This window comes from Glycine soja, chromosome 15, assembly GCF_004193775.1.
Source record: "Glycine soja cultivar W05 chromosome 15, ASM419377v2, whole genome shotgun sequence".
Taxonomy (NCBI): domain Eukaryota; kingdom Viridiplantae; phylum Streptophyta; class Magnoliopsida; order Fabales; family Fabaceae; genus Glycine; species Glycine soja.
This window is the reverse complement of record NC_041016.1, coordinates 11,260,501-11,404,679: the sequence shown is the minus strand read 5'-3', so window position 1 is coordinate 11,404,679 and position 144,179 is coordinate 11,260,501. Positions and strand designations below refer to the sequence as shown.

Below are 144,179 nucleotides of genomic sequence, written 5' to 3'. Positions count from 1 at the left end.
TAGATATTTGAGTATCTCTCTTTATAGTTTTCATTAATTAAATGAAAAGTGATAAATATGTTGTTAAAACTTGCAAATTGTCATTCGTGACAGCCATGAACTATTAATTACTCCGCAATTAGAACTTGATTTTGAAATTTTGAAGAAGACTAAAGAGCCGAGCCAAACTCGCAGCACTAACTCTTTGGAACATAATGATAACTAATTAGGAATATACCACCTCCACAAAGCATTAGATTATGTGTGCTTAGCTTGTGGCATACAACGGTGTGCCACAAAGCAATTGTCGTTACATAAAATAAGTAGCTATCAGTCTGTGCTTTATGACTACACTAATAACTATATATTAAAGGTAATTAAGTTAATTAGAGTAACTTTAAGACAGATTAAAGAATAGATTGCGTAACCATTTTGGTTTATTTTTATCATGCTTGTAAAATTTTAGGTGGGTAACGTGTTACGTGGTGGTGATGAGGATAAGAAATCTTTGTCCCCGGTAACTGAAACATTAAGCTTCTTGATTGCTTTGATATTTTCTACTCTTGATCATTTCTTATGTGAGTTGAATATCATCGGAAGTTCTACCAAAAAACATATATAATCCAGTAAGATATGAAAGAGCACGTGAAAAGAGGAGAAATAGTAAATTAACAGGAGATGAAAATGATTTGTTTTGTTTTGAAAAATAAAATAATATCGATGAAAAAGAAAGATTAGTGGAAAAGGAGAAAAGTTTTATGATTTTAAGTCTCTCTTATTTATGAAATTAGGAATTCAAATTAAATTACTAAAACAAATAACATGAACAAGTAAATAAAAAGAAAAATAAAAATATTCAAAACTGTAGTCTATAATTTACACGAACGATTATTTTTAATTAGTAATACATTATATAAAGTATTTTAATGATAATCTATTCAATACATGATATTATTTTTATATATAATTTACAAACAATAAGCATAACATTAACGAATCATATAAATTTTTATTTCAGAAACACGTGCATCTTTTTTTAAATTTTTTATCTTGTTAAAACACAATCATAAAATTCAGAACGTTAAATATAAAAACAAATAATTGAACTGTTAGTATATATATATATATATATATATATATATATATATATATCAATCAATCAATCAAAGAATAAACCATCCAAATTATTCTTTTCTAGAGCTTTATATTATTTTCACTTTACTATTCTTTAGTTTTTTTGGTATACCAAAAAACACGATGATGATGCCACACACTTTGAAGGTAAAACAAGGTCATCATCATCATCTGTTCCCTCCCCCTCCTGGTCTTTCTTTTGTCCCCCCCTTAGTTTCCCTGAAGCCTCTTTCAGCAGGTAATCTATTATATATATATATATATATATATATATATATATATATATATATATATATATATATATATGTGTGTGTGTGTGTGTGTGTGTGTGTGTGTGTGTGTGTGTGTGTGTGTGTGTGTGTGTGTGTGTGTGTGTGTGTGTGCTGAAAATGAAGAAGATAATATATTATATATTTAGCTATGAAATTATGAGGGATACACAACAGGCGTTGAAAAATCATAGTCACATGTGCTGTGTTAAGACAAACTCCAACACCATAAGCCATGTTGCCACCCACTTCCCTTTGCCATGTGAGCAAAACCAACCCTCTACTTACTTATTCTTTCTCTCTTTACTTTGACAATATAAATTGCTTTTTCATATGGCCTGCTCCATGTGAGTACAACAAAAGCTAAGGTAAAGAAAAGGACAAGCATTTGAAAAATCTGCATAATTTATTTAAAAAGCTTTCCCTAAACCACATGGAGGGGTCATGCCTTGTCCATCATAACTCAAGAAAAAAAAATAATAAAGTGACAAAAGAGAAAAAGAAAAAGCTAGTGTACATGTAGAGATGGCAACCCCATATGGTCGCCACTATACGCAGATGTGAGGAGTTGGCTTTCAATTAGCCCCTTAATATTGCACATTAATTTCGAATTCGTCTTCTTCCGTACGTGCCGACAAAAATTGCAGATTTTGCATGGAAGAAATAATTCTGGTTTTTTTGCTATAAGTAACCAATGGCTAATTATTTTTACTCTTTTTTCAGAGTTAGAATATGTTAACAATGTATATTAATTTTTTTTGACAAAAAGTCCAACTATCGGAATCCAACAAATCACATATCTCCATTAATTTTCTCTCTCTCTCTGAGTAATGAATGTCGGAATCCAGAGCAGCTTGACCTGCACCACCGCCAATACTGTCATCAGCGACCAGGGCCACCGTAACATCTCCGGCTTCAGCATGATCGACTTTTGTTTGCTATTTGGAAGCAAGTTTCTCTTATTTTAAGGTCTACAATATTTTTTTAAGCTAACTCTGTAGTTATAGCTTTGTTAATAATAACAATTTTTCTTTTGTGGTTGCACATGCATATAGGAGAATGATTTCTTCTACTGTGAGAAGAATTTTTTTAATGAAACACTTCAACTACAATGGCGTCAGGCCTTCTTGGCCTGGGAGAGGAAAGATGAGTGAAATATGAAAGAGATAATGTAGAATGGAGAGAGCAAAATACATTTTTTATTTTTTGAAAACATTTAAATGCAAATAACTATAATATCCTTAAAATAAATTTGGTTGGACTTTTTCCTAATATACTCTAACTAAAAAAAAGAGTAAGAATATGTTAGCAATTCTCATATATACATAAAGAAGAGAATAATTTATTTTCAGAATAATTTTAAAAGAATTAATTTTTATTTTAATTATTTTTTTTCAAATTTAATAATTAAAATTAATTTATCATTACAATAATTAGATTTAAGAGGATAAATGGTGAGGATAAAGAGTAATCTTAAAAGAGTTATTGTTAGAGTAAGTTGATCCCTACTCATGTATAATAATAATAATTTTTTATACAGCAGTATGTATTTCATTAATCTAGTAAAATTCAAATTATTTACATTTAAATTGGGTATGTTACCAGTTTAATATAAATTGAACGGTACTGCAGATAATATAGCACTGGTAGATTTTGGCGTAGCAAACGGATCGATGATTAGTGTACGGGAAGAATAGCTTTAATGTGATTAGGGTAGGGTTTTGATGTGTGTCACTTCACCTAATACATATATTATTGTTCATTTGTTTTACAGTTTCACTATTTAAATATCTAAAAATTGATATCATATGTAGTACTCCAATTTGCAACTGGCGTTTTACTATAAAAATAAAAGAACCTACTCCTGGGGCCATATGCAGACTTATATAATTTATTCATATATTATAAATTAATATATAACTTGAAAAATAAGATATTTCTAGTATTATTTCTCTTCTCTCTTTTATGTGTATTTCACACACTAATTAATATTGTAACTAAGTTAAATAAAAAAGAATTCTCTCTCCATCACTACAAATTAATTATCCTTCTTCTTGTTGTTATTTATATACTTAATTTTCTTAACTAGCTACTCCGTTCAATATTCCATCTTTTCTCTCTATTTTAAGATGACTCTAATAGTTTCTTAAAAATATTAATAATAAAAAAAACCTTATATCACATTTTAAATAAATTATTATAAACCTAAAATATAATATAAATGTAAACCACCAAAACTTGTAACTTGACTGTGTCAACTCCAATTGAGCGAAAATGATATGATTATAATGTTTTTAATAATTAAAGAATTTGATTGAACTTTTTAAAAATTGAAGAACCCAGATAAATTTATGTAAATAATGAAACAAATATAATGGACACTCAAATTCCTATGCAACACCGAGAAAGAGAGTAAAAAAAACATGCCTAATTTTTTATGTAATAATAAGAAAAATGAAGAGAAATGAAAAGTGGTATTAAAGTATTTAAAATAATGAGATATTTTTGTATCATCACTCATAAATAAATAAAATATCAATTATATAATTAAGTCTACTTTGATTCATTTTTTCTCTTTCTTTCTTTTAATCACATCACCTATCACATCCATTACTCTCTCTCATTTTTGGAGGGTGGTAGATGGGTTTAGAATTGAATGAAGTGGTGGCAAATATGCATAATCATATGGGTGGAGTGACGACTGGTGGTGGGAAGAAGACCCGAGTGGGAAGTATAGTTTAAGCACGGCTTTTACGACTTTACATGGTTTATCTCTTGGGGTTTACAACACGAGCACCTGTTCTCTTTTTTGTGGGATTTAAAAGTTCCCTCAAAGGTCAATCACTTTGTTTGGAGGGTTTTCAAAAATAGACTACCTACAAAGGATAACCTTAAGAAGATGATTGTTCATTTAGTTGATCAAGATCTTATGTATGTGTCCCCTTTGGCATGTACAAAAAGAAACTTGTTCACATGTTCTCTTTACATGTAATAAGGTGGATGGTATTTGGAAATTTTTCTGAGTGACTGAATCTGAAAATAGTGCTACCAGCTACATCAGAGTCTCATCTTTTGCAACATATGCTTTGTATGGAAACAAAGATAAGAAAAGAAAGATGGTATGTGGTTTGGTGTGCAATTATTTGGTGTATATGGATAAAAAAGGAATGGTTGCATTTTTAGAAATGAGGTGCTTGAAGTAAAACTCTTGTGCAAGAAGTAGAGTTTGTAGCGTCATCCTGGTTAAAGTTAAAGGTAAAATCTTTTGATTACTATTTTATTATGTGGTAATTGAATCTTGAATTGGTGTTTGTTTGCCGGACGGGTTAGGGGGCTGATGGTGGTAATTGGGAATTTTATTGTTTTATATTCGCAAAAATGACTTATATGTACAGTAAAAAATATCACTTAAAAAAGGCATAGGTAAATATATATACTAGACTTTGTCACAAGGACTTCTCTTTTGTCAACTTTAAGGGATCATATAGTGGTAGTGAAGCATGTCTCTGGGAGTGCTACGATATGGTGGTATAATATAGGGTTTAGGGTCTATCTGGAGTATGTCTCTAGCTAGGAGGGTTGCGATATGGTAGTTTGTGGGAGGCACATGGAAATGAAAAGAGCCATGATAAATACAAAATTAAATGGTAGAGATATATAAATCATAGCTCAACAACCTAACCAGTACACGAGGCTCCCATTAATTAACTGAGGTCTAAAAAAAAAAAATGTAAGCTAAGTAATCTAATTTTGCCAAACATAAAATTTGTCTACAAGATATAAATTCTTGACTTAATTTCATTTTCAAGTCATTAGATAGTACCTAAGACTTTTCAAAGGAAGAAATAAGTCTAATTTACCCTAAAAAATAATAATATTGATGGGTAAGTACATAATAAGACAAACATAAGACTTGACCTCTAGAATGTTTTCAAGAAGAAGAAGATTTTTAAATATATTTTTAGTTTCTTAAATTTAGTAAATGTTTTTTTAGTTTATTTTGCGATTAAAAATTGTTATAAATTATGTATTTAAACTGTTAAAATTTAGTCATGAGGAACTAAAAAATAATTTTTAAAATTGAGAGACTTAAAAAAAGTAAATTAAAATTTAGACGATAAAAAATAAAAGTGACTCATATTTAAGAGATAAAAATATATTTAAACTAAAAAAAATGAAAGGTAGCTACATCGCATTCTATAACTTATATTCCCTACTCGAAACAACCCCCATTTCGGATTTTTTTTTTTTCATCTCTATATGTCTTCACTGGAGAAGATCCTTGTGTCAAATTTTTTTCGTTTTTGCTATTGCAAGTGTTGCTCCTATATTAATTTGATGAGGTTTGGCCATATATAGGTGGCACCAGCTGCATTTCAGCATTTAAAAAATTAAGCATTGTCATTCATAGGAGATCCCACATTGTATAATATCAATACTAAATCTTCCAATCCAATAATCAAGAACTTGTGAATAGAGCTTCTGGCTAGCAGACAACTAATCTCTAAGCAAGTAATCATTTAGGTGATAATTAGTAAAGTGGCATGGATTCTCTTCTTTTCCTGCATTTGTTTTATCAATACTATTGTAGACAAGGAAATGCCAAAGGATGGGTACTTTAAATTAAAGTTTATATATTTGGAACGTACACTATCAAGAGATGGAGGCCAATCTCCTGAACTCAGGCCAATCAGTATAACCTTTTCACCGAACTCGTTGTCCCACTCGCACACATGAGAAGACTAGAAATATAATAATGACGGGCTATATTTTAAAAAGAATGACCACATTTCAAAACAAACATTAAATTAGACCTAGTTTTCCCTTTAATTGAACAAAAGCAAAGAGAATATTTCTAATTTTAATAAGAGAGACTCTTTTCTTCATGTAGTGCCCTTGCCTTGCGTTTAGAGGGTAACAATAAACACTTACCTAAACAAGATACGTTGTATTTTCTTCTTACACAGGTTGGATCAGACCGGTTTAGAAGATCTAAAATTGCATTCATCATATAATAAAGGCGAAACACGGTATGGAATTTTATGGAGACATGGGTTGGGTTGAGTTTAGTACTGTAGCCTCTAACTCTATCTTATTTAAAAAATTTAATTGGATATTTAAATTTAAACTCGTTCTCGTGAGTCATGATATGAGATAAAAACAAGTCAACGTAATGTATAAATTTTAACCTTATATATGGTTAAGTTATACTATTAAAGAAGTATAAAAAATTAAAATATATATTTCCAACCAAATAATATCAATATAAACATAATACTATTATGTTATACAAAATTAACGTTATTAATTAAAAAAATCGTTAATAATAATAATAATATATAATTGTTTAAAAGTATAAATTAAAAAAGTATGGGTCATCGAACTGGATTAAGAATGACTCTCGAGGAATTATATAGTACCTAACCTATAACTAAAACACGTACGTAAAGTCTAATTTGTAAAATTTAAATTTGTCAAAATTAATTTAAACTAAACCGAGTTAACTAGTCATATTCATTTATAAATACTCCAGCATCTCACATATTTTATTTGCACAAATATGTTCATATAAAATTGGAAGTGGATCTTATATTAGAAGTTTTGTAAAATGAAATGATAGGCAGTGATTTTGTTTAATGAATGGAAGTAATGCTCAAGGCCCGGAAGCCAAATTTGTTCTGCGTTATTATTTAAACGGAAACTTGACGGGTTACAGTTGAGAGGGATCTTGTTAGAGCTCAAAAAGGTTGAATTGAAGTGTTGTTTCATTGTATTCACAAAAAGAAAGGGGGCGTTGTTTCATTGTTAAACTGAATTAAATATCATGATATTCCACTTTGCATCACCGCATCAACCCAAAAAAAAAAAAAAAGGAGGAAACTAAAATAAGTTATACAGGAAAATAAAATGTAAGCTTTTTTTTTTTTTGAAAAAGAAATAATATAAGGCGGTATTTTACTTTTTGATATACAAAGATAATAATGAAAATTAAACCTAAATCTTTATGTATCTATTATAACCCTTACCAAATTGAGGATTATCCGTGAAAGTGAGAGTAATACTTACGGGTACATGTGTTATTTATCATGTCTACTAATGGTTTAAGACAAGACAGTCTTTTATCTATTTTTTCAATAAAAATTTGAAATTAAAAATACAATAAATAATTTGTATACCTCCTTAAATTTTCATAATCTCACATGTGTATCATATTACTAATTTCTGATAGAAATCGACTGACAACACTAAAGTCGGGAGTCATACATCCTTTTCTGTGGGTAGGATAAGAGTTGTATCTTACTTAAAGATGATAGTTGCATGATTAGCATGTTTTGTGATTTTGTGAACAATTTGATTGGCCTCTGTTTTCTATCTTATCCTTCTAAGTGCCCAAGCTGCTTTTTAGATCCAATAGCCGTTTGTATTGGCTACAATTAATTGACGTGCCTAATGCATTGACAATGTAAGTTGTTGGCTTGCACCTCTTCAATAATGATTATTATTATTTCATGGGGTTTTTGCAATTTTGCTTGTCCCCAAAGTTCTTTCAATTTATCTCTCAAGATTCCCAATATCAATATTTTGACTAAACAATGTTTTAATTTCAAAAAGTGTAAAACGTTACAACATAAGTCTCTAATATTAACCAAATTTTTAACAAATCTCTAAAAATATAATTTGTCAATGGCATTAGTCTAATTTTTAAAAAAAATATATATATATGTAACTTAAATGATGATATTAACACAGTGTTTAAATTTAAAAAATTAGATGAAACAACTAATTTCATAGATTTTTTTTAGTTTTAGGAACTAACGTGTGAACGTCATACACTTCAAGAGATAAAATACTAATTTACTCTGATATTTTCTTATCCTTATTTTGTACATGCCTGTGCTTGATTTTCAGTTTTGGACTTCTTAAATCTATGGCTATAATTGGTACAAAATAATGCTGAAATTTGACATAATGAATCCGTTTTTTTTCGATTAAATCTTTTTAAAGTATTTTTGTTTCTCCTTTCAAGCATTTCTCTTGTAAAGAAATAAACATCTTAGAAAGAATTATGTACAGTTTGTCAGTTTCCAACGAGGACAAGTGAATGTGCAGGTAACGCTGAAGAGAATATGCCACAATGAGGACAAGTGAATGTTCATGTGATGAAGAGCATTTACGGTTGGATACAGGACAAAACTTAAATTTCATACATTATGTGTATTTGGTGTTATTTTTTTAGGGTAAATAAAAAAGCAATATTAAAATTTAAAAACACCTCAATTATCGAACTTATGTTGTGGCCCTATATATGTCATCTGTTCAAAAGATCAAACATCATGGAAATAACGGAAAAGGGCGAGGATCATGTTGTCAAAGGAATACAGCACCCACAAACTGCAACCCAGGAGCAGATCAATCATTCTTCAATGTTGATGAAGCATAGCAATTACTATTAGGAATGAAAAAAATGAAAAGAAAGAAATGAAAGTTAGATATCATATTAGGAATGAAAGAAATGAAAGATAAATGAAAAGCAGTTTTAGGATTTATTCAATTTATTCACTCACAAAGTTAATGTATTTATACAAAGATAGAAAATAACTAACTTAAGTAATCAATACTAACTTACTGAAATAACTTCTAATAATTATAACTTGAGTAATCAACTAACTTACTCAAATAACTTCTAGGAACTAACTAAATTAATTTTATCTCTAATACCCCGCAAGTTGGAATGCGTTGAAAACACTTATGGCTTGGAGAATACAATACATCAACATTAAAGAAGAAAGAAAAGAAAAAAAAAATGAAAACATGAAATATAACGAAACATGTCAGAAATACATTGATCAAAACAAAAACTTCGAGAAATCTTCGACTGCTTCCAAGAGTCCAAACCAAGCATCAAAGCTTGTTGGCAAAAACTTTGGTGACGAAGGACAAGAAATTGTAACCGACACGCTCGAAGAGGTACCATAATGCAGTGACATAAACGAGCACCGCAACCGCTCCACGCCAATTCATCCACAACACCACATCAGCAACTAAGTCTTTGCTGAGAACATGATGAAAGGATGAAAAACTAAGGTAATGCCAAGATTGTTAGAAGAATAAAGAATGAAGGGGTTAGAATTATCAATGACGGCCATGGCCATGAGAGAAAAAAAGAAAAAGAAAAAAGAACCAACCGGACATTCGAAAGATCCCCTTAAAAAACGATTCATAAGGGGGTAGCCTACCCAGTTATATAAGAACTTAATCATCAATGACATCCATAGCCATGAGAGAAAAAAAAAAGAACCAACCAGACATCCGAGAGATCCCCTTAAAAAATGATTCATAAGGGGGTGGCCTACCTAGTTACATAAGAATTGAATCATCTTCGTGAACCACCCGATGTGGGACTCACAACACGTTCCTTCGAGTCAGGGCTTGGCGCCACAAAGCGAGGGCTAACAACACTATCCACACCACCAGACAGAACCATAAATAGCTTCAATAGGAAACAAGAGACACGAAAGCAAAAACTTCTGATACCATATTAGGAATGAAAGAAATGAAAGTTAGATACCATATTAGGAATGAAATAAATGAAAGATAGATGAAAAACAATTTTAGGATTCATTCAATCCATTCATTTATCAAAGTATTACAAAGTTGATGTATTTATACAAAGATAGAAAATAACTAACTTAAGTAACCAACACTAACTTACTCAAATAACTTTTAATAATTATAACTTGAGTAACCAATTAATTTACTCAAATAACTTCTAGTAACTAACTAAATTAATTTTATCTCTAATAATTACCTTAGTAATAATATGAGTGTCACCGAGAGATGAGATGAGATAAAAGGCAATAAAATAAATTACCATACTATTAGGATTGAATATCATTAGGAGTGAGGCATTTTGCAAAAGTTGGAGCAAGTTTGGAAGGTTGTGTGAGAATATCTATCGCAGACTGAAGACTGAGGAAGATCGAGGATCAGATCCTCTGCGTTCACTTTTCAATGCATTTAGTAACTTAGAATTATCAAATGAAGATTGAATAATTAACTCATATTTTATTTCGATCAATTAATTTAAAAAATGAATTCCAAATTTCAGTGTTTGTTCAATTTTTATCCAACAAATATAAAATACATTGAATGCATGAAAATGTGACTGCACTGAATCTATTTCACAAGACAAAGAGAAGTGGTTCTAAAGTCTTGAAAATTAACACAAGCTTTATGTAACATACAAATCCCCAAGCATGGTATCTATGCCTTTCCTCGAGGACAAATGCTACTAGTTAGAGGTTTCACTACAGTTTCGGATCCCACCCAAAACCGTCCAATAAATGAATGAGGCAATTGAAATTTGCCATTAAATTGCATGAGGCCATATAACATCAGAAGAAAAATTGGACAACGACAAGTTGTAGAGCTAAGGCTTATATCCTTTATAATTAAGCCTAAGACAGCTCGAGAGAGAACACTATCATTGTTTGTGCTATCCACAACCCAACAAAAGCGAAATTGGATTTGACTCATGAACAGAAATACTACAAAATCTTCGTCTAACGGCTCAGATTGGTGTGAATGTGTGAGTTGGTGATTGCACCAATTCCATTTCCTTGAAAAACCCAAGTGTAATGGATTTGGTATAAACTCTAGGATGGTTTGACATACCAAGCACTTTAATTAAGACTTAACCCAAGTGTGTGAAGGCCATAGTCTTGTACGTGAAGCATTATGGCTTCTTGATCATGACGTTTTTAAAAGCTTTTACAACATATTCAAAAGTTTATTTTAAATGGTATACAAAACGTTTTTCTTATTACAAAACACATAAAAATTTCAGTATTCACCTACTTCTTTAACCACGTGATTTATTCTTTAACCACTTATTCTTTCTCGCTTCACATCACATCCACAATAAATTAGTATAATAGAGAATATGGTGGCCAATATAGGCAATTACATTAATTTTTTGGATGGAAGAATTCATGTATATATATGGCAGTGTCACTAGCCGCCATTGTCAACTCATAAAGTGTCAAATTATTAGGTCATGATCCTGCTCACTTACCCATAACTTGGTTAAGCAACCTTGCTTTGAGTGGACCTTAATTTCCTATCTATTCTTGGAGGCTACGTTTGTGCAATGAATTAAGCACATGGTCCAAGAGAAAAGGATGCCCATTAAACAAGTGTGAACCAAATCCAACACCGGAAATGGAGTATAAGATTATTCCCTTATGCTAGCAAAGGCATGGACAAATTTATGCTTTAATTTTAAGTCTTGTCATTTTTCAACAATATCATGACGCCACCTTACTGCAAATGATGGAACAATCAAACTTATATAATGAGGGTTAATTTTGGGTGCTGAATTGTGGCTATTAACACATATTCCTTTCTTGAAAATATTCTTTAAGATTAGACAGAAGACGGAGAAAAGTTGTATAGAATTGAGAGTGGCTTTCTAATCAAAATGAAATGAGAAAGGGAATGTTAGACAGACTTTTCAGCAGTTAAGGACTTTTTTTTTTTTAATTTAGGAATCAAATGGAACTGAATTGGTGACACAACTAAAATAGTTGAGTCACCCCAAATGTTCTTCACATTTGTCCATTTTCTTGAGTAGAAGTTTCTGTTCTTTGGATCCATGCCTCTGCCTTTCTCATTTTATCAGCCACCAATCTGATGTTAATTTGTTCAACACATGTTTATTTTCCGATACTCTTTTATTGGATAAACTTCATGTAAATCGTACCATTGGCCGTTGGGTCCATACCTCTGCCTTTCTCATTTTATCTTTATATCTTTTCATCAACCACCTAACATGATGTGAATATGTTAAGGAGAAATGCTAGTAGTAGTATACTTCAACACTTTTTTTCACCAATACTCTTTGTCATATAAATCTATTAAATGAGTGAACTCGTTAAGTAGAGAATAAGATTCATATTACTAATGAAATCCACATAATTTTTATTTAATAAGAGAGACTCTTTTCTTCATGCTTTTTTTGGCCATTTAATTACAATGCTGGTTTCTCTTTGACAAGCGACTCATATTGCATTCTTGAGAACAATCAAGAACTCTTGGAGACCAATTTGAGTTGACCACGTCAGAACTCTGGTTGTTCGTATCATCCACTCTCCCCTTTTCATTTTAAATGATTCCCACTGATTTTTTAAATAGTTTTTGGAACAAATTTAAAGCATTAAATTATTGAAGTGGCAAGTATATAAAAATGTTGGGTAAATTGTGGAGTCTGTTTAAAATCAATGTTTAATTGTTGGGTTAAAAAAAATTGGTTGAACTACTTAGGATGCGTTTATATACCTGTTAACTTCAATGACCCATGAGACATGGATTTACGTTAGAAGTGCATTGGAAAGTGAAAATTTCAAATGGATAAATAAACACGCACTTAAATAATGAAAATAATGTGATACTATGGATACGTAAGAAAAATTATATAAAATTATTTTCAGTAACTTTTGAGAGTTACTCAGATAGAGAAGTCCTTAGTATTTGGGTTGTTTTGCCTTACTTTTATTGGATTTTTTGTATAGGTTTTGAAGGGTATACAAGTGGGAGTTGCTACGTGCACCCAGCATTATTGTTGGGGCACCCAGCAAACAGTGAAGTGACGAAATTGTCCTTCAGCAATTCTTCTTCCGAAAGAAGATTTTTCTGGAAACTTTCCAGAAAACCTCTTTCCGGAACTTTTCCGGAAGAACCTTCTTCCGGAAGAAGAATTTGTGTCTTCCGGAAGTACTCAGAAACTACTTCCGGAAGTACTCAGAAACTACTTCCGGAAGAACGTCATCTGAAATGTTTTCGGAAGTTAGTTTTTTTAAAAAAAATATTTTATTTTGTAATAATTTACTTTTAATTGGATAAACTAAATTATAAAATAATTAATATTATTATACATAAATAATTAAATAATTAGTGAACGTAATTATGACTAATATTTATAATTTGTTTTTTACGCGCATGTTAAATATTAATTTGTGTGACAATTTAGTATAATTTAAACCATAAAATTAATTAATTCGTAAATTTTATTAAAAATATAAATTATTTATTATGATAACATTTAATTTCTATTACAAAAGTTAATATATAATAAAAAAATGATTATTATTTTATAACAAAATGAAGAAAAAAGAATTTTCATTTTATAATAATAAGTAAAAATAAAATAATATTTAATGTGTATGTAATGATGATTTTGCCCTTGTGTAATTTTCTTTAAATTAACGTGTTCACGCTTTTTTTTTAGTGCGCTTTCTTCTTTGTTTCTTCCGTTTGCTTTCTTTGTTTCTTCCGTTTGCTTGATGTTGTTTCGGTGGTGGTCCCTTTTGCAGTCTCCATTGGTGGTCCCGTGAAGTATTTGAAGATTTGGTGGTCCCGTGTTCCGTATTTGAAGTTTTGTTAGTGGCTGTTCTTCCTATTTCGTCGGAGGTACGCATTTATTTCGTTTTCCGGTTAGTTTTTAGAGAAAAAAAACAGTAAAAAGTGTATCCGGAAGAAATTTTAGGCACAGCAGGAGGAAGGTCCGGAATGACCACTTTCGGAAGACCTTCTTCCGAAAGTTACTAAGGCCATTTCCGGAAGAAGTGCTTCCGGAAAACACTTCCGGAAGACCTTCTTCTGGAATTGGGCTTAGTAACTTCTGGAAGACCTTCTTCCGGAATTGGCCTTAGTAACTTCCAGAAGAAGGTCTTCCGGAAGTGGTCATTCCGGACCTTCCTCCTGCTGTGTCTAAAATTTCTTCCAAAAGTGGTCATACCGGACCTTCCTCCTGCTGCGCCCCATTACTGATATTGCTCATTAACAGTAATCAGTTGGCCCATTCTTTTTTATTAAGAAAAATGTTAGTAATATATTATTTTCCAACACTATTTCTTTTATTGTTTTATATGCATTTAATAAATATGTAGGCCATATTTCTTATTAGTAGTTTTCATTTCTATGTTAGTGAAACCTACAATAATTTTAACTAATATAAAAAAGTATGTCAGAAAAAAGAGTCTCCAAAAGAAAAGGGGTGTTTCACTTTTCTCATTACTAAAAAGAATAAGTTTATTGATTATTTTTTTTTACTTTATTTCTCAAATCTTCATTCTCACAATTAAAATTAATTTATTGAAAATTATAAAATAAAAAAGAGAAATTCATTAAATTTAACGTAAGACCCACAAAATTTACTGATTTTTAATTATTTTCAACTAATAAGTGAGTGTTCAAGAAAGTGTTTCCCAGTGTTTCTGGTCATTCTCTTAATTTTTTATGGATATACCTTTAATAAAGTTACTAAAACAAAAAAATTAACGACAACTGAGAACCAAACCCGGACCTGGGCTTAGTCGTGGCCCAATAGAAGTTCTGTTGGACCCAATATTAAACGACAACTAATAAAGCGTCGTCGTGTGTCATCGATTGCAGTGAGTGAGCGTCAACAATGGCTTCTTCGTCTTCAGCGTCGGGTTCGGGTTCAGCTTCGGCGGTGACGGAGCGAAGAGGAATACCAGGGGCTCAGTTCGTGGAGGATGTCCAAACTTACCTTACTCAATCGGGTCTCGATGTTGGTTCAGCCCTCGCTTTTCTCCAAGAAAGGTTTTCATCTTCACTTTCTCTGTCACTTTCTGATTTTCCACATTCTCGAAACCTGAAATTTTAAGGATCTGTTTTCTATTTTCCTCTGGCTGTGTTAATAGTAGAAATCAGCTTCTTTTGTTTGTTCATAGAGTTTTCGGATTGCATCAGTGTGGTAATTATCTTCGAATTGTGGTTTGAGTTAGTAGTTCTTAGCTAGTTTTTTAGTCTGCATTTAGTTGTGGTGCCTTGTAGAGTTGCCTTCGTGAATGAGTATGGGAGTCGAGAGAATATGCTGAGATTTAAGTAGGGTAGTATATGGTGTGATGTTGTAAGATTTTCTCTAAAGACCGTATAGAGTTCCAGAAATTAATGTGAATTTATAAGTGGTGGCAGTCGGTATTATTAGAAGTGATGGAATGAGAAATGAAGGTTTTTTTATTCAGAGGTAGGGACTAGGTATGGATAATAGTTTCAGCTGAATGTTAGCTGTAGAAGATCAATATGGATGGCTTTTAGATTTTACAGCACGGGACTGTGAATCTTTTGGATTGGATTTTGACTCCAAACTACTCATTTGAGTTTTGTTTCTGTAATATGTATAGTGGAATTGATGAATGAGGCAGCCAGCTTTTAGTGTGAATTTTGGGTTGCAATGATCTGATTCCTTTTTAAAACTTTGGAACACATCAATACATGATGCTTACATTGCCATTTATTAGATTCACTTACTGTTTGTATGACTTATGACCCATCGTATTTTTGGTGCAGACTTCAGCAATACAAGGTAGTAGAAATGAAGCTTCTTGCTCAGCAAAGAGATCTTCAGGTTTCATTTCCTTATATATCTTAATAGATTACACTTTACAATCTATCCTAGATAAGAAGCTGCAATGAGGAATGCATTTACTTTTATGTTATTATTGTTTTGTTGGTATTTTGATTGTGGGCTGAAAAGATGAGATGCAAAAAACAGTCTTATTATATTTCAATTTAGAATCAATTGCAGAGTAAAATTTAACTTGTGAAAGAGCAAGTTAAATTTGATATTTTTATGCCTGTTGAGGTGCCTGCTCGACAGGATCAAGCAAACTATTTTCTCTGTAACTTGTGAATATTATCTATCTTGGGACTTGTGTCATGAGGTTTCACATTATAGTTTTCAAAAGCATATATGGGCTGCAACCAGAACAAACAGTTGGGTTCTCGGCTGATTTGAGTTGCATTGATGTTATATAGGCTAATAGATTTAGACTCCAATCCAAAGTTGTCTTGTCATATATTTTGAACTCTGGCTGTTCCTAACTGTCTAGGCTTCATACTTTGAAGCAGAATGCTGGTTTAGAATGTAAAATCAGCATTCTTATTGATTCATTACCAATTGCTAATTTTAAAATAAGTAAAACAAGAAAAATGAATTGTATTTTATTCTATTTTTGTCAAAAATGTTGAACATAAAATTATTCATCTAAAGTTACTCTCTGTCTTTGAGGTTCTTATACCTTTTACTTTACATATCTAATCAACCTATTGGAGTGACACTTTCTGTTTGTGGTGTTTGTCAGGCAAAGATACCAGATATTGAAAAGTGCCTAGATGTTGTTGCTACATTGAAAGCTAAGAAGGGTACTGGTGAGGTTTGTCTGGAGCCTGATTTTCTATAACAAAATTATAGTAGTAAATATTATTTAGGTAAAAGATACTTAAAAGTTATTATTTTACGAAAATGTCTAGATATTAATGGTCAGGTTAACTTTTTATCAGACAGCTGAAATCTGAAATTCCATGCATCTTATTCTGTTAATACATATAAAGTTGTCCTGACTATTTATGCCATATTTTTTGTGATGTTGATAAATCCTCAAGACTTTCTTGATTCCTTAATAATATGCGAGTGAAACACTAATTTTATGGCTCATGACCTTTTTTAGATGTGTCCTTTTTTACTTGTTGGCAACTAGCATGTAGTTTTCTTGCGTATATTTTATCTTGCATGAAAAGTTTATGGCTCAGTCCCCTTGTTTAATTCTTAGGCTTCATTGCTGCTGCTTATTTCAATTTTCTAGATATATGGCATCTCATTATATATGTGCCTTTGATTTGTTTTCTTGGTATAGTTTTTATGTCAAGTTTATACTATATGAAAAAGTTCTTTCTATCTGTTGGGATTTGTGTTCATCCCTCATATCTTATAACACTGATACACTGATCAATCTCTTTCCTGATATATGGAACCAGTCCTGGTCCTAGATCCACTAGCAAGAGCGTTCATTTTTGTGCTTGCACTTCATCACCATCATATTGTATACTCATACAACAGCAAGCTTTAGTTCATTTTTGCAAGGTTTTCACTTATATTTGTGAGATTGTGTTCTGAACGGCTATATCTACCCCTCCATATATCTGCATATAGGTGCACCAGAGTAAAGAGCCAGAATAATAAAGAATGAAGGTTAATAAATGCACGTTTGGTACTGCATTGTACAGCCACCTACATATGTTCATTTTAACTCTTCTGTGTCCAATCCTGTTTGACATGGTTTGGGAACACAGTTCCAAACAAGCTATAAGTGGATTATTTCATAATCTTCCTTGTACCTAAAATATGTCTCCATATACTTTTTTTTTAAATCTTGAATGAAGAGTTAAGTCAATATCAAATGTTTGAATGTTATGGTCTATCTCAAATTTGCATTGTGTTTAGGTGAATTGCAAATGGTGTTACATTTGTACTACATCTTAGATGGTTGCGCTTATGTCATGGATGAGGTTTTCCTTTCTAAAACCCTACCCGGTCCCCTGCAAGATAGAAAAATAAAGAAATAAAATAACACCATTGTGAAATATATTATTTTTTTGGCATGAACAATATTTCAATGCATTTCATGTAGTGTTGTACATCAAATAAAGTCAAAACTGCTTTTTATATAATAATTATTGTGAACCTTTTAATTTTTGGGGGGATATCACTCTCCCTCCACTACCACCACCCCCTAAAAAATTTAGGCTCAGCTGTTGCTTTAGAGCCTCCCCAAAAGATTTAATTTTGATCATTTGTTAAGCTATTATCCCACCACCTTTCTAGTAATCTGTTAAAATCTTTTACTGCAAGTGAAAAGCAATAGTTATGTTAGAGACTGAGGATGTATATTTTGAAAAAAGATGATGGAACTCACAAACCAAGAGGGGGTGAATTGGTTTCTATATCAAATCAGACTTAAAAAAACCAGAGTAAAAAAAAAAAACTTCTTTTCCAAGGATTGTATCACAAATTTTTGATAAACTAATATTTAATCCATCACCCTTGACACAAAATCTTTGTTAAAGTTGTTTCTTAAAAAGATATTTTCTTTAACCTTCCGTAAATTGATCAAGACTAGATTGAGAAAGAAAGATAAGAGTACTAGTTCACTCTCTATCTCTAGAGAAACTAATCCAGTTATCTAATTCAACCTGAATTAGATTTTTACTATGCATATATAGTTCTTACAAACAATCACAATCAATCTCAGTTCCTACACAAAAAAGGAGTCTAAGGCATCCATCCCTAGGGTCCTTTGTGAATAAAAGCCTAAGAAAAACATACCCTTAGCCCAAACTAGAAAATTCTATTCTAGTGTGTCATCAGAAATTCATGCATATACTAATAATGTGTAAAAACACACGAAAAACTGAGTCAAGAAGAGACACAATCTGATCAATCATATGCAAGAACTTTGCTTGAGTGAATGAGTGTCTTCTTAAACTCAAGAGAAATTCACAACTCACTTTTCATCATGAGATCTTCAAAAAACCGAAGTTTAGAAGTTGTGAGTCGCACTTATTCTAAGCCCTTTATCTACTCTCTTTCTTTCACTTATTTCAGCTCACACAGAAGTGAGACAAGTTGGTTGTTTATAGAGAAAATAGTTATAATTGCCCGTAACCGATTAAATAGTCAATGTAATCAATTATTTCGAAGAAGTAATCGATTGTATTATCATTTCAATTGATTGAAGTGTTTTTTCCAATATCTGAAAAACTTCAAGAACAATGTATTCAATTAGATTTTTGATGTAATCAATTAAAGTGTTCTTGATCACTTCTGGGAATATTTTTAAGAATAAAGTAATTGACTACGATTACCTGGTAATCGATTAAAGTAGAGAACTCCTGAAAAATCAATCATTATCTCAATTGAACTGTGTAATCGTATATGGTTAGCTGGTAATCGATTAAATCGATACAAAAATTTCTCTGCAAGCTACAGACACTTGTGTAATCGATTATGATTAGCCTTGTAATCGATTAAAACAAAGAGTTTTATGTACTGAAGAATGTTTCTACCTTTAGAAACAATCTCCTTACTCTTACATGATGATGCATGATGTACATATGAAAAGATAGAGACTAAGATGCAACAAATAATACAACAATCAATACAAATGTCACTCAAAAGAGTTGGACATAGAAAAGACAAAAATTCTTCTAGTTTCTTCAAGCTCCAAGACTTAATCTTCATGTTATTCCCCCTATCTCTAACATATTTGATCCTAAAAACACAGGAACTTATTGCTGATTTTGAAGTATCAGAAGGCATCTATTCACAAGCACGTATAGAAGAAACTGATTCCGTGTGTTTATGGCTGGGAGCAAATGTTATGCTGGAATATTCTTTAGAAGAGGTACTTGTATGTTAGTATTTAGGTGTTATTTCTGTTTTTTATTTCTTTTAATTTTTTCCCTATATATCTTGAGTATAAATTTCTGTTGCAGGCTACTGGTCTTCTACAGAAGAACCTGGACAATGCTAGAGCCAGTTTGGAAGTTCTTATTGCTGATCTACAATTCTTGAGGGACCAAGTGACAATTACTCAGGTCAGCTTGCTAACTGTCAAGGGCTCCATACCGCGCTGCATTTTCCACACCTTCCTATTGAAAGTAAATAAATGTTAAGGACAGTGAACTTGTATAGCATGGCAAAAGGCATCAAGCCCTTGAGCCCTTTAATACCTTCAAGGGAAGTTCTTAGCAGGGGGGATAGAATGTAAGAAGGTAGACCATAAAAAGGAAAGTGAAAATTGAGAGAGAGAGAAAATTATTTCACAAGTTAATTTTTGGCAAAGAAAATGAAAACTTATAATTTGCAAAAATAAATGAATGAAAATTATTTAGTAGAATATGAGAAGGTAGAACATAAAAAAGGGAAGTGGAAATTGAGAGAGAGAATTATTTCACAAATTAATTTTTGGCAGAGAAAATGAAAACTTTTAATTTGGAAAATTGAATGAATGAAAATTATTTAATCTGGACTTTCATATTGCATTTTGATATTACTTAGATCTCAATTGAGTATGGAAGAATACACTCACAAACAATGAAAATGCAAATGGGCACATTTTCGTTCATTCCTTTGTTTTCTTAATAAGCACGCATAAATAATGTCCACTCCCGCATTTTCAACCCTCATTTTCATATCTACCATGCACATCTTAATCTTTATACGATGCATTTGAGAACACTTCAACACTCCTTTTGGTATTTTGCATAAATATTGTTGAGTACATGTATCAGTAATCACCCAATCTTTTCATAGGTTGTTCTGGAAAATAATTAGTTCTAGTTATTGATAGTTTACCTATATTTTATCAGGTTACAATTGCTCGTGTGTATAATTGGGATGTTCATCAACGGAGAATTCAACAAGCTGTTGCTACAACTGCTCAAGACTAGTTAAAAAGGAGAATTTATTCACACCTAGATCTAAAATTGAGAACTCATACCTTTTGTTTAGAATATGATTTTTATCTCTTGCTGATTTCTGATTTAGATAAAATTGTGGGTTGTCCCTTTTTCGAGTTCCGGTTTTACCACAGTAGACACTAGTAGGAACTCTTTAATATATTTATGGTGGTTACTGTCACGGTCTCTTGTAAAATGCCCATATATTAGGTTGATGGGAAGTTTTGGTTTGGTGAGTGATCATATGGATATATTCTACTCTGCAATTCGGTTTTACTTGTTCTAGTTTTCTGTTGCTGATGCTAATTTTAGTTGTCTGAGTAAGCTGAGTTTTAAGTCCAAATTCTAGATCACAGAGATGATCATAATGGCCCCACAAGCTTCAATTTGTGAATGAAATCCGTGGGCTAAACTACGCGGAATAAAAAGAGACAAGACATAACAATCAAAAGAGTCGCAGATCTGGACGGTTTCTAATGAATATTAAATTAACACTATTAGTCAAAGATGAAATGCTGCCTGGTTTGGTATGATATGGTCTAGTCAACTGGTCTACTAATACAGATTGTGCAAGTAATGGAATGATAGAAAACTGGGTAATTCAGGATCTAACCTTGAAGAAGAATGTTAGGATTTGAGTTCAGTTCCAATTCGACCAACGACGTGTTGGTCATGCAAACAACATTTGCGGATAAGGAAAAAAGTTAGAGGTTGTTTGATTTATTTTAGTCATAAATTGTGATTTTAAGAGATAAACTTTGACATATTTAACAAGTAGAATTGCCACACTCATTTTTTTGAAATATATTTATATTAATATATTACAAAATGGTTTATATTATTGTTTATAAAATGAAATCTTTTAAACTCTTAATATTATTTATAAACATAAAAAGAAATATTAACATTATCTGAAATTAGTTCTATCAAAATTTAAACTAAGTAGACCCTAGAACATAGACTTTACAACGTTCGTGCTATTGGAAATTATACTAGTTGAGCGTATTTGGCAGGGAAGAATAAAATATATGAAAGGGTAAGTATTTTAAATTATTTCGAAAGTTTAAACTATTGTTGTCGAGTTGCGTTGTAAGATGGAAATTTACACCACTGATGCCGGTCCAAATTCATATTAAGTGTCTAAACCATATAATCGATCGTACCTCCTTTTTATAGTTTAAAAGCCAACTTTTATGGCTTTCAGTTTTTACTGTAACAAAGTTGAAAAGGTCTTGATTTTCATCTTGATCTTGTCAATAGCTTCTTTTTAGTTGGTAGGTTTATTGTGCCCTTCAAATATCTCTGCAAGGTCAATACTTATATCTTTATCAGAGAACACTTCAAGGTATAGCTATGGTTGAACTTGTTAGACGGGACCCTTGCCTATTTATTGCCCTCTCCTAAACCTTAATTACAAGCTGTTGACACCCTTAACTAAAGTCATCATCGTCAATAACACTCTTCCCCTTGACCTCGTTAAGATGAATTTCTAACTTTCAGGGTAAGAGTGTAAATGAATCGAGTCTAGAAGTTTAGATTTAGTTTGTGAAAGAAAAAAAAATTAGGTTGTTGAAGATTGTTTTGTTTACAATCGATGAAAAGTTTGGGCTTGTCTTGTTAAAAAATAAAGTTTAAACTTTTGACAAATTTTAGCAACAAAGATTGAAAAAGTGACAATTTTGTAGGGATTAAATTTGAATTGTGACTATTTTTAGCTTTTTTTTTCAAATAAATATTCTATCAATTGGAGTTAGGTTTAGTAGAAGGAAGTAATTCCCCAAAATCTAGCCAAGGTTCGAATCTTAACTAAAAAAATTATTTACATTGAGGTTATGTTTAGAAAAACTAACTACTAATTAAAAACTTTTAATTTGACTTATTAAATCATAAATATTTGATAAAAATATTTATTGAAGTAGTTGAAAAATATTAAATGACAGAAATATACATATTATTCTTTCATATAAATTTCAATTTTATTTTAAGAATATAAGTATATTTTGAGGTGTATAATTTTATTTTTTGAGATAATTTTAAATTTTTGTAGTTTTTTATTTATAGATAAATTATTTTCATTACATTTTTAGTTTCAATTATTATATTTTTTATATTATGTATTTTACTATTAATCTTATACTATATTTTTTTAAAATATTTTTAATCAATTTTAAAATAAAGTAAAACAAGCATACACTTGAATAGATATTATATTTTTATTATATTACTTAGTGCAATAGTTAAAATAAATCATCTAATATAAGATTATTCAAAAAATAATAAATAAAATAAGTCTAACATTTGTCATTGTTAATTTTGTGAAGTATAACATTGAAATAATAAATTAAATATTATAAATAATACAGTTAAAATAAATAGTGTAATAAAAAAATATTTGTAGCTAGGAGGAATGAGTTAAAAATAATAATAATAAAATAGTATTTTTATTTAAAAAGAGTAATAAGAAAATTTAATAAATACTTTTAGATAAAAAAAGAACAAAATGTAAAAAGTTAGAATTTAAAAGCTAGCATTTTAAAAAATACTACTTCAAATAACATTTCACAAAACACTAAAAGTAACTAAAAAAAGTTTACATATTAAATAATCAAACAAGTTTTCTAGGTATTAAAAAAATTAAAAACCATCTAAAATATATTGTCAAACATAATCTTAATATTCCATTGTACTTTGAACAAAACTGTTATCAAAACAAATAATTATGAAAAGGTAAATACTCATTTAACATAAAAAAAAATTAATATTGTACTTATCATACAAAGAAAATATATACGAGAATTAGTAGAAGAATAATATTAGAAGATTTAGAATTATTTAACTTATAAATTTATGATCATTTCTACTAACAAACTGTTTAGAATCTTCTTTTAAACATGTTATTTATTGTTATTAAAATTTATTAAACATACAAAAAAATTGTGAATGCCATTTTTTATTTAATGAGTCTCATTAAATTTTTAATAAATTTTAACTAGTAGTAAATAATATATTAGAATTAGTATATTAAAAAATATTTGCTAACACTTTTTTAAAATGATATATTTTAATTTTTAATAATAATCAAGGTGTTTATCTTTTTTATTTTGTTTTGAAAGAGTCAAATAGTTGTCAACAAAGTATATTTTGGGATTCAAAAGCAAATGTGCAACGAGTTGACTGAAGCTGTATCAAATTACTAGGAAACAAGACCATGCAACCCTTGATTGCGGCATTTTGGAATATTCTCTATTCGGCTATGTAGATCTTAATTTCTCGTGTTCTATTTTTTTTTTCTTTTGCATGTGTGTGCTAATACATTTTTATTTTTAGATATATTTTCAAATAAATTTAAAACTATAATTTAGAGAAAATAGGTTCATGAACAAACTTGGTGTATACAGAACTTGGAATTCTGTAGCTGACAATTTAGCTAAGCAAGCTTTTGCCTCGGTTCAATAGGAGCTAGTTTTCGTTGATTTTTTCTTAAAAAAAAAACTGTAAAAATAAACAAACAGTGTAAGAAAATTTATGATAACTCGTGTTTTGTTCAATCAAATTTATGAGTTATGATAACTCATGTGTTTTGTTCAATCAACTGCGATATTGTGTTCTCTGGGCCTCAATTTTCGATTAATAACTTAAGCAGAATCGCAAAATCAAAATGAGAAGTGTATCTTATCTTTTTTTTATTTTTAATTGTAGATGATGGAAGAGAACAAACAAAATAAGAAAACAAGAACTAAAGCCTCAAATAAGATACTTGCATGGCGTCAGGCCGGAGCAAGACAGCTAAGTTCTGCTAGGGCATTTGCACACTTGCAGAGAATGCTTCAACTCCACCCTCCAAGAAGTCTCTAATATGCTCTACAATTGCAGCATATGCATGACAGCCTTGAACTTGTTGTTTGATCAACTGAACCGCATGCAGTGAGTCAGAAACACAGAAAATATTGCTGCAATTCTCCTTCCAAAGAGCAAACCCAACAACTCGGCCTTTAAGATATCTGCAAAAAGGAATCCAAGATCTCCAATCCAAATGAACTCTATCTGGGATCTGCACCAAGACATTCAACAAATTCCAAACCTACACGATACTCCCACATTCCCAGAAGATATGATGAAGATCCTCCTCTCCCAACCTGCACCTAAGGCTAGAAGCTAGAATAGGAATATGATGATGCACCATAAAGCTTTTAGTAGGAAGGGCCTTATGACAAAGCTGCCAAATAAAGAACTTAACATTCTCCGGGAGATGCATTTTCTAAATCTAGTTCCAATGATCCCCTAGGCTATTCCCATGCTTATCAATCAGCCAAGTATATCCAAACTTGGATGAATAGACGCCTGACAAATCTCTAGTCCACACCTGAGAATCTTGAATCGAGGGATGAAGCAAAACTCTACTCTTCTACAACTTATCATGGAGATCATCAAGGAGGCATGTATACACAAACGAGAGATCACAAGCACCCTCGTCGTTGATGACACCCCGAACCCTAAGATCAACAGCATGGACGTCCACAAAAGGAATCTCCAATGCAATGCATGAATTTTCGAACCAAGGCTCAATCCAAAAGTTGCTCTCACCATCACCCAATGCAGCTTCAACTTAAAGCCATCACACAACTTATCATACGCATTCTAGATAGACGATAACACATAAGAACCCTTATGATGAAGGATGTCATTTAAATCATCACCAAGATACTTGTTAGGATTTTATTTCACGTCAAATCCAACTTATACGTCAAATATAACACAATCATGATATAATAAGTGAACTATCGTCCTTGTCATCTTCTAAATGAATAAAGGAGGAATTTCATATAATTATTTAACTAAGAACTAGATTTTTATATTTTTATTTTATGATTGTCACAAAATAAATAACATAAAATAAATTCCAATAAAAATTAAATGACAATAAAATAATTAAGTAAATATAGAAATAATAGACTTTGATGATGACATCGATTTTGATAGATGAATATTTAGGTTTAAACTTAAAATTTGTCCACTCATCTATTTTATAAGTTCATTGGTGTTAATCATCACAAAAATTTCTAATACTAGAATGAGAGCTCAGATAACACCCTCAATTTACATGTTTATCCATATGTTTGTGCACATGTCGTATTCCAACAACAATAGTATATTTTTGTGCACCCAGAGTGGACTAGCAATAACAACCGTACATGTTTGTGCATCCATAGTATACTAATGACAACAAAAGTATATTTTTGTGCACACACATGTACCAACGACAATAACAACAACTCATTTAATATATCTAGAGTCGATTCCAATATTAAGTCCACACTCAAATCATACATATCATCATCTCATCAATAATATACTACATTTAAATAATTCATTCAAGTTCTTCTTCTGAAGATATAACATTTCAATAATCAGTCAATCATCTCAACGATAAAGTACTTATCTTATAGATAATCCTACAACATTTATTTCAATATTTACGAAATTCATAATTATCAACATTCATCTTTGAAAGGTAATATCTAAAACAAAAGAATAATCTTAGTAAAAGTAACTTTACTCTTTCTATAGAATTCATAAAACAAGTATATAATATTTGAAATTGATTAGGAAACTCTCAAAACAGTATTCAGGTTAAATAACATTGTGTCTAAAATTTGATTTAGTCACAAATTTTCGTTTTACCAAATTTCTCCAAATTTTCATTCTGCCACAAATTTGGATAAATCACAAATTATTGCTTAGACAAATTCCTCCATACACTTTTTACCACAAATATGACTTAACCACAAATTGTCACTTTAGCCAAATTCCTCCAGACTTCCTTTTAGCAACAAATTATTTCTTAACCAAATTCCTCCAAACTTTCTTTCTGTTACAAATTTGGCTTAACCGCAAATTGTTACTTAGTCAAAACTAGATTTACAAGAATACAAGTTTCTTGCAAATTCAAACTTCCAATTTGAGTCTTATTATCCTATTCTCATCAATTCTTAATAAGAAGGAATTATCATTAACAATGCTAAAGAATCCCCTTTTAATTACCATTACATATAAAGACTATCCCATAAAAAATGTTTTATTTTATATATCATATACTAATGTTCATAAATTAAGAATGTTACACTTAACATCTGCACCACAGTGTCATTTCCCAATAAGATTGACTGTCTCCATCCTAGGGATAGGCTATCTATGTTGCACCAGTTTATCCCTAAAGGTTTTAAATTTCCTATCTCCACCCCCATCCTCCGGAGGATCCGAGATTGGGGGCGACCACCGTAGCTCCAGATGAATCCACTCCGCTCTCCATACATAGATAGTTCCTAGAATAACGTAACTTGATCGAACATCATTCTACGAGATGTAGCTTAATTTTGATATGAATAAATTTTTATTTGCACCGTATCAGTTAAAATATCTACTAAAAGTATACTGTAACCAAAACGAATGTAATGAATATGCAAATCCAGAAAACATGAAACTATATACAGAAAGAAAGAGTGAAGTATCCTTGGATCTAAACCATCCAATAATCGCTGTGCATATTGAAACGAATTAAAAATGTTAATAAATTCATACACGTGCAGTTAAAATATATATTAGTGGGTTTTATAAAATTCAATAGGAAGATAACAGAAGTTATTTGTCATATTGTCTAAGCCAATATGTTGATCAGCATGTTGTTTTAGAATTTGAGTGTGTTTGGATTTTCGGTACAACATGGGATCAGGTCGATTTCCATTTCTAGAAAGCACCAATTATCTTGTTTTTGCGGTGAATACATATTGAATTTCGTGTTACTGCATGTTTATGGACAAAGCAATTGGTATATAAACTAAAAAGTTGGTAGAGCCTAATTTATTCTTACAAGAAATTCTAAAAGCAATTAATGGAGAAAAGAGAGTCTCTATACCTTTTTGTCTTATCTTCTCTTTGTTCTAACCCAGCTAAATATACTTTATTGGCAGGTCAACTGGTTAAATAGGATCGACGAAATCAATCTTAAATGCCAACTTTCATCCAGCCGACAACAATAGAATAATAAAACTGAGACAAAACCTTTTTGATGATATACCGTTAAAAGTTTGTATCATTATATAAGCCACAAATAACATTAATCAAAATGGTAAAAATATTAAAGAAAAATGAGCTAAAATGTTTAACTCCAATCACGCGAATACACACACACAAAAACTATTTATTTACGATTTAACGATGAATTTGCCTTTTTAATGTACTTTTCTTTTATCCAACGAAAATCAAAATTTTAATATAAAATTTGTACTAAAGATAAAATGGCAGGCATCTAATTAATATCTTAGTTAAAATTACATACTTTCATTGAAAACTCCATAAAATGTTTAATTTGTTACAAAATACAATTGATAAAAAAGCCCGTTGTGAAACATATGAGAATTATTAGAAGATTGCTTACAAAAGAATGTCGATCATATTGAAGTAGACGTGGCTGAATATAAAGATTATAATAATTTTAAATTTGACTTAATGATCAAAATATACCATGCGCCATAAGATAGGGATAAACCGTATGATATATGGTGGACCAACAACATAACATGGTACTGATTAAGCTCGGGAACAAAATAAAATAACATAGCAACAAAGTTGAAACTGTTTCTTTCTTTTCTTTTTTTATCTGTGTGATTCCATTTTAATATAAATTACATATATTTAAATGAAAATAATTTTATCTTAGTAAAGAATAAAATTTTCTCTCCAAATATTTAATATAACTTAAGACTTAGTGTATTAATAATTAAACTAGAAAAATCAAAGTAATTAATAAAACTAGAATATACATTCTTGGAGATCAATGAAATATCTTTAATTGAAACTAAATTTTGAATCTAGAATTAATTTGACAGTCCTTCAAAATCATGGTTAAAAAAATGTGTTTTGCGTGATTGACTGAAGAAGAACAAATATATATATTCACAAGGTTTGACTGTTGATTAAGGTGTATGTGAATTATACTTATCAATCTGCATGCAGTTTTGCAGAGTGTGGAATCATCACGTTCCTCGAGACGGCGACATCTCGGTTGTTTAAGTTCAAACCACCAAACACGACCTTAGGATTTTATGTCGGTTGTTCGTTCCCATGTGGTTAACCCACTGCAGCACCACATAGACACAACACAACAAGTCAGAGAGAGAGAATGAGGTGACAACCACCGACAGCGCCGCCGAGACCCGTTGCCGCTTTCCTTCTCCTCCAGCTAAGAGCCCGCGACACTGGCCTACGCCTCGCACGTGAACAGCATGTGCAAAAAACTTTAATGTACTCTTTTGCAAAAAACTTTCGCTCATATAATTTATGCTTTCATAATTTTATTACTATTTTTATAAAAAAAAATTGGATCTCACCTTTGAAAAGAGAAACCTTGCATAATCTATTCTATTCTAAAAAATTCGCACCCGCATGTTTTCCCTCTATATATAGTTAAAAAAAAAACTAGATCCTAAATGGAAGTTCTTTAAATTATATTTTTCAAGAAAAAACTTAATTAAAAAGTAATGATAGTATAAAAGTTTTTATATTATTATTGAATCATAAATTGTTGCTTCTAAAAAAAACTCAATCATAATTTCTTATCTAATTGAAATTACTGATATTCATAATAGTATTATTTTAAAAGTCATATTTATTGTTATTTCTAATTGATATAGTGTAAAAGTTTTTAAGCTAATCATATATTAAAATTAAACTCCCCCAACAAATTACTGGTATGAGTGATATTGAACTCGATTTTCTTAAATATGATCTCAAATTTGAGTTTTATGAGTAAAAAAAATGTGATTGAAAAGAAAAAATATCATTAAAAATTATTAATTAAGTTCTTCGATAAAAATTAATCATTAATAAAATTGATAAATATTTTATACCAATAACATTGTAAAAAAAAAGTTAAACTCTAAGAAATTAAGTCTCAATATACATTAAAATCTTCAATTCACTCAAGTTATAGCTGTTAAGAAATCAATCCATCAATCTAGAAGGACTTTAAATACAAATGGTGAATGCTTATAAAATAAGTTATGCTTATATTTACTTATTTTTTTAAAAAATAGATATTTTTCACAAGAAACAAATCATACTCTGAGAGCCTAATAGAATTATTATGGGTTAAAAGACCTTCCTTTGAGTACTTAATATAATTTAATATCTAAGACTCAAACTCAAAACATATAATAATTTTATATAAGTTGATCTTTGCTTTCAGTTATATGTATATTTAAATTTGTTAATTATTATAAACTGATCTAATTAAACACAGGAAAAAAAAATAAGAATTGCTACATTAATAAAGATTTTTTTCTATATATATAAAGGGAAAAACATAGGAATAGATGAAAGACATGCTAAATAATCGCTTCATTGTCTCATATTATCCCAACAAGTCACAACATATAATATATATATATATATATATATATATATATATATATATATTCACACGATTCACAATTTAAAAGAAACAAAGAGAATCACCGTCGTGCAATTAAAATAGTGGTGATGTTGAAAGAGCATTGATGGAACGGAATGAATAAAAATGCAAGGAATGGTAGCTGGAAGGAAAATAAGATAAAAACAATTAAACAAACCACAAAATAAGTAAAGAGAGAGAACAGGAAGGCACTGGCGAAGGAAAGTAAAGGAAGAACACATAGCAACGCTGTGGTTGGAGTGTGCATGGGAGATCATATATATACAGTTCTAGATTTAAGCTTTTCCTTTTTTGGGGTACAAAATTGCAAGAGCGTGGCTTAGAAGCAATAATCAGAGAATATACCAAAACCGCGTAAAGTACATGTGCTTTCAATTCCTCTCGTTTAAGACAAAACAGCCGTTGATTTGACACGTAGGAGCCAAATACATAACTTCATTGCATAATTTTGTATGCTAAATCGACCCAGTGGTGAACTTTTATTGCTTCAAATTAAATACATCAATTTTAATAAAATATATTTGTAATAACAAATTTTTCAGAAAACAATCAACTCAACGCGTCAAAATAATGTATTATTGACACACACACACATTTATATACATCTTAAAACTTTGTTCTGATATTAGTATTAATAAAACATATATTTGCATTAAAGTCGAAAGATTTGGTTTGGTTTAAAAGGAAGGTAGTATATGATAGGATTTTTATTTTTTTAGTTTGTAAAGGGAGGCAAAAATTGGGTAATATACTATTATATTTTTATAAACATGAGAGAAGATTATATGTAATATAAGATTTGTGGATAATTTAGTGGATACAATTTAAAAGTAAAAATTATATTTTCTCCTCTTCAAATTCTTCTAATATTTTGGGGACAAACAAAAATAGGAAGAGAGAATTGTGAATATATTATAAGTGTGAGTATTCAATGTAGTGGTTTGAAAACTAGATTAGTTGTCAATTAGATCAAGTTACTAGGTTGATGAGTCATTGGTTAAATCATTGAGTTAGTAGTTTAATAGCACAAACTAGTATAAATAACAAAATATAAAATATATATTATTTATGTGATAAATTTACTAATTAATCATGGTGATTTGGTAGTTAATTGATCCATTCAACAATTTCCAGGTCATGAATTTGATTTTTGGGTGTGTCATTTTTTTGTATTTTCATTAAAAATTGCATTAAAAAAATGGAATAAATAGTGGTTCAACTGCAAAACTATTTAGGTCATATTAGTTCAAACCAATATTTCTCTCTCCAACATAGCCATAGAAGATCATATATGGTGGGGTCTATTCTCTCAATGATGTTTTTTATATCCACAAAATTTCAACACTAATGCTCCAAAAGATTGATAATTAACTTCTTTTTTAGTAGCAAAATTATTTTAAAGAGAGATGATCGAATGTTAATTTAAAAATAAGACTCACTAAAATTTATGTTTTTGGATAAAATTCACTCAATAGTCAATAATGGAATGAGTGTTTTACAAAGAGTGTTGTTAGGATTCTTCTCTTGTGTATATACTTCATTTGGTCTCAAATAATAATAAAAAAAAATTAATTATGCTAATTTCAATATTTAGTTAATATCATTCAATTGTATTGATTTCATTTAAAAATAATTTTTTTGTTCTTTTTCATTTCTTAAAATTTTATATCAAGAATAGAAGAGAATCATTGAAAATAAAACTTCAATTAAATAAAGAGCAGTTTAATAATGATGTCATTAAATAACATAAAATTAGTTTAAATTTATTTATATTTGAGATCAACAAAATATTTTTTTGTTGCTTATATCCGAAATTGAAGGAAGTGTTGAACTTTGATAATTCAAGTATTATAAATTAAAAATTCTTATTGAACAGCCAAATCTAAATTTTTTTACAAGATTTTAAAAGTAGTTGATATGCTTAATTAAATTAATTTAATATATTTTATAGCATACCTTTTTAAAATGTAAGTAATTATTAACTATAATATTTCCTAACTATGATTTTTCAATTTATCAAAATTTAATATGTATTTCAGATAATAACAAAATATTTAATAATTGAATCATTGAAACTTAATAATATCTTCAATCTTTTATATAAGAAGCAAACAACAGTATTTTTTCAAGTATAATAAATTATATGACTACTTTCAAATGTATTAGTTGCTAGTTTTCTTTTATACTCTTGATTTAGTAAAAGTCTATTGATTGATGATATATCACTAATTTTTCATGAAAGATGATGTATTTATTGATCTATTAACAATATAATTTATTTTCAATGGTTAAAAAATTACTTCTTGGATTATGAATAGTCTCATTATATATAACCACCTACTAAACTGATTAATTTTGTGAGTATTTTTAAAATAAAATTTAAATTCATGATAATATATAAATTAAAATTAACTAATTTGACTGTTTTTATTGATCTTAATAAATTAGATATTTATTTTTTATACATAGGACGGGAGGAAATATATTTAAAGAATTATTGCTAAAATAACTTAATCCCCACTCTATATCTATGTGTGTGTAGAGAAAGAAAAGAGAGGGAGGGTCAATTGATTCTAGAAGTATCTTCTAAAGACTTAAACTAATTTCTAAATAAATGAAAAAAGACGCGCGGGCACAAAAATTTGAATTGTTAATACAAATTAGTCTTATGATTTATAACACTCCAACTAAACAAATAAAAACAAAAATTAGAAAATGGTTCAGGTCATGAGTGTGATTTTCTTAATCCCCTTTCATATCACCCTGCATGAGCCCTTACCTTGTTAGTTTGTTTATTTCCTTTCTCTTCTGGCCTAATTTCTTTTTTCAAGCCAACACTCTTCTTTCTTTTCACTATGGAGGGAAATGTATCTTCTCCATTTTCTTTTCTCATCATTTATTCCATTTCTCAACCTTTTCAGATAATAAATAAAATGGAAATATTAATACACACTTTATCAAAGATAACATTTATTATCTCAAAAGCTTAATAAAAAAATGAAAAGAAACGAAAATGGAGAGATCCAAACCCCAGAATTCAACTCCCATCAGGAGATAGAGCAATTTTAACTTATTGTCACTAAGCAAGGGTGTTATGTCACCATAATCTGCACTGAAGTGAAGAAAGTTCATTTCCAAATTATTTTTAATTATCAATTCAAAAAGGCAAACTGAGCAAAGCTAACAATCTATCAAGTACTTCTACTAGATTTATGATTGATCTGGCGTCAATGGATATTATCTCTCTTTCTTACACACACATATGGGCTACTTTTTGGCCACACAATGCATGGTTTTTAGCTTTTAATAAAGATTTGTTCCAAAAACTTCATAATCAGGGATTGTTTCATTTACTCCAACATAAAAAAATTTAGAATATTTCCACATACACATAAATGAGGATGGATTGAATCACCTATAAGTTATGTCAATTATGACCTTATTTGAAAAAAAATTCTCAATAAATAGTTATAGTTATAGGTTAAGAAGAAAAAAATGATTAGGTTTATTCAGTTAAAATTAATTTATACAAATTAATTTTTAAAATTTTTCCCATTTAACTTGTTAAAAAGTTTGTTTTATTTTAGTTTAATTCATTTTATCTTCTTGTTTCTTTTTTATAAGTATTTATTGAAAAATTTATCAAAAAATAACTTATTATATTATCAATATATTTGTATAAAATATGTTTTTTTATCGATCTAATAATTGAAGAAAAACAACTATATATTTACATTGATTGTTTGTATCAAAATTTAATAATTATAAGCATATAATTAAATAATAGTTAGTTACGCTTTTGACGGAGACAATTTCATACTAATACTAATACTATGGTCATGAAAAAAAATTAAATAATAGTTTTTATATAATTTAAAATTATAAATTACATTAATTTATATATATATATATATATATATATATATATATATATATATATATATATATAAAGCTTCAAACAATTTTAGATTAATATAAAATGTTGTAGGATTAATCTATATGATAAGAACATTGAACCGATAGACTTTGAGATACAGTTATTCAATAAAAATTATTAAAGTATGATTTTTTTTAGTTTAACTGTCACAGTAAAAATTGATATACAAAATTTTTAAGTTTGAAGTTCAGATTTTTTATTTATTTTATTAGTTGTAAAATTTTTATTGGTTATGTCTAAAAATGATGTGCTAGATTTGTGTCTACCTAATCGTTTGAATTATTTAAATGAGTATATTTACAAGAAAAATATTTAAATACTCAAAAATCCTTATTTAAACATAAAACATGAAAAAATACTATTAAATTATATATTTATGAAATTTTCAATTATTTAAAATTTAGTATATATATATATATATATATATATATATATATATATATATATATATATATATATATATATATATATATATATATATATATATATATATATATATATATATAAAGATAGTGCCAAATAATATTATATCGATTTCAAACTTATTAGTAAAATGGCATACGTATAAAAAGTAGATTTTTTTAAAAAAGACACATATCACTTAAAAAATCTGTGACTTTTTTTTAAAGAAAAATTACGGGACTTATATGATTTAATCTTGACCATTGATAATGAAACCTATTAGTTAATATATTTTTTCCTCTAACTTTCACGTAATACTCACATTTTTTTTGTCGAGATTTATAGATATCTTTACCTATTAGTTAATATATTTTTTTCCTCTAACTTTCACGTAATACTCACATTTTTTTTGTCGAGATTTATAAATATCTTTCTTATGAGAGGTAAGAAAATTTAAGTCGGATAGGATGATTATAAATAATAAAATAAATATTAAAGTATTTAATATAATCATACATTTAAATTCAAACTATAAATTAAATATTAAGTTAAAATAATTTTACATCAATTAATCACACACTCAATTTATATACATGAGAGTACTGTATCAAATAAACCTATAGTATGAACGGAGAAAACCTCAATATTTGAATTTTGAGTCCCTACAGTCTCACCCTAAATCATGACAATTCAGAATATTTCCTTGCATACAATCAGCTGTCTTCATTTATCATGTTTCAAATAGGGTAAGATTTGAGATTAACCTCGAAAATATTGTCAATCTAAAATGATTGTCTCTGTTATAAATTAGAGTAATTGGATTTTGTTACGGTGAATTTAGAATTAATTCTATGCCTCGTTTAGTATATGCAGAGCTGAATCACTTTTCGTATGACGTTGTACCACATTTGAAATGAATGCTTGAAGAACAATAGCCCTTTTAATTAGACCTTAAAAGGTTTTATTAGCAAATAGAGGGTTTAATTGTAAACTTCTCCCCCCTATTTCATCAAATTGGTCTCCATATTTTCTAATTTTCTATGTTTGAGTTTCTCTATATTTCAAAATATAATATCTTAATTCCCAAAGTTGATTTTAATCGTCAAATGTTAAATTTTAAATGTTAATTAAACTAAAAAAGTAACTAATATTTTAAAAAAAATAAGAACTTAAAAAAGGATTAGCTTGAAGTAAGAACCACATTCTTTTATTAATATACCAAAATGTTCATTTAAATATTTAATACAAAATATAGGTGAGATGAGAGTGAAAGTAGAGTGGTGAGAGACCAAAGATTCGAATGAAGTGAGGAGAGCATGAAGGCAAACTGAATGAGCACTAGGACTCATTCAATTTGTAGTGAGTTAATTTAAATTTCTAACGGAATCAAATCTATGAGTTCCGTAGGTAACAAATACTTTTTTGATTGAAATTTTGCCGTGGGCAAAATTCGATAAAAAATAACCATTTTTCTTGTAGTAAATTTTTATATAAGCATTTTTTTAAGAAGCATATATGATTTACTTTTTAAAATAAGTAGAAAATTATTTTTTTAAGAAGAAACAGTTTAGACAAACAAATTTTAAAAAATAGACAGCTATTTATTATATTAAAATAAGTGTTTATTTTAACGAATAAATTTAAATAAACTAACCCATAGCCACTATCCGTACCTCATTAGTGGGTAATCGCTTATTAACATTCACTAATCATTCTCTCGTTAATTGCTCTTGTTTCCTGCATTGCGAAGATCACTAATTTGAGTCCCTTTGCAGTATCCATCCCACAACGCCGGAGGAGCTTATTGGAGCAGAAGAAGGAAACACCACCTCATTGGAGAAGAGAAAATTATTCTAGTACTCTTATGCAAATATAAAAAAAAGAGAAAATTATTCTAGTACTCTTATGCAAATATAAAAAAAATTATAAGATTGATATGGTGATTGAAAAAAAAATATTATGATTCAAATTTCTCCCCTAATAAAAATTAATAAACTAATAATTTTTTTTTGATAAAAAAAATACACAATTTATTTATCCAGAAATAAATACCTTATGAAACACACCCAAAAGTATCCCACGAGTAGCCCACGTGTACACTCCCGAGAATGCTACCTTCACACGCTAAGCCGGTTACCAGTCAAATATCCGCGTCAACCAGCACTGGGCCCTCTTTTGTGGTAAATGCCATCAACATCATGCTGCCATTCTTCGTACGCTTCGTAACTGACAGGTGCCCGTCAACCCAAGGCGGAAATTGGAAACCCCCCACTCCCCTCCCTCATACTCTATTGTCCAAATTCCCAACCCAATCAAACCTCATTTCTTTTCACACAACAACCACCCTAGTTTTATTAAGTCAGATAATATTTATTTCCTGAGGCTTCAAATAAAAGGAACAAAATTTAGTCGCCAAATACATTTTTATTATCCCTTTTTTTGTGTCTTTCATCTTAGACTTGTAGCAGAAGTTTCCATGACATTTTTTAAAACGAAATTTACCTTTAAGAACAAAGGGACTAATCTTGTTAAAAATGGGATAAAACTTAGTATCACAACTATAAAAAATTAATATTTCAATCTGGTACTTCCTATTTTCCAAAATAATTATCATTATTGTTTTTAAAAAATAATAATAAATAGATGACATTTTTTTTATAAAATTAATCTTACATCATCATAATTTATTTTTAGATTTTTTAATTCATCATTAATATATAAGAGAGATAAGTGAAAAAACATAATTTATGTTACATTCAAAAATTAAAATGATAATTATTCTTAGACAACTTTTTTCCTTAATAAGCTTATCATCATTAATTATTTTTTGTTATAGTTCATATCATAAGAGATATAATTAGAAAAAAAAAATTAAAATGGTATTTTTTTTATTTTTATGTAACAATTATAATGGGTCATAGATAATAATAATTACTCAGAGCAAATATTAATAGTTATATAAGAAATAATTTATTGTAAGTAATTAATACACCATAAAATTAAAGTATTTATTAAAAACATTAATTATATAAAAACATTTAATATTTAATTTTAAAAATAGTTTAAAATATTTAATAAATGTATTTAATGCTTTTACATAATATATCCATATACATGTAATAAAAAATTGCTACCAATAATACTATATTAATTTTTTATGCTCTAAATTTAATCTTTATTAAATATGTATTTTTATTTTTTATAACATTTTATATGAAATTTTAAAATTAAAAAATATTTTTAGGAATATTGATTCATAATTAGTTTTGACCAATTTTAAAATGAAATAAGTTTTTAGAGTCAATAGACAAATTAATAGACCGGTTTTCGATTAGATTGACCAATCGAACTAGTTCCATTTATAAATAAAAATCATTTAACTATTTTTTGAATTTTAGTGCTTTTTAAAGAAACATTTAATGTCTTTAATTAATATTATTAATTATTCAATCAAGAAAACATCAATAAATTTAAATTTTCAATAAAAAAATTAATACTACTAGTTATGATAACACTCAGTTAAGAAAACTAACATTTGAATCTATAGAGAGGGTAAGCTCCTAATCCCCAAACTATCCTTCTCTCTCTCTTCCTTTCTGTCTATTTTTATATCTTTTGTAATAACAAGTGGTAGAATTTAGAGGCACACTACCTTCTGAGTTCGGAGCACAAAAGCAAGATCTCAAAACATAAATATAAAGGGAAAAAAAAATAGCGAAGAATATGTGCCACGCTTTGCGTTGTTGATATATAGCCCAACCAATGGCGGAGGAGAAAAGAGAAGAGGAAGTAGCGCACCCCAACAACTCATCATCCACCACCATGCCATTTTCCGATGAGATTCCCAACAACAACAACTTGATGATGACTTTCCCTTTCCAAGTACCACCCACCATCTTCGACGTCATGATGATGCCTTCGTCTTCTTCTTCCTTCATTGACCTGCTCGGCGTGCAGGACTACAACGCGCCGTTATTCGATTGCCTTCCCGGCGGCGGATACCGCCCTGCGCCGTCTCCGGCGAGCTCCAACGTCCCAGACTCCTCCGAGGTGTTGAACACGCCGGCTGCGTCGCCTAATTTGTCGTCGATTTCGTCGTCGTCGAATGAGGCTACGGTCAATAACAACGCCGAACAGAGTTTGAAACCTGGGAATGACCAAGAAGAAGCAGAAGCAGAGGAAGAAGGTGGTAATGGAGGCAGAGGAGATGACCAAGATCAAGACAAGACTAAGAAACAGTAAGTGTTGAGTAAGGAAAATGACAAGTATACAGTTTTGTTGTTTTTTTTTTCTTTCAAAAAACTTAGATGCAATTCATTACCTGCTTCTTCATTCAAGATTAAAGTTTTACGAAAATTATTAGAATGAAACTTCAATTTTGATAAATAATAAAAAAAGAAGCAGTTTTAGGTGTAGGAGATAATAACAAGAGCATAAAAAAGAGAGTTCATTGAAATTGTGAAAATATAATAAATTATTTTTATATAATAATTTTTTTAATATAAAAATTATGTGAAAGTAGATGAAAATACGAAAAAGATGTGTGAATATACAGTTTAGTAGATTATAATTATCGGTATTTCTTTTCTCCAATTGAAAATTTTCTTTTATTTAATTTTCTCTATGCTATTCATTGCCTTAATATATGACAAAGTAAAAAGGAAAGTGAGAGATATACGTCAGCTTCGGGAAATTCATGAGGCAGTTTCTGTTCTCTGATCAGTGAAGTTAAAATGTGGCTCCCGCTGCTTTTATCGTTGTTAGTGTCGACTCTGTTTTTGTTTTTTTTTTTTTTCCCATTTCTTATTATTGACAATAATACCGTTATTTGAGAGGGAGGTGTTGACTACTGTTTAATTATGAACAAATTTTGTAATCTAACAGGCTGAAACCGAAGAAGAAGAACCAAAAGAAGCAAAGAGAACCGAGATTTGCGTTCATGACAAAGAGCGAGGTTGATCACCTAGACGATGGTTATAAGTGGCGCAAGTACGGCCAAAAAGCTGTGAAGAACAGCCCTTATCCCAGGTTGCATATCACTGTCATTTCATTTTTTTCATTTTACAATAAGCCAAATAACTAAATGTTGAGGAAAGTATGAAAGATTCACAATTTGATTATTGATAAAAGAAAATTTTAAATTTAATTCTTTATAAAAATATAATAATTTTGTCTAATAGATAATTTAATATCAAATTATCTATAAATTTTATAATTTTGTATCAAATTATTTTTTTAAAATATATTTATTATTAAATTGTTCTTTAAATATTATAACTTAATAATAAAATGATTTCACCTAAATTTAAGAATAAAGCTAACTTATTATACATAATTTGTTATCAAAGAAGAATTTGAATATTTATCTTTTTCAATATTATTCATTCTTAATTCTTTGTCTTTTTCTTTCTATCTCTATCCATGGCTCCCTCTTCCCTTGTAGCTAGTGAACGGTCTAGTTGACAAAATAGCAATAGAGTTTTCCCACTAATTCTTCATTTTCTAAATTATTATTTTTTTCTTGCGGGACACGCAAACGGTCGTGCCACGCCACCGTGTAGGAGCTACTACCGTTGCACCAGCGCGGGTTGCGGCGTTAAGAAGCGCGTGGAGCGTTCCTCCGACGACCCTTCCATCGTTGTTACAACCTACGAAGGGCAGCACAGGCACCCGTGCCCTGCTTCGGCACGGGCTAGCTTCGGCTTTGTGTCCGAACCCAGCAGCTTCGGATACGCCGGTTCGTTTGGTCCCTCACACTTTATGCTGCCACATCAGCACCACCAGCAAGCACAATCTTCGGCTTTGATGTATAATAACTCCACCACCCCTCCTTTGAATGTTGTTAGCTCCAGTAGTACTAGTAACTACATGAACACGACGTCGTTTGGTGGATTTGTTCAGGATCACGCGAACCGTCATGGTTTTGGGCATGAGGCTTTGTTGAGGGACAATGGGCTTCTTCAGGACATTATTGTGCCAACTCAGGTGAGGAAGGAGGAGAAGGATTGAATTGAACCATGGGAGATTAATTAATATTTGACGAATTTTGGTCATGTTTATATTTATTGGGTTGGGGAAATTGATAAATGATAATATTACTAATTACTATTAATTGGTTTTATTATTGTCTCTGTATTCACTGCAGCTTGGTATGGTTTGTAATGCTCTCTAACTCGATTGGTGTTGCGTCTGAGGGGTTTTGATTTCTGTTTTAGAGGGTTAATGTGGAGAAAACTACCTCGGCTAGATTTGAGTTCATATGAAACCTTTTTGGAGGTTAACTTTTAAAATGACTATTGCCCTTGTAGCTTATTATGGAGGTTTCTGATTTTGTTAATTTAATTATTATTTTTTATGGGATATTCTTTGTAATTAACTAGAGATTTGTTGGATGTTCAGACATTTGCTGTTTCAATCTTTTCTCATGTCATCTCGTCTCTGTATTCTTTAGTTTGTTTGACAGGATTAAATATTCACGTAGAAAAAGCAATGCTTTAATTTGGTCATGCAACATTAGGGTTTTCACTTAATTTGTGAATCTACTTATGGTGCATGACACATTTTAGAGGCAGCTGAATCTAATTCCCTTTCAAACTCATAAAGAAGATCAGGTTAGGTATGTGAAGGAATATGTATGTTTGGAATTTGATCCTTTAGTTATTTGATTAGGGATGGCTGGGGACTGACTAAAGATATGAGAGAAGGTTAAGAATTTAAAGAAAGTTGATAAAAACTTTGTATATACCATGAAAGAATCTTATAATTGGCCCATAACTTAAAAACAATGAATGCACGAGTTGTGGAAAAAGTTGTGACATTATTTTTTGAGCAGTACCATTTAGCTTTATGTACGATGGCTTTTACTATCATCAGTCTTCTCCCTAGCTACAAGCTTACATAAAAAGATGGAGCCATTCAATGATGATATGTGTTTCCTGGGACGAAAATAGCTTAGTGCATAAATCATTTCTTATTGATAGCTAAAGATGGATAGTGCGAGATGTTGCTGTCTATGCCAAGATACATATATATGCTCTACCAATAAAGTTGTAATTCTAGTTGAAGCCATTCTCCTAAGTCCTAATCATTAATTCACTATACTTCCCAAGCTTCAATAACTTTAGTACACTTTAATGCTCACGCTTCTCACAATACACAACCAAGCAAAGAGAAAGAGCCTAGGCACGGGCAAAATAGTTTTACCGCTAGTTTTCTACATGACACAAAGGTAGATAGACTACTATAAAGAATATGGTTAACTAACTGGTATAAAGGAGAAAAGGGAACTTAATTTAAGATGAAGATATATAGTTTTTACATTAATTCGTTTATCTTTATTATTGTATAGTTTATGTTAGAAAATGTAAAAAAGCTGCGCAAATTAAATAGCCGATAAAATGTGAGTTGAGCCAATAAAACTAGAATAATATGTTTTTGCTCGATTTGGTTCCACCTCATGGGGGCATGCATGCTTGCAATGGGTTCCTGACTCAGAAGTTCGAAAATTAATATCATAAATAACTATTATAATTTTTTTTCTTAAATACTTATTTATTTCAAGTATTAATTAATATTTAATTTTCAAGTAAATTTATGTACAAATTAGTTGAATAATTTTTTTAAATAATTTTTTTATATATACGCTAATACTTTAAAAAATAAAGGCAAACTAAATAATATTTTTTTTGTAATGACCATAATTAAGAAATTTGATTTCTTTGATGAAACTTTAAGATATTTTGATAAGTTTTGATTCTTTGGGGTATCATGAGATTAATTATCAGTTTAAAATTACGTCACACTTAAAAATTATTTGTTCCTTCTTAAGCATGAATTATGTAAAAATCAAATCCAAATTCTCACTAACAAAATACAACTGAATTTTACACCCGATAAATATTCAACAAGCCATTTGAAAGAACCAATCAAAATCAATAATTCGACTACTTAGCTTGATTTGGGTTGACTGCCATTTTACTCATCCCATAGTCTATTAGCTTAAATGTGTCGGACCAACCTAATTGATACCCTCTAGTTTAGGATAGTTAGTTGATGTTCCACCCATCCTTGTAAAATAAAAATAAAAAATAAGAAATTTCCATGAAAAGTGATAGATTTTATCAAAAAAATAATAATTATTTGTAATTTTCTTATAAAGTTTAGTACATAGTTGTAAGAGTAATGGTTAGGGCGCCGTGAATAATTGATGCTGGTTCAAATAACAGACTTATATATCAATTTTCTGTCAGAGAGATTCTGTTGCTCGGCATCAGTTGGCCATAAATGCTTATCTTTGGCGGACTCTTTGGCTTGAATTGAAAACCCACAAGTGTTCGATGATTTATTCATTATTGTTGAGCAATAATAAAATATATTTATCTCCTTTCAAAAAAAATATATTTATCTCATGATAAATTAACATAACGATTAATTTGATGTGCACAACCATGACCTAACGTGCCGCCGCAACTAAGACGTTGAGGCTACATCACATGCGGTTCACATTTTAAAACATTAAACATGATAGTAATAGGCTTTACTTTCTTTATTATTTTGATTTTAATTTAGAGCATAATTTTTCAAAATTCAAAATAAAAAAGTATTCAAACATTAATTGGAGTGGAGTTGTTTTCAATTTTTTAAATGAAAACAAATTAAGAAAATGACTATGATGCGCTGAATGGGTGGATAATAATTTAGCCGCAGTACTGCACCATCCAGGCACGTACACAGGGAATCAATCAATAATTCAAGACATGTATGCACATTAAAAAAACGAGAGAGAATCAAGAGAGGTATTATTTGAATTTAGGTTATATACGAAAGCTGTAAACTTGTTAGTACTTAGGAGTATGGAGAAAAAGCAATGGCAAAAAGTTAAGTTCTCGTGACAAGCTGGAACTTAGAAGGACGAAGATATGGGTTTGAAATTTTTGCGAGTTAATGACAAGGTTTTGTGGAAAGTTATATATACCAAAACTTTTTCTCTCTTTCTCTTTCTATTTATGATCCATTCTTATTAGAAAGTTGGATTGACAAGATAGTTGATATATACTAACAAAAACTTAAGTAAAGCATTACACGTACAGTACCCACCTCAAATTAATGGAGGGAAGTTTGGTGGAATGCAAAATTTTGAATTACTATATAGTTCTATGATTCCTTCCTAATTGGCATGCAAGTTCAAGAAGTCCTGGTAGAACGAACAAAAGCATATCAACTAGAAGAAATACAATAGAGAAATTAGAGAGAGAGAGAGAGAGGGTTAAAATTAGGTGAATAACTCGATGAAGCGCTTTCAGGCCAATTTTCCACCATGCTGCACCCTGCAAGTGAATATTCTCAGCTTAAAATCACAGATTTTTTTTCATAAAAATGATACCCAAAAAAGGTCATTTGGATTTTGGGGTGTGACTTTTCTAGTATTCTCAAACTTTCCAGCCATTATAATTTATAAGCTTTGTGTTCTCTATGCTCGAAAGTCAGCTACCAGAAAAGTCGTATCTTCATGTAATCCAAGTTGAATTGATGGCAATTAGTTTGATGCTTAAAGAAAAAACGAATCGAGAAAGGATAGGACGCGTCTTGTCATTTGTAGACAACCCAAATGATTCTGAATTGGAAGCATTGGATCCAAATTTTAAAAATATACAATACATACATATGTGTGGGAGAGGGGCTTAATGTGCATCAGCCATAAACAGCAAAATGTTTAAGACAAAAATTAATATTTGTTATTTAAAATAATTTTTAAAGGACATTATAATAATTTAATATGTAATTTTTTTTTAAAAAAAATCTCTTTTTTCTCTCTTCTCTTTAATGACAACTTTTGTTGGGAGATGAAAAATCAATATGGAGTGAAAAAGATAAAAGTAATATTAAATTGTGATAGGAGAAAGAAATGATTTTTTAATTAAATATTAAAATCCTCTTATAAAAAATTATTTTTACAAATGATCGAAATTATTCAGATATTATCCAAAAAATCAATTTTAACTTATTAATCATTTATGTTGAATTGCTTGATTTACAAATTTAATATATTTGATTGAAACCTGAGAAGCCGAATGTTGATCATAAAAAACGTGAAAACATGATTATGTTTTTTTCAAAAATAGTAAACCTGAGCAACTGCAGTTATATGGTACATGCAGAGAAAATAGGTAAAAACTCCACCTATATGTGCTCAAGCATATCAATATGTATTGGAAGTTTGGAGTTTAGTTACCTGATTTTGGACACGTGATACAATTAAAGGGGTTTGAGATATTGCGTTGAGTCTTGGAATGGAGAAAGTTTATGTATCTCTTGTGCATGCAATTAGTTATTCCCAACACACTATGAGATTTAAGGGGATAGTCAGTTTCATTTATGTTATGCGCATGAAAATATTTGGGCAGTGGGTGTTTCAATGTTAATGTGTTAATCACCATGAAGCACGGACACCAACATGAAAATATAAAACGTAGTATGAGTGTTGTGTCGGTGTCGGACACTGACACGGACACGTGTCGGACACCCAACACGAAAAAAGATTGAGATATCGGTGCTTCATAGGTTAATCCCATCTCCAAGTCACAGATCAATCACGTATTGGCAGCACCCAATAGTATCTTGAGGAGATAAAAGACAGCTAGCATGCATACTATTGGATGCATCCAGTGTTTCCAAAATGGCGTGGAGCCACTCCTTGCGTGCACTAAGATCAAAAGGACCATTAATTGGTTGTTCTTGTTGCTCGCTCAAGTGCTGGGTTGTTGCTTGCTTAAACAACTCAGATATTTCTGCAAGCACACCAACAACCATCGAACCGCTGCCCAAGATCGCGTTCTTTATTCTGCAAACATCTTCATCCTCAGTTCTCCTTGATCACACCATCATACACCAGAGATTATTTTATGCTTCAGGATTATAACTAATTTGTACCGGACAAATTAATACCCTACTTTCAAGTTACAAAAAGAGTTAATAAAGTGTCATGTTAAAAATTATCGGAATCAATGTGATGCCGGAGCATACTATAACTTTTATCTAGTGTTATCTTATTTACTTTTGCTTTTAAGTAACAACTCCTATGTGGCCCGTACATTGCAAAATATTTTGGGTAGTTAGAATTAAAATAATATCAATGTGATTTTATCTAAAATGTTTAATTCTTAAGTGATATATTTTTATTCAGTAATATAAATACCAATAATTTTACATGTAGATATTAATGTTCTTTTATTAAAAATATTAATTCATTCTATTCTACTATACTTTTACTCTTACATTATATTAATACATTTATTTGAAATATTATCTCTATGTGATGTACCTAGAAAAAAAAAATATAAGGGTAGTTTGTTTTAAGGTATCATAAAGGATTTTCCAGAATATAAACTTGAAAATATCATATTCTCAATTTTATTTTATTTTTGGAATTTAAAGGGCCTGAGTCCAAAACTAACCAGCAACAATTCTGGGGGTAGAAACCCTCATACAATCAGAAATTAACAGCTGAAATAAAAAAAACAAAACAGGAGGATGATCATAAATCATGAACTGTTGGCCCCTTTCACAGAGCCATCCGTATTCAAACAGAAATCGGAGAGAATTCACAAACACCTAATATATCCTGGCAATAGAAATCGGAGAGAATTGTCTATCAGCAGAGAAATACATGGAACACAATCTCTTGACCTCTTCCCAGGGCTTACGGAAACTCACAGAATTTGGGTCATGCTCGAGCTTGTTCCTCCCGGTCCATAACATGACCCAAAATCATTTGAGATAAAATAAAACAAAAAATAGAACTTGCACTGACTTCATTGAGTTTTTTAAGCATATCAAAATAGCTTAAATAAAAATATTCAAGCACATGAAATATGTGGTTGCTGAGAAAATTATGCAGTTTACAAATTAGTTAATTTATTTTAAATAAGTCATTCTAGAAGTGTTTGAGTTAGAGAGCCTTTTCTTTTTTCTTTTTTTAAAAAAAAATATTTAGCTTAAAAATTCCATTTTAAGAATTATTGGCCATTCTTGTCTTAAACAAATCCATTAACTTAAAAAATCTGTTTTAAAAGATAAAAAATAAAGATATAAAAATTATGCAACTACTCTTCTCTTAAAATATTTTACTTTTAAGTCATACACTTCTTTTAAAATATTAAGTATGTTTTATACTTAAAATAATAAATATACTTTTATTAATTTATTTTTATAAAATATTAAGAGAATGTTGTAAAAAGATTTAAAAATATATACCTGTAAGACCTTGAATGGATAAAATAAATATATTATTAAAAAATACAACAAAGGATGTGTGATAAAAGAATATATAAATTTGTGTTCCCTGTATCATGAATGACATGAATGGAGTTTTAGCTTTACACAGATGGCATGAGACAAAAGGATAGATGCATCAAATTAAATAAAATAGTAACTACATTATTAATGATAAAATTAAGAATAAAAGAATTGTCTAAATCAATGAGTGGAATTGAGTTTCATCATCTTAATCAAAGTCTAAATTTTATGAATAGAAAAACATTGTTGAGAGTGAATAAGAAGGTGGCTGGCCTAGTTCTCTTGTAAAGATTAGTGATTCGTCTATAATTCGTCGTCTTGTGTAGAAATGTCAGAGGCCGTTAGACTATGCTCAAAGGTCTCATCTTTCTCTCATTCCCACGCCAATGATGCCCCTTCCTTCTCCAATAATAATAAATAGGCTACCTAAGGAACATATTGGTGATGCGGACACATGCACTGCTTTTGAGTGTTTTCTTTGGCTCTACTGCATTTTGAGGTTTCTGAACTTAGTCATGAACATTTTTTTTTTATTCCTTGTTTCTGCATGCTTATGCACAATATTTATAGTTGCTGTATAAGAGTTGCTAACTATATGTATGTTGGTATTTTATTTTGTCAATGAAATAGTCCTTGTTATGCACCATAGATGTTTCTGCTTCTGCTTGTTCTGTTAACAATCAGAGTTGATTAACATGCTTTTTGTTCAATTTTGTTTTAAAATCTAAAAGCACCGCACCCTCTGTTCTCTCTTCCTTTGTTTTCTTTTTTCCTCTAGGATCTTTCCCACTCAAAAATGATGGTGGTTCCTTTAAAATAAACCACCATGAGTAATGATACATGAATGACTCTTCATTTTAAATATTCTGATAGCGGTATTATTTACTATTTTTTCTTCAACAGCAGCATCGGGAGAGAATCTCTCAAAGGACCACGAGCCTGAAATGGATAACGATTATGAAACTATTTCATTCCTGATAGAGGTATTATTTACTATTTGTTATAGCATTAGTATTGTATTGTATTGTATTGTAATTGTATTCATTTAACTTGATCTTTCCTTAATTACGTGTGTTTCTGTCCCTGGAAAAAATAGGACAGCGAAAACACCACTGCTAAAGAAGCTAGGAGTGGAAAGGACATCCAAGGTATAACTTGGGAAACAGAAACATCGAATTATAGAAGTCGTGAGACATTTAGACAACATAGGTCAGAAAGTCTCCTGAATGGGCCTGAAGAACACTTATCAATTAAACAGGCCAAGCAGGTAATATGTTTTTCTTTTTCTTAGAGGATTCCAACCCTTGTTAATCTTTAATTTGAAGTTTTACTTTTAATTTAATCATCCTCTTATTTATATGCAGGAATGTCAATCAACAGTAAAAGGAGGGGAGTTTTATAATTTTTATCAATACAATAATTGTTTAATACCAACAATACAAGATTGGGCACTCGCGGTAATTCTTTACTTTTAATTATGTGCGAATGTAAAAGTTATTTGTAACACTATTTTTGTCATTGGCAGGATTATGCTGGTAGGCTTTGGTCCACGTCAAAGCATGATTTATATCTCTCTGCAGGTACCCAAATTTGTCACTGGAATGCATTAACATCCACGAACACTGAAATCTTGGATTTGGAAGGGCACGTTGCTCCGTCTGAGGTAATATATATAACAATTTTTGCAGTGTTTCGTTGTTGAAAGCATTACCTCAAAAAAATTAACAAAAAAGATAATAATGTGTATTGCTAATAGGAACATCCTGGAGCCTTCATGGAAGGATTGACTGAGACACGGCGGATTGATGCAATGGCTGTAGGCCATAAGTTGTTGATTGTTGGAGGCAATGAAGGACAACTGATTTGCAAGGTAAATTTCATCTCTGCTTTTAAACACTAAATTTATGTTTTAGTATACACTTTCAACTTGATTAAATAAATGGAAACAAGTGAAGACAGCCTTAGTTTTATTAATTTATTTTTTATTTTCCAAATCATCATATGGTGCAAAATTTTCTTGTTACTGAACAAAAACACGTATATATGTGTGTGTGTGTCTTGCAGCACTTGGATCGTCCCGGGATCAGTTTTTGTTTCAGATCAGATGATCCAAGAATGATAAATGCTATTGAGATTTATAAGTGTCCCACTCTCACCAGGTCTCTGTTTATTCTTTCCTTTATTTTTTTTAAGTTGTTGCAAAAGTGAGTCACGAACCTTGTGTGACTGCTTACTAACAATTAATAAATTTGGCAGTGAAGTTATTCATTTCATGGTTTCATATGAAGAGGGTAGTGTCAGAATCTTTGATGTAGAGACATTTCAGTTTTCACATTTTGAATTTCCATGGCCCGTGAGGGTAAGTATAATGTTTACTTTTAGTATTTTAACAAGCACTATGATAATTTGAATTCATGGCTGCAGCATGCTTCATCAAGCCCAGATGGACGACAACTCGTAGTTGTTGGAGACAAGCCGGAAGGGACACTAGTGGATTCTCAAACAGGATTGGTATTTTATGTTTATCTGTCTTATAAATTCCTGTTTGTATTGCATCTTGTAATGTGAGATAATACATGTTCTGTTAAATGATATTTTGCCATAGTCTTAATCATAGCATTCACTGGCGGCTATGTGCATAGCCGGTCCAACAGAAGGTAGCACCTAAAACAAAAATTGAGAGAGACTTTTTGTTTTTACTTTAAACAAAAGACTGATATTGGTAGGATGAAAATTGAGACTTTAGTTGTTTTATCCTTGAGTCGAAGGCTATTTCTTTATCTTCAATTTTCCATTTAAAAATGAGTTTGAGATAATAAATATTTGAAGAATAAGTAGTAAACTCTAATTTAAATCTTGTTTGTCTGTACGTGTAGATCATCCAATATTTTGGTGGACATTTTGGTTACTCATGTTCGTCTGCATGGCATCCTGATGGACACAGATTTGCTACTGGAAACAGAGATAGAACATGTCGCATTTGGGATGCTCGAAATTTGTCAAAATCTGTTTTTGCTCTTGGGGGCAACGTCAGCACTATTTCTTCAATAAGTTTCACATCTGATGGACGCTTTATGGCAATGAGTGAAAAGCAAGATTTTGTGCATGTGTATGATGTAGGGGCTGACTTCAAGAGAGAGCAGGAGATAAATTTTTTTGGATATGTCTCTGGATTATGTTTTAGTCCTGACACAGAATATCTTTTTATCAGTGTCTCCATGTTTACTTTTCCAACCCTTTTATTGTACAACCGACGCAGACACGAGTACTACTACCTAGATTCTATGCCTTGACACGAATTCTGAATTCCAAACCCACACTATCTCTATTGCCATTCATAGGTTGTTTGAGTAATTAAGATGATATTGTGTTCAAATGCTGGAAAAACTAGTCTTGAGTTTAAAAGAGTACACTGGCTAGGAATTTAGCATGAAAGTAAATAATAGATTAATTTAAGCTAAAGATTTGAATTTCAAATTATTTTTAAAATATCACTATGTTATTAAATGCAAAAATTCACCAATGGTGAATCAAATTTATACTTCAAGAGTAATAGCTACCATCAAATCAGACTTAACATGGTTGTGAGAAGCATTACGATTATTATATCTCTTTTGACTGATATAACCGCCTCCAATAAATTATTATAGAACTTGCATAGCCACTACATGTATTATATATATAAAATATCTTGTATGACTGTTAAAGTGAAATTAAAGTTAATGCATATATAAAATAAAATGAAAACAGAGTGAATTGAGAGATATTTTATGATAAAATGAAAATAAAAATGATCCCATTTTATGCTAAACCTGCACAATAAGTTGTATTATCTTACTCCATAACTTGATGTCTTTCTCCTTTGCACTCTAAGGAGAAGCAGTTTGTATTTTAGTTTTTCAGTGTACATATTACATTCAATGCCTACAAATATGTTAAACTTGCACAATAAGTTATATCAGTTCCCTACTTCAACACAAATTATTATTCTATGTTTCCATAGTTTTAAAAATAGGACTGATTATCGACTCGGTGGAGATAATGTGTCACTACGTCATTGGTTGAATTGTATGAACCCGCGCAAGTTACATGTGTATCACATGCCTCATTTTAAGTGGCTTGTGTGCATTAGGGTCTACGAGGACTAAGGCTATAAGACAAGCTCATTTTAGTGCCTTTTAAGTTGGTTTCACGGGGACTTCGGATCCCAATCAGGATTTCTGTTACTGACCATCTTGAGCCAATCAACTAAATTCGCCTGAAAATCTTGAGTTCAGTTACAAGTGAAATACTGAAATATATCAAACAGTTTTGGAGGCATACTATAATCAACTGGATTCCTTCCTGTTTTCATAATGAGTGTTGTCTGTGAGTCAAAATCTACTTGATCTGATGTGAATCGTCTATTGATCAGACTAAGGATCATCTTATGTTCAGATTGATGAAACAGTCTTTTATGCATGGTCTCTGTTCAGTGTTTCTGCTCCGTCTTATGTTGTGTAGTCTTTGTTAAGGATGGATTCAAGGTTTGATATTATGGACAGTAAAACATAAATTTCCTTCTTGTTATCTCCGAAAATAAAAAGACATCTTCCATCAAGATTGAGCATTAAACTTTGACAATATCAATACCAAGATAAGTAAGATACAACATTAATATGAATATGTGGTATGATTTTGATACGTATGCATGGAAGTAAACTAAAAAGATGACTCTAAATAATTAGATAAATGAAATATCTCATCTTAATAATAACAAAAAACAATGAGGGAAGAGTCAGCATGACTATGAATTGAACCATATTTTTGGGGCAGGGAAATAGAAAAGATTGGAGTGGTTTTCCTTTTAACAGTATTGCCAATTTTGATCTTAAACAATAATCAAGGAAGAAATAACTAATATTGAAGAAATTGGTAGTAACAACAAAATGATATACATCCAAAGTGAAGATGTGCAAAAATTAGAGCACATGCTTCAGTATAGCTTCAGCACTTTCAATAATAACTCTATAATTAGCAGCATCCTGAGGAGGAAGGAAAGGCAAAAATACTTAAAGGTAAAATGACCTATTTGATCTTTTATTTTATTTTTTTGGTTAATTTTGATATTTATCTTTTAAAAAGTTCATTTTGATTCTTTATCTTTTTAAAAAGATTCAAGATGATTATTTGGTTAGTTTAAAGTTAATGTCATCCGCATTTGTCTACAACAACCTGCATAGCATCCTCTTTGTTTCTCATCTCAACTTAGAAAATTGTCGACCCACAACCTTTTTTGTACCCAAATCCGAGGAGGTCCTTGGATTCAACAAGAACCCTGATTCTCTAACGAGATCATCCACAAGACATCGTAATATAATTCTCCCTGGTCCTTTCAACAAGAATTAAGACACCTACCCAAATGAGTCTTTTTATTCCTCTCTTCGCTTTGATTCTTGAAGGTTTGATGGCTTTTTGAGTTGAATTGGTTGTGCAATTTTGGGGATTTCAATTTGGGTGTGAGGTTTGCAATTTTCAATTTGAGAAGAAGCAGATTAGGGTTTGTGAAGGATGAAGCTTTTGGTACATTGTTGCTTCTTTCTTATTTTTCATTTTGTGGCGGTTTTTAGTAGCCGGTATTTGATTATCATGAATGACTTAACTTCACACAAATGGAAGGATCATTTTGAACTTTTTAAGAAAATATAAGAATCAAAATAAATTTTTTAAATGATAAAGAAGCAATAAAAATAAGATAAATGACCAAGTAGATCATTTTACCTACTTAATATCCAACTCCAAATAAGGAATAACCTGCAAAATGTAAAAAAAAAAGAAAAGAGAAAAAATAAAATAAATAAAACAAAGTTACAGCCTAACCTTAGGTCCTTACCTGATTCATAAGTTTCAAAATCACTAGCTTCATTTCATCTCCTATACATGTGCAGCTAATAAAAGCATATTGAATAATTATACCAACATCCTTAAATTTCTTTTGATACAATAAAAACTCTCTAAAAAGAACCATACCAACAAATATGTAAAAGACATTAATTATTGAACTAATAAATAAAAATCACAATACAATTACTTTAAAAACTATGATAAAAGTATATTAATAATATCTTTCACAAAAAAAAAAAGAAGTCAATTTATTGTTTTTATAAATATACATTTTCTTTTGCTTCCGTCTCTTTTCCTATCTATTTTTTTTCTCTCTTAAATTTCCATGTCATTATTAAATCACTTTTTCTCCATTCCTTTCTCTTTTCCTTTTTTTTTTTGTCTGTATATTTCTCAATGGGATGTATATGTTTATCATGTTTTGTCATTTTCCTTGTTAAATACTAAAAGCTTTGTCACTCAGATGATTTTACCTTACAAATCCAAATTCCACTCATACATAGCTTTTGGCTGGTCAGCTTTCTTCTAGAACATGGTCGTCTATAATCCGTCGTCTTGTGTGGAAAAATGTCAGAAATCTTTAGAATTGAGTCAGGTCTTATCTTTCTCTATCTCACACACTTATCATGCATGTAAATAGACTCTGCAAAGGAATGTTAAAAAAGTAGAAAAAAAAAATTGGTGCTGCGGACACACTGCTTTACAATGTTTTCTTTGGTTCTACTGCATTGAGGTTTCCTTAACAGCATCTGCATTTAGTCATTGACATTTTTTTTTATTCATGCTTGGTGCTTGTATATGCTTATTCATAAAAAAGAAAAAGGAAAAGAATCATTGTTGCTGGATCAATGTTGCTAGTTATTGTTAAATAAAAATTAAGAATCCAAAACAACAAATATAGCAGTGCAATTATTTCTCGTATAATCAATACACAAATAATTCTTATAACAATATTTAATAAAAAAATAAATATAATAATAAAAAGAGTTCAGAAAAAGTGAGTTTTGCATTATTTTTATAGAAAAAATACTCTCACTAAAATAAGACAACCCATTGATCTAATCAAGTGCAACTAAAGAGTTCCGATCCAAAGAACATCAATAATCCAATACATATTTTAAACAGTAATACAATTTTATATAAAAAGGAGATAGGAATATCAAAGTATTTTTCTGTAGGGGTCTCTCTATTTTTCTCAATGGGAAGCATCTATACATATAGTGCTGAAAGTCACAATGTGCAGCGCACAGAAAAAACTAACTTGCATCAACCAGCAGCCACATTGTGCTCAAACGGTTACATAAAAACCGAATAAAGTATAGAGAATAAAAACTCAGTCAAATAGCATTCCTAGAAAATAGGAAAAAACAAAATTTCAATAATATCTCCAACGTAAAATAAACCTGAAACTTCCCAAGATGCAAAAGCTTATAACACTTAGGAAAATAAATTGACCAAGTAAAAAAAACAAAGTTCCTAAAAGATAGGAATGGAAGAAGATACAAGGGTGCTTTTAGTTTTAAGGAAAAACCGAAAAACAAATCTGAAAACATATTAGATGTTTAAAAAACAATGCTGAAAAATATGAAATATGAAAATATTTTTTACTTCAAATTTTAAATTATAATGAAAATATTTTCCAACAGCTATATGTTGGTATTTATTTTGTCACATCAAAATAGTCCCCGTCATGCATGCTTGTGCCGCTAACAATCACAGTTGATTAATATTCTTTTTTTAAAAATAAATCTAAAAGCACTGAACCCCCTGTTCTCTCTTCCTTTTGTCTGTGGTTCTCTCCCACTCAAAATGATGGTAGTTCCTATTAAACTACCATGAGCAATTGAGCACTAGCTAATTGCCGTTAGAATATCAGTTATTCTGTTAATATTCGGTCATCAAGAATATTGATATAAAACTAGATTCATCTCATTACACACACATGGTTGATCTCAATTAAGCCATATCAAATGTACGTGAATGTGGATATCAGAATTTATTTATTGTCTTCTCTTCTCTTGCTCCTTCTCTTTCTGTCATTCTGATACATACCTTTGTCTCTAAAAGAAACAACATACTTTCTCTTTTTCCATTCATTCATTCATTCTTTCTTTCTTTTCTTTTTTTTCTTTAACAGCAGTATCAGGAGAAAATCTCAATTATCAAGATCACGAGAGTGAACTGGAGTTGGAAGATAATGAAACTATTCGTTCCATAATAGAGTCTTTAAATGTGTGTTGCTAATAGGAACATCCTCGAGCCCACATGGAAGGGTTTACTAAGACAAGTGTCCAGGCAAGGCTGTAGGGCATAAGTTGTTGATTGTTGGAGGCAGTGAAGGACGAATAATTTGCAAAGTAAATACTTCTTTTTTCCTGCTTTTAGACACTTAATCTATGACATAGTATACAATTTCAACTTGCTTTGAGACAGGGTAGAGTTTCTCAATTCTACTATTATTTGAAAATTACTGATTAAGCAAGTAGAAATAAGTGAATGCATTCTTAATTTTGTTTTTCCAAATGAATTATGTAGCAAAAAAATATTGTTACTAAAGAAAACATATATGTTTCTTGCAGCACTTAGATCGTCCAGGAGTTAGTTTTTGTTTCAGATCAGCTGCTCGAGAAAAGATAAATGGTATTGAGATTTATAGGCGTCCCACTTCCACCAGGTATTTGTTTATTCTTTCCTTGACGTATAACCTTGTGTGCCTGCTTGCTAATAAACAATAATGTGACAGTTACATAGAAGTGCTCTTACATGCAACATGCAACAGAAAAATTAGGATATATAACACTAATAAGTAGGAAAAAATAGAGTTGTATACGAGATCAATCTTGCTATCAACTCCTTGATAAGTGAAACTTTAAAGAATAAATATTCTTTCTATTTTTCATGTCTAAATCTAGACTTGCACTTCTAGGAAAGCATCTAAAGGTTTAATCAGGTTTAGGAATTTAGCTAAGCATCTAAAGGTTTATACTTCAAAGAGATTGGACAATTTAATCTCATTAGCAATGAAGGAATGATCAGGGTGTTTGAGGGGAATGAAAATGTTGCTAAAGATGATCTGTCCATAATTATAACTTTTTTTTACGTGTGTCTATATAGAGAGATGCACAAATAAATTTATGGGGTATCCACAAGATAAATATTTATATTAATATATATTTAATATCTTTTATTTTTTCCCATCTGTTATTCCCATTAGATAATTTGTTTAAATGAATTAATGTAAAAAAATTTTTAAAAAAAAATTGATATTAATTTTACCATTTTATTCTTAATTTTTTTATAGTATTAACAAGAAAAAAATCATACTAACATTTTTAAAATATAAAAATACATAAAAGTCCATTGTAATAGGTATTTAATATTTTTTTGTCATATTTTATAAAAAATTGAAATATTTTTTTCTCTCTCTATATTTTTTGCCCCCACTATTTTTTTCCCGATCCGTCACTGTATACGTATAAGCATACCTTACTAGTATTAAAAAAATAAAACATGAATTAATGTGAAATATTTAATGTTGGAAAAGTCACACAATTATTAAGTGATATATATGTGGAGAGAAGTTTTATTCTTAAGAGTAAAAAGTTAAGAGACTTTTTTTTTGTTATAAGATCTCTAGCTAGGCCTTATGGAGTAAGTCTAATCTTCATAATTATTGAATTAAAACCTTATCCATTACAAATGTTTTTCATAACCCTAAATTCGTAACACTTGAGAGAACTTCCAATTATTAAATTTATTATGACCTATCACTTGAATTAACCTTGAAAGGTAAAAGAACATGACATAATTAATATTTAAGTATGTTTAGAGAAACAAATGGTGTTGTTAATCATTTGGCGAATTAGCTCATACACATACACAGGAGTTTGGATTGCATATTTTAGATAGATCCCTATTGACCGTGTAATTATTTTCTATTTAAAGATGTCAGGGGACTAACAATATCTCATAAGATTCATTTGTAGTTTTGTTTGGACTCTTGCCCTCAAATAAAATAAAATAAAAACTTTTATATAAATATTAATGGCTATACTATATAAATAAATAAAAGACATGCTTCTTTCATGACACTCATGAATATTATGACGTCTTTCTGTTGCAGCATTGTAAAAAAAATTAAAAATCAGATCATAAATGACTTTAATTAAAGTCTGCTGGTTCACTACATCTACATCATTCCTTGAAACAAATATAAGGATGAGGCATGTGCACCCTTCCTCACTTTAAGATAGTCCATTTTATATAAACCATCTACATCTTTGTTGAAAGAATTGATTTTCACTTCCAAGATGAATCTTTCTTCAAATTCTAGTCAAGAAAATGGAAAGAGGAAAGATAAAGACTATCGTTGTTCATATTGTGAAAAAGTATTTGATTCTCAAGATCTTCGAGGTCATCAAAGGGAACATGAAGTTGAGATTAAGCGGCGCATCAATTAAATGATTCATTTTCAAAATTCAAAGGAGGTCACCAAGTCTAACCCTCCACGTGGGAATGCCGTAATGAAAGCTTTGCCTGGAGGTACACCAAACAATCCTTATGTAATAAAAGGTAAAACAATAACCATTTTTTAGTTTAATTATTCTTCTATTTTAAATCACTAAAATATATATGCTAATTGTAGGAAATTATTATGGTGACAATAGCCAAGAAAGCCACAATTCATTGTTGTTGCCTCCAAATTATTATTCTACGGAACCAAGAATGCATCTTTGGTAGCGTCAATTCAATATAAAGGGACCATTCCTTTTTCTTAATCTATGGACTATCCAATTTATATGAGTTCTTTTAATAATCATATAGGTAGTGCAAGTTCTTCTATAACCATCAATTTGATGCTAGCAATCCACAATTTTTTATTGATAGTTTTTCCAAACCTTTTAAAAGCAAATTTTGGAAAAACCAACATAATGATAACAATCTCCCATATCCGGTCTATGTTAGAAATCCATCTTTACGAGGTTATCACATGGCTAATTTTGGTTTATCTAATTTTAACACCAACAAATTTCCTATCCCAATTGAGACTAGCGTTATTGATACCCAAATGCATTTTGCTGGCTCAAACAATAGTTATAGTTATAATATGGATCAATTTTCTGAGAAGGTAAAAAACTATAATAGATATGAAGTTCAAGAAAAAATTTCAATGATGAATCCACCAAAAAGGTCCAATATCAACTTTTCTCCACTTGTCAATCATGGAATAGAGATGTTGCAAAAGAAGGAAGCATTATTTTCTACCAAAAATGCAAAGCTTGAAGCTATAGATGCTATTGCCGTCAAGGATGAAGGAAAAAAAATGCTTCTACCTTAGAGAGTACAAATTATATAGAAGAACAAGAAGTTGATTTGGATCTTTCCTTTCATATATAGATTTGTATTTCTTTCAAATAAATCTCATGTATTTTGTGTTAAAGTTTGTCGAGTAATAGTTTTTCATGTTATTATCTATTTAATAGTAAAACATCCAATTAATGAGTGAATAGGCATTTTGGTCCCTGACTTTTGACCTATTTTGCAAATTAGTTCATATCTTTTTGAAATGTAAAAAATAGTATCTATCTTTACATCCATTATGCAACTAAATCCCTACCGTTAAAATTCAATTTCCACTGTTAGTCATATGTCTATGTGACAAGTCTTTGTCCATGTAAGCAAACCCATGTGACAAGTCTTTAGACTGAATTGAAAAAGGCCTTCACACACCGATCCAACAACATAATGCTCATACTCCATCTCGGTGAAAACCGATCCAACAATACCCCTAAAACATCACACACCTCTACATAAAGCTTAAAACTATCCCTCACATCCACAACCTGGTAAAGTGCAATCAGCACCAAGCTATTGTTCTTGGCAGCACCATTGGGCCTACAACCCAAGACACGATCAAGCATCCACAGCAACTGGTTCAACCTCTTCAAAACTCTCTCAGCTCCCATTTCCCTCATAGGAGTAACCTCATTCCCCTCTCTCTCAGCAGAACCAAACTCATCCCTAAACTCCACAGATTCAACAACTCTGCTGCTTAATTTTCTCCTATAAGCCACAAAATCAACCTTCGCATCGAGATACAACGAGTAAACCCTAACGAAACCCACTTGATCCGATGAGTTGGAATGCGCGTCATCTCTGAAGTCAGACATGTTGAGAATCCTCAAGGTGTCGAGGCACGTGGAGTGCATGATCTCGTCCTGGAAGGTGGGGTGGGTGTCGAGCAAGAAGCACACAAGAAATGAATATTCAGTGGATTTAGAAATGAATATTCAAATCAATATCAAGAAGCACACAAGAAATGATTAGCATAAAATTGATAAATATTATATTTGTATGAGTCATAAAATGTAACTCCATATAAGACAAAGTGACAAAGAAATCCCATATGTAGCATTTTCTATTACTAAAATTTAGGATTCAAGTTACCAACCCACATTCTTCAGATTCCATAGTCATTTTGGTATATCAGGTGTGTGTATAGGAAATCATTATTGAACATAGTACATCAAAAAGTATCAACATTACTTCATTGGTATGAGTATAAACCACTTAGTTTTTGCATATCCTCTAGAGGTGCCAAAACATACCTATACTAGTACTATATATCTTGGTTTAAAATCTAAATTTCAATTTCCTGACATGAGCAGTCCAAAATCTCAACCATATTGAGAAACACTAATGATGGGAAGTACTGATTTGACATTGAGCAGTTCATAGTAAAGTTGTTCATATGAATATATTCATACCTTAGACATTGCAGCAAACTCTCAGCAGCAGCAGTAGCCTCTTGTATAGCCTCAGTTGCAGCCATCTGTGCGACATCTCTTTGCTTCATCACTTCCTGTGACAGAAGTGAAAATATAAAATAATAATGAAACATTACAGTCACAAAAATTCTTGTCCAAACAGCTGGTTTTATGAGTAGGATAATTTAATATAGGCAGAAAACATTTTATTATGGCAGACTCAGAAAACCAAAGAATAAACCAATCGTATGATCTGGCAATATACTTGTTGGCTGTTGCATACTTATTATATATGCATTTATGTTGTCATAAAAATAGCTTTAATAAAACTTGTTTATTTAACGTCATGAAGAAGCATCTGGGTGAATTTATCCCATTAGCATTACCCTCTCCATCATGACCTTAATTGAAAGTTTGGGACATGCCAATTGGCCAAATGAGAACAAGTACAAAAAAACATAAATTAGTCTCGATCTCGGGAGAGGGTAGATGTACATAGCCTTATCCCGGCATACAAAGAGGTTGTTTTCAAGAGTTAAACCCGTTACTTTCAGGTCATAAGGCAGCAACCTCACAGTAATGCCAAGGCTCACCCTCAACTAAATTTGAAAACATGTCAATGAAAATTACAAGATTACATATAACTATCTTCAACATTCAGCATATATACTTGACAACAAAGAGTCAAAAAAGCTAAAATTGGAAGGAAAAAAAGTGTTTTCATGAGATTTACCCTCCCAAGCTTTGCAAGAGATGACAAGAGTGAAGCCCATTGAACACTTGCATATGTCATTTTTCTACTACTTGGAGAAACTTTGACCAAGTTTCCAGGAAATCCATTGTTAGAAGCTTCTGACGATTTCTTTCCAACAGGAACTCTTTGCTTACTTGGTTTTTCTTATTCCTCCATTGTTCCATTAACAATAACTCTCTTTATAAATGTTTGTGTTGTGTTGTGTCCTGTGATGAATGCGTATGCTTTATCTATGTCTGTAACTCACAGTAATGGAACCAAGAGTGAAGAGGAAGACAAAGCGAAGATTGCGAAACCGCGTAATGGACGGCCTAAAGGATTTTCATGCCCTATATTCTTTTATTACTTTCACTTTAAGAAAATATTTGACAACTTTTTAAATTTTACATCAAACTCCAGTCTACGTGTCATCATCTGGGACAATTTGCCACATTGGATAGACTATGTGGCACTAAAATTGTCAACAATGCACCTCACTAACGATGTTACTTTTATATTTAACAGTAAGGACTATTTTGTAAAACTTATTCAAAGATAGGAATTATTTTTTACATTTCAAAAATATAGAGACTAATTTACAAAATGGGTCAAAAGTCAATAACCAAAATACCTATTTACTCTCCAATTAATGCATTAGTGTGTTATGCATCTTTATGATGTATGCATTCTCTAAAAATTTATTAAAGTCTTCTAAAAAATAAATAGTGTGAAAAAGTTATGTACATGCGTCTGTGTGTGCGTGTAATTAAAAAAAAATTGATAAAGAATATATGGTGAATATAAACTAAAGAAATGTGAAAAAAAAAATACTATTGTTGATGATAGTAAAAGATTCAACATGATGAAGGAATCACACCTTAACATGTCATTATTTATACATGTAACTTTCACAACTACAAAAAATCATTCACTCATTTCGTGAATAACATATTATTTCAATAAAAATATTTTAATATTTTTTCATATTAGTGGAATAATTATGAATGAGTCTCGTCAAATAAAATATAAGTTTAAGTTATTAAAGATACATGTAACTTAGTAACAAAAAAAGTTGTTAAAAATATTCATAGAATGTCTTGTTCACCTTCCGTGTTCAGACAATCTAATATATTTTTTAACCAATGCATAAGGATGCAAGTTTTGACCTACGTGTGAATGATGCGGAAGACATCTAGAGCAATGAAGTATACAGGAAAAAGTTTGAGAGGAAAAAACAAATAGAAGAAGGCTTAGTTATTAATTTCGTCCTCTATTTATTTATTTTGTTTAATTTGATTATCTATTATATGATAAATATGTCCTGACCAGTAAAGATGTTTACATTCAGGAAAAAAAAAAAGTGATTATTTATCCTAAAATAAACTATTGAACCCTTTAAGTTTGATGTGTCCAAAATCAGATAACTTACTCATTCCGTTTCTTCACCTATTTGTATGCGATCGTGAGCACGTAAGTGAGTTTTTACCTATTTTCTCTCGGTTAGGTGCATTTAACTGCTCTTGCTCTCCAAGTCTCTTCGGGATTCCTATTTGATTTTTGGTTCTTTTAAATAATTTTAATTTATTACGTGTTATGGACAGCAGGCAACACTATGTTAGTATTCTAACTTTAGGAAGTAAAGTGAATTTATATAACCTCAATTGTTTAAGTGTTCTAGGGACTTAGGAGTCCCTTTTTTAAAATAAAAAAAAAAAAGTATTCTAGGAGTCTGAATTACTCTATATTTAAAATTTGAAGTTATCTAAAAAGAAGAAAAAAAATCCATTGAATCTTGAAGCAGCTACCATTCTCCCTTTCCTTGTTCCTCAATGACTGTCTCTTACAACAAATATCGTAAAGGATATATGGTGAATATAAATTCAGGAAATGTGAATAAAACAATACATGAAATGAAGCTTAATTTTGTGCTGCCTTTGAAACCTTGGCAAACTATTAGAGACCATTGGAAGAGTTAGAGAGCATCATCAACTGTTGCAACGAATGCAGTTGGCAGTGTTACTAAAGGGGAAGTAAATTCTAGTGAGATGGATTCCTATGAGGCATAACTGAGACACAGTCAATACGGATGGATCAGCACAAAGAAAGGGAGATGGATATGCGGGTTCTCCAATCTTATGTAGCAGAGTTGTTGGGTGTTAAACTAACAAGATTGAAGGAATTGAATACTGATGAGATTCAGATAGACTCTGAAGCTATTGTCAATGGAGCCATATGCAAGCTATTTGAAAGCTGGCAGGTCAAGTTTATCAGATCTATGGGAGGGTAGGAGAAGGATTGTTGGGGTTTGCTCATTGCAATGACCATGTTAATTGTTTTTGTTGTGCAAGACAAGGAAGCGATTTGCCTTATGACTTCTGCATTTGATTTTTGGACTAGCCTTGCTCGGAAACATAAGAAAAGGGTCAACGTTTAATTTCTTTCCAAATTTTTTTTTTATTACGAATTCAATTTTTTCATTACATTGACAAGAATATAGTCACATAATTCCCTCCATACAGTGGCAAATTGGTTCACTGTATAGTTTGTTGAAATCCGTCAATGAATATAAGAAAAGAACCAAGAATACGAAAGTTTGAACCCAGGAAATATTGATGTGGATGCCACATCGCCAAAAGAATCAATTTGATCTAATAAAAACATTTTAGGAGATCAAATGAATCATATAAATTAACATGGGAGATCAAATTAAGACTAAAAAAAATATGAAGGATCAAAATGCTATTTTAGAAAATAGAAAAAAAAAGGCCAAATAACCTAATATTTGACCTACACTGTTATATCGTTTCAGCATACAACTTAAATCAGGGCAAGTAGACTCTCAATAGCTCTACTATAGTTGATGCAAGGTAAGTTCAACAACCAATTTACAAATATCGTCTTGTATTTGTTGTGAGATATTGATTCTAAATAAGATTAAGATATATTGGAACACATGATCATAATTGATTTGGAGGATGGAGAAGATTTTTTATCCTCTTCATGACTTGCGAAAATAATAAAGATTATGGGGGGGCAAATCGTAATAAATGCATTCTGATTTTCTGCAGTGTTGTGAAAGCCATTACTTAGATTCTACACAGGTTCATAGCCTTATAGATGAAGTTATTGATCGACATTGAAACTAAATTTGTCAGCAAGGCTTTATTTAGTGAGCCCGTTCCTTGATTGGTGTGAACACAACGCTCATGAGCCAGTACCCAAAATTGATAGCTGACGGCTACTGGTATGAGCTAGCAAACTTAACATGAATATACAGATACAAAGGTTAAAAAACAACTTAGTCATTAACAATAAGAGTTTTCATACAATATATAGATGCATGAAAAGAGTTTGAATTGACCAAGTTGTGAAATGACAATAATATCATACTTAGTGCAAATTAAAATAAATACAATAGTTCTTGAATCTAACATAAAATAGAAAACTAACAACTAAATTTCCAAATCACCTAGATAACAAAAGCAAGCACTAGGCACCCGAGGAGAAGTTATTTTAGGGTCACAAAGATCACACGATCTCGACCAATCTCCACTGACTCGTTATTAATTCTTTTAATTTCCTACTCGTGAGTTAGAAACCAAACATGTCCTAGAACATAGAATAATTTCTTGTACCCCAACTATGAGCAAGAACCAAACAATTCAGGAAGAAGCTGTTTGCAGAGGCCCATATATGTGGAATAAACAAGGCGATCTTTGGCACCTGTTCGATGGCTATTGGTGTGCTTGCAGAAATATTTGAGCTGTTTGACGGTGCAGCAACCCAGCATTTGAGCCAGCAACAAGAATAACCAATTAATGTCCTTTCTCTTGGTGTCCGCAATGAGTGGCTCCACACTATTTTCTCGTCCACAATGCTGACATCTTGGCAACACTGGCTCCACCCAAACCTTGGGTGCCCTATCATGCATCCTACCCTTCTTCTTCTGAATGAATTTCAGCAATTCACCCAATTTGCTCTCCACATCAATCTCCATCTCGAACCTTTCATTGCACCTGTTGCACTGAACCCTCCCCTTGATCGTAACAATCTTGCTTTGCTAGAGGTATTTGTGGCTGTGCACTGTGGCTCTCCGATTCGTGGTCCATGGAAAAGGTGGAGTGATGGTTTTACTCTTTCTCCGAGGAGAACGTGCAGGAAGAGAGCTTGAGATAGCACATACAGGAACATTTGGATGCACATTATCTATGTTGGAGTTGGAAGCTGGATATGGTGACAACATGGGAGTAGTACTGAGTGGTAAAGTGGTTAAAGGAGCATTTAGATGCATGTCACCAACAACATTATTTGAGTTGTGGTACAACGGTATAAATGGTTTCAACAATGGACTAATGAGTGAAACTTGCGTTTGCATTATTACCTGGGGTAGAGAGACTAGAAAATCTTCTCTGAGTTCTCCATTTCCTTCCTAAGGCTCACGAAGAATGAGGACATGGTAAAGGAAAATAGGCTTCTTGGTATTTGATTTGTGAGTTAGAGAATATATAGAGAGAGAGAGAGAAATGTGTAAAAAAAAAAATATATTTGCAACTTGTAAATGGAACTAAACCAATTGAATATTCCTTAACCCATATAACTGTGATGTGTCAAATTTTTTTTTAATAAAGTTTTTCCGCGGTATTCCAACAGCAACATATTCTCAAATCTTAATGAACGAAAAATTAGTTCAATAAAAGTCATTTCCCTTCTAATTAGGTTGTTATCTCGGCGTATGACTTTAAAAGTCATTCCCTTAAAAGTCGCATAGGTATGATATATTATGTATAGCTTAATAATAAATTATCATATAGTTATCTAAACCAATTAAAGTTGAATCCTTTATTTTTTTGCAATTCGTATAGTAATTTTTTTATTTTGATTTTTAATTTAACATTTTATTAAAATATCACTTGATTCATAATCTTCCTAATTTTCTAAAACATTAAATTAGAAATCAAAATAAAAATATAAAAATTACTTATAAGTTCTTCAGGTTTGAATTGTAAGAAATAAAATATTCAAATTTAAGAGGTTGATATAACTATGTAATTCACAAGATAATTTATCGAACTATACCTAATATACACCCCGGTAGGACTTTTAAAAGTCATACACGGAGATAACAACCTAATTAGAAACAAAATGAGGTATTTATTTGATTTTGGACACATCACAATTAAAGGGTCATTATGGTATTTTTGTGAGAAAGAATGGTTGATGAAGAAGGAGAAGAATAACAATCGTAACAACAACGAGATTTAAGGAATTTTTTTTTCAAAATTTTAAATTCAGTTTAATTACATCCCTTGAATATAATACTTAATCGATAGAGGTAAACTCACTTTAGAATATCCTAAATCCTCTAGAAGAGTTCCACATTTTAATTGGAGCGGTATCATATATCAGTTCCCTACATCTACAGTTTACGAAAGTGAAAGGCTTGCTAAACCATTAATCTTTAACGCTGTTACCTTTCATCATATGGACGTAACGCGCGAACATTCCCATCCCTTTGCCTCAAGTAGGGGATGAAAATTGCAAATGGACTTAATTTCCCTAACCATATTGTAGCAAACATGAGCAAAATTGCAGCCATGATTGATAATATTAATAGTTTCCCTGGTATAACTTTAAAGCACAGACATTTCTCTTGTTCAAAGTGACATTATGTCAGACATGTTTCTAACATCAAAACTACTGAATACTTATTCAATACCTATCTTAGGTATTCAAATATTCTTTATACAACTCAAATACTTGATGTTCAAAGTGACATTATGTCAGACATGTTTCTAACATCAAAATTACTGAATACTTATTCAATACCTATCTTAGGTATTCAAATATTCTTTATACAACTCAAATACTTGAAAGGGGAACACATTAATATTTTTAAAAGATTATTCAATTTTTAACTTTTAGAAAAGTCTAACTTTTAATATAATATACATTATTAATAAAAATGGCGCCTCTCACTTGATTTTGAGGCTTGTTATCATAAAAAAAACATATAAGATTAGTTTAAAGGAATAAATATACAATGAATTTAGATATTTTGTTACACGATACTCATATTTTATTTTCGTTAGAGTCTCTGTTTTTGTGTGTATATAATTATATAACATCTCTTATCTTATGTTTTAGACTAAATCTTATGTTTTAGACATTAGTCGTGTCAAAATGTTGGCATGTCCGTGTCATGTCGGGTGTTTATTGCAAAACATTAATTATTTCTACCTTTATTATTAAATTTGATTAAAAATATATAAGTTTGAAATGGTTGATATTTTAAAATAAATATCGAAAAGGTTTAATTTTAATAGTGTTTCTATTAAATTCCTAATTTAAAAGCAAATTTTTATTAAAACATGATATAAATTTTCAATCTATATGGTACAAAAAAGATTAATAAATATACACTAATAATGTAAGCAATTTTATAATATTAACCAATAAAAAAACTGAAACGGCCCGGGTGGGTAAGGCATCAAACTTGGATCAAGCATCCCAACTAGGTTGGCACTTGGCACCTTTTTATCAACTAATTAAAAAAATTATTTGATTTTAAAATAATTATTAGAAAAGTCAAAAAACTTACCCTATGTGTCATATTGTGATGGAATGAAAACTAGGCGCATAGTTTGTTCATAGCATGTTTAAATAGTTACCATAATTAATTTTGGGATCCAAAATTATGATTAAAAAATTATAAAAAGACAATGATTTGTTGTTTTGCCTTCAACATAATTTTCAAATTTTGGAATTAATTCTAGAAAGCATGCTATTACTCATAATGGATACAATACTCAATCGAAATTTCAGCTCTCTCTTCGGGTCACCTTCGATTTTACATACCCTCCCAACGTCTGAGAGCATGTTTGGTTTCAAATTCATTCAATCCTTCAATAACACAAGCTATTACTCTCTTTGGCTTCTCCTTTGACGTGAATTCTTGCTTGTTGGACGTGCAACCAAACAAGCTAGTAATCACTTTTGGCAGTAATAACTAAGAAGAGTTGCGGGTTTTTTGTTAATCCACGGTTCAAATGACAATTCAGGCCTTATACTTATGTATTGTTTGAGAACTGAGACGCACCACTCGCACAATTTGAATCACCAATTGTATGATGGCGGTGGTAGGTGGTTTGAACAATAAGTCCTGATATTTTGACATTCATAAATTTTAAACACTTACTTGATATTCTTATTTTTTATTAAATCATATCACCTACTATACATACACTTTTATCTCCTCTCTCGCTCAATATACTATTAAATCTTTTTTCTTGAACAATATACTATTTGAAACACTTCTGGCAATATTTGATTTTTTTTTCTCATGATGGTACGCCTTGTAGATTAGAATAATGATACTTGAATACTCCAATATTTTAGGCATTTCATTGAAATCCTTTATTTGTCTCTATGTCTCTTTTTTGTCACATCAAATTCATGGTACATCTATAATTTTTTCTTTCTCTCTAATTGTATATTAGTATATGGTTAAGCACAACTAAAAAAAAATACTTTTAACAACGATGATTTAAGATATTTAACATTAATTTTGAACCCATGTTAAAATTATCAATATTAAAAGAGTTAATTTTAATATCGGTTATGAAAACCAATGTTAAAACACACTACATAACATTGGTTTTTGATATAGTAAGAAATATAAAAAAAAATATAAAAACAATATTAGTTTTGATAAAAATCAATGTTGTAATGCAGCTTACAACATCGATTCAAAATAATTTTTTAACATGTGAGTTTTAACATGATTATTTTGAAAGATAATTTTTTAACCAATAAGTATACTTTGTTTTGTTGATAGTTCAATCAATGCAATCAATTTCATGTAGAAATGAGTGCATATCATTAATAAACCTCATAATTAAGTAGGGATAAAAAGGAAATTTGACAATTAAATAGTCTTATATTTCTTATAATTAGAACCAATAAAATGTTATCTCTTATTTCTTATATATAGAATTGGAGGTAGTATTAAAAAAAAGCAAACATAATATTGATTCGTCCAAACTTAAATCATAAATAAGCAACATTGCAAATATAATCATCTTACATGACAAAAATACGTCATTAAATAGTTACAAATCTACATAATTAATTTGAAACACTAAATTATACAAAATATCGGTTCACAATGAAGTTATTAAAAGAGTATAATTATTTATTTTATAGAAGAGAATATGAATAATATAAAATATTTACTTAAGTAACATATTTTAATTAATTCACACACACGCGCGTGTGTGAGTGCAGGGTGAAGTGGGTACTATAGTACTTATACCCACCATCATCCCCATAGAAAAATATGGGTAAATACCTATCTTCATCCTCTATCCCAATAAACAGGTAATTACCCTTCGCGTTTGTGGATATCCGTAAGGTCTAAGTCTATTTTGTCATCCCTAACTATAAAGGTTTTCACAGGTTGGATTGGATTGGGTTTCATTAAGTCCATCCCCCTAACCCAATCAAAATTATACGTGTTGAGTTGAGTTAGGTTGATTCATTTTTTTTCCAGGTCCAACCGAATATGATCACATACAGGTTAAGTCAGGTTAGGTTAGTCGAGTCTAAATATTAAAACAAAAATTAAAAAATAAAAATTTTAAGAACAATAATTTGTTTTTACTTAAAGCTTTGTAATTATATAATGAGTAAATGCATTAAAAAAATCAAATTGTGACAATATTTGACTAATAAAATTAATAATTTCAATGTTAACACGATATTTTTATTTTAGATAGAAATAAAGTACACATAAGTGTGGAGGATGACGTGGGTACTGTAATACTTATTTTGACATCCCTAACTATTAAGGTCTCCATGGGTCGGGTTCGACTAAGCCCATCACCCCAACCCAATCAAAATTATACATGTTGAGTCAAGTTAGGTGGATTCATTTTTTTTTCCGGTCCAACCAAATCCGATCATAAATAGGTTGAGTCAGGTTAGGTTAGTTGAGTCTAAATATTTATTAAAAAAAATTAAAAACTTTTAAGAATAATAATTTGTTTTTTACTTAAATTTTTATAAGTATATAATGACTAAATACACTAAAAAATCAAATTGTAATAATATTTGACTAATAGAATTAATGATTTTAATATTAACATGATATTTTTATTTTAGATAAAAATAAAGTATTATCTTAACATAAGAAAACATAAACAAAGATAAAAATAATAACGTAAAAAAATATGGGTTGTTTAATTTAATAATTTAATAAATCATATGATAGAAAAATTAATGTGTTTTATATTTAATAATAAATTTAATTATATAACATGTGATGTGTTGTATCGGATAAAAAAAATGAAACTCATTATTTAATTCGTTTATCATTTAATCTTAATTGTATTGAGGTAGATTGGATCACCCGTAGACCCAAATCCATTAACAGCCCCTATATAACTATTTGCAACACTTCACTTTAGTCTTTGCCCATATGAGGTTTCTAATTTCTATTGGATAACTTGTATAAATGTTTTTTTATTCAGTAATGTATAGGTGTCTAACGACAAAATATAAATAAATTGTATCATATAATATAAATCAAACTAAATTTATTTATTCTTCATTGAGATTAATATTTAAATAATACAATTAAAAAAATATTTATTCCTTTTACTTTCTCTTCCAGTCATCTAAATAAGTGGAGAGGACTTTTTTGATTTTTGAATTCTATATATTCAAGTAAAATATTTTTTATATTCTATACTTTTGTATCATTTTTCCTTTCATAATTATTTATTTTCATTTCATTTTTCTCTTTATTTTTCTTTTAACCTAAACAAAGCATTTAGAAATTAGAAATGTTGTGTAGAAAAGATAGAGATTCAATTCTAGTATAAACCTACTGAATAAAATAAATCACATATCAGGAAGATAATGATTATAGTTTTCAAACCATAATGTGCATAGCAAAGTTAGAGTTGGCTTATCGGTTGTGAGGTGAATCTAACATGGAGTATACCACTCACGAAAACCAAAATCAATCTCTCATCAATACGAGTAAACCGGTGAAATTCAAGAGTAGGCACAATTAACCCCAGTACACCACTAGCTATAAAATTCATCATGAACAAGGAAATAAAGCTTCTACACAATTAAGCATTTTCGCATTAAAAGAGTGAATTACCTGTTCGTTCCCAAGCCCTGCTTTTCCTACCGATGAGGAACGCGCAGCGAGCATCAATCGTCGCATAAGCAATTTGATCGTCGCTGAGATATTCATCGTTCCAATTGCTCATGCTGATCTCGCTCCTCTGCTCAACTTCGAAACCAAGACATTTCTCTACGATTTCCTCCACCGATGCTTGAGTTAGGTCATCACCGTCCTCGGTTTTCGCGTACCGCCTCAGATCCAGAGGATCCCTCACCATTTCCAAACCGTGCTCCGAACTCTCCAGCTTCCGCCGATCCAAGTGGTTCCAGAATCCGACGAAGGTGTGCGAAGCGTCGAGGAGGAACGTGCGGAGTTTCTTCGGCACGCTTTTGGCGTGCGCAAGTTGGAAGATGAGGCAACGGCGGCCAACGCAAAGCTGCAACGTGTCCGCCGGAGAATCGGAGCCGCCGGTCCACTGGACGCCGAGGCCGACGACGAGGCGTTTCCGGCGGACGTATTGCTGGCGGAAGTAGAGCCTTGAGGAGAGCCACTCTCGGACGACGGAGGCCTTGGCCGTGACGGTGACGGAGAGTTCAGTTCCGACAGTGTGGATTTCGTGCAGCTCGTGCTGGAAACTTATTTTGCGAGTGGTGACTGTGTCCATGCTTGGAAAGCGTGTGAGGGAAGAAACAAAGTGGAGAAGAGAAAATTCTCTCCGCTTGGAAGATTTTGCAGCGAGTTTTTGGTGTGTGGAGTGCGCTTAGTAGTTTATGAGTGGAATTGTTCCCGCTACGGGGATTTGTGCGGGAAGAAAACGAGAAAAAGTGCTAATGACATGGAAATTGAAGAAAGGCATAAAAGAATGTATATGCAAAATAAATATATACTGTATATTTTTAGTAACACATTTATTAATTTTATTTTATTGATATAAGATTTTTACTTATTTTAAAATTTTACATTATAATATAAAATCAATAAATACAAACAATAAAAATGTAACTTTTTAATAAAAATATTACTATTACAATACTTTTATATTAGCTTTTCATCTAACTATATTGTAGTTTTTATTTATAAATTCAATATTTAATGTCTTCAAATATTTGTTGGTTAGATTTTTTAGTGTTGTTATGGTACGTATTCAAAAAATCTAAGGATTTTGGTACATTATTTTTGGGTCAATAGATAAATGAGTTTCGACACGTCAAAAGGGAGATATTCTCAACAACATATCAAAACCCTCAATTTTTTTATAATGTCATAATATTTTTTAATTTTTAATATATTAATAAATAGTGCTCTAGACAAGTTCTAGTCAATAGGAGGTGAGTCCTAAAAACAATAATTGTTGCTTAGCCTATCATCTAACCCTCCTCTGTTTGGTCGTTTTTCGTCGAGCCACCTTATATATGTTTGGTAAATTCTTTATTTGTAAGGATCTTTTTAAAAGATTATTTATTTATAAGGATATATGAAAAAAAAATATGTAGAACCAGGGATATTAATTAAAGTATTAATTTGAAGTGATGTTCAAGTTGTCATACATGCTTGAGGTTATAGTAGAGCTGATGTTGAGAAGTTCCAATGGGAATATTCTAAGATAATTGTCTTTTAACGGTTCCTACTTAGCCACTAAAGAGAGAAAATGAACAGTTTTATTAGTCTAAAAAATCAAATGATCAAAGCATAGCTTCTGCGTTCCTCTTTGCCTAGTATCTACACTTTTAATCATGTAATCCGGGATCCCTTGTATTCATTTTTTTTTTGTTAGCATGTAATCCCTTGTATTCAACACGTGATTAATAATGAAATGATATGAGATTATTCTCGTAAAAAAAAAACTTATTAGTTCAATGACCAATGTTCCTTGAAAATTAGCTTTGTGTAACATTGATTTACACGTCTCAAATCTAAAGTAGCTTTTACTTCTTTCTATGATTTAACGTGAAAATTATCGTATAGGCGTGTTAAAAACGCTTCAAATACTCTGGGCTAATTTGTTTGTATGTATGGGGGAAAGTAATAAAGAATTATAATAATAAGTTTGTTTAAATACAAAATAAGTTTTGTTACCCAAAGCCTTGATTGGTCAAGGCCAAGATGTTACCCAAAGCTGTGGTGACGGCCAGTTGAAACTCAAGCACCGCCTACCAAAATGTTATGTTTTGTTATGCTCTGTTTGGTGGGTGGAACCAAAATGTACCAGTATCATGTTATGTTTTATTTATTTATTTATTTTGTAAATGCAGCAGACATAAAATAGAAGAATCCTTTTTTCTTTTGTTCTTCCCATTCTTACACATCTACCACAGGTAACCTATGGATTTGAGTCTGATAGCTTTGGCTTGAGCTTGATACATTACTTTTAAAAAATATTTATAATAATTTTATGAAATTAATTATTTTAAAATTGTGAAAAGCTAGAGTTTAGTTTTTCAGCTAATAAAGCTTTATTTGAGCTCAAATTCAATGACATGATTCCATCCCAACCTTCACTTGATAGTATTACTGGAATTCACGAGCTGTTCCTTGGATGATCTAATGACTATTTTAAACTAATTGTGACAGTTGAAAGATTGTTTTATCAACTTTTATTCATCCATGATTTTTTAAAACACTGGAAAAAGCTAAAGTTCTACAGTTTTATGCAATCGTTTAATCTAACCTTGCTTTGTAATCTACGTATTATCTATTACACGTTGTGATTTATACTTTTTGCACGGACAATTCTACCACAGTTCATGTATTGAAAGCATGTCCTTGCTTTGGAAAATATTTGATAATTGTTTTGTTAAAATTATTTACCGTTTTTATATTATTATTCTGTTTCTAAATTGTGCGAATTGTTGATAGAAAGAACTTGCATAAGTTACATGTGAATGTGAACGGCATATTGGTACACAGTCTGGTTGAATGGATCAGATTGTATACATCTTTTGTTATGGACATGTTTTACTCTGATATTAATGTGAGTATGTCCCCATTACCTGTCCAATCATTGTCATTTTCTTCAAATCATCTCTCCATGGAATGACTTTCATAACTACTTTGTGATAACATCTTGCTAATTTGTATTTTGACTTATAATCAAAGTATGCTATCTCAAGAGGGTTAAAATACTTGGTGTTTTATGTCAATGAGATTCTGTTGTTTGTGATCTGGTTTCTAACTTTGAAGCACATTGTACAAAGTACTATTAGATATTCAAATTCTGTTGTGTTTTGAGTTGGAAATGATATATATGATATAATTTCTATAATTTTTAAGGCTGGTTATTGATAAGTCACCATGCTTGTGGCCTCAATTTGGAGTAATAGAGCATGATTTAATTCATGATGGAAGCATGTTGCATTAGTGCGCATTACTCTACTTCTAGCAAGTTCTCATTGAAGTTTTATTTATTTATTTTCTGAATAATTCTGAACTGAGGCATTTGATCCATGTTTCCAACTCTGCCTAGTGAGCAGAAAAAAGGTTCTTGTTTTTGTGAATAATATTGAATTGGTATGTGGTAGGTACATATGATTTTATCCAGTCCACTGTACCTAGACTTATATCTTTTTCTTGTTTTACTTGACAGGCAATCTCTGTCATGGACAAAGCTGAGTTTGCAGAGCTGATTGATTTCAATCCAATCCATGCAACAGATGTGGACCTTCCTGTTGGTGGAACTTATGTGATAGCCCATTCTTTGGCAGAAACTGAGAAAGCTGTTACCTCTGCTACAAATTATAATAATAGGGTTCTTGATTGCAATTTAGCTTCTGTAACAACTTTCCAAAATAAGACTCAATTTGTTTAAATCTTAATTCTTATTTACTGCCCCTAATTGGTGGATTATATAGAGTCAGGCATGGAAGGGTAGAGGTGTTTGACCTTTGTTAGTTGATAGAACACCAGAAAATATTCTGGTTGAGTCTGCATTATTCCTAAAAAGAGAAGGAGCTCAAGGCTCTTACAAGCAAACTCAGAAAATACTACCAGACCCTAGGTCGTCTCAAGAATTCACAATCCTTGCTCGGTTGTCCCCAATGATTCAATTCTCAGTTGAAGCCCACACTCCCTAGCCAACCAGCCTAAATACAATCATTTTTTGTCGACCAAATATTAGTTGTTAATTTGTTAGTTTTGTTGTTAAGAGGAATTTAAACTTATAACTCCGAGCCTAAATATAGTCATGCCTAACAGATCAGCCTCCCCTTAGCTTACATCACCTATTGCTAAACAAACTAACCAACCCCTGCCAGTTCAGTGGTTAGTTTTTGTGAAAATCGAAAATAATGTCAGAAGATTTATAATAACTTACATGTTCAATCAATTAGAATCCCTTGATGATGATGGTGATATTGAGTAAGTCATTCATATTTTTAAACTTGCTACTCAAGTTGACAAGTAGTAAATATGATTATGGTTAGAAATCTATATTACAACAATCTTATAATATTTTGTTTAATCGTATTTCTAATAGTTTAAAAGCAAAAAAAAAAATATTTGGAAAGTGCATGTACATGCTTGTGTTTTAAGTCCACTTTATTCCTTTGTCTCATGATCCACTGTTACTCTGCCCTTTTTCAGAATGCATAAAATAATTGGTAGTGTCAATTAGATTTTTTCATATCTTGAAGTTTCCTTTGATGGTAGAGATAAGAAAAACAAAACAAAAACTAATTACTGATTGTGTGTGTGCATGTGTACATGACAAAAGCTAGCTCCAATTTGTTTAGGTGGGCCTGCAACTTGATAGTACTCATGTTGTCCGTTATATTTATAAACTCAAGAAGTGTTATTGTGGATTTCCAAATTGTTCTTGGGATAAAACTGAGAATGAAACTACAAGAGGAATGGGGTGGTTGTGCTGTTGCGTTGGTGTTCCACAATTTATTCTTCATTAGAAGTTTTGCTATCATATATATATATATATATATATATATATATATTACTTAGATTAATTTGGAAATAAACAAGTTAATAATAATTCTATCTACATTCCAGGGTTGTTTCTACCAAGCTAGAATCGACAAGGGCGTGATCAAGGAGAAAAATGTTGACCATTATGTATTAGCATCTAAGCCCGCGAGTGGTGCTGCCATTAATTTTCAAGTTTTATTTATACCATTATTTCCTTGATTCACTTCTCTTTTAATTGCTGAAAACATGCAGGTTACATGTGCAAGTTCCGAAAGAACAAGGTTACATGTGCTTCCATATTCTTGTAAATTATTGACCAAAACAAATAACAATAGCACTTGAACACCAGTGAAGTCAACTTTTGTAATGTACTAGGATTAGTGATATTTTTTTTATCAAAAAAATAGTAGTTTTGTTAAAAATATCAATTGGTGGAACTCAAACTCAGCATCTCTCCTCCCTTCTCTCTTAATTTTTTTTTAATCACTAAAGTAATCTTATATCTCTCGATTAGTGATCTTCTTATCAAAATAGTATTTTTTGCATCAATTTAAAGGAATAATTTGTTTAAATTTATCTGCTAAAATAAGTGTTTATTTTAATAAAATAAGTAAATATTTATTTTTTTATGTTGGTCTAAATATTTACGCTTTAAAAAACAATTTTTTATTTATTTTAAGAAACAAATCTTATTTGGTTCTTAAAACTTATATAAAAATGCTTATTTTAAAGTTGATTTTTTTAGGTTTGAAAAAACTCATCCTAAAATTGGTTTTCTAGTTCAATTTATTTAAAATTATTTGATTGTATATAGATTTATGAATAAAAAATTAAATTGAAAAATATAAGTTTAATAAAAGGGTCAAATGCATTTTGCAAGTTTAAGTTGTTTGTCTTGTTGCATTGGCACTTTCTATCCTAATGTGGGCAAGCAGAATAGCAGATAAAGCTTTGTCTTGCTGGGGCCTGGCAAATCTTGTATTAATTATCAGCACCCACGTGCGTATGTAGCTCTGTCCTTTGGCGTGGATTCAAACTGCACATGAGACATGATCATGCAAAACCCTTTACCTTAGAGGATCTTAATCGATCAAAAACTAGTCAATAATAAACCACGCGTTTTAGGTCATGATGACAACAATCATATATTATATTTATATGGAACACGCAGTTGAAATAGTTTGCGGATGGATCTAATTTTATATTCAGAATACTGAGAAAAATTAGAATAACTGGAATTGATATTATGGACCCCTGTTGATTAGTTTAGAAAAATCCTGAAGAGGGGTGTCCATATAAAAAGGGAAAAAAAACAAAGCATGGGAAAAATGACTCCATATATAGTAGATGTTTCTATGTTTCTTTGGAAGATGAGGAAAACAATGGTCAACCAAGCATATAAACTATCAAGTTCCTTCAGAGTTTTTTTTTGGGTACAATAGTAGTAATAAGACAAATGAATTAATGATCTAAATTTCTGGCCACTAGCTTAATTCTAAATTTCTAATGGCTTTCGGCACCTCTTCTTTTTCCTTCTTACTTCAAATCTATAGCCAAATCAAATGAGTATCTTTCTGAATTGCTTATATTTTATGCTTTTATTTGTTTAGCAGATCAATATTTAAATAAAAGGTCCTCCAGCAGGGGTGGGAATTAAATTGTAGCACAGTTACTACACTAATAAAATAATTTTTCTATTGAAAAAAACTTCATATACTTTCCACAGGAATTAAGTAGGATTTGATTTAATTTCAAATAAATTGTAAAATTCATCTTGATGAATGGAACATAAGAGTTAGGAAGCACCAAGACCTACATCTGTATTAGGGGTGGGTTCCACTCCTGTATGCTATTAGACCCGACCATAATCCCTATTTCTAACAGAGTACCATACTCAATACCCTATTTGAAGTGTGTAGAGTAACATTTGTCACCACATGTAGGGCTGCAGAACTCTCTACATAATTGAGGTATCATCTCATTTTTGTTTTATGTTATCTTATAACTATTTTTTAAACATTTATATGTATGTTTAAGTTTTTTTTTATTCTATATAAAAGTTATCCATAAAAACCAAAGACAAATAATAAAAAGTTTACAACAATTCACTCACGTATCCTAAATTATACCCTTGGTATATATTTTTAAGTTTAAACATGTTTTTAGTTTTTATAAGTATATCGAACTTTAGTTTTTTATTTTGATTCTCATAAATGTTACATTTTTAAGAAAAATATCATTAGTTTAGTAATGACGTACAATGTATGTAGACAGGCCAGGTCAATAATTACTTTAAGGTGACATGTAGTGTGAGATGTTTAGATACTTGCTGTACTATTAAAAGAATTATTTAAAATTTTTAAAACTTATTAAAAATAATCAATTTTTTTTGTAAAATTTAAAAATAAAATTCTTTATATTTATGGGGATAAACAAAGAAATAAAAAAATTAATATACATTTTTATTTAAAAAATTTCATTTTAAGTTTATTAATTTTTTAATAAAATTAATATAAAAAATTAACTAACAAAAATATATTTAAAATATAAAAAAAAGTACATTAGATATATGGAGCATTTTATGTATAGGCTTGTGGAATTAGTTGTTCAATATGAAGATTATGTTAATCAAGTTATTTTAATTAATTTTTAATTTTTTTAATAATTAAAAAGTTTGTTTGATTGTTTAATAAATAAATTTTTTGATAATTTTTAACGATTTTTTCAATGTTATTTAAAATAATATTTTTAAAATGTTAATTTATAACTTTTTATATTTTCTTTTATTCTTCAGTATAATTATCAAATTTCTTAGTTATTTTTTTTTAAATAAATCATGATTTTATTATTTTATACTTTTTAATTATTTTAACAGCTAATTTTATCAAACACATAATTTAATAAATTAATTTTTAACTTCTAACTTTTAACTATCAATTAACTTTTCATCTTTCAATTAATTTTTTAGTTTCAAACTAAATTTTTAAGATATATTTTTTGTTAAAGCTCATTTCTCATGTGGCTTCGTGAATCTCCTTGAAGCCAAATTCTTTACAATTATTATATTTCTCGATCACGTTGACAATTAAGCAAGTGTTTTTTTTGTTTTAAGGATTGACAATCACGTATTCAGCTCAACACGCAATATTCAACAAAAGTAAAAAATGGAAATTTGGAATGTAATTTATTTATAGTAGGTTATTTTTCCTTCAAATTATTTAACGCTATTCGGCTTCGAATTCAAAATTATTGATTAAAATAAAATAATTTCATACCAGTTGATTATGCAATTGTTAACTATATGTTTTACATCTTAGTATATGTTTAAATTTAATAATACTTGTTATCTCCATCTATTAAAACAAATTTAATATCCCTTTGTTTATTATTATTTTTATAACCATGATATTAATACAAAATATTTTCTAATTTTACTGATGATTATTTATATCAAACAACTTGATTAATCACTTATAATAATTATCTTTTTTCTAATTATATTTTTTCATTTACGATAACCAAATTTGAAATCTTATTATCAAACTTAATTTTCATTGGGAGCCACAAATAGATTATAGTAATAAATATATTGGATTCTTTAAAATTAAACATTTTATTAAAATGCAAACTATTATTATCCTCTTGTTGCTCATTAATTTTAATCTCTATGGGTGGCATACATAAATGTAATAGGACCAGCTTTGAGTTGAAAACGTCAATATAACCTACTTCTTATTAAACCAATCAATAATCAAATGACTAAAATTGATAAAATCAATTTACTAAGTTTTATCAATTGAATTTTCAATATAAGAATATTTCAATATGTCAAAATTACAATCAATAAGAAAATATCAAATAACAACGACATGTTACATTTTAAATTATGTTTTTTCTTATGAAATAATTTTTTGGTAAATTAAATTTTGAGGCCTTATCCTTATCAATCATGAGAGTCAAAAGTCTCAAAATTTAATAAACACTTACAAATATATTTACAAATTAATTACCAACAACATCCTCACATCATAACATAAATCAAACCCACTTGTAAATTTAAACTTGCAATTATAATCAATATAAGAAAATTACAATCAATAAATATACCACAACTTATTTCTTTGATTCATGTGTTTCTTGATCCTTGTTTTACCATGATTTTTGGTAGTCCTTTGAGACACGTTCAATTGTTCTATTCACATCACATAAAAAAAATATACAAAATTAACTATGCACGGATGCAGAAAAATCCAAAAGTAAAAATCTATGGTTGAAATCATGAGTAATAATACAAAGAAAAAAAATTCATTATTAATTTTTTTCATCATTAATGTATTATTAATATCATTGTGATCATGGACAATATTATATTCTTTTGTAAATTTTCCTAATATTTTATATAAAAAATTGTATTTAATAAAAAAGTAAATATGTTTACTGTCTTAAAAAATATAGAAAAAAAGTAGTATTATTCAAATAAATAAATATTTACCATACAAAAAAATTAATAAAAAGCATTACAAGGAGATGACAACGAAGAATTTGAAATCATTTTAACGATATGCATTCAAAAAATGGCATAACACAGGGCAAACATGAGTGGGATAAAAGTGGAAACAAAAAAGGATAGAAAACAGTACATGGGAGGGGGGCCACGGTGTGAAATTGGGAGTTGCCAACTGTTGCCAAGTGTCTATAATGGCTACATCACCTCCCCAATCTCTGTTCTATAAATATGCTATTTTTGAAGACAGCACATACCATGAAATCATCAACAGAGATCTTTGTTTCAACAAATCTAAATTTTTTGCTGTAATTTTGGTTTCCCATTTCTCCCTTATCTCTCTCTCTATCCATAGTCTCTTTCCTCCTTTCCTCATCCCTCGCTCTCTGTAATAAATAATAATTATTACCAACTCTTCCGCCATTGGATCTGCCCTTCCTTCCCCTTCTGGCAAAAAGGTATGCATTCCATTTTTTTTGCTCTCTTTTTTACTTCTTCGTATTATATTGTTGTTGTGATGGCTGTGACTAGTTTAAAGTTGTTGACTTTCTTCGGTTTCATGGGTGCCCATTTATCATCATATGTGGTTGCACGTTGCAGTGTATGTTTATATATATAATGCGGGGTGTTAATGTATAGTTTGTTTTTGGGGGGGTTGGCTTGTTATGTGTTGGCCTTGCTTTCTTTTCTGGCTAAGAACCATTTGTGTGCTTTCCTTACTTTGATTACTACCCCACTTTTTTTTTTGGCATTAAGGGTTTTATGTTTCTTCCTTTTTATCTTAAGATTTGATGATTGCTTTTTTTGTCTGTTTTGTTTAAAAGTTTGAAATAGGGGCTTTTGGAAAGTTGTAGAATTTGGTTTTCTTCTCTCATACCCCTAAAAAATATTAAAGGGAAAATCATGTAAGATTGTTAAATAGGTTAGGTTCAACTGATAGAATTTTGTCTCTATTGGTGTGCAGGGTCAGTCTGCTCCTGGGATTACATTTTTTTTTATAATTTTGGAGGAGTGCTGGTGCTTGGGGAAAATAGAGCTTAGGAAAGAAAATAAAAAAAATTGGTGGCTAATAATTACTTTATTATTGTCTGGATCTGTGTAATGTGCAATCATATAGAAGATATCTTAGTTGGGGTTGAGTTGTATTGCAAGTTGTCTTGATGATTCATGATCAATTAAACCCTTAGTACATAACATCTGTTGAGGAGGTCATTTTGTATAATGGGTTGAGTACAAAGATCAGGTTTCTGGGGGGAGTTGAGGAGGGGATTTTATAGATTAATAACAAGCAAGAAGTTGGATTAGGTTTGTGGTTTTGGGATGAATCATAGAAGTGCAAAGGATGGGGATACTGAAGTTGATCTTGAAAGTGGATTGCCACTAATTGAAGATGATTCAAAGACATTATTTGCTAAGGTTTCTGGTGGGTTTGCTGGAGGTTCTGTTAAAGGTGATGATGGGCCAAGTTTATGCTGCAATGAACCAAGTTTAAGTGAAGTATCTGCAGATGTGATGATAGTAACAAACAAGCCAATGATGGGGAGAGATTCGGCAAACCGTGCCCAACAAACCCCAGTGAGGGAGAAACGGAAAAAGGCCAGTAATAAAAAGGCTCCCAAACCTCCAAGACCTCCACAAGCTCCATCATTGGATGCAGCTGACAATAAGCTAATCAGGGAGATATCTGAACTTGCCATGTTGAAGCGCGCGAGGATAGAGCGTATGAAAGCTTTGAAGAAGATGAAAGTTGTTAAATCATCATCACCATCATCTTCCAATACCAGCAGCCTTTTGGCTATGGTTTTCACTGTTGTCTTCTTTGTTGTGATAATATTCCAAGGTAACATTTGGGATAAAAGTAGATTTCTCAAGTATATGGCATTTTATTTATAATATTTGCATTACAGCATATAGGGACTTAGCATTTTCATTGCTACATGTGCCTACCTATTCTGTTTCATAAACTATGCCATTCCAAATTTGTAGATCAGTACCTAAGTTATATGTTTGGTGAAATGGTGATAAAACTTCCATTTTAAAACTCTGTTCTGTTTCACATACACTATAAAGCTTTTGTTTCCTTATCCATGATATGTCCTGTTCATGGATTATTCTGTTCTGGCTAACCAGATCAGGTTTTAGCTTTTATCTGTAATTTTAACTATGTTTGCTTGTATTTTTTTTAATACATTCTTATCACTTTTTGCTCCTTCTGGTTCAATCTGCTTATTGTAGATCTAAATGAATAACTCACTCTTTCCAACTAGTTTCTGAGAGAATTATGATAAATAGATCATCATTTTGCTTTCTCTTTCCGGATAAATTAGCTCACTTCTTTCTTTGATGTGCTCACAATTGTGGGCAAAAGGGTTGCAAATAATCAAGAAACTTATCAGTGGTTCAGTTTCCTTTCATTTATATTTTGATAATACCTTAACTTTTGGTGTATAAATTCTGATAATATTATTAATCAATCACCTATTACTTTTGGTGTAAAGTATAATATAGGGTAATGTAGTATGCAAGATGGGATCAAAATACTCCCTATGATCCTGCTTCTTTCATTTTCTGACAAGTGACCACATTTTAGCTTCCTTGATTTTTTGTTTTAATTAGACGTTCCTTTTGCAGGCATGTCATCCGGTAAAACCTCAGTGGCAAGTTTCCAGGGATCACCTGTATCTGCAGGAGAATCAGAGGGTGGTTTAATTTCAGTTCAGTACCAACTCAATCCTTCTGCAGTTGACTCAAATGCTCCTGGTTCAGAGTCTCACTAGTAAGTTCAAATTCATGCCACACATTATTTGATATGATCCTCTCCTTTGGCTCATTTGTTCCCTTTTCTTTACCTCATAAAACCACATTACTGATTCAGAAAAGAAAAGAAAGAATGTCATTGCCTGTATTTAACAAAGAAAAGATGGCATACTGTTCCCTTGCTTCTCCTACAAACTCTGTGTCTTGACTTTCACAATATACATTTCTTTACATGTTGGTAATTTATCCCCTATGTATATTAATCAATGTTGGGGGTGAGTTAAATTACCATAACGGTGCTGCTAGTGTTCTTCATTGCCTTGCCAAACACGTGTTGTTACTTTTCAACTCCTCAGCAACTTTTTGTTGCTTATGCTCCATGAATATTGAGTTGGAGATTTTTGCTTTTGAAGCCCACGAGCTAGCTATGATTCTATTTATTATGTTCTGGTGTCTTTTTTTGCTTATGCTTCATGGAGTTATAGTTTACGTACAAAAAGCTCATATTTCAGAATAATAAAATGGCTTATTTCTACTTTTCTTGCCAGAAAGGAAAATAAGACGTATGGCACTCTAAATTTCCAATTAAGAATAAGAAAGGTGTCAGATGTGGCTTGTCTGATGTGATGCCCGTTTTGACTTTTTATTACTAGCATGAACACGTGACATTGCTTCATCTGGGATCCCAAAAGGAAAATTAAAGTAAAGTTCAACTTCGAATTGGATACGTTTAACATGCTTAAGTGGATAAATTTGGAGGTGTTTTAAATCAATGGCTATAAATAGGGATGAGCAACCTGTATTAATCAGTTTCAGACATATTTACTGATAATAAAGATAAAATATTTTCATTTGGTGGAGACATTTCATTAGATCGTTTTATTTTTTTTTATTAATTTTTAAACTTTTGTTATTTCTTTTTTAATAATTATCCTCTACTCTTGTACTATTAGTTACTTTTTTTTTTAACTTCTAAATCTTTTTTTTTTATTTTCATTTAAAATATGGAAAGAGGTAAGTGTCCCTCTCTGTCTCCCCTAGTAATTATAAAGATAGTTTTTCAAAAATTTCGAATCACTTCAGTCTTTTTGCAGAAAAGACTTTTGTTAAACATTATGTCAGGACCCATTACATAATTGTAAAAATTATAAATTAGAAAGACCCAAGAGCAGATAAAGTTTTGATTGATTAAACTTAAAATAACTTCATACAAGGCATTTTTTATTTTTTTATTTTTAACTTCTACCAAAAATACTAAAGCAGTTGTTTATATATTTTTGTTAAGTATTTCGAAAACTTGAAAGAAAAAAAAAGCTCAAACTAACCATATTTTCGTTAACAACTCAAACTTTTGCCTTGCATCTACTCACTCCATTCATTTTCTCTTGCTGAGTAACGTGCAATATATGGGAGGTCTGACTAGCAATCAACCAAAATAATACTGTGACGATCGACCTGTTTTGCCTAGAGCACCATGCTTTTAATTCTAAAAGTTTGTTGGGTTCCTCTATCATATGAAAAATCTTGAGTTGTTTAATAAAGCGCTCTTGGGGAAATGGTTATGGAAACTTTTGAGTGAGAGAGTTGGTCTTTGGAGGGATATTTTGGTAAGGAAATATGGTCTCTATAACTTGGATGCTCTTGTGGGGAGTGAGTGTAAGGTTAAAGGGTCTCAATGGTGGTGTGATATTCTTGTCAATTGAGATATCTTCGAAAATGGGCTAGGGTGCTTTCAAGAAAAAGTATCTAGATTTGTAAGTGAGGGGAGCATGGCTTTTTCTTCTTACACCCAGCATTTGTTCTTGTACACTTAACATTTAGGGTGAAAAATCCCAAACACCCTTATGTATAACCTATACAGATTATCCCTTAACCTATACAGATTATCAATCCGTAAGATCATTATGGATTTGCAATTCATAAGGTCATGGACCTTAGCGGTAAGGTTGGTGGTGACAAAGGACGTGCGTAGCGTGGGTGAAGGGAGGCGTGATGTGAGGGGGATGTTGATTTTAATCAACAAGTGTGGAAATTGCCCATTCCTTAAAAAATAAAGGGTTTCATTTGGAGGACTGCGATTGATAGGATTCAAATCATGGAAAATTTGGAAAAAAGAAACATCATATCAAGGGACGTGGATTTCAGATGTGTTTTCTGCTGTGAATGCATTGAAACGATGCTTCATCTGATTTTTCAATCAGAATGTAAATTTGAGTATAATTCAACCCCCAAAAATTAGTTTATAAGATGAAGATTGTTTTTTACTTATATATTCTAACATGGTCTTATCCCTTCTAACATGGTCTTATCCCTGACTAAGGTAGAATTTGGGTTTTTTCCAATCCAGTAGAAGAAATTAAATATAGAGCATGGACTTGGGCCAAAGCTTACGTGCCAAGTTTTGATTCTTCTCTGTATGCGTGGAATCTTCAGCCTAGGGAGTGCTTGCAGCATATGCCATAATAGTGTGGAGTAAGCTGAGTGGGTTTTGGTTGGGTAAAATATGAGATTAGATACAGGCATAGGCATAATAGATGAGCGGGATATTCGTGTTGCATGTTTATTAAGTTGGTTCCTTACAAAAACTTCTATGTTAGTATGTTGTTTGTAATTCTAAGTTGGATTTTGGCACTTCTTATGACAGATTCAACTTCACATATTAATATACATACTTCTTAGCTGTGCAAAGAAAAAAAAAATACGAAGCTTGTGACAACGCTCATTCTGTGCCAGAAGAAAATTCTGGACAAGTGAAACTCAATTCAATATTTTCCTCTTCCTCAAATCCCAATTTAATAATAGAATTATGAAATTATCCTGTTTTAAATTCCAATAAGTCGTGTAATTATACAGCTTATAACCCCTCACTTGAAGGTTTATTACTCGGGAATTTATTTTACACATGATTTTTGTCCATATCTATCTATATTCTATAAGTAAACTTCATTTGAAAAAAAAATGTGAATTGTTGATTGAAGATTTAATTTTATAATAATCATTAGATTTTTTATTTTAACAATTGTATTTAATGAAAATTAAATTGCTCACATTAAAGCTATTAAATAATTAAGGATAGAACTATGCAAGATGAACGTTAAGGATATCTTAGATTACAAGTAATCTTATATTTGATTTTGGTAAACGCCTAAGTATCAAATGAAAGAAGAAAATAATCCAAATGAAGAATATCAAGTTAATTGGATTGATAAAAAAGTGTTAATGGTGAGAGTGAAGTCCTAAAATAATAATGAAAGTAAGTTAATACAACCAGACAAGATAAATGAGAAGTCAATGAAAATTATTAATAATTGAAAGTATATATCCGATCTATGCATGATGAATCTACTATAACCCCGGTAAAACAAATCTTATATGAATATTATATTTGATTAATTCTACAAATGGAAGTGTAGGCAAGGAGAAAAATTAAGCTTCATACTTGCTTCCTTCCTTTTCCATCTCTAGCAACACAATTGCCTTCTCTTTTTTTTTTTTTTTCATGAAATCTACATGAAATGCTTGTGGTCATTTCAAAATACATAACTTATTGTAATGAATTTTTTAATCATCATAGATTTGAAAAATTAATCAATGTTTTCCTCCTTGAATCATTTATTTCGATTAGGTAAGATTGTTGTATATTGTTTTCAATTACTTAAATATTTAAGTAATCAATTACTTAAGCGTACGTTGGTTTTTTCAGTAGCCCTAGCCACACCGATAAAGGAATCAATTACTTAAATATTTTTTTTAAATATTATATTTTTTTTCCGGAGAAATTTTTCATGAGCAACGTACATTGTTGTTGTTCCATATTTGCATATCCAAGAAAGCAGGCACCCGCTCACTCTCCTCCATTCATTTTCTCTTGCTGAAGAACGTGCAATGCATGGGAGGAAGGACTGACTAGCAAGCAAAATAAATAAATAAATAGGGGTTAAAAGTTAAATAATACTAACAAACAGGAAGCGACCTGCTTGGCCTAGATAGATGGGATATTGACACTAGTGACATCTTTCATATGAAACTCAATTCAACATATACTAATTTTCTTCTTCCTCAAATCCCTATTTCATAATAGAGAATTATGAAATTATCCTGTTCTAAATTCCACTGATTAAGTTGTCTAATTTTACAGCTTATAACCGCTCACTTGAAGGTTTATTACCTTGGAAGTTATTTGACACTTAATTTTTTGTCCATATACTGTACTTGAAGACAACATGGCCGCTTTGATATGTTGTTATCACCTATAAGTGACATATTAGCTGATATTAGCTGCATGTATCATATAATGTCTTTAGTAGAACCAAATTATGAACGAAAGAGAAAGAAAAAAGACAAAATAATGATTGGTTTTTTAAAAAAAAAATCCGTGATGGTTTGGTTTATGTCTTATGTGAGTTGCATTCATATGCATCTTACACAACAAAATTGTTAGTGGAGAAGCAGAGTGGTCGTCAACAAAGAGCTGCTTCAGAGTACACACTACACGTACAATAAAGAATCATATGTTTATTCAATAAGAGTACTACAATACAACTAGTACTAACTACTAAGTGCTATTACCTACAAGCAATGGAATCAGCCCTTTAGAAGTAGTTTGACTATGGCCGCAGCCACATTCACTAGCTTCTGCACAATGTCGTTTCTGTCCCCTAAGGGTGCCTGTGCAGCACCAGAGAATTTCTTGTCACAGCTACTCACTTCTTTGAGAGCATCAGAAATGCAGTAACTGGCAAAGCCAAAACGGCCCTGGCTTATGGCATCAGCAGCTTGTGGGAGAATGTATTTGACAATTGGGATATACAACTCAGCACAAAAAGCCAAGGCTTGCTCCAACTCACGGTCTGAGGTCTGCTTAATCAGCCCCTCAATGTAACTCAGTGTGTCAGTTGCATTTGCCAGAATGTTGTTCACCATCAATAGGGCCACCCCTTTGAGATCAGGTTTTGGACTCGGAGGGTTTGAGTGAAGGATCGAGCTGCAAAGGTCGTAAAAGGGTGTCTTTTTGCATATTTGGTCTACCAAATCGCCATTCCCATCTTTCCATGGGAAAGAGGGCTGGGATTGTGTCAAGGGAATAGAAATAGAAGCTAGAAGAAAAATGTGAATTGCTAAAGCAGACACACTGGTTGGGATCCTCCTCATTTTTCTCTTGTGAAGGGTAGGGGAATGAGAATGGTCTAGGCTCTTTCTTGGCTCCTACTTTAGGTTCACTAAATGATCATTTGCCAGTCCTTAGGGGGCATATATACCTCACATGAGAACAGAGAATGTATAGGATTGTTACTGTTTTTTGTAGGATAGAAGGATTTGTTGGGAAAATTCAGACTTTTTCAAGCATGTATTTACAAAATTGACTCACTATCCTTATTTATACTACTCCACATCCACAATGAATGGTGGAGATTACTTGTATCCTACAATGATACCTTATGTCAATGTGAAGGAGAGTAAACATCGAATAGATTTACATCGGTGGACCACGAGTTACCACATAAGGAAATTTCACATCACACTTTAATCCAAAATCTTAAGACTCAGATTTATGAACCTTCTACTCAATTATATGGTGCTCCACATTTTCACTTTTACCTAATGTGAGATTTCACCTCACACTTGTAATCTAATAGGATTGTTAAAGTTAATTTAATGGTTAGATGTGTTAAAAATTGGAAATAAGGAAAAATAGTTGTACCCCTAAATGATATTGTCGGTGTTTTTATTTCTGTTATGTGCATTTTTGTAGTCTTTTTAGTTTTTACCTTAAAAAAAATGGTCAGGTTTGTTGTTTGCTGATTGTCTTTTAACCATGGGCTGGCCTTGCCTCTACACGTTGTTTAAAGTTAAATAAGCCTTGGTTCACGGGTGTCTTGTTCACTTGGCTTTATTGGTCAATGCCACATCTTCTTTTATGTCCCCTACTTTACCACAAGATGCCAAATTTGAGAACTTTCTAGACTATGCTCTCTTCGTTGAACCCTTCTTTTGGAACTAAAGAATGAAGAGAGGACCTAAGACAGACACGACCACTGTTTTGCTAGCCAGATTTCATTCATTAAAACAACCACCCCATGATTACGTGTAATACACCAATTTCTTCTGTTTTTCAAAGTTCAAAGCAGAATCATCAACTAGCGCACCTAGGACATGTGCTAGTTAACAAGAACGACCCACACTGTTCTGTTCTTCTCTCCTAGAGAGTTTCAATTCTTGTTAGTTCTAACACATTTATTTAAGCTATTGTCCTATTTAAAAGAAACAATTAATTTAATAAAATATAATAGTGTGCCCCAAAATTTGTAAGAAAGTTAGTATGTAGATTTCTTTGTGGTGCATGGAAATATATAAAGAATTCCAATAAAACAAAACAAAAAATAATCAACATTAATCATGCATAAATTGATTGTGTAATTATACTCAATCAGAATAATGTTGATTTGAAGATAAAATAAAAATTATTACCTAATTTTGCATGTCATAATTGTTCATAAATTAATTTGTAAGCAAAAAAGAGAGAGAGACATTTGGGTATGGATTTAGAGATTGCCATGTGGAGCTTTCCAATCTAAAAATATTTTACTTTGTATATAGTATAAATATAGATTTGAAAAGAAAATTTTGTCGCATATAATAATCTCATCCAATCTAATAGAATTATTTTAAATGGTATTTTCAATGAAGAATACCTATAATCTAAATAGATTTATCTCCAAAGAAAAAAAGTAAATGATCATTTTGTTTCTTAAATATGTAAATTGATAATAATTTAATTTTTAAAAGAATGAAAAATTGTAATTTAGTTTTTGAATGCGTAAAAAATGAAATAATTATTCTTGTTGTCTAACTTAATGATGAATTAAATTCCTACCTAAATATTATAGATATTTTTTGTAAATATGTATAGAAATGGTATGAGTGCTAGCTAGCGGGTTACAAAAGCATGGTGCATAAGTTAGTGACAAAGGATCCCTGGGATACAATAAGAAACTTTCACAGCATAATTCATCACATGCAAGCATAAACAAAAGAACCCCATTCTAAGGCTAACCAAACAACCAGTAAGAAGGAAAACACTACAATTTCATGAGATGCTTTCCCAAGGAAAACACTGACTTTTGAAGGCACACGGAGCTTCCAAATGCCTCTAACCCCAGAGATTTATAAGCCTCTCTCACAGTGAAGTTCTTTTGTTGCCATCACCATCTATCTTCAACTTCCATCTTCGTGGCTTCCACACTCCTCTCCAATTCAAAAAAACCATGTTCCACACCCACCCTTCATCCGACCAATTAGGAACTAAATTACAATTTTTACTCTTTGAAGAATAATTATTTATCCGAAAAATAGAATAAATTACATTATTTATACCTGAAATTTTGTAAAATTATACACGCACTCCTACTTTTTTTTAACATTTATAATAAGTTCCTTTATAGGAAACCCTAGTGTAATGTTAATATTCAAACAATTAAAAGAGGTCAGTGTATTGCGTAAATATGTGTCATTGTATATTAGGGTATATAAAAATAGGAAAAATTTATGCAATTTAACAGAACTTCGTAGACAATTAATGTAATTTACTCTATAAAAAAATATATGTATGTAAAAGAAAAAAACACGGATCTAATAAAATTGTAAGAATTTTTATTTTGCAGCTTGGATGCATACAAGATTTTGGCCGACAGAGTTGGTTTACCACCTTTCAACTTCAACGCAAAAAATTTGGTGTGAGTGAGAGTCCGTTGAGTTTAACATTGAAAAAACACCAAAGAATCTACAAGTGTTGCGTAATCGTAATTATTATGACTTGGAGCTTAGCTAGCACGTAAACACCTGCCACTAACACATAAAACAAACAGCTATGTCTAATAAAGTTACATTACAAATAAGGAAAAGTGTTTTTTCAAGCCAACCCAGATAAAAACACAAAGACTTTCTTTTTTAATAGAATTCTAAATAAGTAAACAACATTTTGGCAGAGACTAAAATTAAATTTAAAAATATCTTGAAAACCCAAAATCATATTTTATTTTAGCAAAAGATGTATATCCTAGAATAATAATACTATATGCACTCATTTATACCCGGCCCATACAATTCCGTATTTGAAAATTATCTCTGTTTGACGAAAATAAATCTCATATCGTTTTCAAGTAAGGTGGCGTGTTGCTGTTAATGTGCTTTACCATTATCTTTTTCTCATACCAGGGGTGTGAATGTGATACTATAAAAGAAATCATAATCCAATCCCAGAGTCCAAACCAGAAATAACAATCAAGAATATTAAACAATAAAAAATATATCTGAAACTCATAAAAAGACAACGATTAATCCTTTTGGTATCATCTACCTCTAGAAAAAAAATTAGCGTTTGATCACTAATAAATCGTTAGTACAAGTAATATTATATTCAATATTCTTAAATAAGATTTCGGATTTCAATCTTAATGAAAAAAAATACGGTGATTGAACGACCCTATTGGAGTGATCACAAATTCATAGCACAGAAAAAAAAATAGATACAATTCCGCCATAGTTATAACCTTAGAAATATATTAAGCTATGATTCATCCATGAAATATAACATATACATATATTTCTAGAAAAATAAAATAAAACAATTCCGTAAAAAAAAAAAAAAAAAAAAAAGAGCTAGAGAGTACAGCCACAGCAGAGGAAGAAGTAGCAAAGCATGGCGAGCAAGGCTATGGACTCAAGGCCCGTAACTAAGGCCCATAAGATGTCATCCACCAACGACAAGTTCCACTGAATAACACTCTCTACGTTCCAACTCGGGTTCAAATACGAAAAGTCCAACGCCGGCCACCGGAACACCGGCCACGGCACCGTTAGATGCAACTCCGGCCACCGGAAACTTGACGTGTACCACCACCTCCAGGACATCCTCGTTTGTTTGTTCCTCTATTCTTTTCCTTTGATTTTGCCTTTGGAATTTCACTTTCAATTGTGATGGTGAAGCATTTATTAGTCTTCTTTTAGAAGTGAGGGTCATGGAGATGGGGCATATCATTATCTGTGAAGTGTGAATGACAGAAACATGATTTAACACGTGTACCCAAAATTCCACTCACCAGTTTTTTTTTTATAATTATTACATGATAACCAACAATAGATTTTTTTCATTGTTATTAATATATTATTATATAAATAAAAAATATTTGCTTAAAAAATATTTATTACATTAAAAGTAGGTTGTTTTACATTTAAACTTTTTGTTTTCATATCTTTAATACCAAGATTGAAATTAATAAAATGAGAAATGTTAATTACACATATTTTAATATATAAATATCCAAGTATGTTTATAAAATTTTGTATTATTTTGCTTCCATTCTTTCTTTATTTATAATTTAATTCCATGTCTATTTTTGCACACATAAATATAATTTGTAAAACTTTGATAGCTAAATCAGTTTTAAATAGTTTTACGTCGGTTATTGTTAAACCTCAATTGGTTTTTAAGTGCACATGTTAAAAAAAAACTTAATAGTAACTAAGATTGTCCTCCATAAATCATAATTTTCTTATTTAATTGTGCGTTATCTAAAAAATAGTTGGTACAATGGATGATCTTTTTAATAATTACTTAAAAACATAGTGCTAGAAACTCTTTCACTACGTCATCAGTCTTCTTACAGTAAAATAAAACTAACGGTATTAATATATGTACCTAACATACTAATGTTATTGAACTTTGTGGCGATTTAGAATCATCACCGAGCGCATAATTTTATTATCATTAGTCTAATTTAAATGATAAAATCAAATAAACTAATTTTAAAAATTAAAAGATTAAATTGAACTAAAAAGAATCAAAATGAGCTTAAAAAATAAATTAAAAAACCAAAAAACTAATTTAACAAAAGTAAACCACCTTCGTTGTGCAATTTAACAGATCCAATTGCTTGGGGGCAATATTTAGGTTACGGCAAAAATTATGTAGTATGGGCTATCCAAAATATTTTGACCTAAATTTTGGCCCTACATATACGGTCAAAGCAATGAGCCAACTGATACAAGTAATTTGACATTTGCTTCCTTGATCAAGGTCTAGACTTTGACCTCCGACTTAAACATAAACTTACAAATGTACTTTACCTTAAAATATGCTGATTTGATGGAGAGAAATTAATTGAGTCTCGAATACCTTAGTTATACAAATAAATAAAAAAATAATGGCGTCTTTCCAAATTTTCACAGACGCAGAGAGAATAATAATCCCCGGCAAGCAGACAAAGCTAAAACATGACCTAGAGGCTATAGCAAGTACTTGTGGCAATCAAAATTTTATTCATCGTAGGATGCTGTTCAGTACAGTGAATGATAATTTCATTTAGTATTAAAAGCCAAGTTTTAAGTAAAAGAAAACCGTGAAAAGACTTAATTATAATAATTAGAAGCAAGACATTAAAATTAAGTAAAAGCTATAATGGCACTAAAAAGGACTGAAGTACAATAAGCCTAAACTAAAATTCGATACAAATTGCAATTTATATCAGGAAGCAAACTTCAAGGACAATATCCCAGACGCCAATCTGGCAGCCACAAATAAAGGATAACATTATGCCTCCTTCCCACTTGAGATACTTTTTTAAATGATACACAAACAGACAAAATTCTGACACTAAATCTCAGTTTAAAAACATCATGAAAGCTATCTTGGAGGATGTAACGGCATTCCGGCAAGGATCAATAACAGCAACGAATGTCAAAATAGCCTTCCCTTGAAACATTTGCACATTCCGTCCATCAAAATATATGAACAATGTCATAGGCAAATCTTTATTTTTGTCAAGGAAGTGTACAACAGAATGGCAAGAATTTCAGCACAAGAGATATATCCAGGAAGTTAAATTGTTAGGTTGGGTTTTAATTGGAAGCCATAATCTGGGGAAACCAGTGTCGAGATAACCATAGCACAATTTGAATTAGCATGGCAATTGCTACTCAAGAAAATCTGAAAATTTCCAATAGTTTACACTTTACTCATTTGGAAGTTATTCCTGTTACTAAAACATGTAATTAGGAAATCTACTCAAATTCCCCCCAACTTCAAATTTTTTTCATACTTGTAAGTTATATATGAAGTTCTGGTTAAATTTAGAAAAACTTAACACCATTACTCTCAGGTGATAAAGTAGTGGACAAACAAGTACTCCATTTTTAACTGATTTTATAGCAAAGAATTCAATTATAAATGTTCAGTCATACTCCACCACCAAAGTATTATTAAAGAGAAGGATACGTCCAGAACAGCACGAACGACTGCAGAATTATAAAAAAGAAAAGTTATAATGCTGAACACATTTACATTCAAGAGTGCTTCACATAAAGACATATACAGAGAGAGACAACAAAAGCCCCAACAAAACTTTTATCTCCAAATAAGTATGTCATGTGAAACTCTAGTTTAGAAAATTCTATAACAATTCTTTCTTTTATTCACATTGCTGAGCAACTAATTACATTTGGAGTAGGCTATTTGGTATCTTTTTGGTACATCATTTGGTGTATAGGCTATTTCGTATCTTTGGTGAGTGCTAAGTGCACCTTTAATAGTTGAAGCATTTTCTTCAGTTCGATTATGTTCAGAGGTTTGACTGGAGTATTAGAAAGCTAAAGTGTTCTGGTAGTAAACTTCTTATGCTATTCCTTGATGTCTTTGGGTGAAATAGAATGCTTGTTTTTAAGGGAAAACATCTGACCTACACTTGCATTGATCTTTAGTGTTTAGCTTTGGCACATGGCAATTCTCCTCATCAGCTGGGGATCGTTAGTGTTTGTGCTTCACAAGTATGGTTAATTTGATGTGCCTTTCTTTCAAATGATATTTATTCTCTATTAGTGTATGTCTACCTATCTTTATCCAAACTAATTTCTTTCATAAAAAATAAAGAAGACTAAGAAGTTTCCCATAGACACCATGCCCAAAGAAAGATGAAATGAACATAAACAACCTACCATTAGGCCACCCTGAAAGCCATCAAGTAGCACTCGATTCCAGGAGTCAAAGTATGTGTGGGTTGAAAATTTTGCTTTGGCCACAAGCCCAAGTGAAGTAAGTGCCATGAGAAGTAAATAAAACACAAATCCTTTCAAGCCTGTAAATCCCAAAATTCCAGCAACAACGCCACCAATTATAGATAAAAATGTTCGGCTGCCAAAGAGACAAAGAAATGAAGATTCAATCATAAACCTTAGACAACATTATATGGGCATTTATTTTCATCCCCTACCCCAACTCCCACCCCTTTTTCTCCTTTCAGTAAGAGTGCTTTACATCTACATACTATGGACTCAGATAGAATCAAACAATTTCATTCATACTAAAACTACCACCCCAAACAGCTTGGATATTGGGAAATATCCAAGTCCCCACATGGGTTAGAGATAGTGCCGAGATAGAATATATAAGTGGGGGACAACCCTCACATAACTAGTTTTTGGGGTTGAGTTAGGCCTAAACTCATATTCTAAGGTGGTATCAGAGTCTATCCTATATCCATTAAAAGGGCCACACACCATATTATACTTGCACCAAACCAAAAAGTGTTGGACATGAGGGGGTGTATTGGGAAAAACCCATGTCCCACATTGGCTAGAGATAGTGCCAAGATAGAGTATATAAGCTAAGGCCAACCCTCACGCTATAAGATAGCTTTTGGAATTGAGTTAGGCCCAAACCCACATTCTAAGAGTGACCAACAATGTTACATAAAAGAAAGGGAAGAAAAAACACTTCTGTTCCATGGTCCTACCCAAACATAATGTTTCAAGCTATATTTATATATTCAAAACAGTATTAATAACCAGCAGTCAGACCAAACCTGTAATAGATAATTTTCATGTTGCTTTGCATATTCTCAGCATTAAAAGTCAGCAACTCATTCACTCCATTGCTTGATTTCTTCTCTGATGAAGCTGATTCGGAATGTACAGCCATAATGATCTGCCTAGTCTAATGTGTTTCTGTAAACAAAAACAGAATTGAATGATTTTGGGTAGAAATAATATAAACTAAAGCATGTTATTGAATTCCTTAATTCAATAATCCAGAACCATTGTGCTAAGGTTAACAACAGGTAAATTTCAAAGGGAAAGTTGGAGATGAACATGACTGACCACAAACTCTGACCCAAGTAAGACGCTGAACACACACACACACAAACAATGGGGAAAAGAAATTAAAATTAAACAACTGGAACCCAAATCCTCCCAAAAGCCAACTATAATAACTCGCAAAATTCACAAACTGTTTAGTTTCAAATTCTGCATACCTTCATGCTACCCATTCCCACATGGACATTCATAATTGGCTCAGATACTCTGTCCAAATAAAATTTCTACGCCATAGAAAATCTAAACAGAGTAAAAGCATAAAAGCAGATAACATCATATCATATCATATAACATAAACATGGTCAAAAACAAAAACAAAAATATAAAATAAAGCACAATTATTATTTAATCAAAGTTAAAAGCTACGATCTAGGGTTTGGAGGACTATGTAGTTCAGCTAAAATACTTGCTGACCACTAACATTGATATTTTAAATCCAACATTCTGCTACAAACGCTCTTAATTTCGTCCTACGGTAACACTTGACTAGAAACTATTAATTTGATTCAACACAGAATCGTAAGAAACAAAGGGCAATCTCCTAATTCGAAAATAACTCAATCAACTTGGAATTGACACGATTCGAATCGAAAATTGCGAATGAAATCCGATCGAACGAAATACCAGATTGACAAAAACAACGATAACACGGAATCGAGAAAAAGAAATATAGACCAAACCTTTAACTTAAACGACGCTGTTTGAGAAATTATTGTTGATGCGGCGCGCGCAGAACACTCACACCAAAAGTTTACTACTTCTTAATCCTTTTTTCTAGTCTTACTTTGTCTTCGTTTCAATTTTAATAGATCTTCCAAACTTGCAAATACATGGAGAGTCTAAGGTGAAGTCACCACAACGATCTTTTACCATTAGATATATGTGTATTATAATAAACGGTTGAGATATATGTGTTTCATGTTAGGCCTTGTTTTGAGAAAGAAAATCACTTCTTAAAAAAATTTACGATTTAAATATGACACAAGTTTTTTTTATGCAATATGATACAAGTTTATAAGATTTTTTTTTAATTATTTTTTATACATAAGAGTAGAACACAGACACCAAGAGTTTCACATATTTTGTTCAACCAAGTAAAATTGAGATAATTTCTTTTAAAAAGATATTAAATATCATTTTTAGAGATAAAGATAAAAAAAATATAACAGATAAAAAAGTTGTGGTTTGAAATGATAAAAAGAGGTTTTCTTTTTACTGATTGTAGATATAGATTGTGAAATCAGTGAAATGTATATCTAAGAGAGAGAGAAAAAATTATTAAGAATATATATAGTTTAGTGATTAAGGCTAAGAGTAAATTTGTTGGGGGTAGAACTCATATTATGAATTAATTTTTAATATTTCAAATTAAGAAGACAATTTATAATAAATTCCTATTAAAAATATTTATTTATTGTAATTTTTTTGTATAAAAATAAATATTTATATTGTAGATTGTATGTTAAAACACTATTTATAAATGTATATATATTATTTTAAGTAAAGTCAAAATGTCCCCCTCCCAACTAAAAAAGTTTAAAATATAAATGCTCCCTCCCACCCCCAATGCGGTTTAAATAGTTGTGTGAATTCATACCAGTAATCAAGTGAATTGGAATTTGTAATTTCATCCTCGTGGTTTTGCAGTTTAGTCCTACTATAAGATGCATTTGCAGAAGAGAGTTTTTTCATCTCCGTGGGTCAAGACGAATTATAGTGAGTTTTTACTATCACTGTAATACATATTAATTTTTTGTTTTTCGTAGCCAATTTAATCTTGTATACCAGTCTATTCTATTTAATTATTCGGGGAAGTATTTGATATCAAATTGATATTGCAGTTTTGATGATTTTATTTTATTTTTCTTCAGTTTTGATTTCAAATGCTGCAAAAACCTTTACTTGTCCTTGGGCCTAAACTATTAACAAATCTGTGATGCAACAAAAAGCAACTTCAATTTTGTAGCCAGATTATCAAGTAGTACGCATTCTTTTTCTTATTATAACATAATAATTTAATGTGGTATCCAGTTTCAAGGCACATGTAATCTACAAAACAAATGCTCTAGCTAATTTAGGTAGTGCAATTTAAGTAAGAACTAGCTATGCGATCACTTACTCCTTTAGAAAAGAAGCCGTCAGGAACATGTTCATCACCTCCTCAATATTTCCTCTGGAGTCCTAGGATATGCCAATGAATCTTTGTCACCAGCAAGAATGTCAGCACCTTTCACTCTAGGCACAATAAGACCTTCATCTTTCAAACCTTTATTTCCTAGCTTGTTCCTAAGGGTTGAAATGCACTAGCATGCTTGCAACAAGTTGTTCATGTATATGCAACAAGTGCAAATTGTTATTAAATTTTAAGTGAAATGTTCTTGTAGTTTTTTTAATAAGTAGAGAAATATACAAAGAATTGACAGAGAAGCTAGCTATGTGTGTTAGGGGTGTTAGTAAATTTTTCTAAGTACAGGAATCGAAAGAAGCATAAGAATGTAATACTAAGGTTATATTAAGATGACAATTGAAACAAATTCATTTGCTTTTCTACTTTTTATTTCTTTTAATCTAGAAATTCTTTGTTTGTTTTAAATTCTTATTTTATTTTATCTATCAATTCACTAATTCTTGAAACATATAAAAACCATTCAATCACTAGAATATCAAACTTAGAAGAAAGTTGTTGTACTGTTAAAAGAAGATTCTCAAAATTGTTTTATATGTTGTTAACAAATTACTCAAGATTATTTAAATTGATAAAACCAAATATAGAACAAATGTTTTCGATGATAAGTATAATGAATGATGATCCCATTAAAATTATATACTAAAATAGTCTCATAATTCATTTAACTAAAAGTTATGTTTGAATAGAAAGAATTCATCATTGGAATTTTGTTCTATTGAAATAAAATAAATTATTTGTGATTGATTAGAATAAGAGTGAAAGATGAATGAAATTATTTTTTATTACTTAACAAATTTTCACCGTAAACAATATAATATATAGGGAATGAATCTCTTCCACTAAAAAAACTAATAAATTAATAATTAACATTAACAGATAAAAAAAGTTATATAACTAAGAAAAATAAGAATAACTATACTATTGACTTAAAGCACATGCAAGTTGATTAGTTTTAAGTTTTTTAAAATTTGTATCAAATACTTTGGCACGAAATAGTAGTGTTGTATGTCGAAATAAGTAAAATATGTGGGTGGATGAGAAAGTGGTTACAGAGAATGAGCCCAAATTTATTATACATGAATCGAATAATTGAGTCGAGTTTGAAGGTTTACCTTCCTAGCTAGGAGCAGCATTTTGCAGCAGTGAATTAGCACCAACATAACCAGTGAGGCCAACATAAGGAATCAGGTAAGATGCAAGCAGAAAGATGATCGAATTAGCATAAGGATCGAAGTAGAGAATGCCCAATTGCATTTTCCATTACTTGTGCAAAAGATGTCGCACTTAGATCCAACAATGGCCTAGGGAACCCTTTCACTGTATTCTTTATGGCCTTACAATTAAGACACAACAATTGAGGAATCTTTTTTTTTTTTTGCCTAAAAGTAATTGTAATTAATTGCATAGAGTAGAGATAGAACAAAACTTAAAAGTGTCCAACTTCCTGCAAAGCAAACTGAAAGATGATATCCTTGACAAAGTTGTCAAGTTTGGCCAATTTTGCACCAATGGGAGGGTGGGTCCTCCCTCAGTCAGGTTTGGAGCAACTACATCCAATCAATAACCCAAAGACCCAAACAAGAAGAATTCAGCCTCCAAGTATTCTAAATTTAAAGGAAATTTTAAAAGATCAACATCTGATTCTGGAATTGCTGCACTTGCAATGAGCACAGGAGAAGAATAAAATTCTGAGAAACGTAGGGGGAGGACTAGGGAAGTTACCAAAACAACAATAGAAGCCCTAGAAATGTGAGGTGCCATATTTTACTTTAGCCTCTCTTTTTTTCAAATGATGATGCATATATGCCACCCATGTATGCATTTATATATAAGGAAATGTCGTGGGGGCAAGAGGATGCAAGTTAGTCCAATTTTTTAATTTGTTGTGAGAAATTATAGTTGCCGCTTGGATTTTTTAATTAATTACCATTAATTTAAATATTAATAAATATCACAGTCAATATATTATAAGTAAAATTGACTTCCTAATAACATTACATATAATATGTAGTCAAATTATTATTGATAAAAATTAAAAGATAAATTACTATATATACTTATTTATATATTTATCAATTTATTAAAGCTATTTTAATATATATATATATATATATATTCATTTTTTTCTATTTAAAATATGTTTTACCAACATTTCTTTTAAACAACAACAAGAATAATAAAATTTTCGTTGTATTAAAATGTATATTACATTTACATTTTAAAATTTAATAAATATCATAATTAATAGTATATTGTAAGTTGTATATATATATATATCGAAAGTAAAATTAACTTCCCAATAACATTAAATACTATATTTATTAAATATAGCATGTAGTCAAATTATTAAGTATAGAAATTAAAATATAAATTCCTATATATATATATATATATATATATATTATATTTGAATTTTCTATTTAAAAATATGTTTTTAAAACTATAATAACATTAATATGTACCAAAAAATGATTATAACATTAACAAAAAATTTATTAGAATATATATATATATATATATATATATATATTAAATTCACCAAATATATTATATTTAATAAATATAATTATTATTATATTATAAGCAAATTTGACTTCTCAATACCATTAAATGCTATATCCATTAAATATAATATACAGTCAAAATTTTGAATATAGAAATTAAAATATATATTATCATATGTATTTATATATTTACCAAATAATTAACATTATGTTAATGTATATTTTAAATATTCTTTATAAATTAATTTCTTTAGATAATAATAAAAATAATAAAATCTGTAATATATATTGTGAACACCTATTTTTTCGGACAAATAAAATCAAAATATAAAAAATAAAAGTAAATAAAAAATAGTAAAATTGAATCAATAAAATGTCCATCTACCACTTACTTAGAATTAATTTAAAATACAATCCAAAATTTTTTAGTTTGTAACTTAATTCTCAAAAAGTACATAATTCTAAAAAGTATCACATAATCAAGAATCATTAACATAATTGTTGTTAATTGGTTCAACACTTAGATCCCTTATGTAATGACTTATGTGATGGAATAAAAGCACAATAAATTCTCATGATCAATTCAACAATAAAGTAACTAAAATTTAAGTTTTCGGTCAACAAGCAAAAAAAAAAATTGCTATTAGATTTTTATAAAACAAAAAGGTCACAACATATGTTAACAAAAATGTCACATATATTGATAAAAAAGATCTAACATATAATTCTCTCATTTAAAAGAAATCTTAAAAATCATTTTAGGTCTCATTTATTATTAAACTAACCTTGTATCCTACATTTTTTTTCAAGTTTTTCTCCTCTTTAAGCCATAACAAATAAGGAAAGAATAATTGTATTTTTGATACAACATCTACATAGAATGGACATGTATCAACTCGAAAACAACTGAAAGTTGTTTTTACGTCAATTGACCTCTTTTGACATAAACAATCCCTTATGTAATGACTATGACTTATGTGTGCATCAACACTAAATTTGTGTTGATCACCCATGGCTACATGTAACATCTTTTTTTCCTTTATTTGCAAAAACAAATAAATTAGTATTGTATTTTATTTTTACTTTGCTACTATTTTAATTAACAGTTTTAACAATTATGTTTGCAATTATATTTTGACTACGCTAAAATAACTAAAATAAATTATATTAATTAGTTATTAGAAAATATTTATCACAAACCATATTTTTAATATATATATATATATATATATATATATATATATATATATATATATATATATATATATATATATATATATACTATTGGGTCTTGAGCCTCGGTAGGTGTTGAAAAAAAAAACTAAAAATTTAGTGTCATTTTTCTTGGCTTACTAGTGGCTAATTTTCAAGAAAACAAGGTTAGGTTTAACTCTTAGTTGGTTGAATAAGAGTGAGTGTATAAATTGTTATTATCTTTAATTCCACGAATTAAAAAAAATTACTTTTTTGTCTTTATACAACGGATAACTATTTAAAGGCTAAATTACCGACAATTAAATCTCAATAAATCACATGGAAAACTCAAATTTCTCACTTTATTATCTCATGGACAATATTTAGCAATGGATTAAAGACGCATTATATAATCTACAAAGCAAATGCTTTAGCTTTACGTAGTGTGCTTTAAATAAGACCACTTGCTCCATTAGGATAGAAGCCACCGCAAACATCTTCATGATCACTTCCATATACTATTCTCAATATTTCTTCTGGAGTCCTTGAATATGCCAGCGAGTCATCGTCACCAGCAAGAATGTTGCCTCTAACTCTACTTTCAGCACCCAACTCTTTAGGCACAATAATACCTTCATCTTTCATACCCATGTTTCCTAGCTTGCTCCTATGTATTGAAATGCGATTTGTGAACTCTGCCACAGTCACTTTGTACTGTGCCACCAACTGCACTTTGCATTCATACAACAACTCTCGCAAAACTGCATCTTGCCCAGACTCTACTCCTAGAAGCCCTGCAACAAGTTGTTCATGTATATGCACTTTGTCTTTATGTGAATTCGAGATCAAATTATAGTTCTTTTACTCCCAAATGCACTTCTTTTTGTCTGAAATAAGGATGTTTCAGATAATTTTCTTTATAGTTCTTTTATTTTTCATTGATTTAATAAGTCATATCAATTAATTAGTGAGTCATTTTATATAATGTGAATTTTAAATGCATATTAATTATTAGTTATTGGAGAAAACATATAAGTTTTAATGGTGTCATTAATGAATATTTATTTTATACACTCATTAATTGATTATCATGCATTCATCTTTTATATGATATTATTTTTTTGTATAGGAATAGATTAAATGAGTTGATTGTGGGGGTTTACCTTCCTGGAAGTAGCATTTTGTAGCAGTGGATTGACACCAACATAACCAGTAAGGCCAACATAGGGAATCACATAAGATGCAATTATAAAATTAAGTGAATTAGCATAGGGATCAAAGGGAGGAACCAAAGGTTTCTCAACGGCACTATCCATTAGTTTGGCAAAAGATGCTGAGCTTAGATCTAACAATGGCCTAGGGAACCCTGTCACTTTGCTCTTTATGGCCCTGCAATTAGGAAACAACAATTGAGAAATTAATGTTCTCTATTTTTTTTCCTAAAAGTAATTGTAAATGCAAAGAGCAGAGACAGCACAAAACCTTAAGTGTCCAACTTCCTGAAAAGCAAACTGCAAAATGACATCCTTGGCAAGGCTGTCAAGTTCAACCTTTTTGGCACCAATGGGAGGGGGTCCTCCCCCAGTTAGGTTTGGAGCAGCCACATCCAATCCATACCCGAAAGCCCTAAACAAGAAAAATTCAGCCTCTAAGTATTCTAAATTGAGAGGAAATTCTAACAAATCAGCATCTGATAATTCTGGGATTTGTGCACTTGCAATCAACACAGAAGGAGAATAACAGTTTGGGAGAAGCAATGGAAGGACTAGGGAGGCTAGGAAAATAACAATAGAGGCTCTAGCTCTAGAAATGTAAGTTCCCATGTTTTATTTTTGCCTTTTTTTTTTTTTAAGTAATGTCACCTATGTATGCATTTATATATAACAATCCTTTTGGTTATTGCAGCAATACAAGAAAATGCCACGTGGCAGGAGGATGAATTAATTTTTGGATTTCCTATGTGGGGAAACACTGGTTGCTTAGTGTGTGATAAGTCATTCTAGTAACTTATAAACATGGACGGATTTAAAAGTATACTAAAGGGAGGATTAATTTTTTTTAAAAAATATTATTTAAATATTCAATTCTAAAAAATAATAATTGAATAAATAAATTTAACAAATATTTATCATTAATTTTATGTGTAAAACTAAATATAGGACCTATTAATAAAAGAACATTAAGCAAATATTAATGATAAAAGTTATAATTAATATATAACAAGCAAAGTTGACTTTTTAATAAAATTATTAAAAATTAAATCAAAATATAATAATATTATATTTGATAATCATTTTATATTTAAAAAGGTAAATTTAAAATTAAGGGAACAAAAACAAAAACAACCTAAATCTAAAGGACCAAAATATATTTAATCTTAAATTTTATTATTAATTAAAATTTTCTAAAATTTATAAAATTGTGCAGATCTCAATTCTTATTTAATGTATTCCTACTTATAATTTTATTAATTATATTTAATAAATATATTATATTGGATAAAAATTATAATCTTAATCTTATCTTAATATATATGTCTTTAATTTCGTGACATATGTCTTTAATTTAGGTTCCCAGGTCAAATAAATTTTAGTTTTTTTATTTGGCCCCACGTCCTCCCACTTTTCCTTCTCTCACATTCTTTTTATTTTGTAATAATCAATTTTTTCTCTCTCTTTCACCTCTTCCTCCCCCTCCGTCCTTTCTCCCTATTCTGCCCTACCCCCTCTCTCTTCCGTCCACCACTCTAATTTCTCTCTCACTTTATTTTATTTTTTACTTACACATAAATTTTACAACAATTACAAATATTCATTAACGTCTATTATATTAACATATACAATCACAAAAAAATAGTTGGTATTACAAAATAATTTAAATATTTGTAAATATTTATACTAGAATTAATATAAATCTAATTAGTTAATATATTTAGTACAAAATAATATTTGATTCTATGTTTAATAATTTCTTGTACAAAATTTTGTTAATTAATATTATTATTTATATAATAATATAAATCTTTTATATAAATATATAATAAGCTTCTAAAAATATAAACATATAATAAGATATATTAAAATATATTTATTAAATATAATTTTATCACATAATAATTTTTTTTTTCTAGATCAGAGATTCAGGTACTCCTAATCACTGGATCAGAGATTAATCTAATGTGCGATGTGTAATTATAGTTAACTCAGAAAATTTTATAAATCATTAAATAAATTATTTTCTCATATGTAAATATAATAAAATCCTACACGTCAATCCTTTGAATTTATCACATAATTATTTTAATTTAGTTTTAATTTTTTAGTGGTAGGGATCACACATTTCATTCAAGGAAAACCATTCTCTTCGAGTTAACTAGACAAAGGTGACAAAACTTTTTTTTCTGAGTATTAAAATAATATATCAAAGACTCAACAATATTTATTTTTATTTTAGAATTCTATAAAATTATATTTACTTAGAAGTCGTATTAATATCTTAAAAAATTCACAAATAAATATTTTTTAAAATAATATTTTGACTCTATGATTAATAAAATCACAACTGAAAATTTTGTTAATTAATATTTATATAATAAATTAATTTATTTTAGTAACAAAATATTTTAAATTATTTCATCAATAATATTATAAATTAACTTAGTTTTAATTTTCACTGATGGGAGATAATTACGTTGGACGCATGCATGGTCATTTTGGATAACAACACTTTTTTTTAGTGTTTAAAAAACTGCAAACCAAAAATTCAATAATATTTATTTTTACTTTTAAATCCTATAAAACTATTTTAAATTTATTTAAAAAAATTTATAATATATTTTTTGAAAAATCATTAACAAATTTTTTGTCATATAATATTTATATAACAAGGTTGTCAGTTTTATATAAAATTTAATTTAAATATAATTAATTAATATATTTATTACTAAATAATCTTTTGAATCTATGATTAATAACATCATAAATGACAATTTTATTTATTAATAATTCTATATGAATGTAAAGTAATTTTTAGATGAATATATAATAAATTAATTTATTAAACATATTTTAATTACAAAATAATTTTAAATTACTTCATCAACAATATAATAAATTAAACTAGTTTAATTTTTTTATTATTGAGACGACAAGTTAATATATTTATTACGCTAAGTATTATATAAAATATGTTATTATTATATTTATTGAATGATGAATTTGTATAAATACTTATTGCTTATTATGGAGACTACACATTTCATTCACATAAAATAATTTTATTTGAGTCAACTAGATATAGGCGACAAAATTATTTTTTTAAGTATCAACACTATTATATACCAAGATTCAATATTTATTTTTACTTTAGAATCCTGTAAAATGATATTTACTTAGAAATCGTATAGAATATTTTTTTAAAATTTTATAAATAAATATTTTTTTAAATAATAATATTTATATAATGAGGTTGAAATTTTTATACTACAGTTCAATTTAAATTTAATTAGTTAATATATTCGTTACAAAATGATATTTTGATTCTATGATTAATAAACTGATAAACAATTTTTTATTTATATTTATATAATGATATTAAGTATTTCATATATAAATACTTAATAAATTAATTTGTTAAATATACAAAGTAGTTTTAAATCATTTCATCACTAATATCATAAATAAATAAATTTTAATTTTTAATAATTATAGAGATCACAATTATCATTTTGGAAAGACAATCATATTTGAATCATGTATAATCATTTTTGCGACAAAAATCATTTTTTTATTATTTAATAAATTTCATACCAAAGACTCGACAATATTTTTATTTTACTTTTAAATGGTATAAACTTATTTTTAATTTTTTAAAAATATTTATAATGAGTTTGAAAGTCATATATACAATTTAATTTAAATATAAGTAGTTAATATATTTATTATAAAATAATATTTTAACTCTATTATTAATAACATCTTAAATGAAAATTTTGTTGATTAATAATTATATATTAATTTAAGTATTTTTTACATAAATATATAATAAATTATTTTATTAATTATATTTTAATTAAGAAATTGTTATAAATTATTTTATCAACAATATCATAAATTAAATTAATTTTTTTTATTATTTTAAAAATCACAAACATCATTTACATGAGACAATTATGTTTAAGACCTATTGAATGTTTCCTTATGGGATATTTGTGATAGACGAGTTGATTGTTTTATCATTTTGGGGTCTTTTTGCTTACAAAACATGATGAATACGTTTGGTTATTTGGCAAAGTGGACGGGTATGATAAGTTTTCCATGTTCAGCCAATTTTAACTATATCAAAATCTATGATAATATATACTCATTTGTAAATGATTTATAACAAAAGTATAATTTTATTATCTAAATTTATATATTTATTATTAATCATTACTTTTATTTCTCAACAATGAAATTAAAAATTTATTTACTTAAGAAATCATATTTATTTTTTTATATAATGATAATTATGTTTGATTCTAAGTAAATTTAATTTTATATGCAAGCGTGTTTCAAACATATGCAAAAATGAATAATTATCCTACTATTATATCCTATTCTTTCTTATTATAGCCTAACTTTAACTTAAGGTGAGTCAGTTATGTGTTACAATCTTACAAGTGAAAAACAAATCAAGTTTAAAAATTTATTAGTTGATAGGATATAATATATAAAATGTGTTTCAAACAATTTGTGATGAAAAAAAATCAAATAAATTCAACTACTAAAATATTATATAAAAAACTGTTTTAAAGGGTATAAATATATCCACTCTTTTTAATTGTATTTAATTTTTTTATGTTTCAAAACTAAAAGTAAAAAAAAAAACAGATTATTTCATTAGTCTATATTTTATTTTAAAATAGATAGATTACATACAAAGGATATAATATTTTTTTTTCTACCCGACTTGAATATAATTATTTGTAGTGAAGAATACTTGTGATTTAGAAAAAAATATAAGACTTTTTTATTACTCTGTATTTTATTTAAAAACAAAAAAAAAATCATTATATATAAGAATCATTTTAAATTATGCATAGAGATTAATATAATATATGCAAATGCACAGTTAACTGGATGTGATATTAAAATAGAATAATAATTATTTATATATTTTACAATAAATTTATAAAATTATCTGTCGTGATATAAAAAAAATATGTTTTTATCTATCAGAATCAAAGTCATATATTAAATATATTAAAACAAATTACATATCATGTCCAATTAATTAAATTAGACGTTCTTAGTAAAAAAATTGTAATTAGACGTTGTTAGTAAAAAAAATTGTAATGACATTTTGCCTGATAACAAGTAATTACTTAATATATATATATATATATATATATATATATATATATATATATATATATATATATAGTTGTTTAAATTTAATTTTATATTAATTTTTAAAAAATTTAAAATATAAATAAATTTTCTTATTATTTGATTACGATCAAAATATATTTAATTTCAGGGAATATGTTTTATTATTGATTTTAAGCAAATAATAAGTTGTTTCAAAAATACATAAAGACAAATATGCAGGGATAGCTAACTAATTTGTACAAAAGAAATCCTCATTGAATGGTTGGAAAAATATAACCACTGACGGTGTCATGCTGTCAGTCATTAAACTTTTTCTATTAAAATACTTCTTCCCGGGAAATCCAGTTTTACCAACGAAATTTAATTTTAACACTAAAAATTCTGCTGCAAATTATCTGCAGTCAGCAACAGAATAGATTTCAACACTTTGGCTTCTTCATTACACATTTGTGAATTGTGAAACACATTTGGAATTCATTTGCGGGTTGGAGGAAGATAAAAGTAAAGAAAGTATGCTCTACTTCTTAAAAGGTGTTTGCATTCTTTATATTGTAGTTTAATTTATAAGAAGTTTCCAGGAAACATAAAGTTCAAGGAATATATAATTCAACATTGAATTTCAATTACTCAAAAAACAAATTGCATCACTTGAGCCATGAAAATAAATATATCATTCCCTTACAAATATTCTGACAATTTGAAGAGATGATCTATTGTTTGCATATATTGCATTTCACTTTTCCATTTCCTTAAATATTTTTTGAAATAAGTTTCTCTTTTAATATAATGATGATACTAGTTGTGCTACATTTGAAAAAAAAAATGTTGTTTATTATTACCATGATACTAACATGTTTATGGATAGACTAATTCTACTGCTATTATATTGCTCTGCTCCTAATCAAAAAAAGAAAATTTTGCTCTGCATAGTAGTCTGTTGCTATATTTCAATTAATGAAGAATCTGATAAAATACTATTTAATAAATTACTTTAAAGGTTCATAAAATCATATTGAATTTTACTTTTCATTCAGCAGTCAAATAAATTAATTAATTATGATCTAAAAAATTTCTCAAAATTACTCTACATATTATATTGCTCTGCATATTAGTCTGTTGTTATTATATAATTCAAAGTGCATCACTCTAGCAAGGTTTTGAGGATTTTAAGGTTTGTGATCTTATAAACCCAGTCACTCATTCTTGGCACACTGATCTTGTTCAATGTGGATGCATCCATTTGGTTTAATATTGACATCTTATAAGGAAAAACTTCATTCTATTCAAAACTCCTGGATGAAATTTGTTCCTAGGTAAACTAATCAAGTCGCCCATTCACTAGTTAGAGTGTCTAAATTCTATACTAGCCCACATAGTTTTCATTTTTCTCCAAATTGTATTTATGTCCTTATTATGAATGAAATGATATAAGTTTGTCGCCCTAAAAAAATATAATATAGAAAGAAAGGCGTAATAACTCAAAATTTGTTTATTTAGATAAATTCAAACCTTAAATACTACTACTACTATAATAATAATAATAATAATAATAATAATAATAATAATAATAGTGGTGATTAACACTCCTCATGAGCTTTAGCAATATAGAAACTAGAGTATAGGGATGGTTTTCTACTTTCTCAAAAGGTAATGTAGGCACTTGACTTGAAGACGTTAATTAGATGCATGTGTCCATGGTGGGATATCGATCCTAAATTCATCTTGATTGTTTTTACTTGACTTCTATTTTATCACTGATTCTGCCAAAATTTCACTAATTCTACCACTAAAATGTTAAAATGAATTCCTAATTAGAAGCGTAAACAAGTCGAACCAAGTTGAACATTAAAAATTTAGGAAAGGTTGTGAAAAAAAAATTATTTAAGATTGAGTCTAACTAAAAGCTTGACTCATTAATTTGATTTGAGATTTTACATGTTTTGTATGCATTTACGACATTTATTTAAACAAGTCTAACTAAAAGATTGGCTCATTAATTTGATTTGATATTTTACATGTTTTATATGTACCACTGAGCATTAACACATTTACAACAACTATTTGTCAATTTACATCATTCCAAAAAATGACACCATGTCATAAGCAGTTACGAAATTAAATTTGGAAAATGAAGTGTACTTTAAGGATGTTTGAACTCTTAGGAGCTTGGGGTTGGGAAGAATGTTATGACAGTTGACTATTTTGTGGTTGATGCTGCAACACCCAGTGGATTAGGAAATGGAACTTGCCTAATAAGTGTAGGTGGAGTCGATGTCTCCCTCTAATAGATGGTGGCTTTTAAACATGTTCTAATTGCATTTGGAGGAGCATGTTGCATGAATCCTCTATCTAGGTGCAGAAACATTAAAACTCTAGAATGCAGTGAAGTCCCCCAAAATGCATAAAACCATGCCACAACGCACAAAATCATTTCAAATGTAGTAAATAATACGTGTCTACGATGCACAAAATTAGACCAAGATGCACCAAAACTTTGCTACAATGCAAAACTAGTAAGAAAAAAAAAATATTACCAACTTATGAAAAATCATCATTGATATTATTTTTAGATAGTAATTATAAAAATTAATAAATTTATCATACATGATAATTAATGATTAAATAATTATAAATTATTTTTAAACTGGAAATAAGTAGATTATTTATTCATATTTTATCCACACTTGTTAAAATCTTTTTTCCTTTCCATTATTCTATTTTTTTTTTTAATTTGCTCGTATATTTTCCTAGAAGAACTAATTGTTTTCCTCATAGACATCTAGTTACTTAAGATCTTCATATACTCCTATATTTGGCATAACGATTAGAAATGCTCTGCATTCCCATGGAAACAAAGGAACAAAAGAATCAAGGATAGAACATAACACATACCTACCTACGTTCTCGGCCCTCAATTTTCTTATGTCTTTATGTTTAATATTTTGCTGATGTCTCATTCCTAGAATCTACCATTCTATATCATCTTCATCATCATCTATAACGATAATTTCGTCCCACCACCACCATCATCATAGGCATCCCCCACATCTTCACCATCCCAATCATCATCGTTATCATCGGCAATCTTTCTTCTCCCTCAAAAGTCAAAATGTCTGCAAATGTTTGCAACACTTTAGAAAAATAAACATAATAATAAAAAAGAACACGTGATATTCAGGTCAAAAGACAGCAACGTTACCTGTTGCGTCAAGCCTCTCCCTCTACATAAGTATCAGAACATACGAAAATTTATTGTAACATAATTAGAAGAAAAAATGTAGACACAAATGACTTCACTGCCAAAATCTTGAATGTTAGCAGATGACATCACACCTATGAAGCCCTGATATTCCAAAAATGCAAAAGTATCATTGTCGTATCCATGTCGGACACCAATACGTCTGGATACGTATCCAAGAAGTATCCATTTTTAAAAAAAATTATAGGACACCATTGAGATACGACTCAAGATGACTGGATATGATTCTGATATGATTTGACTCCGATATGACCTGAATCACTTTTTGAATTTTTTTTAATATTTTATATTTTATTGTTTTAAAGTTTGGGATTTTTAAAATAAAAAAGATCCAAACGTAAACAAAATGTAACTCCTTTTCTTTATCAAAACATAAACAAAAACACAACACACCCTTTTCCTCTTCTCCGAATATGACAACTCATTTCCGGCAATTCAGTGAGGGGGTTAATTTTTCCGGGGCAAGTGGGAGTGGGTCTCTCTCCGCACAATGCACAAATCATAATTTTATTTTGCTACTCAACAACTGTGTTTTTTCTGAAACAGAACCTGCATTGTTGTAGTATTTTAACAACACTCAAGATCATATGCATCATTACATTTAACACCAAAACTATTACATTTTATATTGCATCCATATATAGTTGGAGCACTGGTACCATGTAATGATGTAAATAAGAAATTATACCTACACAATTAGGTGGTTTTTAACAATTTTAGTCAATAATAATTGTTATATACTATTATACTGCTACACAATTTTCAAAAGATGATCCAACAATAAGTATTTGCACCTAATTGTAGTTACTCATAAAATTTTACACAGTACGAACTAAATAGTTGCAACCATAAAACACTATTCAAATGGAGAAAACGTCGGTTAGGCTTTTCTAAGAACGAAAGAAAAAATTAAAAACAATACACATTTAATCACGCAAACCTTTATTATCAATAAATCCATGCAGCTAAGATTTTCCCCACGTAGCAAATCCAAAAATTGGACCAAGTTGCATCCTCTTGACACGTTGCATTTCCTTGTATAGCTGCATGAACCAAAAGGATTGATATATATATATATGTGTGTGTGTATGAATCATTAGAATATGCATCATCACTTTGGAAAAAAGAACCTAAAACAAAACATGGCACCTCAAATTTCTAGAGGCAGAGTCCCTATTGTTGTTTTGCTAGCCTCTCTAGTCCTCCCCCTCCTTTTTCAAGAATATTCTTCTTCTTCTGTGTTCATTGCAAGTGCATCAGCTTCAGAATCAGATGTTGATCTGTTAGAATTTCCCTTAAATTTAGAATACTTGGAGGCTGAGTTTTTCTTATTTGGTTCCTTGGGTCATGGATTGGATGTGGTTGCTCCAAATTTAAGTGAGGGAGGACCCCCTCCCATTGGTGCCAGATTGGCCAGACTTGAGAACCTCATCAGGGATATCATCTTGCAGTTTGGTTTGCAGGAAGTTGGACACTTGAGGTTTTGTTCTGTCTCTAGCTACTCTCTGCAATTACAATTATTTTTAGGCAAAAACCTTAGAATATTTTTATGTTTGAACGTAAATATCTACTTCAACCCTACAAAATCAGTTTATAAGATAAAGATTATCTCTCACTTATATTTTATTTTATTTTGACTATATCATTGGTCAGTATGGGATGTCTGAAATGAAAATGAAAAATCGTAGATCATAAGTCAGAGAGAATTTTGGTTAGCACCTAACTCAGCCTTGTAAAATACCTAATAAAACCAGTTTATATAAGATAAACATTGTCTCTAACAAAATGAAAAATCAGATAGAAGGTTTTTCACGTGTTGTTGTGAATTGTTTTTGCAGGGCCATAAAGAGCACAGTGAGAGGGTTCCCAAGGCCGTTACTTGATCTAAGCACAGCATCTTTTGCAAAAGTAATGAATAGTGCATTTGGGAGACCTCTTGTTCCTCCCTTTGACCCCTATGCTAATTCGATCAACTATCTGTTAGCATCTTATGTGATTCCCTATGTTGGTCTCACTGGTTATGTTGGTGCCAATCCACTGCTGCAAAATGCTACTTCCAAGAGGGTAAAACTTCAAACTCAACACAGCTAACTAACCATTCCTCTGTAATAAATTTAGGCTCATGTCACTCTCATGCAATAAGTAACCATTCCTCTATAATAAATTTAGGCTCATGTCACTCTCATGCAATAAGTAACCATTCCTCTATAATAAATTAAGGCTCGTGTCACTCTCTTGCAATAAGTCTAGACTTAAATCACTGTCTAATTTTGACGTACAGTATTATTATTATGTGCCGGATACAAATTTTAACGAAATCAAAACTAATCAATCAATGCGCGTGCTTTACTCATGAGTAAGGTTATCCCCACTAAAAAAAAAAAATGTTTTTTTTAATTCCTTTTTGTCTCTATCTTTTTGTTAGTCAATTATATATATCTCTCAGTTTTGTTTCACACATCTCCCTTATTAATTTGTACATATCTCTTCTCGCTATAAAAGATGTCATGAGAACTGTTTGTTAAAATTACATTACTCTTAGTCTTGGGTTAATAAAAAGAAAGAAAATCTATCACCAATTGGTAATCATGTTTCACAAGATCTCTCTCACACACAAAATCGACTAGTTGACATCTTAAGTGAGAAAGAGAGAAAAATGTAAGTATAATAGGTGATATAATTTTATAGGAAGAGAGATAAAAAAAAATGTCATATAAATGTTTGAAATTTATGGATGTCAAGAAATAAGAAATAAGAATTCTAAGTAATATAAGAAAATTAAAAATTCATATTACTTGTATATACATACATAACAAATGATGAATATGATCCAAGATCCAAGATTAATATTTAATTTTCTCATCAATTTCTAAAATTATTTGTTTTAGCTTACATGAGAAAAGTTGAATCCAAATTTCACATTTATATTTAGTATACATGTCTTTCAAACTTTTATATCATATGAAATTAATATTTTGTTAGTTATTCAATAAAACAAAAATTACTTCTCTTAATTCCATTTTCCCTACTCCATGTCACTTAATGACAATGTGAATATATATATATATATATATATATATATATATATATATATATATGAACAGCTTGTTGCAGGGCTTCTAGGAGTAGAGTCCGGGCAAGATGCAGTTATTCGAACATTGTTGTATGAACGCCAAGCATCATTGGTGCAACCATACAAAGTGACTGTGGCAGAGTTTACAGATCGCATTTCAATGCTTAGGAACAAGCTAGGAAATGCAGGTGTGAAAGACGAGGGTCTTGTGGTGCCTAGAGTGCAAGGTGCTGAGGGTAGTGTCACAGACAACATTCTCGCTGGTGACAAAGATTCACTATCATATCCTAGAACTCCAGAGGAAATATTGAGGATAATATATGGAGGAGGTGATGAACATGTTCCTGGTGGTTTCTACCCTAACGGAGCATGTGGTCGCATAGCTAAATCTTACTTGAAGTACACTACTTAAAGCTAGAGTATGTGTTGTAGTTATATGTGTCTTGAAATTGTTATGCCTACCCTATCACAATAAATTATTATTATAATAAGAGAGTATGTTGCTTGATCATATGGCTACAATTTGTAAGTGATGATTAATTACCAATAATCGAATCTTTGGTAATATATATTTAAAAATCAATATTATATTATGTGTTAAGGTATTAGTTTGTGCATGATATAGATTCAGTGAGTATTTTAAATAGCTTATATAATGATTTTTGGTGGATTATTAAACAGTTTGTGACTCTTTTAAATTCTTTTTCTTGGTGAAGTTTAACAATTTTTTTGCTTATTTGCATAAGTTCTATAGTCAAATATTTTATAACTAACTATTGTGTAATAAAGGCTATTAAGTAAGAGTATAAGCAAGTTATTTGCGCAAACAAAACTTAAATATGTTTTTTATCTTTGATATATACATGTTTTTAGCATCTAATTCCTAACAATTTTGCTTGAGATCTATGTCGCTAGTCAGGATCCGTTATATGTTTATGTAACGGTTAACCGACCATGCAGACATATCACATGTGGTGTCACGTATAATTTTTGTCTAAACGAGATTACACATAGGATTTTTAAAAAAAAAAAAAAGAAGTAAAAAATGATGTTGTATTATTTTGTGGCTTCACCTTCTTGTAACCTAATTTTTCAATCAACAACGCATACACCTTCTCAAGGTCCACCCCTTTGCTGAAAAAATGGTCCACCCAAAGGTACCCTTTGTACTATGAGCTAGAGTAATCGTCCTATGAGTTTAACAAAAACACTACATACTCAATTACTCATTCGCAAATTATGTTTTCCTGTTTTGCCCCTCACTCCCCTCTCTATTTCCCAATCTCCACCACCCAACCAAAACCCCTAGTCGGCGCCAATCACTCTTCAGCAAGATTCTGGTCCCAATATAAAAAGAAAATCCAAAATCCAACTTTAATTGTTTTTTTTTTAAATTTGCCGTATATTTATTTATTTTTTGTGAAGAAAAAAAAAGGAGAAGGAAAGTGCACGATTTTACCATGGAACCCTCCGTAGGCAAGCCTGGTTCTCTCCAAAACCTTCTGATACGATTACTCCTCTTCGGCGTTTTGGTCATCAGTGTTCGATCGTTTCGCTTACCTCATCGTCGTCACCAACAAGTCCTACACAATCAGTGACTTATGTTTTTTCTCTCTGCCGGAGACTCTCAGCCTCGTCATCATGGAAAAAAAATCTTGGAACCCTACTATTCTTTTTGTTTGGTTTTAATATAATTATAGTTTAATTAAAATATAATATCACGTCAGCAAACACATCGTCGGTTTACATGCACATTTATTCCAACATGGCATGTGTGCGTCCAAATTTCGACTAACGACAAATACCTTGGACAAAAGTTTTTCAAATATTAGGAATCCAATTCAAAGGAAAAATTTATTAGAGACTAGATGCTAAAAACATGTATATATCTTTTTTTTTTTGCTCAGCAAAAATAAGTATAGATATAAGTACCAGAGGTACTAAAGATACATGATGGGGTTAGGTAGACAAATGGTCCCTTAAAGCAGACTTGAAATTGGTATGGAAAGGGACCAGATCTACATAGATACAATCATAATATACTACATAGATCCTATATACCCTATATGTTACCCTCTGCTGTTCACAAAAGCCTTCTCCTAAGTTGTTGGACCATTGATTGAAATGTATTACAAAATCTTTCTCCATAAATTTTAGCCAAGTCTAGAGTAAGAATACTGTGTCATCCATCAGCTTACTTCCATTGAAAGTCTCATTTGAGAAAACTATCTTGTTCCTTTGTTGCCAAATAGTCCATGTTAATGTTACCCACCAACATTTCCACCTATTAAACCTGATCCCTGCATCCAACCCATGACCATGTTGCAGAAAATGATGTCTCGGATCTTGCAAGAAAGTGCCCGAGATATTTACCCAAGACAAAGATTCCCACCATATAGGTACAATTTTATTACAACTGAAAAACAAATGGCATGCATCCTCGTCCTTATTCCTGCAGAATGGGCAAAGCAGGTCAATGACCTGTACATGTCTCCTTCGCAGGTTTACTTTCATTGGCAATCGGTCTCTAATTAATCTCTATGCAAAAAAAGATTATTTGGTTGGGATCTTTAATTTCCATAGTGCGTCAAAAACTCCATCTAGGTTCTCATCCGTTGATTCCCTCAACAACATATTATATGCGCTTTGTGTTGAGTATTGGCCATTTGGGTTAGATTTTCACACCTAACTATCTCCTCTATGTGACTGGATTTGAATCCGTGTTATATCTGCCAAGAATCCGTCAGCTGTGTCGATTTCATTATCAAACAAGGGTATCCTCCATGTGAGACTCCATTCCCAGCTTGCATATGTATAATTGCCCAGTTGCTGAATGAGGTGCTTTTGCTGACAAGAAATACGATACAGCCTAGGATATTTTACCATTAAAGATACTTCATCGTCAATCCAGCAATCCTCCCAGAATCTGGCCTTATCTCCACATCCTACCCTCCAAGCTATTCCATTTTGAAAGGTAGTGCCCTGTTGCGATTGATTAAGTATCGCCATTAGGTCCCGCCACCAAATAGAATCATTGTTGCCTCTTGTTCCTTCAGCCAAGCATCTCCAGCCACCATATTTAGAATCCAGTACCCTGGCCCATAATTCCCCATGATGCTGAAATTGATCCCATCTCCATTTACCAAACAATGCTATGTTAAATGTCTTGATGTCCTTTATGCCTAGGCCTCCCTTGTCTTTTGGAAGACATATTGTATCCCATTTAATCTATGCAATCTTCTTTTGCTCGAGTCCACCTCCCCATAGAAATTTGTGTTGAATACTAACAAGCTTATCCAGCACTGAATTGGGTATCCTGAAAAATGAAAAGAAAAGGATGGGAATGGATGTTAGGACTGATTGTATAAGGGTCACTCTCCCCCCGAAAGAAATGTGTCTTTGTTTCCACTTTGCTAGCTTTCTCTCACACTTGCTAATAATAGGATCCCACAACTCACAACGCCTAGGGTTGACCCCAATTGGTATACCCAAATAAATGAATGGTAAGGACAACAAGCTACAGTTCATGCATTTTGCAGCTTTCTTCTTCCAGTGGTCCGATTTCCCAATTGCCCTAAAACAACTCTTTGCAAAATTAATTTTAAGGCATGATACAAGTTCAAAGCTCCTCATAATGGCTTTGGTTGCCTTAACATTTTCCATAGTTGCCTCACTGAAGAAAATAGTGTCATCAACATATTGTAAGATGTTAACTTCCACATTGTTTTTCCCCACTGAGAATCCACATAATAGATTCTTGTCAATAGCTTCTCTCATCAAACCGGTTAGAGCTTTAGCAACAATATTAAACAATAGGGGTGCTAGTGGATCTCCCTACTTGAGTCCTCTTTGTGGGATGAATTCAGCGGAGGGGCTTCCATTCACCAAAACTAAAACATATGTATATTTAAGGCATCCCGCAATCCATTGTATCCACTTAGAACAAAAGCCCAGTCTCCGTAACATGTATAACAAAAAATTCCAAGAGACAGAATCATATGTCTTTCATAATCTACTTTGAACACCATGCATGGCTTTTGACATCTTTTTGCTTCCTTCACCGCTTCATTGGCTATGACTATGTTGTGCAACAAGTGTTTGCCACCTATAAACGCAGATTGCCTTTCATCTATAATGTCTGGCATTACCTTTTTCAACCTTTTCGCTAGCAACTTGGCCACGATCTTGCACATACAGCCTATAAGTGAAATAGGTTTGTACTGATTAAGATTCTATGGATCAACCACCTTAGGGATTAAGGCAATAAAAGATGCATTGCAGCCCTTTAGGAAAATTCCGTTGACATAAAATTCATCCAAGAACTGAATAACATCAGGTTTTAAAAGCTGCCAGAACTCCTTGATGAACTTGAAATTTAGTCCATCTGGGCCAGAACTTTTCTCACTTCCACAATCCCATACAACCCCATTTATTTCATCCTCTTGGAATCGCCCCACCAACATGTCGTTTTGTTGTTGTCCAATATTGTGAAATCTGACTCCATCCAGGTCTGGTCTGCAATGCTCAGGTTCTTGAAATCTTTGCAAGAAAAACACTCAGACTGCCTCTTTCACTCTTGTCGGTTCCTCTACCCAAGAACCATCGATCATCATTCCTTTGATTGCATTATTTCTGCGGTTCGAATTCATCAGCAAATGGAAATAACGTGAATTGCAGTCCCCTTCTCTAATCCATCTTGATCCCGCCTTCTGTCTTAGTAGTGACTCATGTGATTGGGCAGCTAACCACAAATCTTCCTATAATTTTTTCCGAGTCATCAGTTCTTAGGGGGGATAGGTGTCTATCACTTGTAACTTCTTTCAGCTTGTTTAAATCAGCCTCAATGTTTTGAAACTTCTTGAGTGTGTCACCAAATTGCTCCTTGTTTCATATCTTCAGCCTCTCCTTGAGTACATATCCCCCCCAACCCCTTTGGTGAGTGCTTGTCCAACATTCCTGAACAGTTTCCCAGAATGACTTGTCTTTTATCCAACAATCAAGGATCCTGAAAGGTTTGGGTCCCCAATCAATATGTTTAGATCTGAGTAGAATGGGGCAGTGGTTCGAGAAGTTCTTATCCAGTGTGAATTGTGTGCTTCCAGGCCATTTAGTGAGCCAATCAGCAGATACAAAAATTATATCCAATTTACTCTTAGCCAACTCATTTGGTCTGATCCATGTAAATTTTCTCCCCACACATGGTACCTCTTCTACTTCCAAATCCGCAATCTAGTCATTGAACTCGCTGACATTCTTATCAATCACCCCCCTCTAACACACACCTAGTCTTTCTGATGGGTTTCTAATATTGTTGAAATCTCCCAATATGCACCAGAGTCCACCATGACTTAAGTTTTTCAGCTATCTAATAGAATCCCATAAAAGTCTCTTGTTGGTGATGTCACATGGTGAATAAATGTTGAGTATGTGAACTTTCTGAGCCTCCTGTATCCACACCCCTTCCAACAATATAAACCCCCTACCACTAACCTTCCTTTCCATTTTGAATGCTTTCTCACTCCATAAACATAGGAGTCCCCCTGTTGTATTTGATGCAGGTTGCATTTCCCAGCTGACATCTGGGTCCCTCCATAGTGCTTGGCACATTGTCTTCTTAATTTGTTCCTTCTTAGTCTCCTGAATACATAGCAGATCTATTTGTTGTTTCTTAACCATTCTCATAATTGCTGCCCATTTCACCCTCTCCCTAACCCTCTCACATTGTAAGACATGATATTCATGGGATAATATTCTTGTTTTCCAGTCTCTCTGCCTTTGTCCTGTCTCTTTTCTCCATGACCCTTATTCTGTCAATGACTCTGTCATGCTCTGTCCCAGTTGTCACCCCTAATTCTTTTGCCATGTTCCATTGATATGTTGCCTTTTGCTTCTGGTCTGTGTTGACTCCTTTATTGGTTGATGTTGCTTCCCCATTTTCAATTTGCCTTTCCTTTTGCACTGGTGCTACTTCTTCGAAAGTTTTGTTGTGATTGTTGTCTGTTTTTTCTTTCTCTAGGTCCACATAATGTTGTTGTTGGTTGTTTGAACTTTGTAATGTAGTTACGCCAGGCCTCATGTCATTTGCACCAACCTGGGCCGCCTCCTTTTTGCACCCTCTGCTTCTCAAATACACCAACCAAGCACCTGTTTTTTTCTTTTTATTACTTAATCGGTTGGGCCAAATCTGTTTTTGGGTTTCAGCACTGGCACTATTAGTAAGGCCCACCAAATTTGTGAACCCCCTTCATCCACGGCTGGGTCACGTGCTTGGTTATCTTTTACCATGTTTGACTCTGCCATGTCATGACAACGTTCATCTGCATCATTTCCTTTTTGATGAAAGCTTTGTGTCGTTGTTGTCGAGTCTTCGAGCCTATCGCCTAGCTTGTTTTGTGCTCTACATGGTCTGTCATCACGAGAGTTGTTCTCTGGCACCACCGTGGACCGCGTGGCGGGTTCTACCTCATTTCCATGCATGTGCTCTGACCTGCATGTTTTATGAGTGTGGCAGTGTGCCCATTGTTTACAGTCAATACCCAGTGGTTTCTCAATGTCGTTTGGATCGATGGTTAATGGCGTGTACCCCTGGGTCGAGAGCCCATCGTTCGAGTTATCGGTAGGCCTTCTCGGCGCAACTTCATTTCCCAATGCGCCGTCCACCTTCGACGCTGGAGTTTCGATGTCACTATTGTCAGAGTCGATTTCCTCCGAAGACCCAAGGCCACTCCTGAATCTGCAATTGCATTTTACAGCGTTGTTTCCATTTTCTTCCACTATGTGGACTTTGAATAGCTCCCCGCCGATGTGCACGTTCACTGTGTGTTGGATTATGGGCATCCACGGGGTTCTGATGAGTACCCTTGCCCTGTCCAACCTCCGAAGCTCTTCAACATCATTGTCCACCTCCACCAACTCTCCAATCGTTGTCACAATCTTCTGGATTTGCTCCAAATCCCAAGCTATTAACGAAATGCCCCAACACTGAACCTAGACCAGCCTGTGTCCGGTTCGCATCCGCGTGTTCCATTTCTCCAACGAGTGAAACAAGGAGGACCCGTTCATATCCTCTTCCTTTTTCATATGTTCTGCTCCGATATCGGTAAGGCCGAGTAGCAGCACCATGTCATCCCCTAGGTATTTCGGCATAACATATGCTCCTATGTCCCACTAGGTTTCATCTTCAAGTCTATCAAACATCGCCAGATTCTTCAAGCGGCCCACCCAAGCATCACTGAACCACTTCTTCTCCCCCATCAGGATATCAATCTGGACTGTTGATTGTGATCTATTGTATCTGTAGATCGCGTTCTCATAAGGCCGCCTTTTCCTTGTGTTCCAGGTGTTGGTAGCCACCACCGTCGGGTATGATATCGAAGGTATCCTATGTTGTGGTTGCCTTTGTTGAGCTGCTTCCAGTTCATGTTTGTCATCGTTCCCCTGCATTTTGATTTGTTTTTTGTATTATGCATTTCTCATCATCTCTCGCTTGTATTTCGGAATGTTCACATACAACTTCAATCCTCTAACCATAATGTTATCCAACTGCCTTTCCAGATTGCGCTCATTATTCACCCCTCTAAACCGCACAAAACCATACCTCCTACCACCTATATTTCTCTATTTGGAAATGAACACCTCTCTCACATTCCCCCACTTCTTGAACTGGACCCAAAGATCCTCTTCAGTTGCATCTTTTGGGAATCTTGTAAAATAGAAGGATGAGATGTCGGATCTCTCCCTCCAATTTGCCCGAGTAAGGGTAGTATGTTGTTCATCCTTGTGTCCGACGTAGTTACGTCGGGGATCCTTTCTCTCCCACTGTCCACCTCTCTCTCTACCCCTCCCTCTGTTCCTAACACTAACCCTCTCTCTCTCACTGTTTCTCTCTTTACTCATTTCTCTACGTCTCAAAGACTCATTCCTATAGACCAACATCATGATGTGAAGGGAAATACATGATTAATCATCACATTACATGAACATACCCTCCCATTTGAGAACTGAACAATTCTACGAGATGTAGGCAGAAAATAAGATATACAAGTTCTAATTGCAGTTGCAGCAGATACACCAGCTTCAAACTTTGGACTATGGCCATTGCCGAACTGTCTTTGTAAAGAAGAATTCAGGTATATATCAATGACCAAAAACATATTTAACCCTAGAAACAATTTATTTATATTGATTATTAAACAACCCTTTATGTTATATATGATGCATGCTTGATCAAAATGTATATGAATTTCTTTGTGTTATTTCGAAAGGAGCTGTTTGATCTTCGGTCACTTGAATTTTCGATATCTTTTTTTATTTATCATCAAACAAATGACATCTTCTTTTGAAAATCCTACTTATTTGTAGTGTGATATTGGGAAATCTCATTATTATTATCCAAACAAGCCTGAAATGCATGCTTGCATATTCATCCATAGGTCAAATTAAATATGTAATTATTGAAATAAATATTAGAGACTCAAATGATAAATATGCAAACATGATAACTTATATGTTACTCTATATCTATAAATCAAGAAACTTTTGTTTGCATATAGAAGAAAAATTGTTATTCTTCAAATCATATTAGATATATGATAAACATTATCCTAGTGAGGTTGGTCTTAAATCATAATTTGTGGAAGGGGTTGAATCAAACTTATTATGTTATGCGGGGGCTTAGATATCTCATATCCATATGTTAAATGCAAGTGCACTCAGTTGTCACATGACGATGAAGATGTCCATGTTTCTCCTCAACAACTAAGGTTTTTCTTAGTTTTGGTTTGAGTTCATTTTAAGCAAAAAGTCATCTGATCAAAATATAAAAATAAACTACTGTTTTATTTGGATCAATTTAAATTAAATATCGCATCAAATCCAATCCAATTAAAAGTTATTTGGATAAAATTAGATTATTTGGTTTCTTCATTTTATTCACTTGTTTCCAGTTCAGTAATGCCATTTAAGATACTACATTAACACATCAATACTTTCCAAGTAGCACAAGTTTACTCGTATCTTTTTCTTTTCTTTCCCCTTTTTTTCTTTAATTGTTTTGCACATGCATTTTCTTCAAAAAATTAATTATTCTTCTTTTGCACTATAATAATTATTCTAGGGACTAGTTTGTTTTGTCATACCAAATAAATATATGAAAATTATTGATTATAAAGATCTGCATTTGCTTAAGCTAGGTAATGGTTTGGTCCCTATATGATAATTGTCTTGTGACAATGGCCATAAGGGACTAGATTCAAGTTCAGTAAACAAAAAAAGTAATGGTTATATTTCGATCTTTTAACACCGAAGTAACTAAAAAGCTTTAAGCAACCTGGATAATAATGCATTGACATTGGTTTTTATAGTTACTTTCATTAATTATAAGGAATGATTAGTTGGTTTTACTTGAAGGGTAGAATAACGATGTATTTGCAAAAACGCTGGGTTTAATATAACCCATGTTTTTTTTTTTAATTTACCAATAGATTTGCTTCTCTATCTGCTGTTTCGGAACGTATGAATGGATGTTTGTTGTCGTGCAAATAACAACCCAAACATGCACTAAAAAGGATAAAAAAAAGTACTATGAAGTTCAGTTCAATATAACCCATGTTTTTTTAAAAAAAAATTACCACTAGATTTACTTCTCTATTTGCTGCTTTGGAACGTATGAATGGATGTTGGGAATCATCCAAATGGCAAACCAAACATGCACTAAAAAGGATTAAAAAAAATACTATGAAGTTCAGTTCAATTTTATTTTGAAAATAAGATCCAAAAGCCAGTAAACCGTTTGATCAACTTTAGTTTCTTTTTATCCGTTTGGATGATTTAGAACGAAATGGATTAGAATCAACACCTAACCTACCAAGCATGCAGTTCTCTGGGCTGGTGATCTTCAATGGCAGTTTTTCAAGTGAGAATGTAACCTTCATACCTTACCATGATCAAATTTAACAACAATTCTCAAATTATTTCCCGAGAGAGAAGTTATTTTTAAGAGAAAAAATTTGACTATTGTGTGTTTACAAAAACTGTTTTTGAACCGATCAGCTTTTAAACCAGTGCTCCTGCACATTCCTCCTACGAATTTCACATTGTTCACATTGTGAATCTATTGTTTTTCATTTCCTGTGTTTGCTGGTATCAGCTACCCCTTGGTATTCATCACACAACCATTTTATAATTTAATAATACGACTATATAAGCAAACAAGAAATTAGAGTTACTTGGATCTTCCTATATTTAGAGCCATAATAAAGTTTAGAACTGCTCTGCATTCCTATGGAAACAAAGGAATCAAGGATAAAAGATAACACCCACTTACCTACCTACATTCTCAGCCCTCAATTTTCTTATATCTGGTTGTCTAACATTTGCTGGTGTCTCATTTCTAGAATCTATATCGTCGTCGTCGTCATCTACAAAAATAATACCATTTTCGCCATCATCGCCGTCATTGCCATCCTCCTCATCTTCACCATCCCAGTCATCATCATAATTTTCATCAAATTCTTCATCATCATTATCATCTGCATTTGCACGCAGTGTATGAAACTCCGGAGGAGGAGGGCAATCTTCAGTGATTGCCTCATCCCTCTTTATCACAAGATGCCGAATAACTCTTTCATCTTGGTCCAACAGAGTCTTGAAATCGTTGATATATTTGGCATCCAACTCGAAGTTTATCAGCATGTAGTGGGCATTGTTAGCTTTTTTTATTTTGTAAGCTAGCCTTCTCATACCCCAATCATTCAGTCTCCAAACCTGCCCTTTCTTCTCCCTCAAAAAGTCTGCAAATATTTGGAAGAAAAAAATTAAATACAACCAGAATAATCAGAACATCTTTTTTGTTCATCTGTAGATCACAGCAACTTTTTAAGATACCACTAGAATATCAAGGAATTGTCATTATCTACTGTCCATGTAACTATTAAAGAATTTAAACAACAGTTTTTTGTTTGTTTCCCATAACATATATCCAATTAGCAAATAGTTACTGTTTGTTCTTTGTAATTCCACAACTTTTACATTTTACCACCGTCAGTTCTATGAAGCATAGAGACAGAAATACCTAAAATTGCCACAGAGGATAAAGTATATCTAGTGCAAAAGTTTTGCACAGCCTCCTTTTCCTACTGAATGAATAAGAACAAAAGAATTGAAATCCCTCGTGGAAATTCCAGATAGGGCATTAGAGAATATACTTACCAGCTATGACTTGTTAACTTTTGGCAAAGGCAGGTGAATAAAAAACACCGTTAAGAGTTAATTAGACAGATAAGGGATGTAAGAAAACACCTAGCCAATTATAAATAGTATTTTCCATTTGTCATAGACTGCCTCTGCCTGTTCATCATCTTGCCATTTTAGGGATGGCTACAGTAGGTCGTGACTTGCTGATAGAAATGGTAAGCTATAGAACTCATTCTACATGGCATCAAGGGAATATGAGCAGTTAAAAACTGATATAAAATAAACCATGAAAGATTACCTTGAATTTTCTCATTGACAGCTGCAACCTCTTCTTCATGCTTCTCATGAATTAAGTACATAACCTCGTAGTGGCGCACTGCATAGGTAACAAAGCAGAGTATTGTGAGATAGAGCAGTTGAGATATAGATAAAGATTAGCACCAAGATGTTCTATTTTACTATGTACTGGCAGAAGATAGGTAGCTACAATAAGAAGCCATCTGACATCTTAAATTGTTTAAGGAAAACACGAACACACATGCACATAACAGTGACTCGCTGCACAAATCCCACTTAGTGGGGTCTGTAAGATGTGCATAGCCTTACCCCAACAAGTGGAGAGACTCTATCGAAGATTTGATCATGTGACCTTAAGGTCACAAGACAACAACCTTACTGTTGCATCAAGACTCACCCTCTACACACACATGTGACTTAAATTATCAGAATGTATGGAAATTGATTGTAACAAAATTTAAAAAATGTAAGCACGCATAAATAACTTCACCGCAAAAAATTGGATGTTGGCAGATGAAACATCTGTACATTGGCCTCACACAAGCTCAAAAGAATGAGTTGCAATAGTTGATCCAGACCCAATAGTTGATCATGGTTTGGTAACCATCAATGTATTTGACAAGGTATTGGCCAACTAGAAGAGGGGTCTTTGGGAGATGTGTGGAAGTGATAATTTGGTGGCAGGGGTCTTTGGGATCATTGGAAAGAAGAGGGTTGCAGGACAAAGAAAAAAAGTTGGTACGGATTGTGATTGTTGATTAAAGCTTATCAGCACTACTATCTAAAGACCAAATCTTTGAACTTCGAAGGGAATGGTTCATCACATTATTGCTATCTGAATCCTGAACAACCATATACATACAAGGCTTGGCACAACTCAAACAAATCAAAGAATTACAAAGAGAATGAAAATAATTACAAGATATGTAACAAAATACCAACTTCTACAAAATTACATTTGTGCGATAGTAAAATATCTTCTCTAACAGAAAGGATAAAGAATCTACGTACATATTTCAACATCCATATCACTATCTAGCTCAAGCATCAGCGCTTCAAAGAGTTGTCCTGTAAATGAAAATTAAAAATTATTAAAAGGAACAATCAATAATCTCAGCACAGTAATCCAGAACTGTTTAGTCTATCAAGACAGATGCAAGCAACTAAGGACCACTCACTTTCCTCAGCGTCTTCAAACTCCGGGAGAAGCTTACCTTCTTCCTCAACTGTTCTCTGAAAATCGCAATTAAAAAAAAAAAAACAATTCAATATCAAAGAGAAACTTCATCCCATAAAGAATGAACACAGTCAACTAAAGGATGCAATAACTAGTGTCATAAACTATAACATGCTCTAAATTGTGAGAAACACTCCCTTCTAACTAAAACCTAAGCTTAAGATGAACGAACCTTCAAAAGGGTATCTTGCCCTCAAAACCAAACCCATGAAAAATTGCTCCAACCGAGAAAATCACATTAAACTGAGAGGGAAACGACAAAAACAAAACGCGGGTATGTATAAAAAAGTGACCTTTTTAAGGAGCACGGCTTCGGGGAAGAAACCCGTGACCTCATCGGGTTTGGGAACAGAGCTATGGGTATCTTCTTTCTTATCTTTCTTTCGGGCACTCACAATCACTGATGCTGATTTTCTGGGCTTATTCTGAAGAGAAAGTGGAAGTGAAGAAGAAGAAGGGTACCCATTTGCGAATAAGAGACATGGGTTGTTGTAGTTAAAACTGAATCTAACGCAATTAGCTGTCATCATCGTGGTTTTTGAAAGCTTAGGGAGGGGATAAGAAGGTTTAAGAGATGAACCCTGGAGCAGTGACTTTGCCTCCATCGAGAGAGGGGAATCGATGAATTATACACACTTTTGATTACTGCTTATTATATAGTTAACCCACATGGGTTCGTTTTGTTTGGACAAATTAACAAACACAATCCATGTCCGTATAATTATTTTATTTTATGGATTAAATCACTGTGAAACGGAATGTATCAATGGAGGGTAGGGTATATTTATTTTAAAATTGAGAGAAATTAAATTATTTTAATCTTTCTGTTTAGTTAAACTGTGTGTCAAAATTAGTTTTAAACAAATATAAATTTTGATTGAAGTGTGTGTTTTTTTATTAAAAATTACGAAACTCAAAACAGATACCTAATTTGTATTTTAGGATATTTAATTTAAGGTTTTAAATAATATTTTTTTATAAAAAATATTGAAATATTTTGTTTTTAAAATAACATTCAACTTAATTTGATTAATCAAAATTGAATATAATTTTCAAATTTCATTTAAGAAAATAATTAAACAAAATTTGATTATCATTTCCCTCGCTTTTTCGTTATTATTTTGAAAAATAATATTAACAAATCCACAAGTTGTATTCATTTTTTTTTAGAAGTGAAAGGTTTGAATATGTAGCTGATGGTTTTTTTAATAAAATTAATCTTAAAATAAATATACCAATTAGTTCTCGTAAGATGATACAACACTTTTAGAAATATTTTCTTGTACAAATTAATTTCTTCCATTATGTGGTCAAAGGATTTATCTCCGTTGATTAAACTAAATTTATGAGTTATTGTAAATATTTTTGTCACTATTTTTTATTTTCACCAATAAAAAAATCTCTTTATTGATCTTGTTAACAAATTGATATTCTTAGAAACTAACTTATATAATAAAAGTTTTTTTTCGTTCAGAGCACATGTATTTTTTTTACTAAAGATCATTTTTTTCGAATCAGATAGGACCACGATAAATTATAGATTTACGTAATTAATCTTGAATTGAAATAATAAAAAAATAATTTGAAAAAACAACAAAAAAGTAATATTAATAAAATTAAATTACAAATCAATTATTTTTAATTTCAGAATTCAATTATTAAGACTTAATTTAGGTTAAATTGTCTCAATTAATTTTTTAAATAAAACATCACAAAATCATTCACGAAATAGATGAGAAAATTTTATAAGATCATTCACGAAATATGAAAGCTAACCAATTAGGACCAATCTATATTCATCTAACCAAGAATCTATAAATGGTGTTTTTCGATAATTCTTTAAAAAAGTTACTTTTTATAGGTATGGTAAAAGCACTAAAATTAATTCTTTATCTTTTGCTTTTTCTTATAAATTAGACAATTTTAATTTAAATGTTTTCCTTTAAAAAGACAAAGCAAAATAATGATCCATTTTTTGAGACCATAAAGTATCCTTGTCTGTTCTTATTTGAGCGCACCACAAATGTATAAGGATTATGCAATATCCTTACAGAAACAATTGTTAGGAGTTCTGGTGATACAAAATTTGTGCGAGAATGCAAAGTTGATGCCTAACATTTATATATTTAGCAAAATTCAGTACCATGCAAACCACAATAATTTATTACTTCGATATATTTATTGTTTGAATTAACTAAATATTTAAATTAATCACCAGAAAGCCACAACTAGGAATTTAACGAAAACACGGCAAATATAAGGTGGCAATACTGGGATGGTATACTATATGCCATGGTTGTTGAAAAATTTCTGCTTGATACAATTTGTTGTCTTAGGTCTATCATTAATGAGTTCCTTTGCCCTGATAGGTTAGGATTCACGCATGACATTTTCGTCTAAGTGCTTAAAAGACTCAGCTTGATCCTTGCTGCTCAAAATTGCATCTTGAACTTGAACAGGAAAATCATGTGCAGAAGGATCATTGGTACAAGGCTGTATTAAAAAGGCTAAAGGGGTTCCAAAAAATTTATTGGACAACAAAATCTACACTTTGGGAAAACTAACACTGTACAATGTGGCTCCAACTCAATTTTTGGGGCTTCATTAACAGATATCGGCTTTGAAACTTAATGCTTTTCAAGCATTCGAAGTGCTCAAGGCAATACTGCCATAATGAGATATAACATGATATGGTTATCACCATTGCTTTTTTCCCTTTTTCTTTCGCTTGCTACTACTACCACTGGCAGTGGCAGTGGCACCCGCACCACCACTACTACTGCCAGGACTTTTCATTCCATTTCCAGATTTGGGAGATGGGCTCTCTGTTGCAGTACCACTAAAATTGTCAAATGCACCAGTCTGTACTGCATTCTGTAACCACTCAAAGAATTCTTCCTCAGTCATGGTTTCTTCGATGTTAGGTGTTGGCATACGCCCACCTCTTTGACCTGAACTAGTTCCTTTGCCAGAATTATGCTTGGACATTAAATTTGTGTTCACATGAAAACTTGGCTTATGAGTATTCGCTGGACATCTCATGCCCTGCAATAAATATGTTCATCATTAATGCCTTGCTGATCTTTAATCTCCCTACAAGTCTCATTGAGCAAGCTATTCGGTGAACCATGCAAACAACCAGACAAACTAAAATAGAGATTATCTAGACTCTAGAGAAATGCCCGTATCACTATTTCACATGGCATCGCTAGATAGAACAGTTATTTCTCTATTCCTCATTCAAACACCATATTGCAAAGTCAGTGGTCTAATTAATAATCAAAGACACTGCATGCAAATCAGATAAATCCTCTTAATGTACTACAAAACTTTAGTTTGTAAAAAATCATAACCAAACTATGCTGCAATATTTAAAAAAACATTTTTTTCTTCAAACAGACAATCCTACCTGGTATCTTATGTGAGCTGAAACAAATTCTTTCAAGCATGTCAAACAAACACCTAACAACTGAGTTCTTAAATGAAATAAGGTCTAAATATGAAGGTACAAAAAGCTAAACTACCTGACAGATATACCATTCGGTGGCATCATATATCCTGCTACCAGCACACACATATGCTGAAGGAGCATCAACCTAAAGTAAAAACAATTCAAATTATTAAGCAAAGTTGTATTCTGACTGTGTACTTCATAGAACCAGGAATTGGCTCATAAAATTTGAATTACAGGTTATAAGGTGTTATCCAATAAGACTTTCAAAATGGTAAATTGATTCACACCTTCTGCAATAAGCCAAAAAGAAATGGTTGGGAAGATTGTTCAACCCATCCATCACCATCCTTAGCTTGATGAAAATCTTGGCAATCCTTTAAAACAAAAAAACCCACCATAAAACACTAGTGCCATGATATGTATGAAAAATACTCTCTTCATGCTGGGAGAGACAGAATACTGGCAAATATTTTGCAATTATTAATATACTTAGCCAACTGTCAGTTAAGCATGCTACCTAGGCTTCATTGAGAACAACAAAGATTAAGAAAAAACCTGGCACCATCTTGCCCGAGACTTTTGTTTCTTGGTGTGTATCCAGACATGAAAGCCACCACACCTTTTGCAGGCAATTCGCCTTGAATCACCAAATGGGTCCTCACCATCTGCATCAGACCGTGCAAATCCTGAAGGAAAGAATCCATGCCTACCATTCTGGCAAATCAGTTGCATTCACAGCCAGTTAGAAAAGGAAATAATAGATTATATACAAAAATAGATTGCAAGGTTCTCTAAATGGTCTGCAGAGTCTACAGAGCACAGGCAAGAGACAGCAAACTGCCCCTTCCAGATAAAGAAAAATACATGCATGACTACACTACACATCAGAGTAATTATGTACAAATCTTCTAAAATCACCATTAAAACATTGGTCATTACAATTCCATTGTTTTGGGATATATATATATATATATATATATATATATATATATATATATATATATATATATATATATATATATATATATATATATATTCATGACCAGAGTAGAAACACTTCACTAATCTATTATGATTCATGAACAATGAATGCTCATCCTTACTGAGTGTTCTACCTTTTCATGGTTATTATCCCCAATACTGATGAATATTATTCCTGACCACAATGTGTCAATATTATTATGATTCCTGACCCAAAAAGTGTAGTCCCTTTCCACTTACCACGATACTAAAACAGTTGGAATAAAAATGTATAAATCATACCTTACGAGAAGCATCATTAAATCTACGAAATACACTCAAAATCTCCTCTCTCCTTAGCTCATCATCATAAGCTTTTCGCTTTAACGAATCCATTAGAATCTAGGAAATCATTACAATCATAAAGTATTAGGGAAGGATCATCTCTTGATTTTCAGGGTGAACAAAAATTTTGAAACTCACCTCATATGCATTTTGAAGTTTCTTAAAGGCTTCTGCAGCCTTTTCATTACCCATATTTTTATCAGGATGTACCAACATTGCCTGATAATCAATAAAAACAGAGGTTGTTAGTAATGAGGAGAATTATCAAGCAACAAAAAAGATTGTATTTAAGTTTCATCCTACAAGTAACTCAATATCCACCCACTAATAACTCCCAACAATACAAAATCTTAGAAAGACACAAAAATAAAGCATGGCTGTGCAAGTATTGACATTTGAGAATGACAACCTTTTTCCTGTATTCCCGCTTTAGTATTGAAACATCAATATTTTGATACCGCATGAATCCCAGTGCTGCATAATGATCAGAGCAGTTCAACAAACGGACAACTTCATCTTCAGAAGTTACATCAGAATCAACCCCACTAGTTGAAGGGATGCCAGCATTGCGATCTGCAGATGGTCCCTGTCCATTTTCAGAGGAAGAAGCATGTGTCGGTTCATCACTAAATCCTGGTTCATGCATTCCAGCTCTATGCTCAAAAGGATTGGATCTACTCTGTTGTTCTATGTTTTTCTTCAGGAAGTATATCAGAACATCACTAGAGATAAAAGTTAAATTAAAAGCCAATAGCAAACCAAGCCACCCAACATACAGCCATGCACAATAGACAGAATACACTGTGGTAATAAGCAGTGCCACCCGTTCATGTCTTAACATAAATGCCAATCCTGAATTTAAAATAAAATCAAAGATTCAGTAAGTTTGGCATGAAAATACATCAAGCAACATAAATATATATTTTATGTACATACATACATTCGTGTAACATGTATACCCAACTACCATAGAAAAAGGACACCTAAAAACTGACAGAATATGTTCAAAGGTAAACAGAAGGGCAAACAAATCACCTCCAAGAATGATGAAAAATGCTGTTGTCCAAAAGCTACCATAAAACCACAAGGTAACAACTCCAATGATTGCAACTACCAAAATTGCAAGCATAAGCCCAAGAAAAAATCCAATCAAGGCAGCCAGGCCCTGATCAATTACAAAAGCTAGTTAGCATAGCAAGAGAAAAGAATTACAAGACCCTTTAGGAAGGGAATAGAATGAACAAATGCAAAAAACAACCCAAATACAAGAGTGAGGGGATATACCTATAACTAGAGTATCATGTTCGCTAAACTCATCCAAATTATCATATTTGCTACATATGGGGTTCAAAAGTCAAATAGTTACAAGACGATGCTACTCAAGCTGATTCAACTTATGTATAACAGTATAAACTGAAACAATTTGTACACTAGGTTTTATATGTTATGTACAATCCCAGACGACACAAATGTTTATTAATTTGGACAAAATGAAACATTGCCATGCAAATTTCTTTCCTCTTGCTGAATTATCACTACCATATCTTAACCTACAATTGCAGCAATCAGAACAAGTGTGCTGAGAAGTTGGAAACTGCTTCCAATATGAAAAATCTTAAGATAGTAAAATAAAAAACAAAAGAAATGCAATCATAAAGCAATAAAACATAAATCAACAGTGATAGATGTTAAATCCAACAGCTCAATGAACATTTTTCCATTGAACTTTCCTATCCTAGGGTGATTAAATTGCAAATGTACAAGATTAATCAACACAGAATACTAAAATGCTTCCAATATGAAAAATCTTAAGATAGTAAAATAAAAATCAAAAGAAATGCAATCATAAAGCAATAAAACATAAATCAGCAGTGATAGATTTTAAATCTAACAGCTCAATGAACATTTTTCCATTGAACTTTTGATATGGTAAATTGGCCAAGCCTCTCACTGATCTGACAAAAAAAGAGGGATTCAAATGGGGGGCTAAGGAGCAATCAGCTTTCGAGGTATTAAAGAAGAAGGTAACTAGTGCGCCAGTCCTCACGTTGCCTAACTTTGATCAAGAGTTTGTGATCGAGCGCAATGCGTCTGGAAACGGTTTAGGGGCCATTTTACTACAGAATAAGTGTCCCATTGCTTATTACAGTAAGGCCCTTGGGGATCAAAATTTGACTAAGTCCGCTTATGAAAAAGAACTTATGCCTGTGGCATTATCAATTCAGCACTGGAGACCTTACTTATTGGGCTGCAAATTCACTGTTTGCACTGATAAAAAAAAGTCTCAAACAGCTGCTCTTGCAAAGGGTGACAACAATGGACCAACAAAATTGGGCTGCTAAGCTTTTGGGCTATCGTTTTGATATCATATATAAGCCGGGTTTGGAGAACAAAGGAGCTGATGCCTTGTCTCGCATGCATGATCCAGCAATCCTGGGGTCTTTAGTGCATTACCCTGAGTGGGAAGGGAGTAAGGAAGTCATTCAAGAGGTGCATGAGGATGAACACTTGAAGAAGATAATTGCTGACCTGCAGGCAGGGCATCCTACAAGGCCTGGATTTACATATAAAAAAGGGGTGTTGCTATATGATGATCGGCTAGTACTTGCAGCGAACTCCCCTTGGATTCCTACTTTATTGCATTTGTTTCATGCCACTCCACAAGGAGGCCATTCAGGTTTCTATAGGACCTATTGGAGGATAGCTGCAAATCTTTACTAGATGGGAATGAAGAAAAGGATCCAACAATATGTCCAGGAATGCAATGTATGTCAGCGTCAAAAATATGTGGCCAGCACCTCGGGAGGTCTCTTGCAACCGCTTCCCATACCAACACAAATATGGAAGAACCTTTCAATGGATTTCATAACTGGACTTCCAAAATCAAAGGGATTTGAAGCAGTTTTTGTAGTGGTGGATCGCCTCTCTAAGTACAGTCATTTCATTCCCCTGAAGAATCCCTATTCAGCTAGAACATTGGCTGAAATTTTTACCAAGGAGGTGGTTCGGTTGCACGGAGTACCATTATCTATTATCAGTGATAGAGACCCCATCTTTGTAAGTAATTTCTGGCAGGAGCTGTTTAAGTTGCAGGAAACACAGTTGAAAATGAGCACAGCCTATCATCGACAAACAGATGGTCAAACCGAGGTGATTAATCGTTGCCTGGAAACCTTTCTGTGATGTTTCATTGCAGACCAACCTAAGACATGGGTTTTATGGCTTCCGTGGGCAGAGTATTGGTATAATACGACCTTCCATGTCTCCACGGGATCCACACCTTTTGAGATTGTTTATGGGCGGACCCCCCTTACTTTGGTTCGCTATTTGCCAGGCGAGACTAAAGTGGAAGCTGTTCAGTGAGATTTGATGGAAAGGGATGAGTGCTTGAGACGGCTGAAGTACCATTCAAATCGAGCTCAAGCCCGCATGAAGAATTTGGCAGACTCTCATAGAAAGGACCGAGAATTGGTGGTTGGTGATTGGGTTTTTTCTCAAATTACGCCCACATGTGCAGCAATCAGTCGAGACCCGCATTAATCCTAAGTTAGCCCCACGTTATTATGGCCCTTTTCAAGTGATAGGCCATGTTGGAGCTGTTTCTTATAAGCTGCAACTTCCTCCATCTTCCCGAATTCACCGTATTTCATATTTCTCTTCTTAAGAAGGTTGTGGGGAATTATCAAGTGGACAAAGAGTTGCCCAAGGAGCTGGAGAATGAGCCATCTACCAAATGGGAGCCTATTCAAGTGTTAGCTTCAAGAGTGGTTAGTGCCAGAGGGGATTCAGTACAACAATTTCTTATTCAGTGGAAGCACAAACCAGTAGAGGAAGCCACATGGGAGGATGTTTCGATTATGCAGAGCAAGTTTCCTGAGTTTAGACTTGAGGACAAGTCTAGTGTTCAAGAAGGGGGTATTGATAGGCCCCTAGTGCAGGATGCGGCCCAAGTAAATAAGCCCAAAGTGTGGAGAGTGTATGTGAGGAAGAATAGGAGAACAGAGGGACAATGATGATGTGGCAGTGAGAGAAAGAGAGTGAGGATGGATGGTGAGGTATTCAGTTATAGAGAGACGTGGGGGTGAGTGAGGGGGGATTATGATTGTGCGTATCATTCTGTTAGGCAGAGAATACCATCATTCTCTGAGACGAGCTAGGCTCTGTGGGTAGTAGGTTTTCCCCTACTGCTATTTCTCTTATTTCATCAATAACATACACTTGATTCCTTTCCTTTTTCTCTATTTATTCCTATTTCTGTTCATCTATAAATCTGGTCTGCATCAACTTTCCTATCCTAGGGTGATTAAATGCAAATGTACAAGATTAATCAACACAGAATACTAAAATGCTTCCAATATGAAAAATCTTAAGATAGTAAAACAAAAATCAAAAGAAATGCAATCATAAAGCAATAAAACATAAATCAGCAGTGATAGATTTTAAATCTAACAGCTCAGTGAACATTTTTCCATTGAACTTTCCTATCCTAGGGTGATTAAATGCAAATGTACAAGATTAATCAACACAGAATACTAAAATGCGGATTGAGCATCTACACAAGGAGTGTGCGTTAGAAAAAACTAAAAAGATAAAATTGAATTAATTATAGTAACTATAAAAACTTCAATTATTAATATTTTTTCATCAGATTAACTCCAAGATAACAAAAAGCAATGACAAGTGTGACCTGAGCTTACCAGGACAGCAAGAAACTTGAGCATCCCTATCATACTAATCACCGAGAATATGCTACACCATATAACAGAGAAGAAGGATGTTGTACCCATACGCACAAAAGAATCAACACCTCGAAGGGCACAGTCCAACCAAAACACCAATAATAGGAGCATTATGTTTCCAAGATGCATGAGCCACTTCAGAACTACAGGATATGCCTGCACGACCTTCGTTCTGACAGTATTGCAGGTTTCAAACATGATGGTTCTAAGAGATACAAACAATGGAGTATGCCTATTTAACCACTCTGAAGCTGCTGTAAAGATGGAAAACACTGACAACCTTAATCTCCTAATTATCACATTATCGGCAAGCTCTACTTTTTCCACCACACTTTTCAGGAGCAAACTATCCAGTATACAGCTCAATCTACTCTTTATACTCTGTTGACCTTGATTACTTCTAGGTAAAGTCCCATTTTCTTCTTGTATTGAAGCTTCAGCTTCAGAATTCAGACTGCCATCTCCCGAATTACTCTCAAAGGATGAGGACTCCTCCAGGTCATGCTTCCCAGCCATCCCTTGCTTCTCTTTCCCAGAAATCTTTTCAGACCTCTGCTCATTGTTATAGTCATCACCTGAAGATCTACCATCACATGCAGTCTGCGAAACACCGATACTATCAGTTTCTGCAAGTCCCTCCCTCGGGAAAACCTTCACCGGCCCTCCTTTACCATGGCCTTTCATTCCCGGAAGCACGCCACCAGAAACCCCTTTTTTGTTATTCAATCCATGACGGTCCACTCCATTCTTCTGCTGAGTACCCTTCCGAGCCATGTAGCCGTTAACACCTTAAGGAATTACTCAAAAGGTGGGTTCCAACTTATGCCATCTCAAACTCCATTAGCACTAACACCTGATTAGTAGAGGAAAACGAAGGATTAAGCCCAAAATTACCGTGCCGTAATCAAGCAGACATTAAGGCCGAAAACAAAGCAATAAACCCTAAAATTACAGATTCCAATGGGAATTAATAAATAATTTGTGTGCACCACGTGAACAAAATTAAAAATAGGGGATAATTAGGGATATAGATAAAGAAGTAAAATAATAATCTAGTGATCACCAGAAATGGAAAAAAGCACGAGATCGTGTACCTTGAGCTACGGTGCGCGACGATAAGAGAGCATCGAGAAGAAGGAGCGTCAAAAACCCTAAAGATAAAGGATCCTGTGAGTTCTGTGTCTGTGTGTTGGAAAGTGAGAATCAGAATTTGAGAATCGAGAGATACGAAGGTGTCTGCAATAACAATTTGCGTTTGTGCAGAGTCTGTTTCTTGACGGAAGACTGGCTAATGTGCCATCCACTTCTCGCATTTTCAACACAACCACTATATTGCAAACGGAAATACTAATGTAACGAACCAAACACAGCTTAATTCACGTGTCCCCACCTTCTCACGCTAATTACTAATGTGTGTTTGGAACGGAATTAATTTTGAAATATTAATTTATTATAAAATTACATTAAAAGAAAATTTTAATATAAAATAATTATGAGTAAAATTCAGTGTAAAATTTTATATTCAATTCAATTTAGAGTTAATTTTGGATTTAAAATTAATTTTAAATTTTTCTTCAACGTAGAATTAAACATGTGAAAATATATCAAAAATTAATTATAAACTCATAATTAATTCTCTAACCCTAAACCAAACATACACTAACACTAGATTTTAAGTTTTGATCGATCATCCCTAATTAAATGTGATACAAGTTATTATAAGCATTCATAGATCTCCACTTTTATTTGTTCGTTTTATCCTCAAATACATTTGCATGTTTAAAACAAAAATAACAACAGTTGTATACAGATAGAGAATACAATTTTTTGGAAAATTTCTTTGGTTTCCACCTTCATCTCGTCAATTTTATTCCTTCTCTCTCACTTTTACCCACTCTCTCACCAATGAAAGCTGCCCAATTACCACTTCAAATATAGAAAATTGTACATTCTCTTTTTAATGCACACTATCAATAATCATAATTAGTGCTCCTCAAAGCTCTCATTCAACTATTGTTGCTTCTAGTTTTCTTATCTCGAGAGTCATAATAGGTTTGCTTGGTTATTTTATATTTCAATAATGGTTATTTATTTTTGTATCTTTAGTGGCTACTTTTTTGTTTTAGTATGATGTTGCCAATTTGATCAAAACACTTCCCTCAATAATAAGAATTTTGGTATGTAGCGCATTTTTTCTCCTTTATGAAAGTGACATGTTGGGTTTTAGTAGTCTTTTTGTAATTAAAATATGATTTTCTTTAAAATCTATTTTTGAAGATTTATTTTGTTTATTAATGTTTTTTCACCCCATCGGCTTCTACTTTTTGTAAGGTTTCCACCATTTTTTATCATCTTCTTCAATTTACGTTCATATGTTCAACATATATTTTTATATTTATAGCTATTAAAGGAAGGTTTGAGAGAAGAGAGAGGAAGCAAAAGATTTGAGTGAAAATTGATTATAATTGCTCATTGAACGAGATAGTACATTTGTCTATATATAGACAATTAGCATCTCAACTAACTCTAACAAACTCTATCAAATTAATAGAAAATAAACAGTTAAGCTAACTTTAACTAACTAATTGCAGTTGAACTAATTGCACACTTAACTGATTGTACATTTATCTCTAATACCCCCCTTCCCCCTCAAACTCAAGGTGGAGAATTGCCAAAATGGAATTCAACCACATTGAGTTTGTCTCGTAAAAACATAAACCTAGAAGACGCCAAAGGTTTTGTCAAAGTATTTGCCCATTGATCAACAACTAGAATGTGACGAACTAGAAGTTGCTTTGCTAGAATTCTCTCACAAACAAAGAACACATCAATTTCCATATGCTTAGTTCGAGAATGAAGCATTGGATTGTGAGATAAGAAAACAACACTTTCATTATCACAGGAAATAATTGGTGTAGGAAAGTAAACATTTAACTCTATCAAAAGAGTTTAAATCCAAGACACTTTTGTTGTAGCTTGGGCTAAACTCTTGTACTTGACCTTGCTACTATTTATTGCTTTTTGAACCACCAAGAGACTAAGTTTAGACTAAAATAAATGGTTTCACCTGAGGTGGATCTGTGATCTTCTAGGATCTGAAGCCCAATCAGTATCACATAGGCCTCTAATAAGAATAGAAACAGTAGAAGTTGTTGATCTTAAGTGTAGTCCATGATTAAGAGTACCTTTTAGGTATCTAAATATCCTTTTGGCAGATGTCCAAGGAGCTTTAAGAGGGCGTGACATGAATTGACACACTTTATTAACTGCATAGCTTAGTTCAGGACGGGTGATAGTGGAATATTGCAAGGTTCCTACAATTGATTTGTACAAAGTAGGATAAAAAAAGTAATCTGACCCTAACTTGGTCAGCTTGCAACTTGCTACCATAAGAGAGGAGATAGACTAACCTTCAGTCATTTTTGTCTTTTGCAAAAGGTCTTTATTTTATTTACTTTGAGAAGAATAATAGAATTATCAGGGAGATGTTTAACCTCACTACCTAGAAAATAATCCAAATGTCCAAGTTGTTTGAAAGAGATTGTAGCATTAAGTTTGGAAGTCGATTGTTGAACCGGTTAAACTTAACTAGCAACCTATTAATGAGAAAAACAATTCTTGTAAAAGAAAATTCCCAAATTTTGAGTGGAAGGGAGACTTTTTTAAGAAGAGTAAATCCTAACTCTATAATGTGTTTGTGTTTGTGTTCTACTACACCATTTTGATGGTGAGTATAAGGACAAATAACCTTGTGAAGAATTCCTTGAGTGTTCAAAAAGGAGGTCATAAACCTGAACTCACCTCCCTAATAAGTTTGGTTGCTTTTAAGTTTAGTGACAAACTGAGTTTCTACCATGTTGTTGTCAAGCGCTCTGCGACGCAATTCCATGCGTAATTGTCGAGCTTGAGCTCGTGTTTGCAAATGGAAGTACTCATGAATTTTCTCCCATACTTGATTGGAATAAGTGCATCCAAGAACTCGCGATAGAATCATCTTCAATAATGTCAACTGAAGTCAGGTTAACAAAACCTGATCTTGTTGTTCCCAAATTTCATATGCAATATTTTCAATTCCTACATCACGATCATTTTCAGTGAGAAACTGCATCAGAATTGTAGGATTCACCACAAATCGATGAAGTTTGTGAGATTTTATCACTGGTTCTACTTATTGTCGCTAGAACAAATCATTGGAATCATCTAGCTTTTCTGAGATCGAGGGAAATGATTGATGCGAATGATGAAAAAAGAAGGATGCAACATAAGTGTTCTCTTGAAGCTTTGGATCGAAACTAAGCTTTAGATACCATATATATCAGAGTTTTAGAGAAAAGAAATGAGGAAGCAAAAGGTTTAAGTGAAAATTAATTATGATTGCTCAGTGTACAATTGAACTAACTGTACACTTTTTCTATTTTTTTATTTATAATTTACTGTTGATGCAAAGATGCTTCAATATTTTTATAATTTTATAAATTTTTACTTTATAATTTTCCTGTTGCAATACCAACCATGGTCCAAAGATGTTAGCATCTTACACCAGATTGAAGATGTAAATTAATTTCAGTAAGTTTTGGTTTAATTTTCTCTTTTTCCTTTAAAAAAAATCTTTTAGTAATTGTGATTGTCTAGGATAAATTTTAAAGTTATGGACTTACTCATTACCCTTCTTTTCTTTTTTAGTTGGGTAAATAACAACTTTTGTTTCTAAATGTGTAATTCATTGACAAATGCATTCTTGAAAGATGAAAATACAAAATTTAGTATCCGAAAATGTAAAAAGTGCAACAAAATAGAGGAACTAAAATAGTTAAAACAACTCCTCCTAAAACCAAAATGGCATTCCAAAATATAATTAAGCCTTCTTTCGATAAGAGGTTTAAAACTAATGGAGGGAACTTTTTTTGCCTTAATCTTCTCGTTAATCGGAGGAAAGAGACTCTTACTAATTTAGAATTCGGCTGAGAAGTAAAATCTTACCAATAATTATTTCTGTCAAAAATAAAACTTAAATATTACTCAAAAATTTAATCATAACTTCAGTACATTGACTATTTAAGCCAAATCACTTAGTCAACGGAGGGGATTAAAACCCACAAAAGAGCATAATAATATAATTTTTGCATATTCAGCAAAACATGGCCTACACAGTTTGAAGGAAATTTGAGTTAGAATTTCATAGCATCGTCATCCTAAACAAGAACTGATTCAGATTCTTATTAAAATGAAACAAGAACAGAAAAAAACGTGTCTTACTTTGAACGAATATATACCAAAAATGCTACTTTTCACTATGGGCTACAATATTAGGTTTTGCATGTTGCGGTTGCTAGTGTTGTAGGGGAGGGAAAACAGATCGTTGGGGAAAATGACAGTGATGGTCCACACTCCACCGTGTTGATAATGAATAACCAGATCTCCGTTTTGGTAAAGGGAAGACGGAGAAACCGGGGAAGAGAAAAAGGGGAAAGGGTATGATGGGAAAGGAAGGAAGAAAAAGTAAAAAAATAAAAGAAAAAATGACAATGGTAGATCTCTGAAGAAAAATAATTTGATGGATACAAATTACTTTCGTACCGTGCAAAAAACGTTTTACTTCCGTGCAGTAGAATCCGTCCTCTTAATGTCAATAGTCTCAAAGAAATGAAGTTATGTTGTATGAAACCACAACATAAGATCCATGTTGCACACTGTCATCCATGTTTCTTTGTTTTATGTTTTCACTATTTAATTATAAAACTGTCCCCTTGTCTTTAGTTTATTTCTTGTTTTCAAACATTTGTAGACAAAACATTTTTTGTTTTCTGTTTGCTGTACAAATCTTGAAAACAGGCAACAGATTGAAAACAAGATGACGATTTTGTAATTAAAAAGTAAACACAGAAAATGAACATAGGAAATAAAAACACAAGTAAACGGCACCTAAATTTCCAAACAGAACTTAGTGCAATCTGCAAGTCCTAGTCAACTAGTGCTGTTCATCACTGGGTCAGTATTAAGATAGGCTTTTATATGAGATTATCAAATCAAAAACTGTGCAATCTGCAAGTCCTAGTCGACTAGTGCTTGTCACAGAATACATATAGTCTGGACTCTAGAAATTAGATACTAGATATGAAGCATGTTATGTTATTTCATGCAACAAGATGCAAGTGGTTACCTATGAGCATAAAATTGCACGGGATGCTAGTGCTGAATTACTAATCATAGTTGCAAGTGTTTTATTCACAAGCACACAACCTTTTATATAGCAAGAATGCTAAATTAGCCTAGGTAAAATAAGAGGGTGTGGATATCTACCCAGTAGCAACAACAAATTCAACTCATCCCTGGCTAGAAGTATCTGTGCATGAGAGGAGCAGTACTCAAGCAGTTTCATACCAGGAGAAAAGAAAAATTATAGAAAATAGAGTAAGTTGCATATCAAAGAGGGAAGTTGCATGTGAAAAATTGAATAAACTTAACTTAAGTCAGAACCCAGCAATAAGATATAGCCTCCTGAAGGCAGAATATTGAGATTGTACTGTTTCAAGCTTGAAAAGATAATTAGACAACACAAAATAGAATAAATAAGTAACTGGCCGATACTGCGAGTATGGTACAAGTTATATTTCTATAAAACTGTTTATGAGTATTCACATAGGATTGAGTCACGGACCAAGGCACAGAAGATTCCTTCTTAGACCTATGGTGACAGCAAGAAGAACTCAAGAGTTTCCCGCTTCCTCCAGGACTAACACAAGTTTTTCTGAAAATAATATCTTGATAATATTCCAATCAGGTCTGCCAATTGGAAAGCCTACAAAGAGATCCCTCACTAGAAGGATCATAACAAACCATTTAATTGATAAAATAGAATAAAAAAAAGAGAACCCTAATAGGATCGTATCTAACAATTCCCTAATTAATAGGATAACAACTAACAATTATTCCAATAAAAAATAGTAATGCTAAAGATCTGAAATCAGGGATTCTAATATGCAGATCTTATCAAGATAAGGAAACATAAAGAAACAAAATAAACTGAAATAAAGCAAGATTTAAATAGAAAGATATAGTAATCCTAATCAGCAGAATTATCTGGTGCCTTCCTCCTGCTATGTTGCTTCTCCACACAGGTATCCACATCAAATACATGTAATATACCTAACAGTTACCACATCTGCAGTATTTACTTTTTTTTTTTGCTCAGCAATCTGCAGTATTTACTTGATATAGGAATCTCACCTTTTTTGTACTTTATGTGCGAGAGAACAGATTAAATCAATTGGATGATGTTAAATATTTGAGATAGGCCCCTACATGGCAAAGTCAATGAAATAGTTTTACAATAAAGATACTGTATCAGAAAAATGCAATATCTTCAGCAAATAACAATGAGCAAATGAGTATCAAACACTTGCAAGTTGCAACTAGAAATGTATGTACAAAGGCCATTTATTGAAGCCACACCCCAGTTACAAGAGACAATGGTGAAGCAATATAATGGCAAAGCCAATATCACAGTTTTAACATGACTATCAGAAACAAATGATATCTTGAGCAAATAACAATGGCTTAACTAAATATAAAACACTTGCAACTAGAAATATATGCACATAAGTCATTTGATGCAGTCACCATGACTCAGTTACATGAGAACATTGTGCTGCGATATGCATGAGCAGAAAACCATAATGGGAGTGTTGACCTATACTTCACAGAGTACATTTCTTTCCAAAT

The 144,179-nt window shown here is 31.3% G+C and overlaps 11 protein-coding genes and 2 pseudogenes across 16 annotated transcripts in view; 5 read left to right on the top strand and 8 right to left on the bottom strand.

Annotated features, from left to right (window-relative positions):
* The first annotated feature begins 14,814 nt into the window (after positions 1-14,814).
* LOC114386577 (probable prefoldin subunit 3) lies at positions 14,815-20,990 on the top strand. The gene is made up of 6 exons (XM_028346600.1): positions 14,815-15,005; positions 15,756-15,813; positions 16,550-16,621; positions 19,529-19,648; positions 19,740-19,841; positions 20,616-20,990. The coding sequence occupies exons 1-6, from the start codon at positions 14,851-14,853 to the stop codon at positions 20,694-20,696; spliced, it is 588 nt and encodes a 195-aa protein (XP_028202401.1). The 5' UTR covers positions 14,815-14,850; the 3' UTR covers positions 20,697-20,990.
* Positions 20,991-38,101: 17,111 nt separating this feature from the next.
* On the top strand, positions 38,102-40,938 carry LOC114387201 (probable WRKY transcription factor 48). The gene is made up of 4 exons (XM_028347343.1): positions 38,102-38,751; positions 39,398-39,541; positions 40,075-40,498; positions 40,659-40,938. The coding sequence occupies exons 1-4, from the start codon at positions 38,276-38,278 to the stop codon at positions 40,683-40,685; spliced, it is 1,071 nt and encodes a 356-aa protein (XP_028203144.1). The 5' UTR covers positions 38,102-38,275; the 3' UTR covers positions 40,686-40,938.
* Positions 40,939-47,031: 6,093 nt separating this feature from the next.
* Positions 47,032-50,225, top strand: LOC114387671 (uncharacterized WD repeat-containing protein C2A9.03-like). 4 transcript variants are annotated; one of them, XM_028347878.1, is made up of 10 exons: positions 47,032-47,306; positions 47,714-47,790; positions 47,904-48,074; positions 48,172-48,264; positions 48,333-48,470; positions 48,564-48,677; positions 48,872-48,966; positions 49,064-49,166; positions 49,232-49,318; positions 49,684-50,225. In XM_028347878.1, the coding sequence occupies exons 2-10, from the start codon at positions 47,752-47,754 to the stop codon at positions 50,098-50,100; spliced, it is 1,257 nt and encodes a 418-aa protein (XP_028203679.1). In that variant the 5' UTR covers positions 47,032-47,306; positions 47,714-47,751; the 3' UTR covers positions 50,101-50,225. The 4 variants fall into 4 exon arrangements, with proteins under 4 accessions (XP_028203679.1, XP_028203678.1, XP_028203680.1 ...); XM_028347877.1 differs by having other exon boundaries at positions 47,711-47,790; XM_028347879.1 differs by lacking the exon at positions 47,032-47,306 and adding an exon at positions 47,321-47,404 and having other exon boundaries at positions 47,711-47,790.
* Positions 50,226-70,183: 19,958 nt separating this feature from the next.
* On the bottom strand, positions 70,184-71,049 carry LOC114386858 (exonuclease 3'-5' domain-containing protein 2-like). The gene has a single exon (XM_028346911.1). It carries the CDS (start codon positions 70,987-70,989, stop codon positions 70,342-70,344), a length of 648 nt encoding a protein of 215 aa, XP_028202712.1. The 5' UTR covers positions 70,990-71,049; the 3' UTR covers positions 70,184-70,341.
* Positions 71,050-79,984: 8,935 nt separating this feature from the next.
* LOC114388736 lies at positions 79,985-85,177 on the top strand. 2 transcript variants are annotated; one of them, XM_028349384.1, is made up of 4 exons: positions 79,985-80,198; positions 80,705-81,580; positions 82,372-82,516; positions 84,845-85,177. In XM_028349384.1, exons 2-4 carry the CDS (start codon positions 81,061-81,063, stop codon positions 84,855-84,857), a joined length of 678 nt encoding a protein of 225 aa, XP_028205185.1. In that variant the 5' UTR covers positions 79,985-80,198; positions 80,705-81,060; the 3' UTR covers positions 84,858-85,177. The 2 variants fall into 2 exon arrangements, with proteins under 2 accessions (XP_028205185.1, XP_028205187.1); XM_028349386.1 differs by having other exon boundaries at positions 84,818-85,177.
* A 1,815-nt stretch (positions 85,178-86,992) lies between these two features.
* Positions 86,993-87,700, bottom strand: LOC114387779 (pectinesterase inhibitor-like). Its single transcript, XM_028347978.1, has one exon. The coding sequence runs from the start codon at positions 87,646-87,648 to the stop codon at positions 87,082-87,084; it is 567 nt and encodes a 188-aa protein (XP_028203779.1). The 5' UTR covers positions 87,649-87,700; the 3' UTR covers positions 86,993-87,081.
* Positions 87,701-92,931: 5,231 nt separating this feature from the next.
* On the bottom strand, positions 92,932-96,499 carry LOC114386360 (ER membrane protein complex subunit 6-like). Its single transcript, XM_028346359.1, has 5 exons — positions 96,324-96,499; positions 95,352-95,493; positions 94,486-94,681; positions 93,770-93,789; positions 92,932-93,304 (listed from the first exon to the last, which is right to left on the bottom strand). The coding sequence occupies exons 2-5, from the start codon at positions 95,465-95,467 to the stop codon at positions 93,274-93,276; spliced, it is 363 nt and encodes a 120-aa protein (XP_028202160.1). The 5' UTR covers positions 95,468-95,493; positions 96,324-96,499; the 3' UTR covers positions 92,932-93,273.
* Positions 96,500-98,844: 2,345 nt separating this feature from the next.
* On the bottom strand, positions 98,845-99,593 carry LOC114386939 (annotated as a pseudogene).
* Positions 99,594-101,911: 2,318 nt separating this feature from the next.
* On the bottom strand, positions 101,912-103,352 carry LOC114385827 (desiccation-related protein PCC13-62-like). The gene is made up of 3 exons (XM_028345891.1): positions 103,012-103,352; positions 102,693-102,918; positions 101,912-102,387 (listed from the first exon to the last, which is right to left on the bottom strand). The coding sequence occupies exons 1-3, from the start codon at positions 103,350-103,352 to the stop codon at positions 101,980-101,982; spliced, it is 975 nt and encodes a 324-aa protein (XP_028201692.1). The 3' UTR covers positions 101,912-101,979.
* Positions 103,353-112,248: 8,896 nt separating this feature from the next.
* LOC114387252 (desiccation-related protein PCC13-62-like) lies at positions 112,249-114,833 on the top strand. The gene is made up of 3 exons (XM_028347402.1): positions 112,249-112,639; positions 112,998-113,223; positions 114,264-114,833. Exons 1-3 carry the CDS (start codon positions 112,263-112,265, stop codon positions 114,642-114,644), a joined length of 984 nt encoding a protein of 327 aa, XP_028203203.1. The 5' UTR covers positions 112,249-112,262; the 3' UTR covers positions 114,645-114,833.
* Positions 114,834-124,392: 9,559 nt separating this feature from the next.
* LOC114385812 lies at positions 124,393-127,564 on the bottom strand. The gene is made up of 5 exons (XM_028345881.1): positions 127,253-127,564; positions 126,901-126,955; positions 126,734-126,790; positions 125,724-125,801; positions 124,393-125,022 (listed from the first exon to the last, which is right to left on the bottom strand). Exons 1-5 carry the CDS (start codon positions 127,562-127,564, stop codon positions 124,553-124,555), a joined length of 972 nt encoding a protein of 323 aa, XP_028201682.1. The 3' UTR covers positions 124,393-124,552.
* A 1,543-nt stretch (positions 127,565-129,107) lies between these two features.
* LOC114386969 (dnaJ homolog subfamily C member 14-like) lies at positions 129,108-137,791 on the bottom strand. Its single transcript, XM_028347055.1, has 10 exons — positions 137,552-137,791; positions 136,416-137,310; positions 132,754-132,883; positions 132,128-132,570; positions 131,857-131,937; positions 131,677-131,775; positions 130,969-131,127; positions 130,701-130,787; positions 130,484-130,555; positions 129,108-130,004 (listed from the first exon to the last, which is right to left on the bottom strand). Exons 2-10 carry the CDS (start codon positions 137,229-137,231, stop codon positions 129,657-129,659), a joined length of 2,235 nt encoding a protein of 744 aa, XP_028202856.1. The 5' UTR covers positions 137,232-137,310; positions 137,552-137,791; the 3' UTR covers positions 129,108-129,656.
* A 6,003-nt stretch (positions 137,792-143,794) lies between these two features.
* LOC114385682 overlaps positions 143,795-144,179 on the bottom strand; it is a 1,958-nt pseudogene continuing 1,573 nt past the window's right edge. Inside the window, exon 2 of the transcript XR_003660989.1 lies at positions 143,795-144,179. This exon is cut by the window's right edge and continues 985 nt beyond it. The product of XR_003660989.1 is annotated as an F-box protein At5g49610-like (transcript).

Excerpts from the sequence above, each read along its gene's own strand:
- LOC114386577 (XM_028346600.1), top strand. The coding sequence starts at position 14,851 with ATGGCTTCTTCGTCTTCAGCGTCGGGTTCGGGTTCAGCTTCGGCGGTG. Across the intron at positions 15,006-15,755 it reads CTCGCTTTTCTCCAAGAAAG|ACTTCAGCAATACAAGGTAG; the intron begins GTTTTCATCTTC and ends TTTTTGGTGCAG. Across the intron at positions 19,842-20,615 it reads ACCAAGTGACAATTACTCAG|GTTACAATTGCTCGTGTGTA; the intron begins GTCAGCTTGCTA and ends ATATTTTATCAG.
- LOC114387201 (XM_028347343.1), top strand. The coding sequence starts at position 38,276 with ATGGCGGAGGAGAAAAGAGAAGAGGAAGTAGCGCACCCCAACAACTCA. Across the intron at positions 39,542-40,074 it reads AAGAACAGCCCTTATCCCAG|GAGCTACTACCGTTGCACCA; the intron begins GTTGCATATCAC and ends GCCACCGTGTAG. Across the intron at positions 40,499-40,658 it reads ACATTATTGTGCCAACTCAG|CTTGGTATGGTTTGTAATGC; the intron begins GTGAGGAAGGAG and ends TATTCACTGCAG.
- LOC114387671 (XM_028347878.1), top strand. The coding sequence starts at position 47,752 with ATGGATAACGATTATGAAACTATTTCATTCCTGATAGAG. Across the intron at positions 48,075-48,171 it reads CAATTAAACAGGCCAAGCAG|GAATGTCAATCAACAGTAAA; the intron begins GTAATATGTTTT and ends ATTTATATGCAG. Across the intron at positions 49,167-49,231 it reads AATTTCCATGGCCCGTGAGG|CATGCTTCATCAAGCCCAGA; the intron begins GTAAGTATAATG and ends TCATGGCTGCAG.
- LOC114386858 (XM_028346911.1), bottom strand. The coding sequence starts at position 70,989 with ATGGACACAGTCACCACTCGCAAAATAAGTTTCCAGCACGAGCTGCAC.
- LOC114388736 (XM_028349384.1), top strand. The coding sequence starts at position 81,061 with ATGAATCATAGAAGTGCAAAGGATGGGGATACTGAAGTTGATCTTGAA. Across the intron at positions 81,581-82,371 it reads TGTTGTGATAATATTCCAAG|GCATGTCATCCGGTAAAACC; the intron begins GTAACATTTGGG and ends TTCCTTTTGCAG.
- LOC114387779 (XM_028347978.1), bottom strand. The coding sequence starts at position 87,648 with ATGAGGAGGATCCCAACCAGTGTGTCTGCTTTAGCAATTCACATTTTT.
- LOC114386360 (XM_028346359.1), bottom strand. The coding sequence starts at position 95,467 with ATGGCTGTACATTCCGAATCAGCTTCATCAGAGAAGAAATCAAGCAAT. Across the intron at positions 94,682-95,351 it reads ATGAAAATTATCTATTACAG|CCGAACATTTTTATCTATAA; the intron begins GTTTGGTCTGAC and ends TCTCTTTGGCAG. Across the intron at positions 93,790-94,485 it reads GCTTTCAGGGTGGCCTAATG|TCGTTCGTGCTGTTCTGGAC; the intron begins GTAGGTTGTTTA and ends ATAATTCTGCAG.
- LOC114385827 (XM_028345891.1), bottom strand. The coding sequence starts at position 103,352 with ATGGGAACTTACATTTCTAGAGCTAGAGCCTCTATTGTTATTTTCCTA. Across the intron at positions 102,919-103,011 it reads CAGGAAGTTGGACACTTAAG|GGCCATAAAGAGCAAAGTGA; the intron begins GTTTTGTGCTGT and ends TCCTAATTGCAG. Across the intron at positions 102,388-102,692 it reads AAAATGCTACTTCCAGGAAG|AACTATAATTTGATCTCGAA; the intron begins GTAAACCCCCAC and ends TGGGAGTAAAAG.
- LOC114387252 (XM_028347402.1), top strand. The coding sequence starts at position 112,263 with ATGCATCATCACTTTGGAAAAAAGAACCTAAAACAAAACATGGCACCT. Across the intron at positions 112,640-112,997 it reads CAGGAAGTTGGACACTTGAG|GGCCATAAAGAGCACAGTGA; the intron begins GTTTTGTTCTGT and ends TTGTTTTTGCAG. Across the intron at positions 113,224-114,263 it reads AAAATGCTACTTCCAAGAGG|CTTGTTGCAGGGCTTCTAGG; the intron begins GTAAAACTTCAA and ends ATATATGAACAG.
- LOC114385812 (XM_028345881.1), bottom strand. The coding sequence starts at position 127,564 with ATGGAGGCAAAGTCACTGCTCCAGGGTTCATCTCTTAAACCTTCTTAT. Across the intron at positions 126,791-126,900 it reads GTTTGAAGACGCTGAGGAAA|GACAACTCTTTGAAGCGCTG; the intron begins GTGAGTGGTCCT and ends TTTCATTTACAG. Across the intron at positions 125,802-126,733 it reads TGATATGGATGTTGAAATAT|TGCGCCACTACGAGGTTATG; the intron begins GTACGTAGATTC and ends TTACCTATGCAG.
- LOC114386969 (XM_028347055.1), bottom strand. The coding sequence starts at position 137,231 with ATGGCTCGGAAGGGTACTCAGCAGAAGAATGGAGTGGACCGTCATGGA. Across the intron at positions 132,884-136,415 it reads TCAAGTTTCTTGCTGTCCTG|GGCCTGGCTGCCTTGATTGG; the intron begins GTAAGCTCAGGT and ends GTAATTGATCAG. Across the intron at positions 131,776-131,856 it reads AACTTCAAAATGCATATGAG|ATTCTAATGGATTCGTTAAA; the intron begins GTGAGTTTCAAA and ends ATGATTTCCTAG.